The sequence below is a fragment of the Sceloporus occidentalis genome, unplaced genomic scaffold (assembly GCF_023333645.1).
Source record: "Sceloporus occidentalis isolate IW3139 unplaced genomic scaffold, rSceOcc1.0.p SCAF_3, whole genome shotgun sequence".
Lineage (NCBI taxonomy): Eukaryota > Metazoa > Chordata > Lepidosauria > Squamata > Phrynosomatidae > Sceloporus > Sceloporus occidentalis.
The window spans coordinates 217370368-217514546 of NW_028316983.1; the positions used below are offsets into that span (position 1 = coordinate 217370368).

The 144179-nt window shown below is 40.4% G+C and overlaps 1 protein-coding gene and 1 long non-coding RNA gene across 3 annotated transcripts; one reads left to right on the forward strand and one right to left on the reverse strand.

Moving 5' to 3' along the window:
• Positions 1-59248: 59248 nt before the first annotated feature.
• On the reverse strand, positions 59249-118829 carry TRIQK (triple QxxK/R motif containing). 2 transcript variants are annotated; one of them, XM_089517610.1, is made up of 4 exons: positions 118701-118829; positions 114299-114378; positions 74441-74526; positions 59249-63427 (listed from the first exon to the last, which is right to left on the reverse strand). In XM_089517610.1, exons 2-4 carry the CDS (start codon positions 114357-114359, stop codon positions 63314-63316), a joined length of 261 nt encoding a protein of 86 aa, XP_089373736.1. In that variant the 5' UTR covers positions 114360-114378; positions 118701-118829; the 3' UTR covers positions 59249-63313. The 2 variants fall into 2 exon arrangements, with proteins under 2 accessions (XP_089373736.1, XP_089373737.1); XM_089517611.1 differs by lacking the exon at positions 118701-118829 and adding an exon at positions 117937-118062.
• Positions 80829-88874, forward strand: LOC149317490 (uncharacterized). The gene is made up of 3 exons (XR_016280643.1): positions 80829-80902; positions 83670-83726; positions 88712-88874. It is a non-coding gene; the product is annotated as an uncharacterized LOC149317490 (long non-coding RNA).
• Positions 118830-144179: the final 25350 nt, after the last annotated feature.

The window sequence follows — 144179 nt, forward strand, 5'->3', positions numbered from 1 at the left end:
TATAGAATAAAATCTGTCTCATTTTGATGTATTTTTTCAAATGCTTGCATGCCTGTGCACATGCTTTAAGTTATATGGATTGCTAGAACACACTCACTCCACAAATACAGAGTTCTGGGTACACTTGGAATCTGCAGAATCTATCAGAGATGTCCACAGCCATCCATCAGTATGAGAGTTATAAACTACAAATTGCATCATGCCTATGGACAATTGTGAAGATGGAGACTGGGCAAAGGTTGCTTTGTTGAGTCCTTGGAGCAGATTCCTCACACATTTGTTATTATTGCATTACTTTGAGTCGTTTCTGACTTATAGCAATCCTAAGGTGAAACCATGTTTTCTGAGGCTGAGAGAGTATGACTTGCCCAAGGTCACTTAGTGGGTTAAGATGGCCTAGCGGGGATTTGAACCCTAGTCTCCAGAGTCATGGCCCGATGTTCAAATCACAATACTACTCTGGCTTTCTTCACACATACCTGGTCATTATGACTGGTTCTCTGTATGAGCCAAAGAAAATCCATTATATATTGGGTATGTAACTATTCACTGATTTAATTCTTAAAGGAAGCAACAAATAGTTTGAGAAATTTTCTTCCCACAGTGAGAATGCCCTCAAAAATGCTGCAGTTTTAAAATATTGTTCTCAGTTCAGGATGCATTTTGCACAAAATTCATATGTTTTATGCAGAAAACAAACAGGATTTTTTGTGTAGAAGATTATAATTCACACAGAAATATTTTTTCTGCACAAACAATGCAATAGTTGAGAGATTAATCTGTTTAAAATACACACGTCCTATTGCTCAAAAGTCTTGTTTTCTGCACAAACACACACTACACACACACACACACTTGGACATGGATGAAATTAAGTCCCAAATTGTAACCATTCTCATCAGTCCATAATTTCCAGCACTGTTGTTGTTTTTGTTCCTAGTATTTTTTTAAATATTATTTCCATATGCATAATATATAGTCAAAGGTGAGTGATTTGTCATAAAACCTCACAATGGGCTCCCATATTCTTTAATACAGTGATGCAGCCTTCATCCAGAGTGATGCACAGTGGAGACCAGTGGTTTGGATGTCAGCAGAGTGGTGAATGCCTTCTGGTTTTGATCAGTTTTTAAAGGCACTCTCCAAGGTTCTATACTCTATCCTTCAGAAAGGTTCAGTGCCTTGAACAGTGCCTTTAAAGTTCAGGAGAAAAGTCAGAGCAGATTCCCCACCCCACTAACATCAGCACCACCAGCTGCCACTGGTGATGCATGAACAGAGTAAGCTGCATCAGTCGTATACATGCTTCTTGAATGGATTCAGAAAGGAAGGTTGGAGCTCCTCATTCTGTGCCTGGGTATATTGGGGGGGGGGGGGGGTCTATTTTAAAAAAAAAATAAAATAGAGATTTTCTGTGAATACTTTTTATGAGTTGTTTCATGGGCCTATCCATATAGTCTGTTACTATGCATGTACTCTTGATTTTGTTCTGTTTTTTTATGGTATCCATTTCATTACTTTCAAAAGGCCCATTTTGCAGACTTTGATATTTTGATGGAAGTTCCTGAGAGAGATCCTAGCATTCGTGAGACAAAGTTGCCCTTAAATGGCTTGGAGTGTTGCTTATACTGTATGGCAAAGTTTGATAGTATTCTTATTTGGTTCCCATAAATCAGACTCTGAGTCAGTGTTGTAATCTCTGTCTAGAATAGGAGGAATCCTGAACAAAACTGATTTCTTTAGTTCTGGTTTTATTTATTTATTTATTTATTTATTTATTTTTAAAATAAGCATTTCTAAAAAAACATACTAGTCTTTTGTCATACTGGATGGTTATGTGTAATCATGTGATCATGTCTCAGTTGTAGGAATCCCCCCTCCTACTTTTTTTGAGGAAGCTGATATTAGTAAGATAAAGAAATTTAGCTGTTTCTGCAGAAGGATGACCTTTTAGCTGTGAGGCTTGCCCAAGGTCACCCAGTAGGTTTCCATGGCTGAGAAGTGATTTGAACCCTGGTCTCCAGAGTCACAGACCAATGTTCAAACCACTACACCATGCTGGCTCTCACATGGACCACTACCTCAGAACACATGATAAGGGGCATCAGAACAGAATATACGAAGTGTAAAACAGTTTGCAGACATGCAAGGTCTAATGTTTATTCTTATATGGGCAATCTCCAGCTGTAGGCAAACAAGTTGTAGGAATTCAAATTTAGTTTCTGGCAAGGCCATAACAGTCTACTGCTACTAGGCAACAGACTTTTGACTACTTAAGAGAGACCACTCTTCCCAGGACTGTAGTGGAGTCTCCTTCCTTAGAGGTCTTTAAACAAAGGCTGGATGGCCATCTGTCAGGGATGCTTTGATTTAGATTTCCTGCATGGCAGGGGGTTGGACTGGATGGCTCTTGAGGTCTCTTCCAACTCTATGATTCTATGATTCTATGAATAGCCATTCCTAGTACAGTGGGCCCTTCACATTTACTGGGGTTAGGGGCATAGGAACCTCATGAAAGTGGAGGGAAACACAAATAAAAAACTACCTTTTTTATCTTAAAGAATGTCTCTGTAGGAATCTGTAGGTCCTCCAGCACAACTCTATGGTCAACATCTGCTGGAAGTTGATCACATAATCACACCGAATGACCTGTAAATGCCTAGGAAGTGTTTTCTCTGGAAATCTCTAGGTCGTGTAGTGCAACGTCCAACAGAATCACACTGGAGAACCTAGTGACTTGTGGAGAGAATATATTAATCAAAATCCCGAATAATCAGATCCTCAAAAGATTCCACACAAATGTGGAAGTCTGATTTTAGGTCTTCCTTAGTATAATTAATTAATTAATTAATTAATTAATATCAGTATTTATTATACCAGTGTCACCAGCTACAAATAGGACTATGAAAAGGTAAAAAAATATTTAAACATTATAACTATAATGGTAACTAAGTAAGGGGAAATAACTGGAACTAATTACCTTTTAAAAGTATGTTTCTAAGATCAGAACAGAAAGAGGCATAATATGAGGAGTTTCAGCTTTGCAGCCTTATTCTTTTGTTCATAATAGATGGAATCCTATATCACCCTCTGTATACTTAACAATGTAACAGAGGCACTATGAAACCCTGCTACTAAATTATGAAGATACATAATAGGACACCAGCAAGATTGACCAGTGCAGAGCTGCCTCACTATTGTTCCATCATGCATCACGTGACTGCAATGCATAACATCGAATCAAGCACCATACTACATTGGTCCTGATGCACATCAATCACTTTGCCGGCTCCCCTATGTACTTATCTAACAGCAGCCCTTTACTGGATAGAGGCATTATGGAACTACCCAATTCTAATTCCCACATATAAAACTTCACTTATGGAGACATAACTCCTATACAGAATTCCAGCCCCCATCCTTACATGGGCATATTGTAATATACTATCTCCTGAATGGTTTTATGGTTAAATATCAATTTATTCCATCCATTGTCACAATCAACACTTTCTTTCCTTCTTCTATCTTTCTCAAATCAGTAAGACTATGTTCTCATCTTTTAAAAAAAACAGATCTACTTTCTCTGGTTTGTTTAATGCCATCACAGAGGCATCTGTTATCAAAAATGCTGCAGCCTCTTGTGGGAGTGGTTATGTGATTCTTCAAAAGCACAGTGTGGTCCCTACAAATGCAAAGCTTGACAGCCCAGCTTTTCCACAATTATCCTCTGGGAAACAATGTGAATAACTGTCTTCACGATCAGGATGGAAAATGAAATCAGACACTCTCTGCTTTCATCTCGATCAATTAAATTTTAATATGTTACAAGATGAGATAGCAGCAGGTTGCAGTATTGGATTTAATGTGCCTCTTCAAAATTCCACAGTAGGTTGATGCAACAGAAAGAAAAGCACCATCAGTCTACAGTATACACAATAACTGTCTATTTGAACCGCTTTTTCTACAATGTGGCATTTTGTTTTGCACAAGGCTGTGTTATGAGAGGCATGTTGTAAAAATGTAGAGATGTTGCCAATAATGAGGCGGCTGGGTGGCCTACCAATCTTCTCCATTGCACTCTTGTTTTCTTGCCAGTTCTCCATGTTCTCGTCTGAAAGAATGTTTTGTTTGTGTTTACATAGCCCTTGCAGGCGAAGTTAATAAAGCCTTTTTTCTCTCCTCTTAGTTTTCCCACTTCACTGGAAAGCTCTTTCAGCATCCACAGTTTAGATTCTATACTGGAGAGTATTTGGAAAGCATTCCTTATTCTAAAGTTGACACGTCATTTGACCTGGGGCTCAAACCCACTCATGGCAGGAAAACAGTGTCCCTAGAAAATGAGAAGTGGCATTTTTATTCAACTGGTAGAGAGGTGCAAAATTTCAGTTCCAGATAGTGCCTTCATAGGAAGAAAAGAAGATTCCCTGTTGTATCAGACTAGAGGCCTACCTCGTCCAGCATCGTGGCCAATCCTTGGCCACAGTGGCCAACCTATAGGAAGCCCAGAAGTAACAGATAAAGTCAGTGATGCCATCCCATTTGGGTTCCCTACCAATAGGTATTTGGGGGCATATACCTCCAATACTCTTATCCTTCACAAATTTGTCCAATCTTTCAGAGCTAACCACCTGGGTAGTTATGTACGGAACGGTCCACTATGTAAGGAAATACTTCCATTTCTCTTCCCTGAATCTCCCATCATTCAGCTTCAATATTATCAGAGACAGACAAAAGACATTTTGGTTGCCCTTTTCAGCATTTTGTTCCAATTATATAATGCTGTTTTGTTTTGTTTTTGTTTGTTTGTTTTTTGCTGTTGTTATTTTTGAAGTACAATGACCAAATTGTGTGTGGTATTCTACAAAGTGGTTGCACTCCAGATTTATATAAAACCTTTCCTATAACTCGAACTTTGTTAAATTGGCAGCCAAGGCTGGTTGGTACAAACACTGCTAGCCCGAACCAGTTCCCGATCTGGAAGAAGCCTCAACAAAGTCTTTCTCATCTGAGATCAATGGGCCTTCTGCTACCATGCTCACCTATAGAAATACTATGCTGGGCATTCCAAGACATGGTAGATATTTTAAAATGGTGGGTTGCTCCTAGAATAAGTCAACTAACTAAAAAATGTGAATATTGGGAAAAGTTGCATGTGGAAAAATTTATGCTATGGTAGAGGAAGCTACACAAAACAGAAAACTGTGTGTGTGCATGTTAAAAGTTATTTATACAGGCTGATGCGCAGGAAAAAATATGTGTTACATATACACACAATGGCATGGATTAGAAACAGAATTTAAAGAAGTTACTGCTCATCACTGTGCAACTCTTGGAGTAGTAGTCCAAAAAACTGTGGGTTTTTCCCCCAAAATCTGATGACAAATACACTGTTTCATCTATCCCTACTGAAGATACTGTTATATACAGAATGTGTCTCAGTTTCCAGGTGTAATGATTCACAGAGGTTTGCCATTTATCATGGAAATTCCTTCCTCAGCAATAGCAATTGCCTTAATATAGCCAGTGACAACTGACTGTTACCTAACCATTATCTGCCTTCTCACCCCCTCAAGTCACTGCATCATATAAACATTAGTTGTCATGATTAAATTGCAGAAATACTCTTCTCCAAGGGTGCTATACAGGGATGATACTTGAGTTCAAAGAGGGTATGTATTTGTTGAATGTGGAAAGAACAGTGCTCTGTTTTGACAGAAATATGGATATCTACATATCACTGACATGCCATTAAACATGTCAGGTGCCACTAGACCATTTCATTCCATTCAAGTGCTTTTCCTTTTATTGCCTGCCCTATAACAAGATTATGGAAATGATTTGACAATAGCCAAGCTGCAACTATAGATACTTGTTCAAAGTAAATAATAAAACCTGAATTGCTGTCATTTTCCAGCTGAGAGAGGCATGGGTTTCATAAATACATCCCCCTTCCACTCGACCCTGCTTGTGTGCCTGTCTTTGGTGAAGTATCTCTAATTCAGTTACATTGATAGGTGGCAGTTGTAGCACTCTTCCTAACCACATTAACAGATTAATAGGGCAGTCATTTTGAGAGAGCAGTTTGCAAATAGGGCCAAAGTGGATTGGTTTGGGATTGCAACCTAGTAAGAATGGATTTTGCAGTAGGATGATTGGAAAACATGTTAGTTATGCAGTAATTTGATACATAAAATACACCTTAAGCAAAACTAGTTTGGAGGCAGGAAATAAATCTACACTCTTCATATGGAAACCCTACTGGTAAAATATAGCCTGCAGACAGTATTAGTGGATTAAGTCTGCTCCTCAGTCAGCTGGCCATATACTCTGTCTACAACATTCTACAAGTCAGAATGCAGACCCTTTAAAATAAGTTTACCAATGCATCTGTTGACTCTTTTGAAATGCGTTTAACTACATTTCCCATCCCAAAATGTATTTGACTACAATTCCCAAACCAAGATAGACTAATGGCTGGAGGAGAGCCATGGAGGGGGGAAGCATTCTTCCCCTCCCCCCATAAAAATTCTGCCAACCCCAAAATGAAATTTCCTTCAGTCTCATAATTTATAGCATTGCAGAGAGTTGTAAGACACTTAAGATTGTTCATATAGTTGTGTTTGCATTCCCTTCACTATTTTTGCTCAACCCTTTTCTTCAAATGCCTGAACTGTATTTCTAAATGTTCAACTGAAGTTTTAAATTACAGTCAGTCCTCCATATCCACAGATTCTTTATCCACAGATTCAAGCATCCATGTCCTGAATAGCAAACCTTGATTTTGCCATTTTATGTAAGGGACACCATTTTGCTATGCCATTGTATTTAATGGGACTTGAGTATCCACAGATTTTGGTATCCAAGGGGGCCCAGTGGATAACAAGGTCCCACTGTACTGTGATGTTAGAAATTTGGTGCTAAAAGAAAATTTGCAGGGAGGGGTGGGGTTAGGAAGCTTTTTTGGGGGGCAATGTCCTCATAGCTACAGCCCTGAGAAGATAAAAGTTGAAGAAAGGATAATGGAATCATTGAGAAAAATCCGTAAACTCTCTCTCTCTCTCTCTCTCTCTCTCACACACACACACACACAGAGACAGAGAGAGCTTAAATCTGTGTATACTTTCATCTGCTGAAATATCAGCCTGGCTTCATTATTTGAATTCAAAGCACGTACCCTTAATATTGTAGTTGAGGCAAGGACAGAGGGCATGCCAGTCACTATCGAGAGACCTATTTAAACATGTGCTCCATTTATAGGATCAGTCGCACAGCACATCCTTCATCTACAGAGGAAATGAAAAGGATGATGTCGTTGCAGGCACTACTGCCAAAAGATTCAAAGAAGCGGCCCTTTCCAGAGCCAAGTGTCCTGTAATATAATACACAGTTCTCTACTTAAAACAGCATAGGGGCAAATTTTATAAGAACCATACATTTATAAAGAATATGTGAATGCCATTAAAAAGGCACCAGCCTCTCATAAGTCTAATTCAGTTCACTCCAGCACAGTAAGGTAAGTCCAGATCTTGGGAAAGAGATTTTTATTTTATTTTTGACAATAGAGGACCTGGAATTCCCCAGCCCCACCGCCAGGCCTCAAGCCCAGCAAGAGGTTCTGGAAGTCACAGTCCAAAGAGTAACATTTTAATGCTCTGGGTATTGATATCACCCTCCTCTGCCACCCTATACTGCAGAAAGAGGACTGAGATTATGAATGAGTGACTTGTCTGAAGCCACCCAAGGAAAGCTGACTCATAGCTCCACCATTTAATTGCTGCCCTATCTTTGCACAGCAAAAGATTTTTTAAATATTTCATTAGAAAGTAAGTAAGCTACTGCCTTTAACTTTTTTCTCTCCAAATAACAAACAAAATTACCCTTGATAAAAGGGGTTTGATATAGAAATGACATACAAAATTTATATTTATAATAGATATCCAGATTGTCAGCTCTTTCTTGGCAGGTATATCACTCTGTGGCAGTGTTTGGAAAATTATTCTTTCAAAAGGAATTAGTTACAACTATAACTCCCCCCATTAAAAAAATTGTGAGAACAATTATGCATTTTAAAAGTAACTCTTTACTTTCCTGTTTCTTAGACATAACCAATTTGTCCCCTTTTGGTTACTTTTCTTTTAAAAGCTACTGAATATTACAGGCTGCTGACTTGTTGAACAAATACACTTTAATCTTGTCCATACTGTTGTCATGTTGAAAACCCACAACCAATACAGAGGTTTTAAATAGGCTGAATAGCCGTCTGTTGGGTGTGCTTTGATTGTGTCTTCCTGCATGGCAGGCTGTTGGACTGGATGGCACTTGTGGTCTCTTCCAGCTCTATTATTCTATGATACAAGGCAGCAACATGAGGCAGAGCATTTAACAGTACGTGATCCATGGGTTGTTCTTTTCCTTCTATTTACTAAGGTCACACATCTATGACAACATCCTTTTAAAATATTATGGTTACACCCTAAATAGACTGACGTTATCCCTTTGATACAATCCATAATGCATTGTAGCTACAGTGCGCCCGTGTCATATGTGGGCACACTGTATGTGGATTTAAGCATACACTCAACCCTGTGCAGAGCCACGTGGGAGTGCGTGGGGTGCAAGGGGTGGCACATCCCATTGGAATGAATGGGGTGTGCGCCTGTGGCACGCATGCACCGCCACATGCACAAGCCCCATTCATTGCAATGGGGCTTGAGCATGTGCGGAATTCGGCTTACTCAGGGAGGTCCGGAACGGATCCCCCGCGTAAGCCGAGGGCACTCTGTATAAACTGGTTAATGGGGACAAATTAAAAGTAACTAGTTATCTGTAAGAGTACTTCCAAATTCTGAGCTGTGGGTTCCAACCCTGCGAAGGGGCTTCTGAGAATTCATTGGGCTAACTCTAGCTCCTACTAGAAATCAATGTGCATGCTATCCATTGGGAATGGGTACGAAATTTTGTTTTGTATCTCTTTTCTGTCCACTCTATTTGTGGCCAGAAAAATGGGACAAACAATTTATCAAATTTCTCCCTAGTGAGGAAAATAGAAAAATTGTAGACAATGGTACAGCTTCATTTTTGTTTTCTGAAAGTTTGGAGGTTAGAGATTAAGGGAGGCTACCACTGCAAGTAATGCCAACCCTAGCTGTGTTGCTAGCCATTATTGCATCATCCTCCACCCTGAATCTATCTTTGTTCTTGCACATTATGAGGGCTGAAGTGTCAGGATGGCAACTAGCCCCAAAATATTATAAAGAACATTTGGATGAATTCCCACCCGCCTCACCTTAGAAGGGTGAGGAAAAGCAAAAATCTCATAATTGTTTCAGAAAAAATTCGGAGAAATTTTGGCTTCAGGGAAATTCTCAACCAGAATGTTGTACACATTGCAACAACCTGTTTCATAGGAAATGCCAATAAAATAAAATAAGTATTATATACCATGGTTTGAAAAACGTTCTTACTTTTGTAGACTACTGATCCCAGTATCCGTGAACCTGTATGAGGATTCTGGGCACTGGATTTCCACACTCTGGTGTATGCAACATGAAAAGCCAAATCTCTCTTCATGTGTGCCATCATATATGTAAACAAATAAGTCTCCCTCCCATATATTTGCCAGGGATGAAAAACTTCTAACCCTTGAGGTTTTCTTTGACTACAACTCTCAGAAGCCCTAGCCAATATAGGCAAAGATGAGGGATGATAGAAGATGAAGTCCAACAACATCTGGAGGGCCGTAATCAATCTAGTCCTCTATGAGCAACCTGGCCTACCTAAACAGAAAGCCTGCCTGCCTGGAACTCTGTCAGCATGATGAGATGGAACTGAGCAGAATGTAGTTCCCTTTATTAAATCAAGTTCTAATTCACATGAAAGTGTTTGCTACATGCCTGGAGAGGACAGAAATGAATAGTGTTATTAAGTGCTTATTATTCAGGCGCTGGCACTAAGCTGGAACTAAAAACCCAGCAACAAAATGCTGCCTTTTCTATGCGTAGACACAATCCCAATTGACTTTGTAGGAGGCCTTGTATGCTACAGAAGAATGTCTCTCCTCCTGCACTTTAAACTATGCCTGCTTGTATCATAACTGAAAGAAGCAGAAAACAGAGTGATAGCTTTTGGGCAAAGTTTACTTTCAAATTATTCCAGCCAAACAATGCACATTAGTAGTTAGTGTTTCTTAAAACACAGCTTGTGTGATGTAGGTAGCATACTGTATTGTCCTGGTTTGTTCACAGCTGTGGAGGAAACGCCTTTTGCAACTATCCCATACTTTCTCATTTTTTTGTTTTACTATTTTTATCCATTTTTTTCTTCCAAGGAGGTCAAGTAGTTACACAAGCAGGGCTGTCATTTCAGGATCATCCCAGGTTCTAAGGTTTCGAGGCCAAAACCTGAGACCAAGAAGATTATCGCACTGGGGTTAAAACGTTCCCCAGTGCGTTCTAACAGGGGCGAGCATGGAGCGTGACAGGAACCTGATGGGGCCCAGAACGCTAGTTTACTGCACAGTGGAATGCCGCCACCGCCGCCGCCACCGAGCGTTCCCATCGGATTCCCATCAGGCTCCAGGGGACGCCATTTCTGGAGACGCTTTGAAACCGTCCCCAGAAATGGCGTCCCCTGGAATCCAATGGGAACCCGATGGGAACGCTCAGTGGCGGCAGCATTCCACTTTGCAGTAAACTAGCATTCTGGGCCCCTTTGGGTTCCCGTCACGCTCTGTGCTCACCCCCGTTAGAACGCACTGGGGAACATTTTAACCCCAGTGCAATAATCTTCCAAGGGATAGTGCTGTGGTGATGTCATCAAGCATTATGTATTACAACTAGACATTCATGTCAAGGGGAAACCTTTACCTATACCTAAAAACCATATTTGGTAGCTTGTTATTCAGTCACACAAACATAGACAAAGAGAAAAAAAATTCTGTTTGGAAATTAAGATAAAAATCTTAACTAAAGGGGCTGTTCCTAGATCAAGGTGAAATGACAAGGTTATTGTTCCCTGCCTCAAGCCTTGAGGAGAGACAGGTGAGAAATAAAAATGTGTGGTGATGGTTGCTATTGTTATCTGGTACAAAAACCAGAAATCACTAGATACATATCAACCATAATAATAGCAGCTACAACTGATCCCCTTTGCAGTCTATGGCAACCCAATTATAAAGTTTTCTTGGCAACATTTATTCTAAGAAGAGTTGCCATTGCCTACGTCTAAGGCTGAGAAAGCATGACTGACCAAGGTCATTCAATGGGTTTTCTTGAAGGAGGATTTAATGTTCCCTGCACTGCAAAGACACAACTTTTTTCCTCTGTCTCCTCCCCATAAAAGGGGCTCTCCGTCGAAGGCAGATAAAGGCAAAAATGACAGGTGATGCTTCCTCCCTCCCTTTGCAGAGGTTTCACCTTTGCATCCTTCCCCACTAGGAATCAACTCCCTACTTGAACAAAAAGTATAATAGCCATGTCTAGGTGTTGACAATGAAAGCAAATGATTACCTATGCCCAGTCCAGGTTTGCCTGAAGCAAGAAGTTGATTCTTCCTTAGGGAAAAGGCAAAGCCAAAGCCTCTGCAACAGGAGAGAGTGAGGAGGTATCTTAGGCAAAATCTTTACTTTTGATTTTGCTTTTGGCAGGAGAGTTCTATGAACAGGAAAAAAGATGGAGAAGGTAAGCAATGGGATGGAGGAAGAAGAAAACAAACTGCTGAAAACTAATGGCAAACTACTAGAAGCAATTACCACCAATTTTCTGTATCAGTTTGTTATGTTCCTGGGGAATCATAGAATCATACAGTTGGAAGAGACCACAAGGGCCATCCAGTCCAACCTCCTACCATGCAGGAAATCTCAATCAAAGCATCCCGGACAGATGGCCATCCTCTAAGGAAGGAGACTCCACCACACTCTGAGGGAGTTTGTTCCAGTGTCGAACAGCCCTTACTGTCAGGAAGTTCCTCCTAATGTTGAGGTGGAATCTCTTTTCCTGTAGCTTGCATCCATTGCTCCGGCGCCAAGTCTCTGGAGCAGCAGAAAACAAGTTAGCTCCCTCCTCCATATGACATCCCTTCAAGTATTTAAACAGGGCTATCATATCACCTCTTAACCTTCTCTTCTCCAGGTGAAACATACCCAGCTCCCTAAGTCGTTCCTCATAGGGCATGGTTTCCAGACCCTTCACCATTTTAGTCGCCCTCCTTTGGACATGCTGCAGTTTCTCCACATCCTTTTTAAATTGTGGTGCCCAGAACTGGACACAATATTCCAAATGGGGCCTGACTAGAGCAGAATAGAGTGGCACTATTACTTCCCTTGATCTAGACACTATACCTCTATTGATGCAGCCTAAAATCGCATTGGCCTTGTTAGCTGCCGCATTGCACTGTTGACTCAAGTTCAATTTGTGGTTTACTTGGACTCCCAGATCCCTTTCACACATAGTCTCGTTCAGACAGGTGTCACCCATCCTATATTTGTTCATTTCATTATTCCGCTCTAAATGCAGTACGTTGCATTTCTCCGTGTTGAAATTCTTTTTGTTAGCTTTGGCGCAGCTTTCTAGACTGTTAGGTCATTTTGAATGTTGATCCTGTCCTCTGGGGTATTAGCTACACCTCCTAATTTGGTGTCATATGCAAATTTGATAAGTATACCCCCAATTCTGTCATCCAAGTCATTGATAAAGATGTTGAATAGCACTGGGCCCAGGACAGATCCCTGTGGGACCCCACTGGTCACTTCTCTCCAGGATGAAAAGGAACCATGGAGAACCCTTGGAGGCAACATGGAAGCTCTTAAGGGCCACACTTTCCACATCACTGCTATAGTGGCTGCTTTTGTAAAGCTGCTTGCTTCATCACTGAGTTGGGATGTGAACCTGAGTCTTTCCTATCCTTGTTCACAGAGGAGCTTTCCTTTCCTTCCATCTTCTGAAGATCACACGTCCCTCAGCCATCCTGCCTAGTCCAGTGGTTTGTCCAGTTCTATAAAAGTAGGGTTCATTTTATCTGAGAGATCTGCTAGTTTACCAGCACTGTATAAGTGAAACAGTCCAGTTTTCTCCTTCCCTCAAGAGTTTCAAGATCTGACCAATGGACTGTTAGGGCTGTTGGCCTTTAGTCACCTCTATGCCTTTTTGCCTCCACATTCTGCTCCTGGTGCTGCTGGGATTGCTTGCATTCTTCATTAGGACATCCTTCAAATGCTTCATGACAGAAGAATTCACTGATAACTCAAAGTGCCTGCAAAACAAGCATAACACTTTTTAAACCTCATTGTTTGTACATTAACTAGTGTAAACAGCACTGCTATTATTCCATTATCTAACATTATAATGAACTTAAGTACCTACTTCGTTACCATTGTCAATAGGAAATGAACCAAAGTGACTTAGCTTTAATTGAAAATCTGAAGCACAACTCTTAATGAAGAGGAAAATCCTCTTGTGACTAATGTTCCAGTGCTCATAGTCTGTAGTGAAGAGACAGACATATATTGGCACTTACATTAAAAACAATGATAAGTGTTGAGGAAGTTAGCAAAACATGTTGCCTTGTAAAATACACCAGCATTCAACCCCAAATGATCATGGAAGATGCACACTCACATATCACATGCTCTCTCATCTCAAAATCTGACAGGCATTCAAAATTCTGCTGTCAGTATTGCTTCCAATAGCTTTTGTATGCCCCCCCTGCACCTTTTCTTTGCAAGAAAATGTTATTATGCCAAGTCTTTTATTCTTTGACATTATACTGCCAAAAATAAATGGCAAATTTAGCAAACAGTACCAGTAATACTACTGGTACTCCAGTGTACAATGAACCATATGAAGATAAACCCCAAATTCTAAAAAGCAAGGCTGCAATAAGAGAAAGTGGGGAAAATAAATCATGAGGAACAGATGTTATTCTTACAACAATCTACATAGACAGAATCAACTCTAATGTTAAGTAATATGTGTCAACAAACATGAAAAACAAAACTGTGGCCTACAGACTGGACATGATCAATACACAACCCCATCCACATAAAAGGGGACACAAAAGACTGCAGCAGCTGTAGAACCATAGTGTTACTTTCCTGAACAAGAGAAATTGTCCTCAAAATTCTGCAACATAGATTTCAATTACACATGGAGAGAAAAGTCCAAGAGGTGCAACTGGGTTTCAGAAAAAGAAGAGGCACTAGGAACCATATTACAAACATATGATGACTATTGGAGCACACCAGAGAATTCCAAAAGAAAATCAGTATGTGCTTTATAGACTACAGCAAAGCATTTTACTGCATAGATCACAAAAAGCTATGGAATGCTCGCAAAGTCATGGGTGTACCAATACATTTGATAGTCCTGATGAGAAATCTGTACTTAGGACAAGAGACAACTCTTAGAACATAATATGGAAAAACAGAATGGTTTTCAATTGGTAAAGGGGTCAGGCAAAGCTGTATTCTATCATCTTATTTGTTCAACTTGTAATAAATAATAATAAATAAAACTTTTATTTATATCCCACTTTTCTGTGACAGGACAATCAAAGCGGCTTACAACACGTTAAAATCCACATTTACAAATTTATATCCCAAATCCCCCCCCCCTTAAAACAGGATTAAACAAGTTACAATTAAAACATCTGTTAAAAACACAATAAAAAATACAGCGAGGACAGAGTGGTGGGCTGATACATGATGTGGGGGGCAGTCATTCTGTTGCCGGGCACTTTTATTCAGGAAACGCCTGCCGGAAGAGATCCGTCTTGACAGCTTTTTAAAAGATGTCTAAGCTGGCAATTTGACAGATCTCGTCTGGCAGACCATTCCATAGTTTGGGAGCAATTGCAGAGAAGGCCCTCTGGGAGGTAGCAGTTAGTCTGGTTTTTAAAGGCTGCAATAGATTCCTCCCAGAGGACCTGAGGGTGCAGGGCAGATTACACAGAAAATATCATACAAAGAGCAGGTTTAAATTCAGAAGAATGAGGGGGAAAATTTATTGTCCCATGCTCCCCCATGAGCACTCCCATGCCACTGCACCATCCCCATGCTCCTAGCCCCACATGCTGTCCCATCCTTTTACTCATCAGGAAAAGAATGGGGCAGCATGGTGGGAGAAAACATACACTGCCCCAGAAGCCCCGCACCTAGGGTTGCCATAATTGTCCACCATTGCCAGGGACAAAATGTGGAACAAATTCTAGACCAAACTGTAGGACAACTGCAGGACAAAACTCAGCCCAAAATGTAAAATATTTAAGGTCCTCCATTTTTCTGAAATGTCCTACATTATGGGCTGAGTTTTGTCCTGCAGTTGTCCTACAGTTTGGTCTAGAATTTGTTCCACATTTTGCCCCTGGTAATAGTGGACAATTATGGCAACCGTACGCCGCACCCGCACTCAGTGACACCCACTGGGTATTCATGGAAAAGACAATAGAACTAGGAAAAGACAACTGGAAAAGACAATAATGCTAGGAAAGGTAGAGGATAGTAGAAAGAGAGGAAGACAGCATGCTAGATGGATATATATTCAATCAGGGAATTTACAAGTCTGAATTTACAGGACCTAAGCAGAACAATGGAGGAAAGGAGGTCTTGGAGATGTCTCAGCCCGAGGGTCACCATGAGTTGAGGTGGAGAAAAAGGAATTTAAGAACAACAAATAGTAATTAATAAAGGGCACTCTACTACAGAGCCTCATAGTCAATGCCTGACAATTATATAGTACATAATCCCAATAAAAGATATGCTTCTTATATATGGAGGGTGAAACGTTGTTTGCAGTTCAAATGTTCAGTTAATTAGATGCAAATGCTGATCATGGTATGGTAGTGTAGAATGACAAAGGCAGCTATGCTGATCTATCACGTTGTTGTTATTGTTTTTTATCTTCATTAGGAACAGATCTTTCAGAAATCTAATGGCTTTGAATTGCTTGTTTGACCATGACACACACCTCTCCAATATTTTGCATTACAATAGGGAAAGCTCACAAAAATATATCTTTGCTGGAAAAATCTGTTCCCTCACCCAGCCACTGTGAAAATTCTAACTAAAATCAAAGGGAACAAATAAGCCTGAAAGCAGCTTTCCTTTCCACTAAGGGATGCTTTCTATTTCTAAAAAGACACAAATTGGATGCCACCCGAAAACTTTTAAATGACTGGTTAAGCTTGATATTTCTAAGAAACAAAAGCCTGCCCTGCCCTCAGATGTTTTCAAAACATTATTTTATGCTCTTTTCTTTTTAATCCATTTTTGTTTTGTTTTTTCAAATTTCCCAATTAAATAAAATATCTAGTCATGTCATTTAATAGAGGAACACAAGGAGATGTACCTCCCAATTGTACCCAGGTGGAGAATAATGGAGTGAGAAGCTGTTTGAAGTTGGGTACCACTTTGTGACAGAGTCAGTGCCTCAGCTCTTCATGATTATTTTCAGGTGCTAGAAGGAAATCTTGCAAATGGACAAAGCATCTCTTGCTGGAAAAAGACTCCTTCAGTAATTTAGCACAGATGTGTCTGGGGACATTTTTTTTTTCTTTAACAAAACCATTGTGTGTACGCAGTTACATGGATGGGGGCAAACATTTTTTAAAGGGCTAAATTATTCAGAACATTTTACTTTCTTCATGCAGTTATACTTGACCTTTGCCTAAGAAAACCCTAAAGCTGACTAGAGTACTGCTTATGACTGTCTCCTGAATTGCTGGAGCCGACCCCACGGTCTCTTATTGCATTTACATCAATGGAAACAAAAAATGTTCAACACCTTCACAGAAAACATCAAGCATCTTGCAAGATTAACTCAAGGAGAAACTAGTGCCATCAAGAAGAAAAGATATTGGCTTAAAAGTCAAGGGATGGAGACATCTTGTAGACCTGAAGTGGAATATTTGGGAGTACAATTCCCAGGATACATGTCACTGCCAATTAAACCCACCCCACTAAATGTCCCTTACCACTGGCTATGACATACCCCCGAAATGCTCTAATTTGGCAGGGACAGTCTCAGTTCAACTTCAATGGTCTCACTTTTTCAGCTGCTTTTAAAATGTTCCAGTTTATTTCTCCTCCTCCTGTTTCTCCCTTTATCCTCAGCTTACTTCATTAGCTGCAAAATGAGTTCAGTGTACAAAGGTAGTTTGCATCGAAGTAATGGAAAGGATGAAGAGTCAAAATCTTGTCCTTCCCAAAAGGGTTATGCAAAATCAAATTGCTACTACCTTCCCTTCCATTGCTGTGAACTGAGTTCAAATTGTAAAAATAGTTTGCACTCAGTTCAGAAGGAAAAAGCAGATTCCTGCCATTCACATAAGCTCAGGCAAAAGCAAACTTCTGCATCCTCTCCTAGCTTGCATGTTCTTCAGAATTTATCACTTTTGCCATCTTGACTACATATTTTCCTCTCTATTGTTGATATGGTCAGTTGACTAATCAATAAACTTGTTGTTGTTGACTACACTCTGGTGTTTCTTGGCTATCATCTGTGATTTTTGAGGTTTTAAGTGTGTACTTTTAAAAGGTTATTTGTTGTTGTTGTCTGCCCTCAAGTCATTTCTGACTTATTGTGATCATAAGACAACCTATAATGGGGTTTTCTTGGCAAGTTTCTTCAGAGGAGGTTTGCCATTGCCATCCTCTGAGGATGAGAGAGTGTGACTTGTAGTTTTTTTTATTTCTGACTTACGTGCAGAATTCCTTATCTCATAATTCTTTGCTACATTCAAAAGATGCTTAATATTCTGATTTAACCAAAGTACTCTTGACAGCAATGCTCTTTCTCACTGGAGGTCTTGAATTATATCCTAAAAATTCTGCAAGGTTTGGATTTGTTGTCATTTTTAGAATTCATGTAAAAGACTCGAAAAAAATCCTCTCATAAACTTCAAAAGAGATGCAGACAATAGTTGCTGTCAGAGTACTCATTTTTTTATAATAATAAGAAAAGCGAGGTGGGGGAAGAAAGAAAGAGAAGAAAGAAAGATAAAAGGACTGTGGGAAAGTAGCATAAAAATGATACTAAGTGAACAGAAGAGGTTTAAAGTTGTTCTCCAGAAAATTGTTGTGAATGAATTTCATCATTCTTGTTACAAATGTGTTTTTCTGACACTTTAATTATAAAGAAACTATTCCTGCAACACACAAAATGAGCTAAAGCTGCCATACATTTAAGTAAAAGGCTATCACATCTCCATATTACCAAATTCACAGTGCACTTCAAATTAAATGGCATTTTATTGTGGTTGTATGAAATGAACATTGCAAAATAGAAAAGGTAATACAGAAGTACAAGGAACGTTCCAATCATTTTATTTCACATTTTAAAAAAACACACAAGAAAGGGACACTGGAGGCCTTGGCAATGTAATGAATATAGCCTCCACATTCTTCATAGAACCTCCATATTTTTCATTCAACCCTATAGAAAAAGTCTTATCTGTTTGCAAATGGGCCAGTACAGACCATGCAAATATAAGGATGACAGCCTCATTAAAATTGGAAGTAAACCACATGTTCCTATTAACTGAGTACACCACATACCAAAGTAATCATAACGATGCCTTCCATATATACATCTCATTGTACCGTATGAACACCCGTGCCCAGCCTGTTTGAAATTGAATATTGGAGCAGTAATTACATTTATTTACCTAGGATTTCCACCACCAGCACCCCAAGAAAGCATATCTGAGGATGGCATTCAAAATCTTTAATTTGATTTATTTGCTTAGTTGCCAGGGTACAAATCCTCACTCAGCCATAGAAACCCACTAGATGACCATGGGTGAGTCACACTCTTGGATCCAGAAAACCCCATGATAAGTTTGCCTTAGAATCGCTATAAATCAGAAAAGACTTGCAGTCACACAACAATAATGAAAATACTATTTCATCCACAATCATTTTGCGAGCCATTCCTGATGGGATTAACATATTGCTTTACCATGCATGAATCTAAAACAAAAATCTTGGGCCCTGTGCTATAACTACACAGTTATAGCACTATGATTCCCCTTTAACTGCTATGGCAACATTCTGCAGAATCTTGGGATTTCTGTTTTAGGGGAGGCACTAGCTTATCTGGCTGAGGATTCTAAATACTGCCCCCACTGCAAATTCCAGGAATTCATCACATTTTTAACCTTATGGCAGCTAAAGAAGAGCCATAGTGCTGTAGCTGTGTAGAAAAAGGGCCCCTTGACAGTGCCTTGTTGTCACCCTGTTGGGTTTAAGTTGTCTAAAGAAGTCTCTTTTAGCATTATGTTGCCATCTGATGAAATCACAGAATTTGCCAATAATGTCATGGTAGCCATAGCACTTTAAGTGGTTGCCTAGAAATCCAAATCATGCTCCAGCTGAAACTACTGCTTGCGCAAGTTAGCGGAAATCTCGATTTATATCCTAAAGCAATAAATGATGTAGATGATCACCGCAAACCCTAACTGTTGACCCACTCCCTGACCATATGATATGATACTTACTTCACATAGACTCCTTGTTCATGATGAAATGCTGGATAAGAAAAATACTATCAGGCACTTCCTGCCACGCAAAGCTAAGCACAAATCGTGAATCCATGATTTATCAGCTGGGGGGGGGGGGGGCTGAGATAGCCATTGCAGACCGATACAATGTGATCTCCAACTTCCCTGCATTTCCTGTACGTTGTTTACACAGTTCATATTGCTTCTCACTTCTCATTCAGCTTGCTCCAAACCAAAACCTATTCTCATGTGAAGGCAGAACATCACCCAAATAAAATCAGTTAACAAAGAAACAGGATATCAGACACACTTGAATTTGACCTTTGTCAAACAAATCTATGGAAAATTAGTCACACTCTGCAATATCATTCAGCCATGATGACAAACTTAAAAAAGAGGCATGCTTGAGGGAATCAGATTGGCATGAGGAATGGGAAGAAAATTTTGTGACTCATATTTAAGTCCAGGTTTTGAATCTGCTCCAGGTACAGAGTCCTCAGGCAAGTCATTTGTGGTAAACTGGCAATCCTTGCATCTCTCTAGAGAAGCCTCCATGTCTTTGCATTAGGAAAAATGTAGGTGCAGTTTTGGTAAAACATGCCAAATATAGCCCCAATTTTTTAAAAAAAAATGTTTTACACTGTTGGAGGTAGAAATCTCAAATAGGAAAGTCCAAGTCCATTGGCTCCTTCTTTAGGATTCCCCTGTAGTGCCCAAAATGTGGACTCTTCACATCCAGGAAATATATTCTTGAAAGATTCAATGTTCTCAGCCTAACAAAGGGGGTTGTGACTTCACAAGGATTGGAGACATCTTGGATCTCAGAGGAAATACCTTTTTGTATTGCTAATGGAATTCAAATTTTATCTCCTGGATTCTGGAATGTTTTGTTCTCAGTGCCTTATGGTCAGAAGAAGGAGAGGCCTGCCTACACAGATATGCCTCCACACCATCTCACCACAGAACAACACAACAACAATATCTTGACAAAATGAAGCCCTGTGATGTCATCATTCCCCCCCCCCCTCCTATATGGTTTTTAACACGTTTGCCTGATGAAGACGACAGTGGAGCTTCAAAAGTTGGCATCATATAATCTGTGCATTTTGGTTGACTGAATGAATGTAGCACTGTTTTGTGGATTTTGGCTGCTATTGTATTTACATCTCCAGGATTTCTTGCCAAGCTCGTTATCTCAAACACCAGCTGAGTCTCAGCTGGGGAGTAAGACTGAAAGGTACAACTGGGCCAGAGCTCCAATCTTTTCTCATTGTATTATTCCATATCTTCCAACTGTCCTGATTTGACCAGAACAGTCCCAATTAATCCTTTGTCATCCCATTTATTTATTTATTTATTTATTTATTTATTTGCAGCTGCCTTTAAAATCTTCTACTTTCTCTCTCCTCCTACTACTTTCCCCCTTTGTCCTAAGCTTATTTCAATGGCTGCAAACTGAGTTCAGTGTGCAAAAGTACAGTGGGGAATGCCCACAGGTGCATCAATGCAGGCGCATACACATTTCCACCCATTAACTAACATGGGAGGGGGGGGAATGAAAAACTCCCATGTATGGGAAGGTCCCACTGTAGTTTGCATTTAATTAACTTCACAGAGGAGGGAGGAGGGGTCAGAATCTTGTCTGTCCCAGAAGGATTAGGCAAAAAACAAACTGCTTATCCCTCTCCTAGCTTGTGTATTTATAAATTTTGCCATCTTGACCACAATCTGATGTTGCTTAGCCACATATGTCCTGGGTTTTATCTGTGAAATGTTGGAGGGTATGTCATTCCCTTCCTCGTCCATAAGCTAGACTCATAGCAAGAGGGAGAAAATACCTGGGCCTGATCCACAAAACAAGGAAGACTGCTGTTATAAGAGTGAGGTTAATGCCTATTACACTCCTGGCCTAAATGGACAGAATGCCAGAATCCGCCAGCCAGCATGCTGAATCAAACATCATATAGCACCTTTACACAAGAAATCCAGATTTCTATGGCTTTGTTTTGGAACTTCAATTACGGGAATACCAAATTTGTCTCTGGGATGCATGGATTAATCAAAATGCAGAGTACCTCTGGGCAAACACACACAGAATGTTTTTCCCTTGTCACAGAGCAACTTTAATTAGATGCACATTTGGATTTTGATACTCTGGAACTGGCTCAAACTACGAGCCTTATATACCATATATCTCAAACACTGAATAAAAACTCTTTTGATTAAAATGCATGGAAACATGCATTGCATATATGTTTTCAGAAATAACGGTGACTTCCACTCCTTCCCCTGCCCCACTGCAATACAATTATTTCATCAGTGCTTTCAAATATAAACAATAAAATGTGAACACATTAATCAAAGATATTGATCAACCTCAAATGAAAGCCTGTGTGAATACATAATTGCATCATAAATCAATCATCCTTTCTATGAAGATACAAAATTCAATACTGCTTTCAAGAAACAGCAATTACGAGTTTCAAAATATTTGTCTGAGAATCAAAGTGATATGGGGTCAAATAGTCCGTTACTAAAGAACTATTTGTGCCCTAAGAGCTACCTGCTACCAACTATAGTTCATCCTTTGATTCTACCATCCATACCTTCCATTCTTGTCATCAGTTGAATTCAGCATACTCAACTATTTCATGCTTGTTCTGTTTCACTGGGTAGGGATGTCCACCTCTATGTGTCTTTGCTAAGGGTGGGTGGTTGCAGAACTTTAATGCTAATTAGCAGTGGGACTGAAATGATAGTTCTGTTAGGTTCCAAATATGTTTTATTAAAAATACTGAAAATTAAATTTGTGCAAATATATAGTTAGAACTGGACTCATTTTTTAAAAAGTTTTAACAGAAATATATCTAAAAATAGATTCTCTCTCTCTCTCTCTCTCTCTCTCTCTCAGTCCAAGTAGGACAAATAGTTGTGTACATGAATGGCACACCCAGTAAGATAATTTGGAATCTTGAGAATCATCCATTGAGGGGGGAAAGTAGATGGTAAATCCAGCCACTGCTCCTCCCTCAGTCCCATTGGTACTCACCTTGAATCTCATTGTGGGATTGTAAATCCTTTAAATAAATACATACATACATACATACATACATACTGTCACTGATTTACCAACAAGGTTATGCCCATACCCTTCCTTTTCTGGGCCATAGACAATATACCCAGTTTAATGTAATCCCTTGATCTGAATGGGGTGTGGTTGCCGCCACATTTCACCTGCTTGAAATATGAGTGGGCTTAATGGTTTCTCATACAGACAAACATACACAAGTGGATTCTCTCCCCATTATCCCATTTCATTCTCACTTGCTTGTCCCCCAGTCAGACTTCAAGCATTCAGCATGTTCACTATTGGACTATTTTCAGGTTCCCATGGCAGGTGTGTGTGTGTGTGTTTGTGTGTAGTGTGAAGAAAAAGTTGTGTTTCTGCAAACCTCTGAGGTTCACCATGAATCTCCCTCTCGCTCTCTCATGCATGGATGATGCACTTTTAGCCTCATAGGGATGTACACTCATTCCTTAACCTTTGGGAATACAGTGAGCCCTCCATATCCACAGATTTTTATACATCGATTTAAGCATCCACAGCAAAAAAAAAAAAAAAAGGAAACCTTGATTTTGCCATTTTATGTAAGGGACATCATTTTACTATGTCATTGTATATAATGGTACTTGAGCATCCACAGAATTTGGTATCCATGGGGGGTTCTGGAACCAAACTAAAGCAGATACAAAGAGTTCACTGTAGAAGGAATAGCATAAAGAAACCTGCTTCTCTAACTGTATGCTTCCTTTTAGATCAATTTAATGGACATCATGTTGTAAGACTTATTAGAAAAACAATTTTTGCTGATAATTTGTAAAATATCCAAACAACACACTTCTTCCACATAGATCCACACTTTTCAGGAACTCCTCCAAGATAGAACAAGAAGGCACACCATGCAACTGTCATTAAACTGGAATCTACACACACATAGGCTCTACCTGTTCATGTTTTACTGAACACATATAAGATGGAGCTGGTGTCAATGGGTGATGGAACCTACAGAGGTAGTCCTAAGTCTACATCCACAAGTATGACAGGTTTGCTAGAAAACAAGGATGGAAAGAATATTCACTTCTATTCTATGTAAGGGCTGTTCGACAGTGGAACACACTCCCTCGGAGTGTAGTGGCGTCTCCTTCCTTGGAGATCTTTAAGCAGAGGCTAGGTTGCCATCTGCTGGGGATGCTTTGATTTGGATTTCCTGCATGGCAGGGAGTTGGACTGGATGGCCTGTGCGGTCTCTTCCAACTCTATGATTCTATGATTCATTTTATGGCCAAATGATGGGTTTCCCAACACTTAGGAAACCTGGTCAGGAAGAATAACACAACATGATAATTTGTACAGCTTTTGCCCAGTATTTGAATATCCCAAAGTGAATTCTGTGTGGAAGCACATGTAATTTGGGGGCAAAAAATGTGAGTTTTGAGCAAAGTAAAGAAATAATGGCCAATATGGATGGAGGCCAATACCATGCCTGATGATCATATATATAGTTGAACATGTATATATATTAACAATAGTTTATTGGCACAGCGTTTTTACCTTCTGTGACAAGTCTGAGGCAGTATAAATGGGAAGATAGCACTGTGCACACAAAACTTCACTGAGCATTGAGAGGTTCTAAAGTACCATTCTTACCATGGTTTCTATTTCCTTTGCAAGGAAGTCCCAAGAGGATTCTGGTGTCCTGTAAAATTTCTTTTGATTTTTATATATGCATATATAAAAAATAATTATTTGTATATATGCAAAAGGGCCCAATCCAGTTTACAATCCCATTAGTATGAAACAACAGTAAATAATTTTCAACTAAGTGTACATAATCCTGCAGCTACTTTGCATGCTGCCTATAACTATGGCTAAAGCTGAAAGACATTTCAGCAATTTCAGAATTAAACCATTTTTGTGGCTTATGAGGCTGTATGTATCTTTTGAGTAACTGTGGTGAGCGGAAGGGGGGGGGGTCTATATGACATGTTCAAACCAGGCCTCTAAAAATTATGCTTGGGCTATTAATGGAAATCAAATAATCAATTGCTTATTTGGGGAATGTTTTGAATATGAGAATCTGTCAGAGAAGGGACAGCCCTTATTCCTGCACAGCTAATTATAGCTGCCTAAAAGAAGGAAACATAAGGACAGATTGTCATTTTTGAGAAAGCAGTACGTTTTTCACTCTGTATGCTGACACCATGACCTGAGGGCTGACTGCCTCCCTCAAGATCTGATGTGGGAAAAGTAGACTCTGTTTGGACTGTACTTCTGTCTATACGTGATCTTTCTGTTATGTGCCTTCAAGACAATTCCAGCTTATGATAACCCTATCACAGGATTTTCTTGACAAGATTTATTCAGAAGAGGTTTTCTACTGTCTTCCTCTCAGGCTGAGAAAATGTAACTTGCTCAAAGATAACCCAGTTCATTTCCATGGCTGAGCAGGGATTCCAGCTTTAGTCTCCTGAAGTCATAATCAAACAGATGCCAGCCACAGATGCTGGCGAAACGTCAGGAAGTAACTCTTCTAGAACATGGTCACATAGCCCGAAAAACCCACAAAAAACAACAGAGAAACAATTAAATCATGTTGGATCTCTATGTCCATTGGCATAGGAAGGATGCATTTATATTTAGAAGGTCCTGCAGGATAGTTTCAATATAGCTTGGTGTTTCAAGGCTGGGAAAAATGGGTTGGGACTGGGAGAGTAAACTTTCCTTTTGTTAACCTGCTTATACTGTTGTCATAGTTATTACAATGGGAAACTGGCCAAGTCTGTGCACTTCAAGAAACTCTTCCAGTGGCCTTTTACTGAAGGATACACTCCAGTGCAGAGAACTCATTGGCCAAACACGGGAATTTTTCTTGTTGTTTCTAGGCTAGATCTAGTAGAATTAGTTGCTTGTGTGTAGTGTGTCTTTAAGTCATTTCAGACTTATGATGAACCTAAAGTGAACTACCATGGGGTTTTCTTGGCAAGATTTGTTCAGAGGGGCTTTGCCATTGCCTTCTCTGAGGCTGAGAGAGTGTGATTTGCCCAAGGTCACCCAGTGGATTTCCATGGCCAAACAGGGATTCAAAAACTGGTCTCCTGGAGTTCTTCTTCTTCTTCTTGGCTTTACTTCGCAAACAAAGATTCAGGAAGGATTCATCCGTGCTTTCTACAAGTGCGTTGATGACGTTGGATGTATCCTTTGAGCCTGTGCAATGGATTTTTCTGGTGGAGCGCAGCATGCACAGAACTGGCCTCACCCTTTAAACCAGAGGTTCGACTGCTGAGGCCTTGACAAGCATGGACAGTGGCAGCGAGGTCCTAGGGTCGTAGGTTTGATTAGAGTTTCCTTCTCTTAGATGGTTGACCTTACAGGGTTAGACAAGCACGATCTGCCCGGGTTTGGGATTAGAGTTTTCCCTCTCCTAGGATGGTTGCCATAAGGTTAGAGAGCCCATCCTGCCCTTTGGCGCTCTTGGTCAGACCCTTCGGTTGTGACCTGTCTGGCATGGGAGGCCCTACCGGTGGCTATTATGACACCGCCAGCATAGCTCACAACTTCATTAGGGGATGCAAGCCTCTCCCCCACACAGTCAGAGCATAGCTGGAGGGGAATAGGAGGCCAGAAGATGACAGTTAAGGAGGGAGGAGCCTCTTTCTTCAGGCTATCCCTGGTGGAGCTGGGTCTGCCTGATCACTCCCTCTCAGGCCAGAAGATGACAGTTCTAGTCAAGAAATAAAACCATTATACCATTCTGGCTAATTATAAATTAGGGCTTTATTACAGCAGCCCCTTTAGTGCTGCAACCACAGTAAAAAAACCAGCAACCTACCACTGTTACTGCAGCCACAGTTACGTTGTGATTGTCTTTTGTATGAGCAGGGCTGCTGCCCCCATTGCACTCCCTTCCCTTCCCATCTCTTAACTCCACCCTTCCTTCCTCTCTGATATTCCTTTGACTATTTTTTTGTAAAAAAAAAAAAACCCATTGTCACGCAATTTCGGAGCACTGAAGCCCCGATTTAATGTTTTAGTTTAAGAAAACCTTGAGGCTGCAGAGCTCTGAAACTGGGCAAAAACCTTAGGGAAATTTTTTTTAAGCAGCAAGGGGAGGAAGGGAGAAGGGGACAGTGACACCATGTGACTACCAATCAAGTGAGTGCCACAGGATGGCTTTCAGCACCTGTGGCATTACACCATTGGCAGCTCATTCATGGGTTTTCTCCATGAATGAGAAGGGATGACTGGGGAATGAGGCAGATATGGGAGGAAAGTGGCATCATGCGATCAGCATCACCAATGCTGCTATCATCCCAATTAAATCGTGGTTTTAAAGCTGCATGTGATAAAGCCCTTAGTTGCCTAGAAACCCACTTCTGCCACTTGCTGTGAGAGGACTGTGTTGCTACCTCTACTGTAGACCTTCTGCTACATCATTTTCCACCAACAAAGTTCATATTATAGCAGTGATGTGTGACAGTTTTTGATATCAAAGGAAGTCTTGGAGGGGCCTAAGACTATAGCTAGTTTCAGCTCAGAACAATCCACCTGAACCTATTTAACATTTTCCCTACCATCTCCATGGGGCCTCCGATTGTCAAGTAACATATCACATGAAGTTTACCTGAAGAGTGATGGTCCCATGCAATGGGATTGATAGTTAACCCTCACTTTCCCAATACATCAGGAGTTAGAAAACTATCCCCCATACTTACCAGTGAGTAGAAGCCTTTAGCTGCTGGCTTCCAGCATCCTTCCTATTCTTAGAAGAGCTTTGTCAGGGCACTCATTGACTCTGTAGTTACACTCACAGAGTATCACTTGGAGCTACCTATGAAGATGTTTGGAACAAATTTATGTTCCTCAGCAGCATGCCCAACATCTTTTGCACATTTTTGTTTTGCAAGCAGATGTATATAGCAACTGCATTGGGGTGGGGGAGAATGCTGAAATGATGTAATCTGTTCCTGGTAAGCCTGGTCCTAGTGGTGCTAAGCATGGAGGCATCCCTATTTTAATAGCGTCTATTTGCATGGAAGGAAGGAATAAGCAAAACCACCTCTAAGTATTCTTTTTCTGAGAAACACTTATGAAATTCATGAGATCGTGACTTGACATATTTACACATATCTGCAGAGAAGGCTGGGCAAGTACTATCTGAAATCCTGGATGTCTGCTACCATTCATTGTAGATTGAGGTAGAAAACCTCAAGCCTTAAAATCTAAAATGTCCTTGCTAGGGTTGGAATTCAGCTCTGTGGTTGAAAAAGGCCATGCTCTCTTTTCCATGACGCCATTACTGTGTCCTTTCCCAATTCTTGTATGTTTCCCCTATTCTAAATGTTTTGACTAAGACCAGGGCTACTGCCACACTGCAGAATTAATGAAGTTTGACACAGCTTTAACTGTCATGGCTCCAACTTGTGGAACTCAGGATTTTTTAGTTTGTTGTGTCCCCAGAGGTGTCTGACACAAAAGGCCTAAATCTCACAAAACTACAAATCCCAGATTCCATAGCACTGAACAAGTGGTCTCAAGCTGTATTCATTCTGCAGTGTAGATGCAGCCTTAGTTGTTGGCTGTAAGAACCTGAAGCTAAAACAGCCCATGGGAACTTTTCTAAAATTGCCTTTGGCCCATGATTTGAAAGAAGTACCCTATCCCCAGTGTAAATAAAACAGAGGTAGATTAAATGACTCTCTTGGTGGAGTAGGGAGTCATCATATGATTCCTGTCACATAATACTGGGTTGTGTGATCTATGTTGTTGTTGTTAACTGCCCTCAAGTCAATCATGACCCATGGTGACCACATAGATGAGACATCTCCAAGACTGTCCTCCACTGCTCTGTTTAGGTCTTGCAAGCTCATACTCATGAGCTCCCTAATAATGTCCATCCATCTAAGATGAAGTCTTCCTCTCTTTCTACTTCCCTCCACCTTCCTAACATTATTGTTTTTTCCAATGTGTTGAGCCATCTCATGATGTGTCTGAAGTACAACAGCTTCAGTTTTGTCATCTTGGCCCCCAGGGAGATTTCTGGATTGATCGGATCTAGGATCCATTTGTTTGTCTTTCTGGCTGTTTAGGGTATCCTCAGCATTCTCCTCCAGCACCACATCTCAAATGAATTGATTTTCCATCCATGCTGACAATGTGTCTACTAATAGTGGCAGTGTGACCCCTTTGTCTGGGGAGCATATAAAGCATTAGGGCACTTTTACATGTGAGGGGTGGGGATCTTTTTCAGCTCAGGCACATCCCTTTGTATAGTGGTGCCCTACTGTTAAGCATGCCTGCATACCCAACACTGTATTTTGGGCTCCTCATATGTTCATATCTCATACATGGAGATATCACATTTTTGAGAGATTGATGGCCTTTCAGGAACACCAAGTCAGTTTTCTCAGAAAAAAAAAAGAAACATTTTCCTCAAGGCATGTGAACATCCAGGTAAACAAAACCATCAGATCTAAAGTGCTTCTTCCTTTTTCCACGTAACCTGCATTTGTTCTTGAAACTTGAGACAAAGGATCTCTTCTCACCCAAAGCAGTAAGCCAATCTCCCTGCCTACCCCCTGTTGTGTCCCCAGACAAACCTCTCTATCCATCCACCTCAGGAATATCCCAACCCAATCACTATTTTGTTACCTTAAATTAAATCCATCAACCAATCTGGAATCCAGTGGCTGATTCCTAGAAAAGACACTCAGCCTTTGTTACCTGTCCAGTTAGCAAATCACTTGAGGCTAATTATAAGATATAAATATGGTTTCCAACTTACTCTCTGTGCACACAGCCCAGTCTGCATACACACCCACCATTTGTGTATGTTGTGTTGCCTTCATACCTCCCAGTCTGAACCACTCCAGCTTTCCATGATCTTCTCATCGGACAGATAATTATAACCCCACTGCAAACCCCTATAAACTCCATTATCCCCTTTCCATATTTTCATTTCAGTAACTCTTAGCTCTGGATGCTGTGTTTGTTTAAATTGCTATCTTCTATGTGACACATCAACTGGATTAGGGGTAGCTGATGGGGACCCAAACACTTGACACTTGCACTTTAAGCATGTGATGCAGTTCATCTGAACTCCACTGCTGTATGTTCCTACAGGTGCAACATTATATTCCTCATAAATATTTATTTAATATTAATTTGTTGTCTGTACCATGCCAAGAGAGCTCCAGATATGGGGTGGGTTATAAATATTTTAATCAAATAAACAAGTAAATAAATATCCGCGGCAGATGAAAGAAATGGGGATTGTAGACTATTCTGCGCATATTATTCTAACAAAGAAAACTGTTAAATCTTATTAAAGTGAAGAAGGTCTCTGCTAGCTTGCAGTGCTATGGAGCATGGCGATTTCAATGTAAGAATTAAATTATTTACGCCTGTTATAAAGGCTCCTTTCTATAATATTCAGCTTGCTGTGTGTAGGCTTGACTGAACTTGATCTCACTTCTTTTCCTCTCTCTCCAAAGCAGAACGGTATAAATCAAAGCATTAGAAACAGTACAGAAGTCTCATTATATATTTATGCATTTTATGAGTTTATTTTTAAAATATTTTAGTGTGCTCCTTGATTCAGAAACTTCTCCAAGCAGGTGACAGAAAAGTGAAATAAAACAACAGTTTAGTACAATAGGCCCTGTCTGACAATTTGACTGATGTGGGTTTTGTTTACCCTCATAGCTGCCCTCTCCCAGAGCAATTCATGATAAACAGGCTCTTCTCAGCCCAGAGTGTCCAATAATTTGACCCTTTTTCATATTAGTCAAATTCTAAATACAGCCTTGGGGGATGGCACTATCTTGTCTTTCACCTCAGACAAAATGTCCTAGGACAGTCCTATGTGGAATGTATTCGATCTGGAAAGAGACAGAATTTTTGTTCATGACAAATGATGGGTCATTTATACAGGCAATTAAGAAAACCTTCTTATCCTGCCAGGCTTTTAAAATATATTTGTGCCTGTGTTTGTTTTGTTTATCTTATTGCATGATCTCTACTTTATCATTTAGTTTAAAAGGGGAGGTATTTGAATGTTTTGACCTGCTCTGGAGTAAGAGGCTGCATAGACTTGAATAACAAACATTAAAATAAATAATAAATAGATAGCGTGCAATAAATAAGTAGTATGCAATCCTGAGCATCTCTCTCTGGCTTTGCTTTGCGAACGAAGATTCAGGAAGGACTCATTCTGCGCTTTGTACAAGCGCGTTGGTGACTAAAAAGGCCAATTCGGGATAAACAGGTCTGGTTGCAGAAAGCACAGCAGAAAGTCTCCTTGGGTGATGTTTTCAGGTTGCGGTTCTTTCTGCGTTGTCGTTTCTCTTCGAGGCTCGTTCCGTGTGAGCTTTCGAAGAAGGCTGCAGCATCATGGATAGTGCGTCTCCATGCCTCCCGATGCGAGGCCAGGGAGGACCATTGTTGGTGATCTATCTGGCCAAGCCTGAGATGTTGTTTCAGGGAGTCCTTGTATCTCTTCTTTGGGGCACCCCTCTTACGCTGACCCGTGGCGAGTTCACCGCAGAATACTATTTTGGGGAGGCGATGGTCCTTCATCCTAGAAACATGTCCTGTCCAGCGCAGCTGCATCCTCAATAGCATGGCCTCAATGCTGGTGATCCCTGCTTGCTCGAGGACAGCAACATTTGTCACATAGTCAGTCCAGTGTATATTTAGAATTGTGCGTAAACAGCGCTGATGAAAGCGTTCAAGGAGTTGTAGGTGTTGGCGATAGGTGACCCATGTTTCAGACCCATAGAGGAGAATAGACAGTATAATGGCTCTATACACACTGATTTTTGTGCTTCGCCTCAAGTGTTTGTTACTCCAGACTCTTTTGTGAAGCCTTCTGAATGCACTATATGCCTTTGCCAGTCTGTGATCGATCACTTTATCAATCTTGGTGTCTGAGGAGATGATGCTTCCCAGGTAGGTGAACTGCTGGACGGACTTAAGCACAGATGTGCCTACAGTGATGTGGGGATGGTAGTGTTCTTCCTGAGGTGCTGGCTGGTAGAGAATTTCCGTTTTCTTCAGACTGACTTCCAGCCCAAAGAGCTCTGCAGCTGTTGCAAAACAAGATGTTAGGCGCTGCAGAGCTGCTTCCGTATGGGCAACGAGGGCAGCATCGTCAGCAAAAAGCAGCTCACGGACTAGATAGTTTAGAGTCTTAGTGTGGGCCCTCAGGTGGCTTAAGTTAAACAGGCTACCATCAGTACGGTAGCGTATATAAATGCCATCTTCTTCTGTGAGATCTGCCATAGCCCTTTGGAGCATCATGCTGAAGAAGATTGTAAATAAAGTCGGAGCAAGAACACAACCTTGTTTTACACCATTAGTTATTAGAAAGGGCTCCGAGAGAGCATCGCCATATCTGACTTGACCTTGCTGGCCTTCATGTAGCAGGATGATCATTTGGAGGAATTTGGGGGGGGGGGGGGGGGCATCCTAGTCGTTCCAGGATCTGCCACAGACCTTTTCTACTCACAGTGTCAAAGGCTTTGGTGAGGTCAACAAATGTTACATAGAGTCCTGAGCATACTACTACTGAAAAACATATTCAATTCCATTTCTTAAGTTAATTTATTCCTTTATAAATGACATATACTGACATGGCCAAACGCATATCTTCATGCCTAGAAAAACTAATGCAAGACAAGTACAATTTGTACATGACCAAAAGTACCTCCAAAGGTGAATGGTTTTAAACTAAAGTTCCTTCTTCAAGACTATTAGTTACACCACTGGTGCGAGAATGACCCTGGAGGAATGGCAGTTCTACTAACTTTGCCCTGTTCATTATCTTCTGAGTAACCTATCCTCTTTGTTTTCCATGCCTGAAGCTAACTCCATTGTCCCTCCCTTTGACAACTAAATACTTCTCTCTTGTTAAGGAACCTGGCCTTTAGTGAATCAGAGAAACAATTATGAAGTTGCCAGTGGAGTTGCCCACTAATTAAAAAATGTTTAGTTTATTACCTGCCTTTAATCCAATCAATTGATCAACTCTATTTAAATATATTTGTTTCTTACTTTATCTCCATATAGGTGCTTTTTAGAAGACAGTAGAGGATATTAAAGAATATCTTAAGCTTAGTAATGAAAGAAGGCTATCCAGTGAGAGGGGGACATGGATGAATGCGGTCACTTGTCCAACTAGCACCACACTACACAGGGCTGTTGATGGTGCCACAGGAAATAATCATGTGACCTGAAAAGCTTTAGTTATAAGGAGAATTAATATTGCATCATACTGAAGTTATCTATAACTGAGCAATGGTGAGATGGTGTTCTGAAAATGCTGATATGGGTTCTTTCTAATTCAGACTGTATAGTGCAGAAATGCATCTTTCCAGAGTGGGGTGTGTGTAGTTCTTTCACTATCAGACTGAAAACAGGTGTCAAGCTTCATAGCCTCTACATTAACCAATCTGAAAGCCATACAATTAATGAAAAAGAAAGCAATAAATGAAAAACTGCTTCAAGTCTATTAAGCCTCAATCCTAGTTCTTCATCCCCACCAGAGGAGATCCATCGAATCAATGGAAACTTGGGTACATCAATATGAGGTCTAATATAAGTTGCCTTGAGCTCACTAGAAGAAAGTTGGAATACAAACTGATATCTCCAGCAGAGGAGATATCCATCAGCTCCCAAGGCACTGGTAAACAACTCTCAAAGTTGTGGTCTACCTCACAATCACAGTGTTTCTAATAAATTGACCAAATACCAGCGAGGACAAGTCTTCCACAGAAGAGGGAACTCAGTATGTATGCCAGGTGTGCATGGAAAGCTTTAAACCTGTTGAAATACCTTTCTTCCATACAAGAAAGGAGCCCTTTTTGCATTTCTGCTGGCTGCCCAAACTTCAAGGTCTCTTTCATACTACACAATTACAGTATTGCGATTCTGCTATGGCTGCATCATATGGGATCTTGGAACATGTTGTTTGGTGAGCAACTTGAACTCTTTCACAGAATATTCTAAATAACTCACAAAACTGCAAATCCCAGAATTCCACAGGATGAAGCCATGACAATTAAAGTAGTATCAAAGTGCTGTAATAGTGCTGAGTGAACAAGAGCACATGCTTTAAAAAAAGAAGACCCCTGATGCCAATCAGCAGAGCTTGGGATAGCTACTTTTTAGACTACAGCTCCCAGGATCCCTCAAACTTGCATGACTGAGTGGGAATTGCTTGGAAGCTGAATTCCAAATGCTCACTAGTAGCATCTCTATGCTCTCTTTACTTATCCTTTAGGTGCAGCAACCAAAATCAGTACCATACCCATGTGGACTGAAAGCTGGAGAACTTTGGGCCCAAACAGACAGGCCAAAATAAATCTGCTTCGAGTCACTTTGGAGATATGCTGTTTAAATGATACATTTGTCCTAAGAGGCTGGAAGCCGCATCAAAGCCACACTCCACTCCTAAGGACTGGAGCACAACTTTGGTGCAACTTCTGGCCTTTTAAGATGTGCGTGTTATTTAAACAGCACACCTCCAAAGTGACCTGAAGCAGCTTTATTTTGGCCTGTCTATTCAGGCCCTTTGTTGAGCATTTCCCCCTTGCTTGAGAAAGTACTAAGAGTTGCTATAGAAAGCAATGATGCTTCGAGAGGCTTAAATAATGAGACTTCATTCAGAAGACGATTCTGAATGGTATCATCTTAAAACAGTATCCACAAGCAAAGAAATCAGTCCGTGAAGCCTGACTTTATTTTTAATGAGTTTTCAGGTATGATTGTAACAACCTTCCCATCTAACAAAAAGAAGCTGATATCCCAGCCGTGTAATGTTCAAATATCTCTGAACAAAACAAAACAAAAACAAAAAAGAGGAGGGGGGAATATAAAAGGACAATGAAAGTATCTATGTCAAAGTTCTTCAATTGAACACCTGCACACCAGAGCCCTATTTAAATATGTACCACTTTGTTTTCTTCCCAGAGAAATACCTCCCATTGCTGGTCTCTACCTATCTGAGTAAATTAACCAAAGCCAATGCTCAAAAGCCTGGAGGAAAGCAACAGTGACACACAAATGACCTTCCTTTGTGTCAAAAAGGCAAAATGATCTTCCTGGAGAAACCTAATTAAAAGCAATTAGCTTGTAACCAGGTGAAACAGGTCACACACAGACTACTAGCTTCTTTCTGGATCAGAAGTGCAATTGATCAAGAGGCTATAGGCACAGGTCTAATGAATCATTGAAATGGAAAAAGGTTTCATGGAGGGGAAAAGGAGGATAGAATTAGTATCCAAACAACTACAGGGCAAGATATTTTTCCAGATGGGTGGTCTTCTCCCATGGTAGCTTTTTCTGGGAACAGATAATGTCAAACCAACAAATTTGGTATCACTTTAAGTTTTTTGACATCAATAGGGCACTGGTTTCCATTTTACTACAAAATGACCTAATTTGTACTCTCTCAACTAATACGCAAACTGGAATATCATCATCCTTCTTTGACTTCTGAAATGATGATTTAAAAAAAGAGTTTACAAAAATACCTACACATTGAGGAAAATTGTGTGCAAAATGAAAGATATATTGCTGGGGGCAGAAGTAACTGACACATTCCGAAGAACCCCTTGCCACTTTTTGGAAGAGCAAAGAATGCAAAACAAAATGCCTATTTTTGGTAGTAGTCTTTCACTCCCATAATATATTGTTTTGTTCCCCAGTTTGTGTATGTGTGTGTAGCGCACATGCTAGATCACTATAAACAAATATATTGTCTCAAGCTTGATGGAAAACAAGAGAATTGAAGAAGGGAATTTATAAAAAGTAAGTTGCTCTCCCTTTGAGCCAATTTAATACACAGAGCTTACTGCACCCTTGGGTGAAAAAGTGTTCTTTAGAAATAATAATAATAATAATAATAATAATAATAATAATAATAGAACTAAGGTATATTTTGACCTGTACTGTTTTATGTTCAATGCCTTGATATTTATGCACAGCATTATTTATTTATTCTTATGTGAAAACTCAAGCCTCATGCCTTTCATTTCATTTAGTGTTTCACGTCTGATCCAAGACCCAGGAGAGTTATACACCCACATAGTTTATTTTCTGACAGCAGTTACATAATGAAAATAGTGGGGATTTTTTTAAACAATTTAAATTAAAGGTAGCTTTAATTTGCAATTTTAATATACTGCAAAGATTATTATAGAGTAGGATGCATGCCAACTGAGATCTCTAATTTCAGTGTGAAGAAGGTCTACTGTGGATGAATATGACATGGGAGAAAGGAAACTGAATAACAAAATGAATCAAATTAGGATGGTGAAATAAATTCCATACGTTCATCAAAGTGAAGTTACTTTCTCAAAGCAGTGTGTATCCAATGGCATCATTCATAACATCCCCACCCATAGACACAAAAAGCCCACATGTGTATAAACATCTAATTGACTTAGAAAATAGGTGTTCTCAGTTCTTTTTGCTACATTAGGTCAAAAAGCAAAAGGTACTTTAAAAGATGTTTTTGAGTGGCCAAATGGCATAGAGACCCCCCCCCCCCCATTCAATAAAGCTCTTTAGCCCTACTCAGACACCCAGAGTATTCAGGACAAGTTTAGCCTAGATGTATGAGAAAAGGAACTGGCTAACCCTGCTCCCTCCATTGTTATTCTCTTCACATGTGATAGTTGAAAAGAACAGCATCCTCAATGGGGAAGCTCTACCCACTGAACTACTCCATGTGATCAGAAAACCTGTTGGCTTTTTCCCCAGGCTTCTGGATTGTATGGAGAGCCTTCCCATGTATCAAACTTATCCTGAACACATGAGTAGGACATTTGTAAGTTGAGATTCAGGTTGTCATATACAGAACCCAGGCCCTGAGTACACAGACCAGGAAAGCACTGGCTTGGCCCATGCTAACCCAGATTGTTCCATAAGTATATATCTCCACCTTTTTCCGAAACCCGAAATGGAGGCTTTGAGAAGCCAAGCCTAGCTTTTTATGGGGCTTCTCATGGCTTTTTAAAATAGTCAACCTATGCACCCTTTGAGATCAGTTTATGAGGTCCTACATACGTTCCCTTTAAGAACAATCAGGGTGACGGAAACTTAAGAGAGGGCCTTAGTGCATCTGAGACAAGCTGCAGGGATCAGCACTCAGCCTCTTAATGTGGAATACGCACAGGCTGGTACCTGATGGTGAATCCATTCTATAATTTAGATATCTGTAAAAATATCCAAGGTGCTCAGTTTATTTGAGAGGGCTAAGCCAGTGTGGTGCAGTGGTTTGAGTACTGGACTACAATTCTGGAGACCAAGGTTCAATTCCCCATTTGTTCATGGAAGCACACTGGATGACATTGGATGTCAAACTCAGCCAAATCTTCAAGGTCTAGCAAATTCCTCACTTGCCTTGAAGACAATTTCATTGTTCAAAAGGTGGAAGAGGCAACAAGGGGGTCAGCTATTTCAGATCTGATCCTAACCAACATTAATGGGGTGCAAGTGGTGGGATCATTAGGTGGAAGTGACCATGTTCTCCTGGAGTTTGTTATACAGTGGAAAGGAGAAGCCAGGCATAGTCAGACACACATTCTAGACTTTAGGAAAACAGATTTCAGTAAACTTAGAGAAGTACTGAGGGTGATCCTGGGGTCAGGAATACTAAAAGAGAAGGGAGTTCAGGACGGATGGGAGTTTCTCAAAAGGGAGATACTGAAGGCACAATTTAAAACAGTTCCAGTGACGAAGAAAAAAGAGAGGTGTCTCAAGAAACCAGGATGGATGACTAAGGAACTTTCAACTGAGCTAAGTTTTAAATGGAACACGTATAAGAAATGGAAAAAAGGGGAATACACCAAAGAGAAATTCAAAGAAATAGCTAGCACATGTAGGGGTAAAGTCAGAAAAGCTAAGGCGCAGAATGAACTCAGGTTTGCTAGAGAGGTTAAGAACAATAAAAAGGGCTTTTCTGGATATGTCTGCAGCAAAAGGAAGAATAAGGAAACGGTAGGGTCACTGCGAGGAGAAGATGGCAAAATGCTAACAGAGGACAGAGAAAGGCACAATTACTCAATACTTTCTTTTCTTCAGTGCTCTCAGAAAAGGCAAAGGGTGTTCAACCTGAGGATAATGGAGCAGAGGACAAAATAGGTGAAATTCAGCACAGATTAAGTAAAGAGATAGTACAGGAATACCTGGTTAATCTAACTGAATATAAATCTCCGGGACCTGATGAACTACATCCAAGAGTACTAAAAGAACTGGCAAATGTAATATCGGAGCCACTGGCAATAATCTTTGAGAACTCCTGGAGAACAGGAGAAGTCCCAGCAGACTACGCCGTTCCCATCTTCAAAGAGGGGAAAAAAGAGGATCCCAACAATTATCCAGCTAGTCTGACATCAATACCAGGAAAAATTCTAGATTAGATCATTAAACAGAGAGTCTGTGAACATCTAGAAGGCAATGCCATAATCACAAAAAATCAACACGGGTTTCAGAGAAACAAGTCATGCCAGACAAATCTGATCTCTTTTTTTGATAAAATTACTAGCTTGGTAGATGAAGGGAATACTGTGGATGTAGCATTCAGTAAGGCCTTTGACAATGTTCTCCATGACATTCTTGCAAGCAAGCTAGTGAAATGTGGGATAGACAGCGTAACTGTTACATGAATTTGTAATTGATTGACTGGCCGAACCCAAAAGGTGCTCAACAATGGCTCCTTTTCATCCTGGAGAGAAGTGACCAGTGAGGTCCCACAAGGCTCTGTCCTGGGCCCAATGCTATTCAACATCTTTATAAATGACTTGGATGACAGAATTAGGGGTATACTTATCAAATTTGCAGATGACACCAAATTAGGAGGAGTAGCTAACACCTCAGAGGACAGGATCAAAATTCAAAATGACCTGAATAAACTGGAAAGCTGGGCCAAAGCTAACAAAATGATACTCAACAAACAAAAATGTAAGGTACTGAACCTAGGACAGAAAAACGAAATGCATAGATATAGGATGGGGGACATTTGGCTTAAGGAGACTAAGTATGAAAGGGATCTAGGTGTCCAAGTAGACCACAAGTTGAACATGAGTCAACAGTGCGATGCGGCAGCTAAAAAGGCCAATGTGATTTTAGGCTGCATCAATAGAAGTATAGTGTCTAGATCGAAGGAAGTAATAGTGCCACTCTATTCTGCTTTGGTCAGGCCACACCTAGGAATACTGTGTCCAGTTCTGGGCACCACAATTAAAAAAGGACGTTGAGAAACTGGAGCGTGTCCAAAGGAGGGTGACTAAAAGGGTGAAGGGTCTGGAAACCATGTCCTATGAGGAACGACTTTAGCCTGGAGAAGAGACGGTTAAGAGGTGATATGATAGCCCTGTTTAAATATTTCAAGGGATGTCATATTGTGGAGGGAGCAAGCTTGTTTTCTGCTGCTCCAGAGAACATGACCTGGAACAATGGATGCAAGCTACAGGAAAAGAGATTCCATCTCAACATTAGGAGGAACTTCCTGACAGTAAGGGCTGTTCAACAGTGGAACACACTGCCTCAGAGTGAGGTGGAGTCTCCTTCTTTGCAGGTCTATAAAGAGAGGCTGGATGGCCATCTGTCAGGGATGCTTTGATTGAGAGTTCCTGCATGGCAGGGGGATGGACTGGATGGCCCTTGCAGTCTCTTCCAACTCTATGATTCTATAATTGGGTAGGTCACACACTGTCAACCCCAGAAAAACCCATAATAGGTTTGCCTTAGCATTACCACAAGTGAAAAACAACTTCAAGGCACACAGCAGCAATAAAGTACCTTGGATAGCTCCTTTATGGTTTAGAATAAAACTTGAAGCAGATACGCCACCTTACTGAGATGAGAGATACTGGTGTTGGTACCCGATGGTTCTTTCCTTTAATGCAAGCCCTGAATTTGCATAGACATGGAGCTGAATGCAAGTAACCTTTATTTTAAACTGGAAATTCTGCCATTTCCCTGTTTTTCAGGAAGAGGGATTACCGCTCCCTGCCCTCTTCCACTGATTGCCCAAGAAGTCTTTAAGTGAGCCTTCAGTTGTTTTTTAAATGAAGGCTGGATAGCCTTATGCTGACCATTTGTAAGATAAGACTTGGACACATTTCATATAGTCACAATTCTCCATCCAGATCAATTGTGTACATACAGACAAAAACCTGATTTCACATTTGTATAGTCCTTTGACTTACTGGGATTTAAGTAGCCTAACAGTGTACAGAGCTGCAGCTGGCAATTATTGACCGACTCAAAAAATAGTGCCATCTATTTTCTTTCAGTATATATTGTAAACACTATTTATTTCCATTCTCTCACTTTTAACATTCAGTTGTCAACTAAGCACTGAGGTGCTACAGTCAGCTGGTGCTTCAATTAACACCTTATTAACTTCCAACAGTTCAGCTGGAAGTGCTGGTCCAGCCCTTTTATTTTCCAATTCAAAATTACAAATTACATCATCCTTTTAAAAGGTACTTTCCCCAGAACCGCACCTATTCCCCATCCCAATTTGGCAATCAGTGCACAGCTAATCTTCATGCCAACCAATTTTTGTCTTTCATTTGGAAAGGACTTTAAACCTTTCTGTTGCCCTTCTCAAGCAAGTTTACATAACAAAATATAGTGCAAAATGGACTATCTAATGTGATTTATTTGTCATGGTCACACTGTTACAAACTGTTGCGGGCAGGTTGAAAGGAATGGCGAAAAGAAAATATTTTAGGTAATTACATTTCATATTAAGGTCAGTAAACGTACTACATGCATCAAATTAGGAAAAGTTTCTTTTTGAGCTACAGCTACCAGAACCCCTGAATATAGTTATTGGCTAGAGCTCTATAGTCCAAAAAATGTTTCAGTGCACTGCCCATGGCGCTTTTGGATCAAAACATTTTGAAACATTAAAATTAACTTCTTATTTTTATTTTATTTTATTTAGTGAAATCATGGCTATGAGTCCTTATTTGTCATAGCCCTTTGGAGGCAGTATTGTGCCAAAGTTGGTTTCTTTTAGGTGCCAAGTTTAAAACATGGCTTTTTGTTGTTTTTGTTAAAGCCTTTGGGGCCTAATCTTTTTTTAAATGCACATGTGCATGGTTTTCACTCTGTCTTTCCTGCTGTTTTAGCTTGTAATCTATTTAACATGCTTTTTATCCTGTTTAAATTATGTTATTTCTTTTATCTGAAACAGTTTTGAAGTGTTTATATTGTTTCAATTGTATGTCGCCTTGAAATCTCACAGTAAAGTGTGGAATAGAAATATTCTAATAAAGAAATAAATAAAATGAATATTCAGCCTGTACAGTCTTGCTACATTAACAAATAATATAATCAACAGTTTCATACTCTTCAACAGAGATGACATTTACTATCCTATCTCACCCCACCCTCAATATTTGCCTTAATGCTATTTGTCTGAAGTGCCTGTTCCTGAGCCATAAATTTAAGCCTTTCAGTTTCTCCCCAGCCCCAATATCTACTTCTGTAACCATTTCCTGACATTCCCTTTCTCAGTTTTTCCTTTTTTGCTCTTGATATACTGACCATGTAATGATTTATTTTGCCAGGATGAACTTTAATAATTTTCTTTCTATAAGCATCCTTTCTTTCTTTGCTGTTCAGTAAATCCTCTCTATTTACACCTTTTTCTTTGATAGATTTGATCAAGAGTCTTTCCCGTTCTTCAGCATTTGCTTTTACTTGTAATAATTCCCAGATACCAATATTACATGATCAATATAATCAATACATTTTATTCAAAGAATGCAAATTTTATTCAAGAATGGTTTACTGCCCAAGTTTTCCAGGTTTTTCTGTCTAGTGGTTCTACTTCTGCTTGACTCCAATCAACAGCTACAGCTCTATACTGGTTCACTGATATGGCCCAGGAATTTATAGCCTGTACAGTTGTCCCTCCATATTCGCTAGGGTTAGGGGAACAAGACCCCCGTGAATATGGAAAAACCACAAATAACAAAAACACTGTTTTATACCTGAGAGGACACCTCTCTAAGAATCTCTAGGTCCTCCAGTGCAACTCTGTGGTCAATGTACAACATACACTGACCACAGAATGACACTGGAGTAGCTACAAATGGTCTTTCAGTGCAACTTTTAGTTAAAGTTGACCACAGAGTTGCACTGGAGGACCTAGACAGTCCTAGAGAGAACATATTAATGAAATCTGTGAATAATCAAATCCGCAAATATCAAAGCCGCAAATATGGAGGGATGACTGTATATTTTTCTACTATTATGATGTGATTTTAAGACTTTCAGTATAGTTGGTATTGATATGGTGTAGTGGTTTGAGTGTCAGATTAGGACACTGAAAGATCAGTGTTCAAATCCCTGCTCAGCCATGTCAAACAGAAAGGACAAAGATGAGCTTAGTTGGAAATTATGTTTTAATTAGAAAAGCTTTTCTTTTTTTTCTTTTTCAATTTTGGGAAAATGTAAGAAGAGTACGTTTCTGGCTTTATCACACAGTTCAATAATAAAAAATATATATACATAAAAAAGTTCTTTCTAATGTTCAATCAAAATCTATTCTTCTATAATTTAAACCATTAGACTTGGTCCTACTCACTGGGGCAGCAGAGAACAGATCTGCCTCACCTCTCAGTTTTCTCTTCAGCAAGCTGAATGTGCTCAGCCCCTTCAACCTTTCCTCATATGTATTGTTCTCCTTACCACATATCCTCCTTGTTGCCCTTTTCTGAAACTGCTGCAACTTGTCTATACCTTTCTTAAATGACATTTAATAAGTTTACTAATCAAAATATGGGGACCTTATTGAATGTTTTGCTAAAATCCAGATAAATGACATCTACAGCATTCCCACCATCTATAAAACTAGTGATACGATCAAAAAAGATATAAGATTAGTTTAGCAGGATCTATTTTTGACAAACCCATGCTGGTTCTTATTGATCATTGCCATGTAATCAAGATACTTGCTGTCAGACTCCTGTATAATCCATTCTAATATTTCCTGGTATTGAAGAATGTACATTGGGAAGGCAAGATTTATCCCTTTTCCCTCCCCCCCCCCAAGTTAACTAAGTGCAATTAATTGGGTTAATTGAGTGCAAAACTGGGTTATGTATGACCAATCAACATGACAGTGTGGTCAAGAAGTTAATTGAGTTAACTGTGTTCAAACTACTTTTATCCTTTGAACTAAGTTTGCAGCAAATGAAGTAAGTTGAGGACAAAAGGGGAAAGTGGGAGAGTGAAACTAGGATGTTTTTTAAAAGCAGCTGAAAATGTGGGATGACAGAAGCTTGATCAGGACTGTACCTGTCAAATCAGGACAGCTGAAGGGTATGCAATATTTCAGATTTCTAAAGCATATTTTTGAAAGCTGGACAGAGAAAAAAGCTGACAGGAAGAGTATCAACTAATTTGAAATGCAGTGCTTTAGGGGAATTCTATACAATGATCAGTTAAAAAATAAATCAATGGGTTCCATTGCAAATCAGGCCCGAATACTTCATAGAAGTCAAAATGACAAAGCTAAGGTTATTGTTGTTTGGTCACATCCTGAAATGACATGACTCATTAGAAAAGACTACAATGCTTGCTAAGTGGAAGGGAGTAGGAAAGCATCTGGATAAACTCAACAAAGTCATGGCCTTGAGTTTACAAGATTTCAGTAGGGCTTTTAATACCAGGGTCTCTCCTTTATGGAGTCATCATAAATCCAAGCCTACATTACAATGATTAAGAACAAGCAGGACCCTACTCTGATCAAAGCATGGAATCTGGTACCCAGGTATAAAAATAATAGAAAGAGGATCCTTAATTTCTTATGAACTATTGTCAGATAGTTACACCAACAGAGCAAGCTATAGAGCTGCCCTGAAAGGTTTTGTTTGCTTTGTTTTTGTAGCCCTGTGGAAAGGAACCCTGAGGACATAACTATAGGCAAGAAACAGTTGTGTGTATCTGCACTGATGCACATATGTGTGTGGTTTCACACACTGATTTGAACCTGCCAGCCCTTCACAACACAATTGGCTTCTTCTTCCTAGACTTCTGTCACACCACAGACAAATCCCTGTGTCAAGCAATCCCATGTACACACATGTTAAGCAACATCTGGCCCAAGCATAATTCCATCCCATTCTCTGTTTGCATTATTATTATTCACCTCATGGCCCAGTTAAAAATGTAGAACCATAATAATAAAGCAGAGGGCAGCTGCTCTCGGCTAAAAATGCACAACAGTGGAGAACCCCCTCAGGAGAAGTTCTGACACCAAGGACTTTTACCTCATTGACAGCACAGCACAGCTTGTCGGCTTGTCTGCTGCTCTCAAGAAGAAAAATGGCAAAAGTTCAGGCTGTTAAAGGAGTGATTGATGGGTGCTGTCAGTCCCTACCTGTCAGCCTGCTGTAATGGCAGCAATGAGCTACCCTCTTGGGACTCAGCCCTTCACAACACAGCCACGAATCCCTTTCAATAAGAGGATAATATCTCTTCTCTCCCCCCCCCCCCCCAACCAGCAAGTAGCAGTCTACTTCACAGACAACCTCTGTCTGTGTGCAATGGAAGAACAAAATAGGCCACTGTTTTAATGGTGAGGCCTTTTTGTTAATGTATTACTTCATACAGTTGGAGAACCCCATGGACTTTGTTTGTTGAAAGGTGTCCATCTGCCCTAATTACAGTTCTTCTATTTGAATCACAGAGTTAGAAGTGGCCTCATGGGCCATCAAATCCAGTCCCTGGCTCAATGAAGGATCTCCATCCAAAGCATCCCCAGCAGGTAGCTTTCCAGCCTCTATTTGAAAGCATTCAGGGAAGGAAATCTCACCACCTCTCTAGGCAATTGGTTTCACTGCCAAACCACTCTTATTGTTCTTTCTCATATTCAATCAAAATCTACTGTCTTGTAACCTAAACCCATTAGACCTGGTCCTACTTTCTAGTAGAGCAGAGAACAGAGATGTGTATTGTATTTCTGTATAACTTACAGGGGTCCTGTCTAAATCAACACCTGCACCTATAGATCTGTATCTGCATTTATCATCTCTTTGGTGATGCATAAGGGACAAGGGATGTCAGTGCCTGACTATTTTGTCCTTGCTTGTGAAGATGAAAAATTACAGTATTCTTCTCCCCACAAAGGGAGAAAACTAATATTTCTCCATAATATTCTCTCCATATTTGAATATCTCAAAAGTGTTCCATAGGAAATAGGGGAAAAAACATGTCCCCCTCCAAAAGAAAAGAAAAGAGAAAAGAAAAGAGAAAAGAGAAAAGAAAAGAGAAAATTTCTATGCAGGAAACACATTTTCTGTGCTGGAAGCAGTTTTTTTCTGACCACTAAATAAATTTTCTGCATATAAAGCATATGTTTTTCTTCTCTGTAAAATAATTCTGTAAGATCTTAGATTAGGACATCAAATTGTGAAAAGTAGAAAATTGTGCAAAATTATTGCTGGTCTATTATTTTTCCTAATTGTTGGGGAAACTGTTCTTCAATCTAGTAATGAATAATTATCAATATACTTTCCTTCCTATAAGAGACTATCCTAATTTGCAGTTCATCCAGGAAAATTAAAAAGAAGTATTCCTTTATAGATTGATATGATTAACTTCTGGTATTTAATGGTCAAAGATGGAGCACTGAATTTCATTCAATAAATTCAGTTTGATAAATACTTGCAGGAGAGATTTAGCAATGGCTCTTAGCCCTGAACTCTAGGGAGCTTCGAAGATTTATTTATTTATTTATTTATTTATTTATTTATTTATTTATATATCCCACTTTTCTCCCAAAATAGGATTCAACGGAGCTTACAATAATTTACAAAGGATACAAGTAAAACATCAATTACAAAAGTTAAAAAAGCAATAATACTAATATTAAAACATAACAGTTTAAAAATAAAAACATTAAAACATTAATTACAGCACACCAATTATATATACACACAATTATACACAAAAAGCCTGCCTAAATAAGAATGTCTTCAGCAAAAGAGAGCAGGGGACAACCTGACCTTCTACGGAAGGGAGTTCCACAGTCTGGGAGCAGCCATGGAGAAGACTCTATTCCAAGTTCTCACTAACTGTGCCTGCGAAGGTGGTAGAACGGAGGAAAAACCCTTGCCTGCCAATCTTCACAATTGGGCTGGCTTGTATAGGGAGGTACAGTCCTTCAAATAGTCTGGACCCAAGCAGTTCAGGGCTTTAAAGATCAAAATCAGCACTTTGAATTCTACCTGGAAACGGACTGGTAGCCAGAGCAGCTGTTTCAGCAGGGGAGTCACATGAACTCTGTAGCCAGCCCCATTCAACGGCCTGGCCTCAGCATTTTGGACCTGCTGAAGCTTCCTAACAGTTTCCAAAGGCAGCCCCATTATAGTAGTCCAAATCATTGTGAGGTGGACACAAATATGTGTTTTAAATATCTGTATGCAAGGAGATTTTGTAGTACCTTTGAGACTTGGCATCTGAGGATGTAGACCAAGTCTACAAAATGCTACAACTTTTTTTTTTGCACAGTCTCAAAGGTACTTGAAGAACCCTTTGTATACTGATATTCCAAACTAACAGAACTATGGCCTGTTACAGACTGCCAAAATAAAGCTGCTTCGGGTCTCTTTGGAGGTATGCTATTTAAATGATGCATGCATCCTAAGAATCTGGAAGCTGCACCAAAAGCTGCACTCCAGTGCTTAGGAATGGAGTGTGGTTTTGGTGCAACTTCCGGACTCTTAGGACCCATGCATCATTTAAATAGCATGCCTCCAAAGAGACCCGAAGCAGCTTTATTTTGGCAGTCTGTAACAGGCCATAGTCTCTGAATTTTGAAATGTCTCAATCACTGTTCAACCTTCCCAGCTGCACATACTTTCTGGTGTATGAAAGATCCCATGATGGGAGGACTTACCTCATGCTATCTTTTCTGAAGCTTGCACTGAAGATCTCAGAAGCTGAGGGCTTTGGCCTTCCAGAGAGATGATCATGCAATAAAGGCAGGATATCGACTCACCTATAAACTTTGACCACCTCCTAACTGTGGTAAGCATAGGCTACTACACCCACGATCAACAATAATTCCACTGACATCTGTTGCTTCAAAAATGTATCACAGTTAATTTATTTTCTATCAGATTGACTTGGATTGATGGGGGGGGTGTTCAAGACATATTAAGCACAATAATATTGTGCCAAACTATTACACATCTGATGCTCTTGAGTTAATGTGCAGCTTTGACCAAAAATAAATTTTACAATGTTAAAAAAAAGCTAATTTAAAAACTATGTTCATTCTATTGTGCACATATCAGAGGCAATCTGTGAAAAGGGTTATTGTAATTATGATCTTTGGTACTGAACCATGGGTAAGAATCCCAGCTGCCCAGCCTCTAGGGTTTCTCGGCAGCCCAATAGCCTACACATCTGGATTATCTTGCTCTATAAAGGAGCATTTAATTTTGAAAGATGCAAATAAGTATTTCATAGAAATGATTCCACAGCTCCCTAAGTTAATTAAATGCTAATTTTCTAGTGAGGTGACAATAATGGTAGGGACCTGTTATCAGCATGGTAGCTGATGCCAGCAACCAATGAGCGAGCTCGTGCTATTATTAAACCCCATTCCTACATTAATTAATTACCTTCACAGCTGTATTATTCAGAAGTGGGACAGCAGTGTGGATGGTAGTTAAAGAGGAAAAATATACATTATTAGCAGTCACTTTGTGATAGTTATTGTTTCTATGACCTTGTTGTTCTCAAAACCTCTTGTGTGTTTGCAGTCCTGTAGTGTACTTTAGAAAGAACCATCCAGGGAAAACTCTTGTTAAGTATAGGCTTCCTCTTGCTAAAGCCATTTCTGCAACTCAAGAACTGGGTACTTGAGTGGAATGTTAATTAAAGGCAAAGAATTTCTCTGAAATGTTTGCATGTGGGGAAAATAACCTAGGCGGGACTGTTCCCTCATTTCCCCACAGTCTAGGAACAGGACAAAGTAGATCTTATATATGCCATAATTTTGGCTAAAAATGCAAGAACATCCTCTATTAAGCCAATGGAAACAGAATATATAATGATGAAATGAAGGCTAATTGGTGAGGTCCTATAGACAACAGAAATAAACTTGGACATCAATTACCCTACAAAGATATCCAGATCAGATTATGCTTTCCCTGATCACTCCCATATGTCAAGAGCAAAGCAGGATTCAGTGGATATTTTATGGGACTAGGATTAGGCAAAACTATAATTGCTTTGCATCTTTCTTTTTTTTGCATGTGTTCAAGCATTATGTCTAACTTTTGTACTGCCATGTGATTTAAAAAAAAAGCATCAACCACTCCCAAATTTGCATTCAAATTATTGTTATGTGCCTTCCATTAGTTTCGGACTTATGGAAACACTAAGATTAACCTATTATGGGGTTTTCTTGGCAAAATTTGTTCAGGGAGTGGGATGCCATTGTCTTCCTCTGAGATTGAGAGAGTATGACTCACTGAAGATCACCCAGTGGGTTTCCATGACCGAGCAAAGATTTGAAACCTGGTCTCAGCATCCTAGTCCGACACCCAAACTACTAGAGCACACTGGCTCTCAGCATTTAATTACATACTGTAAATACATTTTTCTCTCAGAATACATTTTTCTAAACAAGGTTTCTTTCACAATGGCCCTATCCAGACCGGCGCTTTGCCCTGGCCTGGATACGTGCTAGGGTACGTGGTGCCACCGCACGCCCCGCAACCCTAGCACGTATACACAGGCACGGCCACGCTGCATCCAAACAGTGTGGCACAGGCGTGACGTCCTCGCTACGTGTCTGCAGGGCGCTTGGGGTGCCCTTTCAGTGTCGTGGGAAGGAGCTCCGAAACGCAGCTCCTTTTTGCCACATGCATCACTGATGCAGCCTTTACACAGCCACGGCAGTGATGTGGAAGAGAAAGGGGCCAAACAGCCCCTTTCTCCCTTTCCTCACAGCTGTCGCCCCAAGGATATCCCTTTCCAGGCCACGGGGAAGCGGCGTTTTGCCACTTCCCCAAGGCCTGAAGGAGCGGCGGATTGGAGCCTCTGAGGCTGCCGCTGTGGATGCCCAGGCCCCAATCCAGAGGGGAAATGGGTGGGTGCAGGCCACCCTAAAGGGGAGGTCTGTACCCCACCAATATTTGTAAATGCATTTTAAAGTGTAAATGCCAATAGAAAATTAAGTTCTGAGACTCATATTAGCTCAAATAGCTGATACCAGAATTAGCTCCAGAATTCACAAATATCCCATTTTTCAAACATTGTGATTTATAAGCTAACACAATCATCCCAGTACAACCATACATCTACACAGTAGCATAATCCCAATCAGCCCTAACAGCATACCACAGCTTGGAAAAGATCCTTTTTTTTAACTACAACTTCCAGTTGTCATGTTGGGTTAGGAATTCTGCAAACTGTACTCCTAAAAGTAATTCTTCCAAGCACCAATGCTTACCATTTAAGAGCTCTAGGCCCATTGTATGCAGCTATTTTCTAAAATAAAATATAGGAATTGACAACATAAACTGAGGCTGTATGAGCAGTCTTTATTTGTTATGTCTCCCTGCGCATATAGGGATCTAGAAATCTAATTCATCCTTTGATCTATTTTCTCTTTTACTGTGTAAATAAGGCTGGTGCATTTTCAAATGATGTTTCAGGCTAATAATGTAAATTTTTGCTGCCAGGAATTGAGAATGGTTTTTTCCCCTTTTTTCAGTGTTGATACTTTTCATCTGGCTTTGACAGAAATGCACAGTTAAGGTGGTGGTAATCATTTTCTAGTTAGGGCATTTTTATAACTATCATCTTAGCAATACAGGTCCAGTCATAACAAGCAACAGGTTTGGCACACCTGTAAGGATTCCTTGGAGTGTTCTACATAGCAGATGTAATGATGTTCTACAAATGAATTCAAAAACCTGCCAGGATAATAAAGCTGTAATGTGAAAATCATGCTTGAAACAGTTTAGGGAGGGGGGAGTAAAAGCTCAGTTGTTTATTGAATTCACATAAATATCTCTGAGTGCCTCTTCTTACAAACTGTAAGTCAGTATAAAAATACAGCATGGGCAAAGAAGAACTAAGCTGATCACATAGAGAAGTAGCAGATGACTATTATGCATAAAATGCATTGTGCTTAATCAAAGAGTATGGGCTCATTCCAGAAGCTACAGTGAGCAACATTTCCCCCATTTTATCTGACCCACTTTTTAGATGATGATATGATAGCCTGACTTTTATGATTTGAATGTCAGCATACCTCCAAGTTACTATGTGTACCAACACATAGTAACTTGGAGGCCCTGGGCACTACCATAGATGACTTTCCTAGTGAGAAATGGAACATTTCCTACCTTTTCTTTCTCTACTTCAGCTGCATCTGCATTGCAGAATTAATGCAGTTTGACACCATTTTACCTGCCATGGTTCAATGCTGTGGAATTCTAGGATCTGTGGTTTTGTGGGATATTTAGCCTTCCTTCTCAGACAGTTCTAGTGCCACAAGAAAGAACAAAACCCAGGATTCCATAGGATAGAGCCATAATGGTTAAAGCAGTGTCAAACTGCAATAATTCTAAACTGTAGCAGCAGCCTTATTATTATTTTATTATAATTAACCTTTATTTATGAAGCGCTGTAAATTTACACAGCGCTGTACATACAATCTTTTTAGTTAGACGGTTCCCTGCCCTCGGGCTTACAACCTAAAAAGACATGACACAGAAGGAGAAGGGAGTGGTGGAGGGAAAGGGTAAGAGGTCCAGCAGTTCCTCTCTACCTCCAAGGCCTGGACCAAGGCAGATGGACTGGAGGGAGGGCTTGGGTTCTTAATGGATGGTTAATCATTTTCCAGGGAAAATACATACTCTTAAGTAGGATAATGCATATACAGTACATAGCAATACAGGAAATGGTTTGATAAACAGACAACAAAAGAACACCAAATAGCAAGCGACAATTATGCAATGCCTGGGAAGGCCTCTCTGAACAGGATGGTTTTCAACTCAGTTTTGAAGCTATTTAAAGAAGTGATGGCTCTTCCTTGTGGGGGAAGAAGGTTCCAGGAGTGAGGGGCAGCAAGTGAAAAGGGGTGAATCCGGGATGGGGCAGAGGAAATCCTGGGCTGAGACAGCAGACCTTGACTACCAGAATGGAGGGCCCTGGTGGGAAGGTGAGGAGAAAGAAGGTCTGATAAGTAAGGAGGGGCCAGTCCATGGAGGGCTTTAAACGTCGACAGCAGGAGCTTGTACTGAATACGGAAAGGGAGGGGGAGCCAGTGAAGGGATGCCAACACAGGAGAGATGTGGTCAGAGTGGTGGGTGGAAGTGATAATGCGTGCAGCTGAATGCTGAACAGAGATTAAAGGACGGAGGTGAGAAAGAGAAAGCCCAGCCAGGAGGACATTACAGTAATCAAGTCGTGAGATCACTAGGGCATGGACCAGGATCTTGGCAGTAGAGGCGGAGAGATATGGTCGGATTTTGGCAATATTGTACAAGAAGAATCTACAAGCCTTGGCTGTGGTCTGGATCTGAGGGATACACGACAGAGAAGAGTCAAAGATAAAACCAAGACTGCAGGCTTGCTGGACTGGTTGAATAGAAATGTTGTTCACAGAGACAGAAAAGGAGTGTTGAAGGGTGGGCTTAGGAGGAAAGACAAGAAGCTCCGTCTTGGACATGTTGAGCTTCAAACGCCAATGGTGCATCCACTGTGAGACAGCTGTAAGGCAAGACGAGACTTGCTGTTCATGCCTTGGAGAGAGGTCAGGGGCAGAAAGATACAGCTGGGTGTCATCAGCATACAGGTGGTACCATCTAAGTGGTACAAGGATGGTTCTACTCACTGCGAGAATTTTGTGGTAGTACACCCTTTCACAGTACACAATTATAATGCTATGATTCAACTTAAACTGCCTTGGTTCCATCCTATGAAATCTTGGAATTTGCTGTTTAGAATTTTCAGCCAGAGAGGTTTAGCATCTCACCAGCAACAAATCTATAAGATGTTTCTATAGTAGTTACAGTGAAACAGCACTATGTTTAATAGGCGTTTTAAAGAAATCCTATTTTCTTCCTGCATTTTCTATCTTGTATCATGTCTGTATTTTACCCCAGCACAATATAATGCCAAAAGCAGGTGCATTTAAGAATGGTGAAAGACTTTTGCTGACCAACTCACTGAATAACGAGAGACCAGTTCCAGAGACCCACCTTCACTCTTTAGGAGGGTGCTGAGGTGTTCACCGAAATGTCTATCTCCCGCCCACCTATGCCATGAAGCCTATTTATGACCACACTCTAAGCCAATTATCCAATTCCCCAATTAACAGTGTAGGGTAGGCAAAAAACCCTTGGAAAAACAAGGGCAAAAAATCCTACCCGGCCCTGAAGTGACCAGAATGAATCTCACACTGTTGTCAAGGCGGGAGGGTGGGCCAGCGATCAAGGCAAGTGACAGGGAGAGCCTCAAGCAGGCTAAGCCCCGCTCACTCCCTGCTAACAGCTGCAGAAGCGTGCCGTTTTTATTTAAATTTCTGCTCTCTCCAATGAGAGGCCAGCAAAGCCTTCTCTCAGGACCAATAGTTCGGGAGAAGTATTGCTGAACAACTCATTGAATAATGAGACCAGACACAGAGAACTGGGTTGTAAAATGGACAACTTTATTAAAACTCAACCTATTTAATTTTATTTCTTTGAGAACTGCAAGCCCAGGGGGGAGAATCTTGTGTAGGAACAGCTGGCAGATGGTCTGCTCCAAGACCAATTCCCCAGCTTCCAAAGGGTGAAAACACCTGAGCCCCAAGGGCAATCCATAATTTGGGTTGCTCCCCAGCCGGCCCCTCATTGTAAGCTCTGAAGCCACGGCAACATCTGAGTCTTCAGCTGATTAAAAAGAAACAAAACAAAGAAGAAATAGGAAAATAAACTACTTAAAGGAGTCGTTCCCTCTACACAATGAACACTCATGCTTGAACCTACAGGGCTTTCGGTCAAAGAAACCCTGTCAGCCAAACTTCCAGCATAACAGTTTCTGTTGCTGGCTTGTTGGTCCTGAACCATGAAAGGAAGACAAAATAGGCATTTTCTGGACCAGATGTCCACTATGCAAGTGCTCACCTTGTGTAGGCCTAGCAGAAGGCGAAGATGGCACCCCTGTAGCCATAGAAGTCCCAGGTATGGGGTTAGGCTGTGATGCAGCCTGCAGCTGGCCTGGACCCTGTGGCCAGTGATGAAAGAAACTGTGGCTCACTTGCCTCACCTGGTGAAAAGTCCACAACATGACCATCCACTGCAGCTTGCTGACCCTCTGTGAACTCCAGCCTGGAAGCCTCCTGACACATTGACTGTGAAGAACCCTCATCTTGGGCTTGTAGCTGCTCAAGGGCGGTAAGACGAGAGCAAACTTTGTTAAATAATTTCTTTTGTTCAGACATCACAGCTGACATACACCCAGAAGATGCATTTGGAACATATCCTGCCCTCTCAGATTTCAAAGTCTGCAACCTGGATAGCACTGAATCCCAATGGATCTCTTCATCACCATCCTCCTCTTTGGGGGCAGGGCCCTGGCCTTCCTATTCCTTTGTTTGGAGCCATTAACAATTCCTTTCACTGAGCAAATGATGGTTTCTAATATAAAGGTGCGCTCTGAAAACCAAAGGCCTTACTGAACAGCACAAACTTGAATAGTATAACGCACCACCCACCCTAACATTAATGAATGTATATGCTTGTGACACCAGCCATCCCTGTATTTAATGGTGGACTCCTATCCAAATACCATCTGGACCAGACCCAGCTTAGCATAAAAAATCAACTCGAAAATGGCTGATTAACACTTGATATGCAGAGCTGGAGTCCCTGAAGTTGTATGGCACCCCTTATAGAAGCACAGACATCCTCTCAACAAGGCTGGCAATGCAGCCATAATAAATTTCTGAAATAAAAAATGGCTGCTGAGTCTCAACAAAATGGCTGCCACACTGATCAGTAAGGGAGGGTAGACAGCACAGAATGCTGTTATAGAGTGAATTAAGCACCAGTTGCAGACTCCCTCCCAAAAATGTTCATTGCTTAGCATGAACATTTTTGTCCAGAATGACTGATTACAGATTGTTATGCCAAGCTACTGCCCTCTACAGTTATTTGACACCCCCAACTGAGTTACAGACCTCCCCCAAACAAGGCTGCAAATGCTGTTATATAAATTGGCTGCCAATACAAAATGGCTGCCACACAATCAGCAAGGGAGGGTAGCCAGCACTGAATGCTGTTACAGAATGAATTAAACACCATCTTAGTATGAAACATTTTATTACAAAATGACTGATTACAGATTGTTATGCCAAGCTTGGGCCCCCTGAATGTTGTATGTTACCCCTCACTGAGCCACAGGCCTCCCCCCAACAAGGCTGCAAATGAAGTTATATAAAATGGCTGCCAATACAAAATGGCTGCCAAGCCTCAAACCAAATGGCTACTGAAATTATTAACAGGGGGCTAACAGCCGCAGAAGCGCACCGTTTTTATTTACATTTCTGGTCTCTCCAATGAGAGGCCAGCAAAGCCTTCTCCCAGGACCAATAGGTCGGGAGAAGTATTCTCATTAGTGAATAACCTTAGTTGACTTTTGGAGAGAACCCATTTGGGTCTCAGAATGCTAGAAAATTCTGGTCTTTATCCTCACTGATTACTTAATTAGGATTATGAGAGATATATGACCAGTTTTCTCTAATACAGCTTATTTTCTTTTCCCTCTTTTGTCTTCCATCTTGTCAGTGTTAATAGTTATGGATATCTCTCAGAAAGAGAAATTATAATCAACAAGTTGATATCCTTGGGGTACCTGATCTTGTACCCTTTAAATGATAGCTGTGAAACTGACTCAGCCTGAAATGTATATGCAAATCTATATTTTGTACATAAGGATGTAAGTGTTGTATTCTGGTCTCAGGTGACTGGGAGATACTCCAGAGAAGACTCACAGAAAGTAAACAAAGCAGCTAAGGAATGTCTTAGGAGATTTTGATCCAGGCACAGGCTGGGAATGGGCGAAACACCACCAATGTTGCCAGGAGACTACAAGCCACCCCCCAGCCACACTTAGCCTGCCAATTTTGAAGTATGTAAGCTTTCTGTCCTTGCAAAATCGGTGGGCTAAGCATGGCTGGGGGACAGCTTGTGGCATCATGTCCCAGTGGCATCGGTGGCATTTTGCTGTGTGATAACACCCGTTTTCAACCATTCAAGCCCATTCCCAGCCTGTGCCCCAATCGGGCAAAAAATGTGATAATTTCCTTACTCACAGAGTTAGCAAACAACGGAGATAAGGAGTATCCAAAAGCAAGGTGTAGGAAGCAGACCTAGAGTCACAATATACAGAGTCTTGCCAAGTCATTTGTCAAGTGAGGGGAAGCCAGGCAAAAGAGCCTGTTATGAAACTGATACCATCCAAGCTAGAGAAATGCAATGAGAAGGGAAACACAAAATGTGTACGAGTTGCTTCTGTAGCAGAAGATGTCTCAAATGATGATCTTATCCAGAGATTGCTAGCATCCCACCCACGATAGTTCTTGCAGATCACATGTAGGCAACAGCCTCCATGTCTGTGGAGCAGCATGGTCCTCACTATTATTTTGGGGATATAATTCAGCACTTAAAGTAAAAACTGGATAGGTTTCAGCATCCTACTGAAACACAGTCCAACATCCACTGCTGTCATAGGCTAAAAACAAATGGCTTCCACAATGTAGAATTACTTACTCTGCTGCTGAGAACTCCCAAGAACTGCAGCCTTATATTCCTTCTAAGCAAGATCATTTTAGCCTGCCTCTTTGAGCATCATCACCTTCGGTGGTTGTGCACAGCTCTGTTTCTGAATCTAGCACAGATTTCCTTTCTTTTCTAATAGGAAGTGACTCCTCAGATGACCCGAAGAAGATACTGGCTATAGCAGCATCCACACTACAGAAATAATCCAGACATGAAAGGTTGATAAACATGTCAGATGGACACCTCCTTCTCCAATTTTAGGTTCAGGAGAAACCTTTATTTTTCAGCTACCCCACACTTGCTATTAAGTGATCGGTTCTATTAGGGACCACCACCCACTCACCAAAATTTAGAGGTGTGTGTGGCTGTGAGTGTGAGTTTCCAAGATCTCCAGGGCATCAATGAGTGGGTGTATTAGGTGTGAGAAAGTAAACTAGTATGGTGTAATGGTTTGAGCATTAGACTATGACTTTGCAAACCAGGGTTTAAATTCTATTTAAATTCTATACCAGCCATCTAAACCCACTGGATGACCTTGGGCAAGCCACACTCTCTCTGCCTTAGAGGGTGGCAGTGGCAAACCCCCTCTGAAGAAACTTGCCAAGAAAATGATAAGTTGCCTTTCAGTAGCCATAAATCAGAAACGATTTGAAAGCCCACAACAACAACAAATTAGGTGTGAGAATATATGGGGGGGGGGGGCTATAAAAAAAGATGAGCCCAAGTATTTTAATCTCACATTACTTTGGTTATGGTTTTGTCCAGGCCCAGCATACAACCTCCCCAAAGCTTCCCCCCAAGCGAATGTGGCTGTCAGCTCCAGACAGAGTGACCACCATTTGCTACAAAAGTTAAGGAAAGGGAATTTTATTTTACTTTTTCAGCTGAAAAGATAAAGAATAAAGATGTTAGAAAAGAGAACTGCCCCCTGAAGCAACCGTCATTCTTCAGGTTCATCTTCAGGCACACACATTCTTGCAAAATATGCAGTTCTTTTCAGGCTTTTCTCTTGCTGCCATGTCAGGAACCTTTATAAATGGGAACGAAGATGCAACCATTGCCTGCTCAAAGCAAGGCTGTTTGTAACAACTGTCTCAAGAGTTTTTCACCAGCTTAATGAGCTAGTTGCTGCTTGTTCTGGAAAGGCAGGCAATCATATGCGTCTTTATCTGTCCATTAATCTTAACCATTCTCAAGCTGCTCCTCTCTGGCAATTCTTTACCTTTGTGCTGCATCACTTCTCCCTTGAATACCACTGAGTTGCAATATAAATAAGAGGCAAGAATTACAGGGCTCTTCCATATCGTTATGAAAGTTAATAATCAATCCAAAAGGTTGGCAATATATTCTGAGAGGAGATTTCCTTGTAATTGGACTCTTTTTGCCTTTGCCCAGTGTCGTTTTAGGAGCTAATGCCTTCAGAAACCTGATCTATAGAGGTGTATCTCAATTTGACAATCTATTTGTCATTGAGAGCTTACTCCAGAAAAGCAATGGCACACTAATTTAAGCACATCTTTCTGTATACCCTCTTTTCTGCAGTGAATAGCTACCGTACTAAACTGAGTGTTTGGCTTTAAAGGCCATGACAAAATCCGTTTTGTAAACACAAAAACTCAGTGTGGAATAGTTGGACTGCAGAGAACAAGGATATTCTGGGATAAATGGTATGAGAGCTGATCTATTGCCTCCATTTATTACTACTGCTTTATGTGGATTTATAACTCCTGTTAGTCACAACAGCTTGTGAAATGCTTGTGAACAATCATATGGTTGCAATCCTGGTTCAGGAGCAGGGATGATAAGATACTAGGAGGATACACTTTCATAAAACACTATGGGGGGTGAGGCACAAGTTTCTATATCTTAGCTTTGTGCTATGGTATCACAGCCAATGAGGTTAATGTGGATGCTGACTCCACTGGAAATGCTGCAGGAGGGGGGGTGTTGGTATGTGCATATTAGTGAACCAAGGTTGGTTGAATCTGTGGATGCAGAATTTGTGGTTATGTAAAGTCGACTGTACATTCTAAGTGTTTTCATGTCCATATAAAATGGAAAGGTAGCTATAGCGGATGTAAGAAAAAATCCGTATTGGCAAAACCATTCTTTGGCTCTCAAATTCTCTCCAATTTGGCTGCATCAAATACACTCATTCCTCCATATTTGTGGCTTTGATATTTGTGGCTTTGATTATTCATGGATTTGATTAATATGTTTTCTCTAGGAATATCTAGATCCTCCAGTGCAACTCTATGGTCAACTTTAACTAAAAGTTGCACTGAAAGACCTAGAGATTCCTACAGAGAATACTCTACTAGGCATTTGTAGTTCCTCCAGTGCAGTTTTATGGTCAGTGTCTGTTGGACGTTGACCAAAGAGTTGCCCTGGAGGACCTAGAAATTCCTAGAGAGGTGTCCTCTCAGATAAAAACATGGTGTTTTTGTTATTTGTGGTTTTTCCATATTCACAGGGGTCTTGTGCCCCTAACCCTAGCGAATATGGAGGGACAAGTGTATTGTGATAGTTTCAGTTTTCATTTAGGACTGCTGGAAACAGGAAGCAAACAGGACAGCAGGGTCCCCATTAATAAAAATATCAAACGGTGCTGTTAATCAGAACTGTCCCCATTTTCTCAGTTCATGTATATATGAAGATCTTTATTCTTGATTACATGTGTGACACAGCTCACATTATATAGGAACCTCCCAAGGTTAATATCCAGGCATGTTAAGCCATTAGAGAGCCAACATGGTGTAGTGGCTTGGCCATGGAAACTCAGTGGGTGACGCTGGGCAAGCCACACTCTCTAAGCGTCAGAAGAAGGCAAATACAACCTCCCAAATCCTGCCCAAAAAACACTATGATAGGTTCATCTTAAGGTTATCGTAGGTCAGAAATGACTTGAAGATGGACAACAACACAAAATGTTAAATCATTCACTGGATGGCTAGCACAGGAGTGAGCAAGAGGTAGACTGAAAATTCATGTGGGCTCCTGTGTAATTTGCCATAGATATGCGCGAGTCCCCAACAATTTGGGCTGTAGAAAATAAGAGTTCATGGAAAACCAATAGTGGATTCTTGTTTGAATTTGTGAACTTGGATCACAAATTTTGGGGGTGAAAGTGTATTCAGAGGTAAACTGTCCCTTAGGTTTTACCCTGTCCACAATAGTGGCCGGGGAGAGCTTTAAGAATTAGAAATTTTATCTAGCTTGCTTGCCTTTCTTTTCCTCTTAGTGGTAGTGGGGTGTTATAATTTATATACCTATCAATAGGTAAAGTTGTTATTGCTGCTATATATGTTGTAATGTTGAGGACCTATTTACAAAGCTGAAGGTAATTTCGTTTTTACTTCTTTTTCATGTTTCCTGTAGACTAAATAAAATCTCAGAGTGGGACTTCAGGCATATTTAATGTCTCACCAAGTTCAATGGGACTTTCTCCCTAGTATTCAGGATTGCAGGCTAAGCATCTCTTCATCAACAATGAAGGCCTATGTTCTGGGGATCACAATGGAAAAAGATGAATGGATGGATTTGTTTCTAAATGTTAACCCCAAAGTTAAATAATATTTTGAGGGTGTGCAGGGGTGAATACAGAGAGAACAAATGGAATAATAACAAACACAGTTGTTGTTTTTGTCATATGCAAAGCCAAATGTGTCAGAATTATTCCCAGGGCCCCAAAAGCTAAAATATGTGTGAGCTATTGTCATTTCCAGGTATTTGCCTAGTCCCTATGATTATAGTGCTTAGCTACTGCTATCCAAATCTGGCAACAACTGACACTGTTGTCTCAATTAGGACAGTAAACAGATTGTTCCATTTTTAAAAATAAAAAAGGCTCATACAATGTAACATTTCACAGTTGTGCATGTTTATTCATCCAAGCAAGCTACAAAATAATGCCGAGACATCTGTTGGAGAGACACTGGTACCTAACATTTGGCTGTCTCCCTGCTAAATTGGCTTTTCATTAAAAAATGAAGAGGGGTTGCTATCAGTTAAGTCCATTGCTAAGCCATATAAAATCCATTTCCCCTTCTTGGAAACATTTGCTTATATACATACTATATACAACATAAATGTCCTGAGGTAACTGAAATTGTAGCATAAAAAAATAAACATTATACATATCTGGTTCTGGAATGCTTCACATAACTTTACAGGCCAGTGCCATCCTTGTGAATGGATGGTACTTATTTATTTCCAGGATTTATATGCCCCTTTTCTCCCACAATGGGATTCAAGGCGGGTATGAGCAGACACACTTTGTTCTTCTCTTTGCCCTTCACCATACCAGAGATTCAAGAGTCACCAAAGCTGTGCAAACACATGCTCACACCATGTGAAAGTGAGAGATCATTCAGCCTAGGGGCACATTTGCACTACATAATTATAGTGCTGTTATTCCACTTTCCCATGATTCTGTTCAGGGATTTGTAGTTCAGGGAGAAACATTTAGACCTCTCACCTGGAGCACTCCAGTGCCTCACCAAACCACAAACCCCAGGAAAACAGCCATGGCAATTTCAGTAAAATAATAATCCTATAATTCTGTAACGTGAATAGGCCCTGGATCCAAAGTAACAGCATACTTGTGCTACTCCTGACAGCACACCCTGTTATATCTTTTCAAAACTTACACAAGGATAGCAATAGCAAGTATATTTCTATACTGCTTACCAATGTACTAAGCAGTTTACAAAGTGTAAGCTAATTGCCCCCAACAAGCTGGGTACTCATTTTAGTTACCTACGGAAAGATGCCAGGCGGAGTTGACCCAGAGACCCTGGCTGGTAATGATCTCACAACCTTGTGCATGGCCAGAGGATGAGGGGCCAGCTTGGTAAAGATACCTTCCCCATATGATCTTAGCTAAGGACAGAAACAACAAAATGCAGGCATCTTACTAACATCTCTAATTTTCTCCTGTTTGGTATGTAACATCTTTCCTGATGAAGAAGCCAGTGGAGCTTCAAAAGTTTGCAACAAGTATATTGTGCATTTCAGTTGGCCAATAAAGATATCACGGTTCGATGGAATTTTGTTTGAATTCACAACTTTGTGGTTTGTGGATGAGTGGCTGCAGTAGAGGCATTTAACCACTGCACTGCCAGAAGGCTTCTAATGCATTCTTGTGCAAGCAGGTCTCTGTTCTCCATCTCCCAGACAATATTTACATCCTACTTGGATGTAGCTCTGCACCCCAGGCCAAGGTAGCCACTGACTGACTTAGGGGAGCTGGTGTTCTATTGTTTCTGAATCACTTCATTAACTTCCTTGAGTCTGAGCTCCAACATAAGCATGCTGGTGGGGTTCTTTGCTCAGTCATCATTGTATTGGATCCCACCAATACTGTCAGTGTGATTGGGTAATGCCATTTTGTTAAGCTGTATGAATCAGACCTCAACATATTCAATACTGTATTATATCGAAAAGGGGACAGGGGGACACCCCTGTAATAATGCAGTTTATTAATTTTCTTGTTTCTTTTCCAAAAGTACAAGCAGGACTAACTACAAAATAGTTAAAGAAGTTGTTCCAACACCAACTATTTTTGCAATCTCAATAAAGTGCCACATTACAGTTTCTTGTACTGTAAAATAGTTCATTACCATACCGAGTGAAGTAAAATTTTACATTTAAAAGTATAACTCTAGAGATCAGGGTTCAAATCCCTACTCAGCCATGGAAACCCACTTGGTGACCTTGCCATGTTGCATTCTCTCAGCCTCATAGGAAGGCAAAAGCAAACCCTCTCTGAAGAAATCTGGCCAAGAAAACCCCATGATAGGTTCAATTTAGTGCCACCATAAGCTGGAAACGATTTGAAGGCACATAACAACAACCTTTCCTATAATAGTATAGAAAATGAATCATAAGGGCAAAAATGATAGACTTAATTCTATAGCATATGGTATTCTTGTTGCTTATACAGTCTGATTTTGTTTGGAAATGAGGTCATGGGGATGCAACCCTCCTTGAACAGTGTATCTGGACTCAGTTCTTCTGAGTAAATATGATGAAGTTATGAGGTTTCTAATTTGCCAGGACTATGTATGGAAAGTGTTTATCATTCACCATTAGAACAGAGAAAAATGACTGCCTAATGGCAAAAGAATATTTTGAAAAACAGCAATACCCCTGTATTTTCCATGAGGATATTGCAGGCAGAAGCAATGGTTTAATTAAAACAGAATTTCAACCTTATATTAATGAAGCAATGTGCTAATTAAAATCAACATAGACTGAACTTTCTATTTACACTCTTTCAGATAGCCCAAGAGGCAAGGAACTCTGCTTCAGAGGCATATGTGAATACTTCAGCTTCTGTCATCCAGGTGCCATTTCTGACAGAACACATGTGCCTCGAACAGTTGGCAATGAATGAAAATGATGACTGCAGATATACATAGGCATACAGACATGATGCAGAATGATGCTGAAAATAAACTTGTGTCCATTTTTTTAAAAACAGAAGGCTCTTTCTGAGCAGGGAAGCTTGCCATGATTATGAAGTACTTATTACTGTGTGGAAATTACAAATTATTAAAGCATGTTTATTTTTTGTTGGTACTTCTTGATAACTTGGAGGCTTTGATTGATAGATTTTAATCAGAGGTGATTCCAAAGAGTTTTTATTAAGCAAAAGCTCTCCATATTGTACTCACAATCCATCAGAAGATACAGCAGAACATGCACTGATCATAGGTGGAACTTCCTCTTGCCTTCCTGGGATACAGAAAACTAGCATCTATTCTAATTTTGTTAGCTCTAGCCTTAAAAGATTTGGATTAAACTTCGGTTTTTTGCTTCTGATTCCACAATGGTTGTCCTTGAGCAATTTAATTTACTATTAAGAAACAATTCCAAGCGTACCACGTATATTCTGTTATCAGAACCTATTTTTGTTTCTGCTTTTATATTTTTCCAATTAAAATCCCAGCTTTCTCTCCTTAGGGAAGCTCAAAGTAGTTGACTCAAGGTTGTCTTTGCAAATTGGTTTATAAAAACAGCAGCAGCAACAAAAACTCTGCATAAAGGTTGCTTGCAATTGCAAAGTTAGAACAAAACTTTGGATGAAATCTTACAAGCAACCACCTGGAAGTCAGTTCCATTGAACCCTACAGGCACTGTCAGTGTCCCATTCCCAGTCAGCATTGTATGGCCACTTTTGAGGTCTGGATCTTGACACAGGCATGATATCCATGTTTTTCAGATGATATCAACAAACACGTCCCAGCTGGAGTTAAGTATTTAAAAATTTCATCATTTTGAATGGGGTTTAGGTGTGAGCTTTACTCTCCCATTGAAAGTAATGTTCCATAAATGTGACTTTTGGCATTATGCCCAACAATACAAGATGGAACCCTTGTCACACTGGTATGGAAAAGACTTTGCACAGTATAGTGATTTCCCAGTTCACTAAATGGTATCCAGGTCTTGCCTTGCAAAGTAAACCTCATTGTTCAGTTTTGTTCTAACAAATACCCACTGATCTTAACCATTAGGTATATACCTGTATCTTTCAAAGTATAATTAATTCAACATAATGGTGCTAATAACAAAGAGAGTACAGACAATGTAATTTAATTCTAGTCCATTGTATTTGATTTTGGCTTCTATTGTTAACCATCTCAAAAAAGCAAGTAAACTCCAAGGACATCAGGATTTATCCACCAACGCACCTAGGATAAGAAAGATAGGAAATTGTCCTCTTGAATCAAATGTTTTCAGCTTGACAAATGAAACAGTCAATGTCAGTCACTAACGTAGTTTGAAACTCAGATGAAACTCATGAAAATCCATTAAGGCTGAGGTATTCTCATAAGTATTCTTAACTTCTGAATGGCAGGAAGTGGTTTAAGTTATATCCATCTCTGTTTGTGATCTTGATGGTCAAAGTAATGCTTTTCTAGAGGCAAACTTGCAGTGACTTCTAGTTTTCATCTTGCTCCAGCTCAAGGTTAACTTCTTCAGACAGTTTAAGGTAAAAGAAAGCATAACAGACCAATAGAAATACCAATATAGCTGCAAGGACAAGGCTGACTTCCTGTAGCAATGACAGATTTGTTAAAAAAATTAGATATACCATCATTTCAATTTAATTAAGAGCAAACAGCATTTTTAATTCACAAATCTAGGCAACAATAGACCATAGAACTTTCTCACACAATAGTTTCATTATCTTCCTCAAAGTTATATTGTTAAAACTTGGGCTGTCAAGATATTGAGACCAAATGTACATAATGGGACCCATGCAGACCTTCAAAATGAGTTAAAGCCAACAGATGGCGAATGGGTGTATACTAGCCCCACCTCCCTGTGTTATCTCTTCATGAGATGAGTGACAGTCTGGGAGGTGATCTGTGTGATTTGCAGCCCTAAAATATCAGGGTTCCCAATCACATGGAGAGCCTCCATAGGTAGCAAAGACTTTCCTCTTTATATTATTATCCTCCGTATGTGGAGAGCAAGAATGGACTGTAGAGGCCTAGTGTGCTTCCCTCTACATCTGTTGATTTACCCCCCCCCCCTTTGAATAACTGAACAAGGCTCTAAAGATGTTCATATTTACTAATAAGTTATACAGACTGGATTAAACTCATCATGAGTTTAATTAAAGTTTGAAAGTGTAGGTTTTTAAAAAAACAACAACACCAAACTGAATTGGTCTGATAAAATTATAATTTTATTTGAACATCCATTCAGTCAGTGTGAAATCTTTTAGTCTTTTTTATTTTGTGATAATGTATGACCCAACCAATGGTGAAACAGTGGTCTTTGAAAATGGGCTTGGTTTATGATTTTTGAGGAAGACAGAGATTGTGCCGTATTTTGTATATTAAAAGTACTATGCAACTGATGAATAGTAATAAAGCCCTTCATCATGAATTATAATTGTTACTTTCCTTAGGGAATGTTTTCTTTGATATTTATGATATTTATAAGATTTAGCAATTTGTATTCTGCCTTTTCCCCAAAGTGGCTTACAAAATAGTTTGATTACACTTACTAACTAGCAACAGCGTGGAATGAGTTGGAACCACTGCTTCTCAAGGCATTGAGATACTTCATATATAATGGCTTCTTGCTACATGGGTAATTTGAGAGTCATTAGAAAAACCACCTCCCCACGAGTGCTCAGATTCAAGCAGTCATTTCCTACTTAAAGTAAACCATAGTTTGTTGGTATATCAGAATGAAAAAACGTAGCTTGTGCTTGTCCACTGAAATAAAACTGCAGACAATGTTTTTGTCTTTTGTTACAATCTGATTGACATAGTTTGTCTTAGGCAGAAGTAAATAACCCTCAGAGCAAAAGAACTCCATCCTCCTACTACTCCTCACTCCATTTTAAAGGCACCGAAAATCCACTAAATTCAGAAAGACACTGTGACTTGATAAAGTTTTAACAAACACATAACTTGATTACCTGATTATTACTGACTTCTACTTGAAATATAGACAGTCTAAAGTTTGCAAACTTTGGTCTTTTAAGAAATGTACAACCCACTCCCTCAAAAACACTAAACTTTTCTTAACCAACCCCAGTGCAGTACTTTTGATAGCATAACTGGCATACTAATTAGTCCTTCCTTTCCATTTTTTATTGCTTGTCATTTTTATGCTGGATTGAAAGTAGCAAAGTTTCATTTAGTCATTGCCATTTAATACTTTGTTAATTTCCCCAATGAGTGATTTTTATCTGTGTTGATAATGTCAACACAGTAACTTGTGAGCAATAAATTTCCAAAGGTTCCAACTCTCTGTTATTGAAGAAGGATGATTGTGCTTGACAGCTGGATTTATGTGATTTTCTATGTATATTAAAAGCTCTCCATGTATTAATAGTTTTCCTGTTCAAAATGCTAGTGTATGTTTCTTTGATTACATTTTATGTTGGCTAACACAAATTAGTGTGACTATTCTAACTGTGACCATCAACTATTTCTTTCTATACTCCTACACTGTATTCTTCCTATAAATTCAAAAATAGAGTGTTCTTTCACAGAGGTTTGCCACACCACACCACATTTGGAGAGGAGTCCTTTTCTTAGCCTCAGAATATTTTGAATACTTTCTTATACAAAATTTGACTACATTTTCAATTTTCTCCAACTTTTAAGAAAACCTTTTGCACTACATTTGGGTCCTGTCTGTATTGGCCATAAATCCAGAGCCCGTGCAGAGCACTATCCTCTTGGACCGTCTGAGGGGGTTAGGTATCGGAGGCACTGCATTGCAGTGATTCCAGTCCTTCCTCTCGGGCAGATCCCAGAGGGTGCTGCTCGGGGACAGCTGCTCCAGTAAAAGGGAGCTCACCTGTGGGGTTCCACAGGGTGCTATACTGTCCCTGATGTTATTTAACATCTATATGAAGCCGCTGGGTAAGATTATTCCGAGTTATGGAGCTGGGTGTTATCAGTACACTGATGACACCCAGATCTATTTCTCCGTGTCTCGTTTGTTGGCCTCGAATTCTAATGGCATCTCCTCTCTCAATGAATGTCTCCAAGCAGTAATGGGCTGGATGAGGAAAAACAGATTGAAACTGTTTCAATCAAGACAGAGGTGCTCACGGTAGCGGCCCAAAAACCATGAATTGGGTTGCAAACTCCAGTCCTGGATGGGGTCACACTCTCCTCTAGTGACTGTGTTCGCAGTCTGGGGGTGCTCCTTGACTCGTTGCTCCTGATGATAAATCAGGTAAATGCGACAGTCAAGAGCGCGTTATCAGCTTCGGCTGATACGCCAACTGCGCCCTTTTCTGGAAGTAAGGGATCTTGAAACTGTTGTACATGCGCTGGTAACCTCACATCTAGATTTCTGTAATGCGCTCTACATGGGGCTACCCTTGTGCTTGATTCGGAAACTGCAATTAGTGCAGAACATGGCGGCCAGAGTAGTGTCAGGAACATCGAGGAGGGACCATATTACTCTGGTATTAAAGTCCCTCCACTGGCTGCCTATTAGTTTCCGGGCCCAGTACAAGGTGTTGGTTATCACCTTTAAAGCCCTAAATGGCTTGGGTCCAAACTATCTCAGGGACCGCCTCCTCCCATATAATCCTCCCCGCACATTCCGGTCCTCTGGGAGGAATTTGCTACAGCCTCAAATAATAATAATAATAATAATAATAATAATAATTTTTATTTATAGACCGCTATTCCGCAATGATCATAGCGGTGTACAGTAAAATTGCAATACAATACAAAAAATTGCAAGGCCTCTCTCCCCCTCAAGATGGTGGTTGGAGGAGGGCTCTTTGTCTTCCAGGCCAGGCCTCTCTCCCCCTCAAGATGGTGGTTGGAGGAGGGCTCTTTGTCTTCCAGGCCAGGCCTCTCTCCCCCTCAAGATGGTGGTTGGAGGAGGGCTCTTTGTCTTCCAGGCCAGGCCGCTCTCCCCTCTAGGCTTTCAGCTACTTCCCAGAGGGCTTTTTCTGTTGTCGCCCCCAGATTATGGAACGACCTGCCGGACGAGATCTGTCAATTGACATCTTTAGACAGCTTTAAAAAGGCTGTCAAGATGGATCTCTTCTGGCAGGCCTTTCCGGAATAGATAACCCCGGCCTCAGGAACCCTGTTCTTATGAGAGTCCCCAAGGTCCTCCTTGGAAATGCTACCGTAGTTTACTGTTTTATTTGTTTTGTTTTGTTCTGTTTTGTTTTTGTCTTGTAATAATGTGTATGTGTTAATGTTGTTTAATTTGTTGGTTTTAATTATAATTGATTTAATAATTTTTAAGGGGGGGAGGGAATTTTGATGTACAATGTACTGTATTTTATTGGTGTTAGCCGCCCCAATTGACCTCAAGGGGCGGGATATAAATAAATAAATAAATAATTATTATTATTATTCTCATTATTATTCTCCATAACTGGCCCTGGATTGGCCATGATGATGACCATATGCCCTGCACTTGATGTGGCAGCACAGATCAGCCAAGCCATTGGTATGGCCAGCTGATCCTAGTTCACAAGAACTCTTGACCAGGTCCACTGAGCTTCATTGTTAATCTGTGCAACTGAAATCATAGTATAAAATGCTATGATACTAATTTTCTGCACTGACAGTAGGAAGGAAAGATTAGTTGTGCTAGGCAAATTGTCTTTCAAGAAAGTTTGTGGTCTGCCATTTGGGTTTCATATGGTCTTCTTATTGGGAAGGTCTGGAAAATGGGGCTGCCTAACTCAGTGGGGATGGCTCAGTTGCCTGGCCAGGAGAACCGTGGTTCTGGAGGCAGGAGAGCTGCGATTCTGGTGAAAAGGGGCAGAGATGTGCACATGCGAATAACTGGATAGCATAGGGCGACAGGCGTTGTTAACTGGTGGCCCCCTGTCATCCTGAAGCTTGGCCGTCACTAAGCAAATGGGTTTCATTGATCAATCAGGGATTGATGGATGACAGATCCTGACCTGATGCATTGGAGCCCACCCTGCAATATTGTTATTGTTATTGTTTAATAAAGTTGTGGCCTTTATTCTTCCAAAGCTGGTGTCTGTGGTCTCTCCCTCTCTTTTAACAGTTCATAGACTTCTAATATTATATAAAACTGCATGGATTAAATTACTTTTAGGTTTATCTTAAAGATCTTAGAAGATGATTGCAGGCAGGTGGTCTGTTACTTTCTTCTTGCAATAGATTTGAGACTTACTTTTGAGAACTGCTAAACTCATTTCATATTTCCTTGTGTCAATTTTATCTTTTCTTGTTCCTTTTTAATGCAGTACATTTGTCTGCTTTTGAAAGACAGATAAATTCTAGAGCTTGGAATGTTACTTTTTGGACTTCATCCCTCAGCAACTCCCATGCTGGCTGGAGGATTATAGATTCTGTAGTCCAAAAACTTTTCACCAAAGTTCTGTGTAAATTTCAAAAAGCATTTTGCAAATACAGCCTGGGAGGCTCTTGTTAAACATTCATGAAGCTGGTGGAGAACACAACATGCTTCATGTACAACTCTGATACAGAGAAATTTTTCTTCCCCAGCATAGTAATCCTGAAGGATCAGCTAATGATAAAGTTATCCCCTGCCCACATTAAAGAGAGTCACTATTTATTTCTAGCAGGCAAACATAACAAGTTATTAAATATGTGTGTGTGTGTGTAATGTAAATAGCTACCCCAGCAAGCCTTCACTATATAATCAGACCACAGCAGTTGAGAAGAGAGAGGTTCACCCTTTCTTTCCTGCTGTGATTCTAAAATCTCAACTCCTGTATACCAGATTAAAAGGTCTTTCATTTGATCCAGCAGGGATCTTCTTATGTTTTTACATTTTAGAGCTGGGAAACTAAAGGTGAGAAAAAGAAGTAACATTTAATCAAGAAGGGGATGGAGAAGACAGTGTAACTCAACAGGTTAATAATCAACCTCTTTAACAATTCCAAAAAAGGTAATCTACTTTTTCTCATTAAAGCCTGACACACAGCACTAACAGAGCAGATTATGTTGTGAAAACAGACCGCATTGCGTGGCAATGCTTGATCAAGATCAGCTATCAGGAAGCGAAAAAAAAACACTGTTTCGTGATTATAATAGCAAATTCTGGAAGACAACCAAATACATCATCTGGCGGCACAACAGCTGTTACAGCATGCTAGTCATACCTTGCCATTTGCTGTAAACTGTAACTTTAAAAAATAGATTTCTCCTCTGCCAGAAACAAGAAAATGTTCTTTGAACATTACTGAAATTTCTTTCAATAAAAACAGTTTAATTTTTAAAAAAACCTCCCCCAATGATTCTTTTTCTCAGCATGGGTTGCTAAACTGATTTTATGTTATTTTTTTCTGAACTGAAACTAAATTAAGGGGGAAATATTGGAAGGAATTTAAACAAACTACATAAGTTTAGTCAAAATGTACAAGAAGGTCAGGGGTGTATTTATGTGTTCCTATACAACTATATCATATGTAGCCCTCATGTTATTATTTATTAGTTTCACTTGTTAAATCCTAATTATGCCTTCCTTATTCTTTCAAAACATGAAATTTCAGAATAATTTTAGGGCCACCAGCCTCCTTGCTGGGTCAGTTGATAGAAAAGGTAATATTTTCCTGGCTGGAGACAAAGATGACAAAGATGAAATGGTAACCTAGATCCATGTTATACACATTAATGACAGTTCAACTGTATCCAATTAGCCCACTGAAGGAACAATTTCCATCAGCAGAACAGGACCAGGAACATCCCTCCCTCATGTCCTCAAATTTGAATTGTCCATGTTGCTAAATCTTCTAGAGTAAATGAAAGGAAACTGCAGCAGGAATGATGGGAGGGGGGCTGTTGAGCAAGCTGACATCCATGAACTCAGTGATTTTGCCCTGCTAGGTCAGGACTATCCCTGACTCTAAGGCGGGGTACATACCGCCGCTTTGCGGCGGTCTGCCGCCGCCACCAGTAGGTCCGCGGGGGAGCCGGAGCCTTCAGACGGCCCGACTCCCGCGCGGACCGAAAAAGAAGCTCCAAAATGGAGCTTCTTTTACCGTCGCGTTTGCGACGTAGCGAGGCGCCAGGGGCGCGCTCGCTACGTCACAAGCGGCGCGACGCGTACGGACGCTCAGCGTCCGATACGCAAAGATGGCGGCGCCCATGTGGAAGGGGCGCCGCCATCTTGTACGTATAGAATACGTACTAGGGTTAGGGGGGTGCGGAAGCACCGCCCCTTCCTAACCCTAGTACGTATAGAAGACGTACTAAATGGCGGTATGTATCCCGCCCAAGATTTCAGTGCCACAATATCAGACCTAGGGTAGACCTAGGGTGTTAGCAATGTGGGAAGACCCTGGTGATGCATTTAAGCATGATACATTAAACACCAACCACAGCTGTACAGTGGATGCCATTCGGATACAAAATAGCAAGTCTAACAAATGAGATATACAGATCTTCTTTATAGATACGGGAACAGGTCAGTTAACAAAGCATCTGAGAAAGAAGCTTCTTTTTCCAAAGTCTTTTTATATATCTCTAGATTTCCTTTTCATCCTTGTTCTCTGTCTAGCTAGAATTCTTAAGCAGCATAAGCATAGGTGAAGAAGGGCTGGAGAAACACAAACTTTTGGCACTGAGTTGGAGAAGCATGTCTCTGTGATGACTCTTTATGCCCTACCACTAAGTTTAATTGGGCCTTTTCATCCCACCACTGTAGGGTTTCATTAGCACTTTTTGATGAATGTTTCATATCAGAAATTATATACTCCAACTCTGAAACAGTATTTTCTTTATTATCTAAACTTGCTTTTAGAGTAACAATTTACTCTGTTTTTCCTTCCATAAGACCTTGTAACATCTGGTTTTCGGATTCCAGTCTAGCTACTTTTTCTTCAAGTGTACTAATAACTTTATCCTGTGTTTAAACTTCTCTTCAAAAACATCCAGTTTTTCTGTTAACCTTTTTTCATATTTTTCTTCTAATACATCTTTGTTATGCTTCAGTTCTCTCAACTGTTTTTTAAGCTCCATTTCTCTTAAGCTGTCCCTCATGTTCTTTTCTTTTTAATTGTCTCTCATATTAACTTAACTCCTTAACTGTCATCTTTTGGCCTGTGAGGGAGAGAATAGGCTGGCCCAGCTCCTTCAGGGCTAGCCTGAAGAAAGAGGCTCCTCCCTCCTTAACTGTCATCTTTCAGCCCCTGAGGGAGAGAATAAGCTGGCCCAGCTCCATCAGGGCTAGCCTGAAGAAAGAGGCTCCTCCCTTCTTAACTGTCATCTTTCGGCCTGTGAGGGAGAAAATAGGCTGGCCCAGCTCCATCAGAGCTAGCCTGAAGAAAGAGGCTCTTCCCTCCTTAACTGTCATCTTTTGGCCTATGAGGGGGAGAATAGGCTGGCCCAGCTCCATCAGGGCTAGCCTGAAGAAAGAGGCTCCTCCCTCCTTAACTGTCATCTTTTGGCCTATGAGGGAGAGAATAGGCTGGCCCAGCTCCACCAGGGCTAGCCTGAAGAAGAAGAGCCCTCCCTCCGGTCCATCTGCCTTGGTCCAGGCCTCAGAGGGAGAGAAGAATGCTGAACCTGATCCCCTCCCTCTCTCACCATTTCCTTCTCCTTTTGTGTCGTGTCTTTTTAGATTGTAAGCCTGAGGGCAGGGAATCGTCTATTATCCCCTCTGTTGTCAGCCGCCTGGATTCCCAGTGATTGGGCGGCATATAAATAAATTACTATTATTATTATTATATTGCCATTCTTTTTTCATTTCTCTCTGATATTTCAGTTCTATTAAGTCTCTCTCATATTATTTTTCTTTTAATTCTCTTCTGTGTTTTAATTCCTTTAATTCAAGGCTAATCAAGTCAAACTCCTTGTTTGATATCCCCATATCATCACAAGCTTTTTCAATACTGGCTCTATATAATTCATGGCTAACTCCTATGCCATATTTAGAAAATCTTTTTATATCAGAGGGAAACTATTAATATTATTATTGACCACCTTTTCAGCTCTAGATCTTAAACTGGTTATTAACTTGAGTTCCTTCATTTTTAGATCATGTATTTCTCTATCATGAGCCATCTGATTCTCCAGTTTCTTCATTTTTATGTCATGTATTTCCCTGTTATGAGTACTTTCCTTTTTACTTTCAATCTCTTTTTCTTTTTCCTTGAGTCTGGCCACTTCAAGTTTGATTTTCCAAATTTCTAAACTTTCCTGAGTTCAGAAATGGCCGTGTTAGCACTAGCCACCATCTCTTCTCCAATCTCCTCTTTCTCCAACATTTCTGTCATTGTTGGAGTTTTGACTCTTTTTGTAGACATGTTGATAGTATTTCCTTACAATTACCCAAAACTTTTACCTCAGGAAATACTCTGATTTGACTGTGCCTCAACTGAGTATGAAAAATCCACTTGAATCTTGAAGTCAGATTAGTGATTCCTTACTCTATCACAGACTTTTACCTCAGGAATCACTATATGTGCTTTTTTTCTTTCTACTAGACACTTACAATTACCCAGTACGTTTACCTCAGAGACTAGTTCCTATCTAGGGTTGTCTGTTTCACAGTGATCTTCTACAGATTACCCTTTTTGCTTTTACCTCAGAGATCACTCTCTTGACTCCAACGCCTAGATTGTACTCTGTAGGTTTTCCTTTCTTTCAGTTTAAGCCTACTATCAGGTATCTGCTATTTCCACTCAGACCCCTATAATTCAAGCACACCTCTGGCAACCGGATTTTTCGAATCCCGCCGCTCTAAAACGGTAATGTTTCTTTCTACAGTCCCCTACAATTTACCTCAAAAAATTACCTCAGGGACTGGTATAACTCTCTTATCCAGCCTTGTAAATTGCCAGGTAATCTCTTACACAGTACCCTTGACCATAACTTCAGAGATTAGCCTCATTAATTGATGCCTCTTTATTTTAAATGTTGAAATTTTTATTTTCTAAGTTCAAATAAAATCTTGGGTTTCTGGTAACTCGAACTCAGAACCTGGTAACACCAATTGTCTCCAGCACACTTTTCATCATATTTCCAGCCACTGGATTTTACGTATCCCAACACTGCCTAACAAAATATGTGACGACTCTTTATGTCCTACCACTAAGTTTAATTGATGACAGCGCCCTGGGCCTTTTCATCCCACCGCTGCCATCAAAATATGTGATGTTCTCCCTTTAAAAAACCCCAGACCTTTTTAAAGACTCTGTTTCAAAAGGAGGAGGCCGAGGAGGCCTCTGGCGCTGCTCCTCTGCCACAGCCGCGGAAGAGCCAGGTGGCAGGCTGGAGGCTTCTTGGCCTCCAAAAACCCCACCCGGCCTTTATTCCGGCCGTGCTGGTAAGGAGGCCCAGGCGGCGGCGGCCGTGAAGAAAAGGTAAGGAGGGAGGGAGGGAGGGAGGGAGGGAGGGAAAGAAAGAAAGAAAGAGTTGGGGGGAAGGGAGGGGAGGGACTTTTGTCCGTAATGGCGGCACGATTGGGGACAATGGGACTTGAGCATACGTGGATTTTGGTATACGCGGGGGATTCCGGAACGGATCCCCCGTGTATAGCAAGGGCCCACTATATACTCATCTATAAGTCTAAAAACGTATCCCCAAAAATTGACCCCAAAATCATAGGCCGACTTTATTTATGGTAATGTGATAGCAGCTCTTTCAGATTTCTCCATGCAGTTTCTTTCTGTCCTGAGCCAAGCAGATAGAATCCTTCGTGTTTGACTGATTGCTGTTCGTTTAACAGTCCTTCTCCCACGCCATGCTTCACTGTGTCGGAGTGAAGACTGAAACACTGAAGCCTTGTATTGATTGCTGCTTCCCTCTTGCTATTTACATACACACACTGAAGGAGCCTCCAAGTTTTACACTCAATTTATCCACAGGTCATGTTAAAATCCATAATTTTGGCCCCCAAACTTGCCCTCGATTTATACATGAGGTTGACTTATAGTCAAATATAATATGGTAGATACAGACTACTTTTGCACTTCAAACTCAGTTTGCAGCAACTGACAAAAGCTGCTGCTAAAAGAGGAAACTGAGAGGAGGATATATTGGGATATTTTAAAAGCAGCTGAAAAGGGCGAATGACAGAGGATTAACTGGGACTGTCCCTGCCAAATTGGGACTATTCAAGAATATGCAATAATACATAAACAACAGTAAAGCAGCAATTCTATAGACAGTTACTTAGGACAAAGTCCAACTGAATTCAGTTGGCTGCCATCTGAATAGATATGGATAGCTATAAGACAATACTTGCCTATGTATGGTTGTTGTTTTAAAACTGAGCTATGACAGCAGTTTGAAGGCAATCTTAAAACAAGCTCACTTTTTTCAAGAAGGAAAAGAATATTGCCCTATTCTATGCATGAAAGTCATAAAGGACTTTCACAGAGTTCAACAGGACTGATCTCTGAATGCAGCCTTTCAACCTTCATGATTCTACTTTGGTTGTGGGTTAAACTGAAAGAAATACAGTATGAATATTTTATAACCTAGCATTTCACTTAGGGTTTGGAAGTGTCATAAACAATATCTCTCAAAGATCAATATTCACAAAGGACATCTATGGGGAAAATAAACTCAAAGTCTATAGGAAGTTGGTGTGAGCTATCAGCTAGATATACCTTTATGCCTGGTGCGGTTTTCTTGGCCTCTGCTTTTAATCGAGTTGCTTTTAACATTGGCCTGGTTTTCTTGTAATCTTGTTTCCCTATTAAAGGAAGGAAAAACAGTTGCTGAAATCACTCCACAATAAGGAAGAACAATTATCTTAATGTCTGCACCATATCCAAATTTCCCCTTACAAAGCACAAAATACAACTGCAGCCTTTAAATGGCCACAAAGAAGAAGTGTGTGCATTAGAGCTTTTTGCAGAGTGACAAACTTTGAAATGTTTGTTCTAATAGGGAATGCACAACAGTATAATTTGAGCAATTTATTATTTTGGGCTTAGGATCGTTGCATTACTTACAAGTTGTTAGTCTAAAAGACTGATGTTACAGCAAATCATGCAGGGATGCCAATCCTAACAACCTAAAAGAAAGCTGTTATGATGAAGGAAGTTGTATGTAATTGAGAAAACATATAAGCATAATATCTGCATGTGCTAGGAATTATTTCTCATAAGATAAAATTACTTTCTGGAGACAATTCCAGTGGGTTTGTGACTATTCTGCTTGTCTAACGTTAGGTTATTAGTCCGACACCCAAACTCAATTCTTGAAAACTAAAATGGACTTCCTGCCTGGTAATAATAGGTTCTAGAAAGGTTGAAATTGTTTTAACAGTATCCATTTTCATGCCTCATGTCACAGGACTGCATTATGGTGGCATGCTTGCCTGCCTATCAGTGTTAGATTAGCTGAAAAGGTATACTTTATAACCTTGTAGACTTTAAGGCTGTGATCTTAAGCAAATGTGTTTAGGACCTGAGTTACGCCATGTGTTTGTCAATTTCAGGTACTGATTGAAAAGTAGCCATTTTGAATAAGGACAGCAGGATTCATAAGAAAATATATTACCTTCCATGCTTCTCAAAAAATGAAAATGAAATAAAATGTGGCCAATTTGCTTTTAGAATCCCTAATCTTCAGTGATATTTAAAAATGAGCCTTTTCTTTGTATGGTCAACATTCATTTCATGAAAACAGTGATGCTGTCATGACACAGTTGACTCAATATGGCCACATGATGACCTCTCTGAGGGCAAATGAAACAACTGCCCCACTCAAAATAGATAAGAGAAATTGGTAAGGGACAGACAATATTCCAGAGGCCAGGATCAAAATTCACAATGGCCTTAACAGGTTAGAGAGCTGGACCAGAACTAACAAAATGAATTTCTACAGGAAGAAAGCAAGGTACTACACTTAGGCAAGAAAAAAATGATATGTACAGATATAAGATGAGACACCTAGCTGGACAACAGTATGTGTGAAAAAGATCTAGGAGTCTTAGTAGACATAAGTTAAAAGTGTGATACAGCAGCTAAAAAAGTCAATATGGCCCATTACAAACGGGCCTTTGCGGCGCCCTCGTCACGTGCTAGGGGTTGGCCGAGGACCTAGCGTCCATACCAGCCTCATCCCTAGCACATGATGAGGACGTAAAGATGGCGGCACCCTATACACACGAGCGTCGCCATCTTTATGTGCTGGACGCTTAGCGTCCACACGTCGCATCCCGGATGTGATGCTGCAAGTGCGCAAGTTTTGGCGCTTCTTCTTTGCTGTGTCCGGGTACTGCGCGGTTCCCGGATGCGGCAACCGACGGCAGCGGCAGAGCGCTACTTTTCAGCGGTTTGTAACCAGCCAATGATTCTAGACTGCATCAACGGGAGTGTAGTGTCTAGACTGAGGGAAACAATACTAGCACTCTATTCTGCTTTGGTCAGACTTCACCTGGAGTACTGTGTCCATTTCTGGGCACCACAATTCAAGAAAAATGTTGACCAGCTGGAGTGTGTTCAGAGGAAGGTGACCAAAATGGTGAAAGGTCTGGAAACCATGACTTATGAGGAGAGACTTAGGGAGCTGTGTATGTTTAGCCTGGAGAAGAGATGGTTAAGAGGTGACATCATAGCCCTATTTAAATAATTGAAGGAATACCATATTGAGGATTGAACAAGCTTATTTTCTACAGCTTCAGAGATTAGGACATGGAGGAATGAATCCAAACTACAAGAAAAGAGATTCCACTTCAACATTAGGAAGAGCGTCCTGACAGTAAGAACTGTTCGACAGTGGAACACATTCCCTCGGATAGTGGTGGAGTCTCCTTCTTTGGAGATTTTTAAGCAGGCTGGATGGCCATCTGTACCACATAGTAATGTTGTGTTTCTTGTGCAGAAAATGTTGTTTTCTATGAAAATCAACCATGTGCAAATTTTACACAGAATAAAGTTTCAATTATAGGATTTTATGTGTAGAAAACAGTATTTTATGTAGAAAATGTTGTTTTCCACAATGAAAATCCTGATTTTTGTGCAAAAAAATCAAGTGTTAATTTTGCACAAAGTACAAAGATTTTCATTGGTCCAGGATTCTTCCATCAGGGCTTTCAGGACTGAAACTACCTAGTGGGTTTTGATTTGTTTTTTGTTTTTGTTTTTTTTGTTTTTTACCATATTCTGAATATTTTCAAATATTCTTTCTATCCCATGTTTGAATTACTGTATTTAAGTTTACATTAAGGTGATTTTATTCATTGTATTCAATGAATACAATGAATAAAATCACCTCCTTTTCTGTTCTAGTTTAGTTTCTTACTGTTGCTTTTGCATTTTTCTTCCAGTGCAGCCAATGAGAAGAAAATTGTGTGGACATTTCCAAAAGTGATGCATCTCCTCCCAAGGCTGGACAGATGTCTCCCAATCCACCTACAAAGCACATCCTGATGTACCCATTATTGCTTCTATTGACACTGGATAGCCAGCATTGAAGATGTGAGGGTCTCAAAGGTCTCACTGGGATAGAGAATGGACATCCAAAGTTGGATCTCTTCTTCCATGGTGAGGCCTCTCTCTCCACTGCCACAGGAGAAGATCTCGTTAATCCTGGGATGTCTTCCAAGACAACAGAGTTGCAGACTTAAAGTGTAACATATGGGAAAATTAGTTGTTTTCTTAGAAAATGTCCAGAGATGGCTATACAGTGGTACCCCGGGTTACGAAAGTAATTCGTTCCGCCGCCGCTTTCGTAACCCGGAAACTTTCGCTAGCCGAAAAAGCCCATAGGCTTTAATAGCGAAAGCCGCGATTCCGTGTGAAATCACGCCGAAAAGCACCAAAATTTCTTTCGCAACCCGGAATAACCTTCGTAACCCGGAAACAATTAATTAAGTGAATTTCTTTCGTAACCCGGAAATTTCGTAAGGCGGCGCATTCGTATCCCGGGGTACCACTGTAGTGGAATAAAGGAAGCAGAGCATGCATGGGTTGTTCCCTACCAGTCATTATATTACCATGTGCTATGTGATAGTAAAGGACCTGTCAGAATTTCCATTATGAATTGACCAAGTTTATGATCTCATAAAAGTTCACTCCAGGGTAAAACTTGGCTTAAAATATATATCTGAACTTGTAATATTTTCTGGAGCCAATTTGAACTAAAGACACACAGCTGCTAAAATCTTGTACTAGAGAACAAGTTCAGACATTTATTCACATGGGTTCTGGGCACAGATTGAGAATATTTTTAAAAAATGACAAATAAAAGTATTTGCTTCACTTCAAGATTTTAGAAAGTTTGAAGTACTTTCTCTCAAGTACATAGAAATGAAGATATAGGGCAAGCAATGCAATTCACATCCCAAAGATATGAAGTTTTGAATATAGAATTATACAGCTTTTTTAAAATATAGAATTAAACAGAAAAACTATGTAAACATCCTGTTTGTTTGGCATTTTCCAAAACTAGCATTTTGGTTTCCCTGCTCAATGCTCCAGTTTGTCAATATCCTTTTTGAATTGTGGTGCCCACAACTGGACTCAGTATTCCAGGTGAGGCCTGACCAATGCAGAATAGAGTGGTACTATTACTTCCCTGTATCTAGACACTATTACTTCCCTTGATCTAGAATGGCGAGGGCCAGTTTCTGCAAAGGATCAAGTAAGGCACAGCAAAAGTTTCCTCTGACTTGCTTTCAGAGTATGTTTTCCAATAAGTTGGGAGGGGGTGTTAACTTGGGGACATTCTTTGGAGAGGGAGGAAATGTCCAGACTTTCAGATCAGTGAAATAAATAATAGTTATATCCCCTCACAATTTTATGGTATTTAATAGCTCCTTCATCAACACTATGCAAGACGACAGGGACACAGGGATTTGTTGTACTACCAGTCCATCTAGCTCACTATTGTCAACTCTGCAGGGTTTAAAACAGTACAGTGGACCCTTGTTATATGCTGAGGTTTGGTACCAAGATCCCCCATGTATAACAAAATCCGTGTATGCTCAAGTCCCATTAAATATAATGACATAGCAAAATGGTGTCCCTTATAAAAAATGGAAAATCAAGATTTGAAATTTGAAATTTATACTTTTTTTGAACATTTTCAAACCATGTATGCTTGAATCCGTGTATAAGAAGGGCCGACTGTATTATGTCTTAGGGCCCTTTCTGCTAAAGAGCACTGTGATTCCACTTTAATTGTCTTGGCAACATCCTAGAGAATCCAGGAATATATAGTTTGGTGAGGAACTATAAGTCTCTGGCTGAGAATTCTAAATACATCTTTCTATACTGCAAAACCCAGGATTCCACAGGAATCACAGTGCTATAATTATACATTGTGAAAGGGTTCTTCATCCCACCTGAAGATTCAAGTATTAGCCAGACCTCACCCTGCGTAGCTTCTAAAATCAGATGAGAGTGGGGTGTTTGGGGTGGTATTTAACCTCCTGCATTCTTTGTAAAAGAAGTAAAAGCACCCTGGGAGACAAACAGAGCCAGACACCCTCACCCTCTCAATGGACCATTCTGCTTTGAAGCAATGATGTAGCACAGAATGCAGCACAGACAAGCACAAGTTACATAACTTTGCTAACTCTGAGAAACCCATGCATTTAAATATACCTACAAATGGACTGGGCTACAGTATGGAACACAGTACAGATAATGTCAACTGGAAGTACATTGGAGTGCATCTGAGAAATGTGTAATAAATGTTGTCCCACAGGCCTACCACACCTTAAGAAAAACAAATCTATTTTTCAAGAGAGAACATTTGTTGTTCTTGTTCAGAGCTATATTCCTGCAATCAGCAATTCCTGAAGAGGCCCATGCACAGAAAAAGAACTACATTTGAGTAAGTGGTTTTAGGACTTCAACTGAATTCCATTCTTACTGTTCCTGTTTCCCCAAATCTGACCTTGGCATGAGTTAACATGACAATATTTTCAGACTGAAATTAAAGTAGATATTAGCAACTGAAACTACTTTTATTGCAAACAATCTATTTTAATAATGACTCTACAGCTGGTAAGGCTCCAAAACAAAGCATCTGTGATTAATTTACCACTCTTCTTGCTAAGTGCTATAACCAGAAGAGAAAGTACATACCAGAGAATACAAGTCTGAATCAACTGTGTGTAAAAATGTACAAAGGACATCTGTTAAGTCTTTGGTAATGAAAACCACATTTTACTATTGGACATTAAAAAAAAAAGCACCACCCTCCTTTAAACAGCTGAACTTTCTTTTAAAAACCCAAGATAACCACCTGTACTGAAAAACTGCTACACATAGTTGGAGCTGTCAACTGAAATATCTAGTTAATATAAGCAATGCAAACACCTTCTGACTGTTGTTCAGCCAGAACAACTGACTGGATTAGTGATCATGTGACCATCCAGATGCTGTTGCACTGCAGCTCCCATCAGTCTTAGCTACAAAGCCAATGATAGCAGGCAGTAGGAATTACAGTATAACAACATCTGGAGGACCACATGTTCTTCATCTCTACACTCAATGACATACAGATTTACATTAATTCAGGCTCGCAAAGGAAGCACATAGAAGCATAAGTATTGCACTGGTCTGAAAAATTTCAACAAAGGTCCCCATATTTATTTGCTGAACCAACCACTGCATTTAGTGTTACATATATCAAAAGATATTACTAAATATATGAAAAGTATATAGTTTACAAATATGAGCTGAGTGTAAAGCAATATTTTAAAGCTTATTATGAAGAAACACAATCATTGGTTGTTAGGGCAGTTCTACTGGTGGAACTGGGAAGGGACAAACCCACTTCCCCCTCTACAGTCCTTCTACAACCATATAACCTTAAAAACTGGCTCTAGGGGACTGGTAAATCTTCTGGAGCTAGTTTTAAGGCAGGATGGAAGGCTAGGAGAAAGAAAGGAAGCATGAAACATGCAAGCAGTCAGGTGCTAGTACAATGTTGAATTTAGGAGGTCCCTCCCCCCCCCCACATTTTGTACAATCAGAGAATTTTTCTCAACAAATATGCAAATAACTTATCCTTCCCTCTGCCTCAAAGGATGTTCTAGGGGAGAAGGTTGTCTTTCCAAAAAGGAACTGAGAAATGCGAATACATGCTGCCTAACAAAAATGACTACAGTAAGTATCAAACTAGACAACATACTAAACATGCATTTAGAAGATGTGCTCTTTCAAGTGGTGAAACATGTCTGTTTGTCTAAGGGTGTGCTTTCCCTTTTGTTTTGTGATTGGTCAATAGAATCATAGAATCATAGAGCTGGAAGAGACCGCAAGGGCCATCCAGTCCAACCCCCTGCCATGCAGGAAATCCAAATCAAAGCATCCCCGACAGATGGCCATCCAGCCTCTGTCTGAAGACCTCTGAGGAGGGAAACTCCACTACACTCTGAGGGAGTGTGTTCCACCGTTGGACAGCCCTTACTGTCAGGAAGTCCCTCCTAATGTTGAGGTGGAATCTCTTTTCCTGCAGCTTGCATCCATTGCTCCGGGTCCTAATCAAGCTTGCTCCCTCCTCAATATGACATCCCTTCAAATATTTAAACAGGGCTATCATATCACCTCTTAACCTTCTTTTCTCCAGGCTAAACATACCCAGCTCCCTAAGGCGCTCCTCATAGGGCATGGTTTCCAGACCCTTCACCATTTTAGTCGCCCTCCTTTGGACACACTCTAGTTTCTCAATGTCCTTTTTTAATTGTGGCTCCCAGAACTGGACAGAGTATTCCAGGTGGGGCCTGACCAGAGCAGAATATAGTGGCACTATTACTTCCCTTGATCTAGACACTATACTTCTTTTGATGCAGCCTAAAATCACATTGGCCTTGTTAGCTGCCACATCTCACTGTTGACTCATGTTCAACTTGTGGTCTACTTGGACTCCTAGATCCCTTTCACATGTTGTCTCCTTAAGCCAGGTGTCCCCCATCCTATATCTGTGGTAAGGAAATCTGATAGCTATCTTGGTTGAAATCCATTTGCTGGAGGGATGATATATTACTTATCATGAAATACACATTGCTTTTAACATATAGTTTGTCCCAATCTCAGTTCTTACCATTCCCCATCAGCCTGTTACGCTACTATTAGGTCCATCAGTACTCGCATTTACTCTTCCCTCTTGGCAGCAGGCAAAATTACTAACAGACAATTTTACCAAATTTGATAGATTAGTTTACAAGGTAATCAATATCATTTTTTAAATACACCAACATTTTAAGTAAGCATACTACTGAGATTAAACAAGCAATGACGAGTATACGGCTGCTTTCTTTACTTTCTTAGTAATTGTAGCTATTCATAAAGGGTCTTCATCTTTGCCCTTTGTTCTTGCTGCTTTCCAGTCTCATTATCATAAGGATGCGTGGTTATTGTTTTATGAATGTTCACATTTCAGAAGCCCTTTGTTGCCCTTCCTCCCCCACCCTACAGACTTTCCGATATCCATCCTCATTATCATCATGAGGCAGTGCTGCTCTCTGCCTGCATTTATGACTTTAAAAATTAATGCACTCCTATTTTCTGAATACTGTAAAACGTAAGCTTCTTAGGAGCACATTATGTTATCAAGCTAGCACATTCTTTCATGGAAAATACAGCTGGTTCTGATTGAAAGGCATTTATTTTCACCTGCAAATGGACTTGCTTCTAACTGGTCCCTCAATACATTGTCTTTTATGGGCGCCTGGAAATCTTAAATTGTCTTTAATTCAAAAACAAAAGTAAATTCAGTTCTTTAACTCTTGAAAACATGTTCAATCGTAATTCCTCCTGGGATGATTAGTAAGTTCCATTCATTGCCTGATATTTCAAACAAAAGTCCATAAATTTACTGCCCATTCATACAGACCACACCAATTATGCCACAATTGAATGGCAAACAAGGAAGAGTCAAAATATTTGAAATGAGAAGTGTGCAATCTAAATTTAATTACATAGGCAAATTATTTGAAAATGAGTTATTTACTGCATGCCAAAAACTGACAGATAGTAAAAGAAATCAACATTACAGATTTAAAATCCTTTTCAGCACTTTCTCTCCAATTTGTAACTGCCAGGAAACTGCTGCCCTGAATATTTTTTGCTGGTGCCACAATAATAACCAGAAAGAGAAAAACAACAACATTATTCTTTCTTCTACAGTTTTTAACCCATCTTCTGCATTTCAATAATAAATGAACTTGTAATAAAAGCAAGGCAGCATCAAAAATATTGTGAACCAAATATCTCTTGTTGCCAGAATAGCTGCAATGTCCCAATTCCAATCCAGTTTGACTTTAGGGAGATTCTTCTAGACTTTGAATAAGACCCCTAAGATATAGACAGAACTGTGCTGACAGATCTCAGTGCCAAAATCTTAGCAGCAAGAATAGGTATGACGTAAAGATACCTCAAATATCATGATTTTAGAACAGATGCACAGTATGTCCATAGGATTTTTTTTCTTTTGAATCACATATTATTAACCTTTGACATATTTATTTAAAATGACAGAAAAAAATATTTCAAATTTATCTAATGTGTTCAGTCCATTCAGTATTACCCACTGCCAGCCTATCAGGTTCAAATAAGCTTCTTAATCCCCAAATATAGCCATTTAAACATGTGGTGTGAAAGAGATAAATTTAAGCTACATGGAAAGGGAACTCTAAAGCCCCAGGGCCTTCACGGCAAGCCTACTAATGCTTTCTTGTGCATCTTCTAGCCACAATGCTTGTGCTAAACTAAACAGAACTGTCGTGGCACGGGCAACCTTAGCTTTCCCTCAAGCAGGAAAGTGCTAAACGATTTTACATTTAATCAGAAAGCAAATGAGCCACAATCTAACAATAAAGTCTGTATGCTACTCGGATGTTTGTAAGATTTATTGTCTTTCTCTGAAAAATAGAACTTAAAGAAGCTCACAGTGATACTGAAGAAAGAACACAAGAAAACACAAAACAAGGTCAAATATTCATTTTTGTTGTTGTGTGCCTTCAAGTCATTTCTGACTTATAGCAACCCTAAAGTGAACTTATCACAGGGATGGGGGTGGCAAGATTTGTTCAGAGAGGCTTTGCTTTTGCCTTCGCCTGAAAGAGTATGACCTGCCCAAGGTCATCCAGTACATTTCCAGGGCCAAGTGGGGATTTGAACCCTGGTCTCCAGAGTCATACCCAATGATCAGACCACTAAACCATGTCAGCTTTCAAAATATTCATACATACATTCATACAGCTAAAGGAACTTATTGCATATACAGTTGGCCCTCCTTATATACAGATTTTTTTTATCCCTGGATTTGAGCATACACAGCCTGAAAATATTCCAAAAAAGTATAAATTCCAAATAGCAAACCTTGATTTCCCATTTTATATATGGGACACCATTTTGCTTTGCCATTATATTTAATGAGGCCTGAGCATCCACGGATTTTGTTATCCACAGGGTAGCCTGGAACCAAACCCCAGCAAATAACAAGGTCCCACTGTACTTTAAAACCGGCTCCATCCTCACGGGCTAGAGCCGGAACACGGGATGGAGGCAGGGATTATCTCAGGGCCGGCTCGTCCATATAGGCCAGCTAGACAGCTGCCTAGGGCGCCAAGCTGCAGGGGGCACCAGAGAGAGAGAAAGAGAGAGAGAGAGTGGCTAGAGACAGAGGATCATAGAATAAAGCAAGCAGAGCACCCAGCAGCACTGCCAGCCTCCGAGTAACAGGAAGAGAGAGTTGCTTGCTGAGGCTGAAAGCAGGGAAGAAGTTTGCTGTACTCTACAACTCCTGGGCTGCATGCACACTGGAGAATTAATCCAGTTTGGAACTGCTTTAACTCTTTCTGGCTCAAGGCTATGGAATTCTGTGAGTTGGAGTTTGTTGTGGAGTCCAAAGCGCCTCCCTTCTCCTTCCTTCCTTCTCCCTTCTTTCCTTCCTTCTCTCCTTTTCTTTCCTTCCTTCCTTCCCTCCCTCCCTTTTCTTCTCTTCCTTCCTTCCTCTCTCCCTCTCTTTCTTGCCAAGAGACTTTCAGTGAAGGCTTGCCATGGCCTTCCCCTGAGGCTGAGAGAGTGTGATTTGCCCATCTTGGTGGTTGTGCCTACTATGTGTCTTCTTTCTCATCCTGGAGCCATTCCCAACCTTTCTTTTCATGGGCTGCATCTACACTGCAGAAATAATGCGATTTGACACCGCTTTAACTGCCCAGGCTCCATGCTATGGAATCCTGGGATTTGGATTTTTGGGGGAGAATTCGCCTTCTCAGTCAGAGAGTAGTGGAGCCACAGCAAACTACAAATCCTAGGGCTCCATAGCATGGGACCAGCAGGATGACCAGATGTCCTGTTTTTCTGGAGTATATCTTATATTTCAGTCTTCTGTCCAGGAGGAATTCCAAAAATGTCCTCCCTTTTGAGCATAACTAAGAAGCATGAATTTATAGTTATATGAGGGGTTTCAGCTTTTACTTGATCATGTCCTCCATTTTACTTGAAAGCCCTACATTTTGCGGTGCCTTGTCCTAGTTTGCGGTTAGGACAGCCGGTCACCATGGGAGCCAAAGGCAGCTAAAATAGTGTCAAACTGCAGCCCTGGTCCTTTCACTTGGTGACCCTACTGGTTTTTTTCTCTTTCCTGTGACACCCTTTTCCGCCCCTTGGGTGAAGATTTTGAGTTTTTAGGGGTCATAGATGGACCACTACTACCCCATAAGTTCATGGGGATGGAATCCAGATTTTTCCACATCATTAGAATGAATAATGCTTCCAGCTTGCAAAAGCAATATGTGTGCATTAGTCTCCATTCCAAATATAACAGCAATAAATAAGTCTTTACCCTGTAAAAATCTAATTGGCTTTTTGACTAATTCTCAATACAATGATGAAAGATTGGAACCTAAGTTTTATATCATGTTTAGCTTTAACAAACGAAACAGCAGAAATCAAGGAGTGAAAATAATTATGAAGGGCGACAGGGGTGCCAAAATATTTCTTGTCTAGGGTGGCAAAATACCTAGAGCCGGCCCTGGATTATCTCATGCTAAATCGCCGCCTAATCACTGCCTGCCATCAACCTGGGTTCAAGCCAGGTCCCAGCCACACTCCATCAGCACTTTTTCGAAGTTGGAATAGCTTCCGACATTGAAAAAGTGCTGGTGGAGCGCAGTTGGGACCAGGCTGGTGGCGGGCAGCAATTTAGCATGCGATAATCCCTGCCTCTATCCTGCATCCTGACTCCAGCCCATGAGGCTGTATCCGGTTTTAATGTGCATGCAATAAGCTCCAAATTGTGCCTGATATAGGCACAATGTAAAACAGTTGAAAACAATTAAAGGTCCGAGCTGTCTGAAAGATCTCATCCTCCTACAGAAACCTGCTAGAATCTTAAGATCCTGGGGAAAAGGTTTTCTCTAGGTCCTGCTACCATCACAGACCCCTCTGGTGAGGACATGCAAGAAAGCCTTCTCTGTGAGTGCTCCCAGCCTGTAGAATTCCCCTCCACAGCAGGCTATGTTGACCTTCTTTCTGCTCACCTTTTGCCAGCAGAGAGCATTTTTATTCAGGCTTTTAATGATTATTTGGTGGATGATGCCTTTTATGCCATGTGTAAGTTACATTTTTAGAACATTTTTGTTATTCTTTTTAAAACAATTTTATACTTTTAAAAAAATTAATGCTATTTTAATGAAATGATTGTTTAATAGTGCTTTCATGTTTTAATGGAATTAAAATATTACAAGATTAAAACAAATCATTTGTTTAAAAATAGAATACAATTAAAAAGATAAAAGTGCTTAAAAACCATACACATTAAAACAACACACCACCCCCAGGACATTCTTTAAAAGCTTTCTGTTTTAAACACCTGTCTAAACAAAAAGGTCTTAGCCCCCAGCGGAATAGCAAGGAGGGGGCCATTCTGGTCTCCCTGGGAAGGGAGTTCCAGAGTCTAGTCTCTATAATCTGCTCCCATTAACAGTCTCTGTGTCTCATGTGTGGTCCATGTGTCTCTCTGATCGTAGCCAGGTTGAGAGAAAATCAGACTGTGAGAAGATACTCACTCAAAGATGTAACCCACTTTCAATTCCATTGTGGGAGAAAGGCGGGATATAATTCCTTGAAATAAATAAATAAATAAATAAATAAATAAATAAATAAGTAAGTTCTCAAAGCTCAGGCAGGATGAGGGAAATGCAATCATTTATTGCACTCAGCAAGGTGGTTATTTGAATTTACAGTAAAATGGATGAGTTATTCAGGAAGTCATGTCAACATGGATGCCACAAATGTATTCATTTTTTTAAAAATCTCACATTCTTTCTATCCTGCTTAAGAAATATGTGTGTTTTCATAAACAATCATAATGAAAATAAAGCTATATAAAATTCTCAGTGTTTTAAACTAGCCAAATTCAGTAAGCACTGTATATACTCAACTATAAGTTGACTTCATGTATAAGTCAAGGGCAGGTTTTAGGGCCCAGATTATGGATTTTGATATGGCCCCTGGATAAGTCAAAGGTAAAATTGAGGGGCAAGTAACAAATGATGTAAATGATGAAGCAAAGGAAAACAATGCCAGAGAAATAAGAAAATTCCAACAGGTATAACTGTTTGTGCTCACACTAAAGATGGATGAGAGAGTAGCGGGTGGTCAGTGCCTTCCTCCAGGGGATGGTTCCTTTTTAAATAAAAGTAAAATACCAACATTGACCCATGGATAAGTTGATTAAGGTTTTTGGGTCAATTTTTTACTATTTTTTTAGACTTATGCATGAGTATATATAGTACTTTCCAGGATGGAGGGAATGGTTTGCCATGTATTTATTAAATATGAGGAGCCAGTTAATAAAAAGCAAAGGTAGCAACCTTATTTCAGAATCATGTATGTTGCTCCCAAGCCTGACTTTTTATACCTTAATACTCAAAAACCTTGGTCTGGATAGACAAATCCATCTGTTTTGCTTTCTCACACATTCACTTTTTTAATACCTCATGTTCCCTTTGTCACACTTACAATGAAATCTGCAAATACTACAATGTACTAGACGTTTTTTAAAAAATCAATCAAATACCCATCCCTAAACGTGGAAAATGTACATTTTGGAATATTTCAGAGATTGTTTGGCAAGACAGGCAACCAATTCCCTGTTCAAATAAAATGCAATGTACCAATTTTCTTCTGGTTAATTTTGAGTGCCCCAATACAAAGTGATATTGATGATTTTGATGAGATAAGACATTAAGATATTCAGAACATTACTTGAATTGCAATAATAAAAAGCCCAGTTCAGAGAAAAGGAGCTCAGCTTCACTGTCATTCATGTTAATAGCAAGCTGCTTGACAACATCAGCACCATTCACAATAGTTTCTTACAACATCTTACAGGGAGAATTTTCCCCATAAAAAAGGAAGAGAGATTTGCTTTAATATAGTTTTGATTGCTGTGATTAAAGATGTTTTTGGAGTCTTCAGCTAACGGAAACATTTTGATACGTACTGAATATAGTCAGAGTGTAAGTACTCAAAGAAAGCATGAAAACCCCCCACTGCCCCTCTCTTTTTTATTCAGGTTTAATGGTAGCTCAAATCGCCAGCCATTTCTCAATCTTCAGAGATGGAACAGCTTGACACTAATAATACATTTGCAAAGGACACATCATCATTTAACACAACATTAAGTGCTCAAGAACAACTTTTTTTTACAGTAGACACAACGTTTTCTGAGCTCCGGGTTGACATATCATTACATTTTATGCTACAAAGATAATCCAGCCAGTCATTCATGAGAGGTAAATTAATTTTCAAGCAACTGCATTTCAGCTTTATGCCAACAAGAAGGATGCATTAAAGTGAATAAGTTTCTTTTATGCTACCAGCAAGGGTTTCTTTGCCCTGAATAAAAGACTTCCTTGAGTATACCAATATCTATACCTTCAATTATTTCCATTCTCCCTGCAGTTTCAGCACCAAGGTCTGCTTGTACAAGTTAAGCTACAATTTTAAATCCATAAAGCAACCATTTCACACACGCTAAAGGAACACAGGAGGCAGAAATGATATAAACTAGCTGGAAAAGAAGAACCACTATGAGTTATGGGGGACTGTGAAGGACTCTTGGGTACAAGAGTATGCTCAGCGCAGAGACTTTGTGAAAAACTCAAAGCTGCATTTACCCTTCTCCAGTAAAGTGAAGGTATGTTCAGAGTATTCTGAACCAGCTTGGTGAGACCCATGAAGAACCTGACTTCCGATCAAAAACTTCTATGTTCTTAATCACTATCGATTGTTTTGTTTTGTTTGTAAGTAAACAGAGTCATTTGGGCATAAAGTGCTTGTGTTTTCCATATCCATGAGGCTTTAAACAATTTTTTAATTTTCATTTTACTTACATATTTTCATTTTACGTACAGCATGGTTTAGTGATTAGAGTCCTTACTGAGGAGTAAGAGCTATGTGGGTTGCGTTGATATATAGATGAAACTAATATATAGTCAGTACAAATAAAACTTGAATTTACAAGTTTGTGCACAGATTTGAGAAGCTAGTTCAAGTACAAGTATACCTCAGTAAATGAATAGATGTCTTTCTGCACATTATTTCTTTAAATGAAAATTTGCTACCAGAGGCAGAAATAATACAAAAAAAAATAAGGAAAGGTCTCTTTCTGCACCAGAAAAATGAAGACCAATTCAACATGCTTCAGCAAACTTTTTATCCAAAACTAACAATACACACATGTGAAATGAGACAACCAGGTCATGTAAGTGTTGCATAAGTGAACACAAACATTTTGAACCTTCCAGAAACCACCTGAGTGCTTCTTCCAAAATGCATCTGTAATGACTGGGCCCTCCAGTCATTTGGGGACTTCTCCTGAACCACAAAGGGTTAATCTGGGGGGTGGTACATGCTAATGAGAGCTGATATCACATGCTAATGAGCTGTGACATCATAGCTGATGTAAGGCTATCAGAGAGTAGGACCGGGAGATTCAAGAACATTCCTTGAGTAGCCTTTAAAAACCCTTTGCAGCCATGTGGTCTTTTGTCTCTCCTTCCCTCCTCTTGGGGGAAACCAGATGTTTTCTTTGTTCTCTGGGCAGCTGGGGAACCGGCTGTGAGGAATGCAGGTGGAGTTGGCAAGAAGCCAGCTCCCTGCATCTGGAAACTCAACATGAACTGCAAATCCCATCACTGTGTGAGTAGTTAGGAAATGTGTTAGCTAGTGCGTCTAGGTTTTGTTATGTTTATCTAATAGCTTGCCTGAAATGAACATCTTTGTAACTGTGTTTTCTGACCTGCAAGGCAAGGAGGCTTTGCATAAATGATATCTTTCTATTCTATTCTAGTTCTTTAAAATAAATATCTTTCTTTAAAAGTATCTCCTGTCTCTCTGGTCCTGTACACACATCTTAGCTCGGCTACTGGTTGCTAAGTTAACAAGGAAACGGAAACTAGATCTCTCCCTAGCAAGTCCCAATGTGTGCTTAGGGAAATGTAGTTCATTGAGATTCACTGGGTGGTAGCAGCGAAGAATACAGGATCTCAAGGGGTCTCATTCAGCTCAGCAGGGAGCGGGAATGGAGACCTAGGAGGCTCTAGGGGAAAGTTTAAGGGACTCCCTGGGAGTAAGAGCCACGCACAGGGCTCATTGCCCCCAGGGATCACCACAGCATCCTTTTTGCTTACCTCTTTTTTGTTATTTATGGATATGCAAGGAGAAATTCTGAAGGCAGCTGTTGTTTACCTTACATTTTGTAAGCAAGCAAACAAAGCTACAATAGGGCCAGATACAGCAGAGTCCTTTTCTTTCCCAGATCACGTTTTATTGCACTGATGTGCTGTTGCAAACCAGAAATAATACAGAGTGACCAAAGGTCCTCTTTTTCCAGAACACATCCTAGATTTCCACCTTATGTCCAAGAGGAATTCCAAAATGTCCTCCATTTTGAGCATGACTAAGAAACATGGATTTATATTTATATTACTGTTTTTAGCTTTTATTTTGTCATGTGCTACATTTTTCTTCACTGTGCTATATTTTGTGGTGCCTTGCCCTCCTATGTGGGTAAGACATCTGGTCACCCTAGAATTTATAGTATTTCTCCAGCCCTCCTTCACTACCCTCCCCATGCTGAAGCTGTTTTAAAAAAAAATTGAGCAAGACAAAAGATAAGAAGGGGAAGGGGACTAGATGAGTGTAGAAAGACTGTAAAAAGAAGCTGCTTTGTCAGAGGCTTATTAACTGAGCTATGCCTGTATCTGAAAATCACACCATGTGTCTTGTTACTAGCTACTGTGCTCTCAGATCAGCAATCTATTTGATCCATTTTCAACCAGGCTGTAGAAACAAGGGTAAAGTATTCCTTAATCTATTAGTAGTAATCCACTGGAGATAAGTAGATAAAATCTTTTCCCATTTCCCTCCCAATATCCTCCTCCCAACATTGTTTTGTTTTTTAAATGGAAGTAAAAATAATTATGGCTCCCCCTTTTAAACACTTCATGCAGGTGTTTATGCAAAAGAACGCTGTGCTTCCATAGTGTTGTGATCCCACTTTACCTCTCATGGCATCATTCTATGGAATTCTGGGATCTGCAGTATAGGAAGGGAATTTAGAATTCTAAACCAGAGAGCTCTAATGCTTCACTAAACTACAAGTCCCAGAATACCATAGCAGTTCAAGTGGGGTTCTCTTTCTCTGGATGTCTTCAAAGTGGCTTGACAGCTGCCTACTGGAGATATTCTAGCTGGGGTTTCTGCACTGTGTGTGGGGTTGGATTTGATGGATTATGGGACCCCTTCCAACTCAATGATTCTGTGATTTTGTGTAGTGTGAATGGGCCTCTGGTCCCTTTGCTGCATTTGCTTTTGTGTAAACAAAAAGCCAGGAGCAGTCATATAGTGTCATTAAACTACAGTTGGCCCTCCTTATACCCGAGTTTTTTATCCACAGATTTGAGCATACATGGCTTGAAAATATTCCAAAAAAGTATAAATTCCAAATAGCAAACCTTGATTTTCCTTTTTATATATGGGACACCATTTTGCTTTACAATTATATTTAATGGGACTTGAGCATCCACGGATTTTGTTATCCACAGGGTTTCCTGGAACCAAACCCCAGTGAATAACAAGGTCCCACTGTACTTTATAGAGTATACCAAAAATGTTAAATAAATATATATGAAGCCACATATATTTATGGAGGGGACTATTATTTCAGGATGTCATACATGTGCATTCCTAAGATGACAGAATGACTATAATACCAGATACTAGTCTTGCCCCCACCCCACCAATCAGTTGGTACTCCTGATTGGCCATCAGAGGGCAGAGTTCCCAGTCAGCTGTGCAGCTGCTCTAGTCCTCAAAGTGGCCCACTGATGGAGACTGGAAGATGGGATGACTCCCCTCTCCATGCCCTGCAAAAGAGGAAATTGTCCTCCCACTAAAAAATCGTCCTGGCTTAGTCATAGAATAACAGAGAAAAAAGTTATTTCTCCACTAAAGTAATCATGTCATTCCACTAACTTTATGTGATAGCTGCATTTTTTCCATCATCATTACCACCACTACCACCGCCACCACCATCCAAAACAGGGCAGGGTAATTTACTGATTCTTCAAGAGGCAGACACATTTTTCTCTACCATCATTGTTTAGAGTCAAAATCCCAATGAAGCATCAACAAGGAGTGTTTTCTGAGAAGAGTACTCCATATCCTAAGTTAAACAGCTTTTGTGATAAAAATGGTATAACAACTGCAAGGGTGAGGATGTTAGAAAAGCAATAAGGCTTTTATCAATCCTTGCATGATGTATACAAAAGCTGAAGAATGTAAGATAACTGACAGAAAAGAGATCTATTCATGTATGTATCACTAATCTTGTTTGCTAAATTTACTTGTGAGAAACATTTTTTCCAAAATAACTCAGTATAAATGCCACTTGACTAAAAGAATGAATGAACAACACCAGTAACAAGTTACATAATAATAAATAATAAATATTTTTTTATTTCTTTCCCGCTTTTTGCCAGGCAATCAAAGTGGCATACAACAAGTTAAAATACATCCATATATATAAGCTTAAAAACTACATATTAAAAACTAACTAATCCAAATAAAATGATCACGGGCAAAGTTCACTAGATAGGAAGTCTTATTCGTGGCCGAGTATTTATTCTGGGAAGGCCTGCCGATGAGATCCATCTTAATGGCTTTTTTGAAGCTCTCTAGATTGATAATTAGACGGATCTCGTCCGTCACGCCACTCCATAAGTTGGAAGCGGCTGCAGAAAATGTCCTCTGGGAGGTCGCCGTCAGCCTGGTCTTTAAGGGCTGTAATAAATTCCTCCCTGAGGACATTAAAAATTAGACACTGTACATATTCATGAATGATTGGAGTACTGACACATAGAGCTAAATGATGTACTTCAGTTTTATAGAAAAGTATTAACAAGTAGTGATATATATCCAAACAATATCACACAATAAGAAGATTGCAATCCCCAAACCACTTATGCAGCAGTAGATGGATAAACTGTATTGATAAACAGATTGCCTTTCAAAATGCAGCCATCTCACAATAGGAACATTAGAATTCCTAAACACAGTTGCATCCAAAAATATCCTTCTGCTGGTGAAAAGAATATTTACCCCACCTATTCATCACATGACATTAGAAGGCAAGTCTATTTGAGGACTGGGAGAAAACAATAAAAGGTCTTGAGGAGGATTCTCCTTGTTTAGGTGCTTTAGTGGAATACAATATTCAATATTCTGATCACAGATATTTAAGCACAGCTACATATGTGTGAGGGTGGAATTATAATACAACGGAACACAGGAAGATGTAACCTGTGACACTACCATAGAATCATAGAATCATAGAGTTGGAAGAGACCACAAAGGCCATCTAGTCCAACTCCCTGCCATGCAGGAAATCTAAATCAAACCATACCCGACAGATGGCCATCCAGCCTCTGTTTAAAGACCTCCAAGGAAGGAGACTCTATCACCCTCCGAGGGATTGCATTCCACTGTCGAACAGCCCTTACTGTCAGGAAGTTGCTCCTAATGTTGAGGTGGAATCTCTTTTCCTGTAGCTTGCATCCATTGTTCTGCGTTCTAGTCTCTGGAGCAGCAGAAAACAAGCTTGCTCTTTCCTCAATATGACATCCCTTCAAATATTTAAACAGGGCTATCATATCACCTCTTAACCTTATCTTCTCCAGGCTAAACATACCCAGCTCCCTAAGGCGTTCCTCATAGGGCATGGTTTCCAGACCCTTCACCCTTTTAGTCGCCCTCCTTTGGACACGCTCCAGTTTCTCCACATCCTTTTTGAATTGTGGTGCCCAGAGCTGAACACAGTATTCCTAAGTGAGGCCTGACCAAAGCAGAATAGAGTGGCACTATTACTTCCCTTGATCTAGACACTATACTTCTATTGATGCAGTCTAAAATCGCATTGGCCTTGTTAGCTGACGCATCGCACTGTTGACTCATGTTCAACTTGTGGTCTACCTGGACTCCTAGATCCCCTTCACACATAGTTTCTTTCAGCCAGGCGTCGCCCATCCTATATCTATGCATTTCATTTTTCCACCCTAAGTGCAGCACCTTACATTTCTCCATGTTGAAATTCATCTTCTTAGCTTTGGCCCAGCTTTTTAGTCCATTCAGGTCATTTTGAATTTTGATCCTGTCCTCTGGGGTATTAGCTACTCCCCCTAATTTGATGTCATCTGCAAATCTGATAAGTATGCCCCCAATTTTGTCCTCCAAGTCAGTGATACAGATGTTGAATAGCACTGGGCCCAGGACAGACCCCTGTGGGATCCCACTAGTCACTTCTCTCCAGGATGAAAAGGAGCCATTGTTGAGCACCCTTTGGGTTCAGCCAGTCAACCAATTACAAATCCATGGGCAATTAGCTTACAGTTGTAAACTGCTTAGAGACTGCTTAGTGCGTTATGAAGCAGTATATAAATGAAGCTACTATTGCTATTGCTATGCATGTTCTTTTAAATTGATATGTATTTTAGCTGATGTGTTTTAACTGATTTGGTGTGTCTGTTAATTGTTGTTGTTCCCCGCCTCGATCCATGGGGAGATAAAAAATAGGTGATATTATTATTATTATTATTATTATTATTATTATTATTATTTAGTATGAGTGTGCATAGATAGAAAGGGAGATAAAGCACAATTCACAAATACAGGAGGCAGATGTTTGGAAGAATGTGACACACAGGAGATGAAATAACAGGAACCATCATGTGAATTTGGAGCTAAACAATCAACTCCAAACCATCCCCCTTAATAAGCAATTATGAGACACAGAAACAGAAAAAATAGTCCTCAATAAACTCAGAGGTGGCCTTGCAGGGTTCTATGTCAGTTCCCAGAGGGAGAAGAACTGTGAGGTGGTGGTTGGCAATTCCCTGCTGAGAAGAACAAAGACAAGTGTGTGCAAAAGATATGCCTTCTTCCAGAGGCAAAGGTTCCCAATGTAACAAAGAAGCTGAAAAGATCCATCAAGCCCTCCAACTATCTCTTCCTTCTGCTCCACACAGAGCAAATAATACAGCAAAATTCAACAAGTCTTCAACATATTGCAAAGGACTAAGACTCTGGGAAGGAAGCTGAAGGCCTTGGGGCACAAGAACTTATTTCATCTTTCCTTCCTACTTAAGTACATGACCCAAGAAAGAAGAATAACATCAGGATCTACAGATAGTGCAGATTTGGCTTCCGGACCTGAAATGTAATGAAGAAGGGCTTTTGGCAAGGGATAGACTGCACCTTAAAGCAATTAAGAACTTGTTTGTTCTTAGTTATGTAGGGGAGGGAGACAGTATTCCAAGAGAGCATAGGGACACCAAATACTGGGGACAACAACCTCAATGATATGGAAGCAATTCAGGCAATAATACAAGAACCCAAAGGAGGGCAGGAAAAAACACCCAAAGATTCAACTGGAGAGAATGGCCCATGTAGATGTCTCTACAGTGATATACAGAGCACAGGAAATAAATCAGATGAATGTGAACTTTGAACCACGGGAAACTAAATATGATTTAATAGGCATTATTGAAACTTTTAAGAAAACTGATTTTAGTAAGCTTAAGAAAATAGTGGGTAAAATCAAAATTCTTAAAGGGAAAGGAGTTCGTAGAGGATGGGCGTTTCTTGAAGACAACATATTGAATGCACAGTTCCAATGAGAAGGGAAAATGGGAGGTGTCTAAAGAAACCAGGATTGATGTATACAGAACTTTTCATCATACTGAAGTTTTAAAAGGGCATGTACAAGAAGTAGAAAAAAGACTGAAATCATCAAAGAAGAATACAAATAGACAGTACTTGCAGGGAAAAGTGTAAAAAAATGCTAATGTTCAGAAAGGGTTTATGTTTGCTAGACAAGTAAAAAAAAGGTATAGGGAGGGGTTTTTTTTTTGTTTGTTTCCATTTTTGTTTTTGGCTATGCTCAGAGTAAGGGACAGAACAAGGAAACTATAAGGCTACTATGTAGAGATGATTAAATATTAAGGGTGGACAGAGAGAAGGATGAACTCCTCAACACCTTCTTTGTCTCAACCTTCTCCCAAAAGCAAAATAGTGCTCATGTTGCTAGAAATAAAATAAATGATACTGTAAGGAGACTTGCCCAGAATGGCTAAAGATGTAGTACATGAATACCTAGCAACTCTAAATTAAGTCTAGGCTCCAGAGCCAGATGAACTGCATCCAAAGGTATAAAAGTAACTTAGAGATATAGGAGCTGTGCAGACCGGTAGTTTCGGCCAGCTTGGGGGCGAAGTTGGGGCATAGTGTCTCCATGACCCATGACCCAGTTCTGCCCCAGGGTAGCATGGCGCTCCTCCGGCACTGCATACATACAACGCAGCACCAAAGGAGCACTGCCAGGCCGCAGCAACATGGCTATCGCGCCCTTTGCAGGGTGCAAAAAGGAACCACTTTTTGCAGCTCTTTTTTGCACCCTGCAAAGGCCAGATCGGGGCCACTGCGTGCTGTAGCCATGGCCACAAGCTGGCTGTAACAGGGCAGCTCCAGGCCTCCCCTTCGGGTCTGTGTGTACAGCCCCATCATCTTAACACTTCTGTCAATAATATTTGAAAATTCTTGGCAAACAGAGAGGCCACAGAAGACTGAAGGAGAATGAATGTTGGCCCCATCGTCAAAGGGTGAGTGGGGAAGAAGACCCAAGCAACTGTCAATAAGTCAGCTTGATGTCAATACCAGGGAATGTCCTTGGGCAGGTAATTAAACAACTAGCAAGCACTCAGAAAGAAATTCTATGCTTACTAAAACCCATCATGGGTTTCCTAAAAACAAGTCATGGCAGACTAATCTTGTTTCTTTCTTTTTTTATATAAAGAATCACAAGTTTGGTAGATAAAGGAATGCTCTGGATAAAATATATCTTGATTTCAATAATGGTTTTGGGAACATCTTCAATCATATTATTGCATACACGCTGGTAAAATGTGAGCTACACAGTGCTATTCGGATGAATTTGTAACTTGTTGAGAGACCGAATCCAATGAATACTCACCAAAAGTTTCTCCTTTATCCTGAACAAAAGAGCTAAGTGGTAGTCCAGGGTTGTGTCTTGAGGCTGTTGTTCTTCAGCATCTATAAACAACTTCGATAAGGGAACAGAGGGTATGCTTATCCTATTTGCAGATGATACCAAATTAGGGAGTTTAGCAACAGCTAAAAAACCCGGCTTACTTTTGCCGGTTTGAATCCTAATTCAGGCTGTATCCGGATACTGTCATACTGAAAATGCCACAAATGATGATGGCTAGGTGCAGCCTGGGTAACATCCTGGTAGAAGGTGTGCTCAGCCAGCCTCTTTTCAAAACTGGGAAGCTCCCAGCTTTACAAATCGGCCAGCTGAGCACAGCTTCTACCCAGAAGTTACCTGGGTTGCACCTGACCAGCAGCATCGGCAACATTTTGAGTATGATAATATCTGGATACAGCCTGAATTAGGATTCAATCCAGCAAAGGTAAGCCGGGTTTTTTAGCTGTGTGCTAAACTCCTAAGAAGGGTAGCTAATACCCCAGAGGACAGAACCAGGATTCAAAATGACCTTAACAGTTCAGAGACATGGGCCGAAACTAACAAAATGAATTTCAGTAGGGATACGAGTAAAATATGACATTTAGCCATGAAAAATGATATGCACAAACACACTACATCTGGTTTGACAAGAGTACATTGTGAAAAAAATGTAGGGGTCTTAGTAGATCACAGGCTAAACGTGAATCAGCTAAACATAATACAACAGCTGAAAAACCACAATTCAATTCTAAGCTGCATCAAAAGAAGTAAAGTGCCCAAATTGAGGAAAATAACTACCATTTCATTCTGCTTTGGTTAGACCTCACCTGGAATACCACGTACAGTTTTGAGCACCACAGCTCAATAATAATATTGTCAAGCTGGAATGTATAAAGAAGAGAGTGACTAGGGGCCAAAACACACTGCAGAAATAATCCTGTTTGATACCACCTTAACTGCCTTGGCTCAATGCTAGGGAATTCTGGGAACTGTAATTTTGTGAAACAGAGAGCTCTGGTGCCACAACAAACTACAGTTCCCAGCATTCCCTGGCATTGAGCCAGGGCAGTTAAAGTGGTCTCAAACTGGATTATTTCTGCAGTGTGTTTTGGCCCTAAGATAGTAAAGGGTCTGGAAACCAAGCCCTATGAGAAACAATTTAGGGAGAGAGATATGTTTAGCTTGGAGAAAAGAGGATTGAAAAGAGATATGATAGCCATCTTTAAATATTGAAGGGATGCCATGTACAAGATAAAACAAGCTTGTCTTCTATTGTTCCAGAGAGATGGACATGAACTAATGCACTCAAAGGGCAAGAAAAGAGATTCCACCTAAACATTAGAAAGAACCTCCTGACAGTTAGGACTGCTGGACAGTGAAATGGGCTGCTTAAGAATGTGAAGAATGTTCATTGGAAGTCTTTAAAAGGAGGTTGGATGACCTTCTCTCAGGAGTGCTTTAGTTGTGTATTCTTGCAGGGCAAGGGATTAGCAGTTGGAATCCCTTCCAACTCTATGATTCTATTCCACACCACACACTTTTCTTTTTAATACCAAAACAGACTAACATAGCTATCTTTTTGTAAAATGCAATGAAATAGGAAATGATGGCAACTTTGTACTTGTTAACAAGCTCATATTGGTATAGCTGAAGAAATTGCAATGACCAAATTTTAAGTCAGAAATAGGACAAGAAGATATGGGTTGAAATGGAAAGATGGACAGAATTCTACTCTGCAGATGTTAAAATATCTCAGACTGAGGGAAGAGGATTTTCAAAGGGAGGAAGGAGAATACCAATGCTCTCATAATTTAGAATAGAAATTAAAATTACTCCACATATGTTTACCTATTAAATGCCAGCCCAAAGCCCCTCTGTTTAGTTACCAAGGTTCGGACTCCTCCTCTAGGGGAAGAGAGTTTCAACAAAAGAATTGTGAGGGAGCCGTTGGGAAATGTCTACCTTCATAACCTTTCTGTTTGAAGTGCACAGATGGTACAGTCAAGAAAGTGAGACAGAACAAAGGATATGAGCGGTCTACGTGCATCAACAGCAACAATTCTAACAGAAAGGCCCACACCTTATATCACCTTTTGTTCCCATGGTGGACACTTTTGGTTTGCCCACTTGGAATTTTAACTCAGATCTGTATTTATTAGCTTCCTTGTGATTATGTTTCCATTTTTACACTGGGCTATTTTCACTGACTTTATTTACTAAGCTTTTAAAAAGCAATCATGTTTGAAAGCTTAATGATTGTTTCAAAGAGATTTTATAACACCCCTTATAAAATTGTTATTGATTCTTAACCTACAAATTACTTCTAAATGGCACAAAATATTGCTTCACAAATATGAGATAGCATGCTATCTGCTAAGATTTTTTTTTAGAATTATTAATTTATTAACTTTAATACAGACTATTTATTTCACAAGTAAAGTAATAAGCATTCAGAAGGGGGGAAGTAGAAAGAAGAACAGATGACAACAATGAAAGAAAGAAATGGAAATGTACATACATACATACACACACGGTATAACTAAAATTAAAACACAACACTAAGACACTAAACTAAAACAATAAACACAAACTGATTAATACACTAAGCACTAGGTGACTAAAACACAAAAGGGCTCTGACCTTCCAATCCAAAACGGTAATGAAAGAAAGAAAAGGGGGGGGGGGGAGAGAAAGAAGTATATAATTGGACTATTACAGAACTAAATACACATATTAAAATTACTAATAACCATAATAACAGATTATTAGAGTGTCTGATTTCTTATTGCTCAAAAAGTCCATAAACAGACTCCAATCTTTCAAAACATCTTCAATTGGTTTATCATTTAAAATATACAATGCTGGGTACCCAGCTATATATCATTCATTTGAAGAGTGGATTGTAATCCATGAAAGTTTAAATTGAAATAAACCTCTTGGTCTGATTACTTCTTTCCTGTACTTTTATTTTTGAGTATTACATCTGACCAAGAAAGCTTTCTAGCCTTAGACAGGGCTTCACCCCAACTTCCTTCCTCTTCCTTTTTGTTCAACACACAAGCATAAACATTCATTCATTTATTCATTCATTCACCTACATACATTTCTATTTCACATACACTCACCCCACCTGAAAACAATGATCCTGTGAGGGGAGCAAGTTAAAGTATTCATCTCCTTCTCCTTCTTCATATTATTTATTTATTTATTTAGCACCATAAATCTACATGGTGCTTTACAGACATCATAAAATCAACATGTAACCTGCCTGTGGCACACAATCTAAAAAGTCATAAGATAAATATATCATAATTAGGCAAGTTATTCCGTTAAAAAACAACTATGACCTTATAAAAACTATAAAACAGGTAATACATCAATAATCTAGATTATCTTCTCAAGGGGTCTTGACCAAAATCTGGGGCACTTATCAAAATCATTTGCAGCAGCAAGAAAGAGTATTAAAACAATCCATACAGGATTTGCTCACAGTTCAGTGGAAGCTGCTGGTTCCCAGGACGTTGGGCAGTGAATCCATTCCAAGTGGTATACAAAATTTAAAAGAACTATCCAAGGTGCTGAACATATTGTGGGGATAGGGATCAAAAACTTGGATACCTTTTTTTAAATTCATTCTAAAACGCAAAGCAGATTTATTAGTCCACTGACTTGTGGACTAGTGGAAGCAACCAGAACCAATCACTACTGCCTCACATGTGTGGAAGGAGTGACACAGGAGAAAACAGCATAGCTGTACTAGCATGCAGTTTATTTTCATTGTGTTTTAACAAGTCAAGATTCTGTGTGATTTTTGTTGCTGTGTGCCTTCAAGTCCTTTCTGACTTATGGAGACCCTAACATGAACCTATCAAAGGATTTTCTTGGCAAGATTTATTCAGATGGGGGCTTGTCATTGCCTTCCTCTGAGGCTGAGAGAATGTGATTTGCTTAAAGTCACCCAATGGATGTACATGGCTGAGTGGGGATTCTAATCCTGGTCTCCAGGGTCCTAGTCAAACACCCAAACCACTACACCACGCTGGCTCTGTGTGATTACTGACTCTAATTCCTGATTGTAAGATATGGAGATGCCCCAATTAAAATTAATCAATTTTTCTGAAACATAATAAGATAATCAAGTATTCCTTGTAAAGCATTTGGACTTCATAGAATGCACACAAGGTACTACCTATATGAAAAAAGTATTAAGTATAATTATTGGTTCAATATCATAATGTATTGCAAAAACCATCTCCCTGGTGACACATTATAAAAATGATCATAAATTACATTTACTAGTAGTATGGAAAACAACTGCAAAAGTACCTCTTTCAGATTGACTCCTGCTATTACCGGACTTCAGAATCAATTTCTCATTTATAAAAAATTAGTATTAAATATTTATAGACAAATGCATAATGACTCCACTTTCTGGAATTAAACACAGGCCACTGCATGGCTTATAAGCAAAGCCTTTTTAAAATAACATCAAAAATAGTCAGTTAGAAAAATACACCAAACCATCTTTAAAATTCAAATAAATTCATGTGCAACAGGAATGTGGCTGTAGTAGTTAAGACCCTAATGTCCACTACTGTCACCTACTCTAATGAAACAGTAGTGTCTTCCTCTCCGCTCTTCCTTCCCTGTCACTGCACAAAGAGAAGTGTACTGCAGAAGTATCTTCCTTTAGTATGGAGAGTTGCAGCAAATTTGGCAACCGCCCTCAAATTTTGGCAGTTGTAACAGAGGGGCATACAGCAGAAGTGTAGCTCACAAAGGAGTGGGGGGTCCAATGTGCTCCCTTAAACCTACAAAGTTGTCTACTGCAATTTATGTTCTTTATCATATGACAGCTATATCCAAATGAGACGTTAGTCTTGCAAACCTAACAGTAAGTGAAGTTCCAGGTTAATATAAACCACAGTAATTGGCATAAAACAGGCCAGTTGTATTGGTTACAGCTGATGAGGATTGGTACCAGGATGGGTCTGGATCCAGGTATTGGCCGACCAATGAAAACCAACTTACCTAAACTGCCTGCTGGGTAATCTCATGGCAATCTCGTAATCCATCCTACCTGCTAGATATATCCAGAGAGACAAACTTGTATGGAAGCCACTATGTGGTTCCTCTGCCACCTGGACATTAGAAAGGAGACACTTGTCCTCGAGATGGACATGACCTGATTGCCCACACACCCAGTGCTCCTAAGAATACCTTCAATTGGGGCTGATGTGTTCACAGACTTCATTCCTCCTGCAATGGATCTCAGTCCATGCTAAAACTTCCCAAACTGAATCATATGCATATGATTCAAACAAATCCATATCACAGTAAGCAACAAAACAGAGAAAGGGTGAGTGGAGATGAAGCTCACAGCTGACTGATGAATTGAACACTAATCCTGGCTTATACTGCATGGAGACAGACCAGAATAAAACCCACATTGAGGCCCTGCTAATCCTATTTCCCTAAGACTGTGCAAACTGTATATGCTTCTGGGAAGGGGAAAGTGCCAGGAAAAGAACTCCCTTGGGCTCCTCCTGGTCACGACTCATAAATGGTGTTCCCCAGTGAGCCAGGGTATGCTGTTCTATATTCTATCAAATCTAGCACAAGGCAAAGCTGACCCTAGTGCAGCAATACAACAACACAATGCCGCACTTATCTGTAATAGGAACAAAAAGAGTATTTATTTGTGATTTTTTTTCCAGACACTTGGCAAACCATATTGAGAAGACTAAGGCTGCTTCAAGGCTGATTCACTGCATTTTGGGAAAATACTGATCTACTCAAAAATACATGGGCCTTTTCTGTGCAGAAAAGCCATGCACATTTCTGCAAAGAACATGTATTTTCTGAACAGAGAAACCACATGTATTTTTGAACAGAAAATATTTTTTATGCACAGAAAATGAAAAGCCCTGTGTACTTCTACTCAGAAAGTAAAATACATCTTCTGAACAGGAAAAAAAACATGTACAAGTCAACCCTCAGCATCTGCAAATGCTCAATTCCCACTGTGGCCACCATTGGGGACAATGGAACTTTGTCACCCCAGCTGCCCAAAGCCCACCTTGCTGCTCTCACCATGGCGGGAGGCAGGGGCCTGCCTTCTCTTCCTCCTCTTCCCACTGCTACCTCCTACTCCTCTTCACCACTGCCGCTACCACAGGGCGCTGTCGCTGCCACCTCCTCCTCTTCCCTCCCTGCCACCACTGCCACTTCTTCCTTCCTCCTCCTCTTTTTTCCCCTTCCTCCTGCTCTTCCTGCTTTTCCCACCACCACCACCTACACCTCCTCCTCTTCCTCCTCTGCTGCCCCCCCCCCCGCCCCCACATGGGCTTGCCATCTGCAGATGCTGGAATCCACAGGTGCCATCCACAGATACAGAGGGCCTACTTTAGATCAACAGTGAAAAAAACTTTCCAAACTATTAATACCTATCAGGAACTGCACAGAAATCTTCATGTTCTCATCCAGCAAGGGGGACTTTGTTTCTGCATTTGTTTTTGCTATTTAGAACAAGAAACACAAAGATCCACACCCCTAGTCTATACGCCTTTTGTGAAGTTTACACAGTCTTGCCTTCTTAATCTGCCATTCTGTTACAACATCTACTCCCTTCTCTCCCCACTCCATCTCCCGCCCCCTTACAGACATACTGGTACCATCCCTGATGGTGCAGTGGTTAAATGCCTGTACTGCAGCCATTCACTCAAAACCACAAGGTTGCGAGTTCAAGACCAGCAAAAGGGCCCAAGCTCGACTCAGGCTTGCATCCTTCCGAGGTCGCTAAAATGAGTACCCAGACTGTTGGGGGCAAATTAGCTTACTTGCTAATTAGCTTACTTGCTGTTCACCACTATGATCTTTGGAATAGCAGTATATAAATAAAACAAATTATTATTGTTATTATTATTATTATTATTATTATTATTATTATTATTATCCCCAGTCCTAGGTAGGTCCACACATATTGAACCCAACTTCCTCTCAGATCTTCATCAGATGTGCTTCTAGAATCCCACAGATTAATCTCTCCCCAACAACTCTCATAATGTTTGTGGTCATTCCCAAACATCAAAGCAGCTTGAGCCAATGGAGAAAATGGCAAAGCAGCAAACAGAGTCAGGCTGTTTTCCTTAAATCCCAAACGTATTTTGTGCTATATATGTATGTTTTATATAAGATACAGCAGTGACAATCAGGTATTTATTTGACAGGTTAAACATACTGACTGTGCTGTTAAAAAGTGCTACGTTGGAAAGAAGCACATTTCTGCTACTTTAACCTGTGTCATTTTGATGGTTTTAGTGTTTTGTGCTGGGAGCTCAAGGGATGCTTGACAAAGGTTAATAGTTACTACAGTCACTCAGCATGAATTTCCTATTCACTTCAACAAAAGGAAACAACCTGTTTAATTCATGATTGTATTCTCCCATTCTTTTGAATTGTACAGTTAGCTGTGATAGATATAGTGTCTATTCTCTTCGAAATAAACTAGTATAAAACACATGCCAGAAATACCCTTGAATTCTGGATGTGTTGATCTGTAATGCAAGGGAAATAGCCCAGGTTTGTGGGAAATGTGACCTCTTCTCTCTTTTTCTAGCCTTTTGCAAACAGAGGTTAAAAGAATAAAAGAGCCCCTCTTTTTTCATGTCACTTCCTCCTCCTGTATGTACAAATGTACAGAAAGCTGGACAGAAAAGAGGCAAGCAGGGCTTTTACAAACCACTACGCCTGTAGGCTACTGGGTCATCTTCCTTGTAACTCAAGTTACTGTGGAAATGCATGTGGGGTTGAAAAGGGAACCTCATTTTCACCCTTCATTTGAGAGCTAAGTACATACTGTGCATGTATATGCCTTCATGTCACCTGTTGACTTATGGCAACCCCATCAATATCATAGGGTTTTCTTAAGCAGTGAATACTCAGAGATGGTTTAGCCAATTCTTTCCTCCGAAATATAGCCTATAGCACCTGGTATTTGTTGGTGGTCTACCACCCAAGTACTAACCATGACTGACTCTGCTTAGCTTTCAATAATAGACAGGATCTGGTGCCTTTGGGGTATTTAGGCCCTAGGGGAGTAAAAAGAAATTCTCAGGTCTGAATTTCTTGCATTTTCCCAATTTCACTTGCCATCCTGCCCGTGGCTTTCAGCATAGGCTGAAGCTGCCTGGGAAATGGGTATGCGCCCTTTGCCACGTGACAAGCACAAGCCCCATTATAACCAATGGAGCTTGTGAATGGCGTGCACGGCCATGGGGCACACACGTGGCCATGGGGCACAGAGCGCACATGCGGCCGTGTAGCGAGCATGAGCCCCATTGGATATAATGGGGCTCAAGCTTACGCAATATGTGCTTTACGCGGGGTGGGGGGGTCCCACTGTACAGATTTTTACAACATTTTCCATGTATTTCGTCCCATTAACTAAAGTGTAATTTTTCAATTTCACTTATGTTTAATCATGCACAACTTTAAAATGTATACACGATTCTGTGCATACAAGACATACTGCAAACCTTGCAGATGTACACATTTGTGAAACAACATATGTTTTATCTTGCAACCTTGGAAACAGAAGATGTGAGAAGTACCACCCTGTCGCTGTGGTGGCTGAGCAGTTTCAGACATTCTTATAAGAACCAAATTATCTGGACTCATTTCAGTCTGGTTTTAATCCATGGTATAGAACTGCATCAGCCTTGGTTGCTCTGACTGACAGCCTACTCCAGGAGAAAGATAGGGGGAGTGCTACCTTGTTGATCTTCCTTGAACACTCGTTAGCTTTTGATATCATTGATCATGGTATCCTACTGGACCAGCCATGGCAGATTGGGGGGGGGGGGGGGGAAGAGACACTATACTGCAGAGGTTGAGCACCTATCTGCAAGGTTGGTGCCAGAAAAAGACATTGTGGGACTCCTACTCAGCCACATGATCACTATGCTGTGGGATGCCAAAAGGTTCCATCTTTTCTTCCAAGCTGTGCAAGGTCTATATGAGGCTGCTGAGGGAGGAAATTAGGAGTTTGGGGGCTAGGTGCCATCAATAGGTTGATGACACTGAGCTCTACTTCTCCTTGTCATCTCAGTCGGCTAGGGCTGTGAAGGTGCCAGAACAATGCCTGGAAGCTGCAATGGGCTGGGTGAGGGCCAATAAACTGAAGCTGAATCCTGATAAGACAGAAATTCTGTGTGGTGGTTCTCAGGTCCAGGAACCATCCCTGGATGACACTGTACTCCTCTGAAGGAGCAAGTGCATAATCTGGGAGTACTACTAGACCCATCTTTGTCACTGGAGGCTCAGACAGACTCCATGGCATGGAGTGACTGGAATCAGCTTTGATTGGTCCACCAGCTATGGCCTTTCCTGGACAGTGTTAACTTAGCCATAGTAATCCATCTACTGGCAACTTCCCAATTAGACTTCTGCAATGCAAAAGTTAATGCAAAATTCAGAGTGCTTGCTGGAACTCCACAGAGATAACACATAAGACCATTTCTGAAGGAACTGTACTGGATAGCAATATGATTTTTGCATAATTTCAGCGTACTGGTGATAACATTTAAAGTACTAAATACATTAAGACTTCAACACTTGTGAGGCTGCCTCTGAAGATTGCTCAGAAACTTCAGCTGACCCAAAAGAGCTGCATCCAAGTTGTTAACTAGAGCAGGCTACAGGGAACACCCAACTCCTTGTTGCTCCATTGGCTGCTGGTCCATTTGTGGCACAATTCAAAGTGCTGGCTTTGACCTATAAAGTTTGGGTTCACGTTATTTGAAGGACTATCTCTCCCTCTATGACCCCATTAGAGCTCTAAGATTGTCCAAAGAAACCCTTCTTGTCAGGGATTTGAAGGGTTAAAACACAGCACACAGAGAAATGCTTGGTGTGTGTGTGTGTTTGGCCATGAGCATTCAGCAGAGTGGCAAGGCTGATCAGCACAGCTGAAGCTCATTGTCTCAAGGATACTTCAGTGCCCAAGTGCAAGTAGCCATGGATGATGAAACCATGTGTCTAGATTGCACAGGAGACACATGACATGGTTACACGCCTGAACTCACTGGGTTTGGGAGACCACATGGTCTGGAGACTATATAAGCCCAGGGGTTGCAAGTGTGTGGTGTGGGTTTGTAGAAGAAGTTGGATTGGTATGGTTTGGAGTTTTAGAGATCTGTATTTGTATTATAGCACTGTGAATAAAGAGCACTTTGGGGACTTTGTTTCTCTGGTGGTTGATCAGAAGAAGCTATAGCATCGGTTTGCTGTGTGTCCCCGGAGGTTCCTGCATTGCTGCAGTTCCTGGAAGACATCCAGTTGCTGTCATCCCAAATTGGACTTTGGAGCCACGCTTCAGTTTCTGGAAATTTGCCAGCTCTGCTTCAAGGGTCTGATTTAACCCCAGGACTCATTTGAGTTGCTGACAGTGGTTGTTGGACCCCAGCACTTGCGCTGACACTTCTGTCTGTCCTACCACCCTCTCAGGACCATTTGCTGAGAAATAGAGAAAGGGCCTACTCAGTGACTGCTCCCAGACTTTGGAAGTCCTTCCCTAGAGAGGCCAGGATAGCTCTAACCCTACTCTCATTTCCCTGGCAGATAAAAACATTTTGTGCCATCAGGCTTTTTAAAAGTGACAAGGGTTAGGGTTTTAAATGCTTTGCTGTGATTCAGATTCTAAGGTTTGTATATAGTTCTTATATACATTTTACTATTTAAATGCTTAATGTTTTAACTTTATAAAATGTTTGTTTTTAAGTTATATTTATAATTTTAATGTTTTGTGATGTTTTTAATTTTTATTGTTTTAAATTTGCTGTGACCTGCCTTGAGTCACTATATTGGGAGAAAGGCAGGATATTAAATAAATAAATAAATAAATAAATAAATAAATAAATAAATAAATAAATAAATTGAAGAAGTGCCTTATTTTTAAATATGCTTGCCTGAGAACTGAGATCTGTTAGAGTGGTTCTCCTCTGTAACCTAGAGTATGAGAACATTGTGGAAGAACATGGGAGATGATTTTCTCTGCAATGAGACTTCAGCTGTAGAACTGTTTCCCCCTGGAAGTCTGATTTGTGCCAACACTGGGATAATTTCAACACCAAGTCAAAACTTGTTTTTTCATTAAAGCCTTCACACCTAAATGATTTTATCCAGGCTGTGTATGTTTTATAGCTGCACTATTTAAAATTGTTTTAACTGTTTTTAAAATGTCTAGTTTTTAACTGATATATTTTAATATATTTTAATCATTTTAAATTATTTTTGTTTAAGATTTATTTTATTACAAGCTGCCCTGAAATCTTTTGATATAGGACAAGATATAAATATTTTAATAAATGAACAAATAAATAATAAATAAAATGGGAAATTTTGGTATAAATCTTAGAACCACTAAAATTGTTCTCTATTGTTATTATTCACTTCTTTGACTAAACTAGCTAGGGGAACAGGTAGAGCCTATCAGCTAGAATGTCTGACTGAAGAAAGTCACTGCATATGCAAATTTCACTTCTTTCTTCTACTAACAGTGATACAAGTAAAACCCCATGGCTGTGGTTGGTGCAAACATTCCCAAAGTTTTGCCATATCTTATTCATCAATCTTCCCCTACAATTTTCCTTTTATCTTTTGCAAGTCTTCCAAATCAATCTTATTATTGTTGTTGTTGTTGTTGTTGTTATTATTATTACCTTTATTTATATAGCACCTACATGGCTTGGGCCCAACCTATTTGAGGGATCGCCTGCTTCCATATAATCCGCCCCGCACCCTCAGGTCCTCTGGGAGGAATCTATTGCAGCCTTTAAAAACCAGACTAACTGCTACCTCCCAGAGGGCCTTCTCTGCAATTGCTCCCAAACTATGTAATGGTCTGCCAGACAAGATCCGTCAAATTGCCAGCTTAGACAGCTTTAAAAAAGCTGTCAAGACGGATCTCTTCCGACAGGCCTTTCCTGAATAAAAGTGCCCGGCCACAGAATGACTGCCCCCACATCATGTATCAGCCCACCGCTCTGTCCTCGTATTTTGTGTGTATGTGTGTGTGTGTGTGTTTTAATAGATATTTTAATTGTACATGTTTAATCCTGTTTTAAGGGGGGTAATTTGGGACATAATTTTGTAAATGTGGATTTTAATATGTTGTGAGCCGCTTTGATTGTCTTGTAACAGAAAAGGGGGATATAAATAAAAGTTTTATTATTATTATTATTATTATTATTTATTTACATAGCACTTTACAAAGGAGAATCTTCTTCATTTATGACACAGTAGCCTAAATCAAATGGTTAGTTCCAAATAGAGTAGACCCACTAAAACAACAGAATTTACTTTTGGACTTAACCATATTCCCATTGATTCAACAGGTCTAGTCACACAAAGCTTCCATACGAAGCTTAGCAACTTTCAATACTTAAAACTGCAAAAGAAAAATTAATTCTCAGGATGATATACTCACCATTAAAAATATTATTTTTTAAAAAAAGCAAAATAATTTTATTATTTATTATAAAATTATTGTATAATTTTATTACATACCTTATATAAAGTATATATTTATATAAACTTTATATACTTGCAGCAAATATAAATTTAAATTTTGGTGGCAATTGAAATAAAATATTCAGAGTTTGCAACAGGTTCTTCTACCTCTTTTTTTGGAATATTAGTACACTGATGATGCTAGTAGTGGTTTTAAGGATGATTAAACATATATCATTGTGCTTAAGCAGCACCTCAGTAAATAACATGCCTACTTAACTGAAATAGAGTAATGAAGAAGAGTTCATAGAGACAACTTCCTTTACTTTAAACAAGGGATTATAGACAAGCCCTTGCTGTCTGTAAATCAATTCTCAGTAGTTAATGAGTATGAATTTGTGCTTCCTATGATAAATTCCTGACAGTAGAGGCTTTGGTTCATTTTATATAGTGTGATACCTACACCAATCAATTAATGATTGACTAACTGACTGACTACAGAGGTATTTAAATTCTCATGCTTTTGGTCCTATGGTACTATTCCAAGACAATTGGCAACAGTCCTTTATATGACTGATTGACTGATTGATATATATCCAGGTGAACGCAGAGAGGTAAACAAGGAAGAGCCAAGGATAAGGATCTGGCTTTGCTTCTCCTGTGATTTCTACATGAGAGGAAAGGAAACAAAAGAAAAAACTCTTAGCTGGTACTTGGAAGCATTATCTAAGTCCCAAAGTTAGATATGAGCAGGCACTTGTAAATACTGGCTGAAAAATACTGGTTATATTACATTGTATGCATGCACAATTTCCCAAGTTCAACCCTTAGCATCTCCAGGTAGATATGAAAGCCCCCTGGCCTGGAAGTCAGGAGAGTTGCTGTCAACTATACTGGCCTAGAGAAATCATTGCTCTGATGCAATATATGGCAGATTCTGAATGTTAAGGCGACAGGGTGGAAGCAGGTACAGAGACTACTGAGATTTCCCCTGAGCCCCCTCTGCTGCTATACATTTAAAGGCCATACTTGTTACTTCATCAGCGTCCGTGTTAGGATTGCATTTCATGTTTATCTTGTATCTGCATGAAGCTTTGAGAAATACATATATAAAGATGTATATCAAGGACTGATTGATGATGCTGTACCATGCACATACTGAAACCCTTTGCCTCCTTTTACAGTTGCCATTCCCAGCTACCCAAACTATTCTGAAATCTAGGTGGCTCTTTGGAGTGCAATTCTACATGGTGTAGGAAGAGAGAATTAGGAACCATTATACACCTACAAATTAATTTGTGGAAGCCTGGATAGCTCATCTCTGATATTATAAAAAAGAAAAGAAAAGGGTTGTATTTCTATACACTTATAGGGTTCATCTACATTTGCCAGAATAATCCAAGTTGCCCCATGAGTACCTTAGCTCTTAATTCCACCAAATCCCTGCACTTACCTACTGCAGCAAAGTGCAACAAGGACAGGGAGCTGTCTTCCAGTACTGTAAGCCAGCTGGCACCACCACTGCAGGTGTAAGTCACTCTGAGCCTCATTCTGACCTCAAAGCAACTTGTGTCCACAGAGCAAATCGGCAAGGATGCTTGCAGGGACTGTGTGGGACGGCAGTTGCCTGTTGCCCTGTTTTGCTCTGGGCTTTCTGAAAAACCCAGAGCAAAAGGTAAGTCTTTTTAATGCAAGACAAGGGATGGAAACCTTGAATCAGGTCGGTTGTGTAAACAGTCCGGACCCAATTTGGAATTTTGTGACTGTGTAACATAAACAGCACACAGCCAGCTTTTGGGGGGGGGGGATCCAGGGTAGATAGGTAATGTAGGCAAGCCCATATGTATCCTCTGTAGTGGGAAGCACCATGTGGGGTGGGAGCGAAGCATGTGCAGACTGAACAAAAGAAAAAACAGAAACATGGAAGACAAAAATGGTCCCTCATTAGTTGATTTGCTACCTTCTTAGTGCAGAAAAAAATATGTGCACACTCACTCCACAGTGGCATTCTTACTTGCCAATCTTCATTCAGATTCATGTCATAACAATACCTTTTGTCAGTCTCACCACCATCACAAGCACGGTTGGTGGGAACATGAGAAAGGGTCTTCTAGATAGCTGCCCCTAGACTCTGGAAGTCCTTTGACAGGGTGATTAAAATGGCCCCCTCCTTGTTGTCCATCCATCAGCAGGCTAAGACATTTTTATTCAGACAGACTTTTAAAACAGAAAGTCTTTAAAGAACAGGCTGGGGATGTTGTACAGTTTTAATTGTAACGTTTTAAACCACCTTTATCTTTTTAACTGCATTTTATTCTTTTAATGAGTTATGTGTTTTAATACTGTAACAGTTTAATTATATTTTAACACTTCTGTGTGTGTTTTAATTGTATTCTTTTAAATACAAATGTAAGCTGCTTTGAGTTCCAATTTCGTGGGGAAAGCAGAGTATAAATAAATATAATAATACCTTCCCTTAGGAACAATTTCTTGGGTAATGAATACTTTTTTTCTTATTGTTGGATATAATCTGAATGCATTCTTTCAATTGCTTTTTGCGGAGAAATACTATTGAAACCACAAAATCTATATTTATGATAAAGGAATGTTTACTCACTGGCTTTGTTTTATTTTATGACAATAATCAATCACAGCTTTCTACCACTATTTGCGGTACAACTGGTGCTTAACTCTTTTTAGTTTTATGGACCTATTATTATGTGATATTCTCCTTGTACAACTCCAGTGCAAGAGTCGTTCTCTATTAATTTATATCAGATAATCATTTTTCTGTACATAAGAGCAAAACCTTGCCATTGTGTGACCCCACTCTGAACTTTTCCTTTCAAATAATGAAATTATCCATACCACACATTTGCACAAAAATCCACATTGACTGCTTGGAGTTGATCAATCATTGTTTCTAGTAAGCATGAAAATTGGCTTTCTCACTTCTTTCTCCACAAAGGCAAGTATGTATTGACCTTTGATATCCAATGCCAAAGGCAAAGAATGATATGAATCTGTTTGTAGTCATACCTCAACTCAGATCCATGACATTAGCTTAGCAGACTGATACAATGTTGAAAGATATATATTGTCAGTCAAGTTAATGATTACTTGACCCAACACAAGAACTTAGAGAGTTTTTGATGCTTGCAGAATTATGAATGAAGTGCAAATATTCTGAAAGTTCTTCTTCAGCTGAGATCATAATACAGTCTTCCCTCCCTGTTGCGGGCTTGATTATTCAGACAGCAAGTAGGGAGGGAACAAAATGGCATGCACACCCACTGAAATCAATGAGACCCCAATATCAGCGATTTTTTCTGATATGCGGGGTGGGTGGGTCTGGAACGGATACCCCGTGAATCAGAAGGGACAACTGTACCTTCATTCCTCTTTGGTACCTTAAACATTGCAACAAAAGCATCCGATGTGCTGGCTACCAGGAATTGCTGTTTCTCCAGGGCCTAAATCATTAGCATAGCCATCAGACAATATTTGTAACTAGAGCAGTCCTATTTCTTCACCCAAGACACCAGGAAGTCACAGACACTATCCCCTAGAAGTCTCCCACTAGTCTATATGTGAAGAAAGCTGTCTATTTAGAGAGGTTTGCAGTAATTCTCTTGGTTCAATCTTCTGTATAAATACTAATGTTCTGCTCTTCTGAACAAGTGTTCCAGCCATGCTTTCTACACATTAGAAAAAACATGCAAACATTTTAATGCACTGCTCTGAGGAAAAAAAATAAGAATTAAAATTAAAAATTAGAAACAAGTGAATGCGCAATAAAGTGCCAACGTCCTACAAAGGCTTTGAACAGCAAGTTTGAACCTGACATGCTTGAATCCAGAGAAGTCCTTTATGATAGAGATGAAACTAATAAGGGGTTCAAGATCTGGTGCACTTCATCATATCCCCAAAGTCTGCCTACATTCATACAACCCATTTTTCAAGCAGACTTTACTCAAAATCAACTTAACTAATAATCTTACATGCATTCACACCTTTTAACTGAAAGAGTTACATTGCCAGTATTACATTAATTTTCAAATTATCCTTGATATTTTGTGAGTTGAGTTTGTACTGTATTACTTTCTGTAATAGACTAAAGCAGGAGATGGGGACCCTGTAAACATCCAGATGATATTGAACTACATGTCCCATCCTGTCCTAGATTTGCCCAGGTTGGCTGGAGCTGATGGAACTTGGGAGTCCAACATCATCTGAAGGATTACAGGATTTCCAGTCATCCTTTAAAGGTCTACACCAATGGGGAGATATATGATTTTGAATATTTTGATAGATTTTTTTTAAATAGCCTGCTTTAGTGCTCACCAGCTTTTCTAGAATAATGTGTAACATTCATGAAAACTTTAAGCAGTGGGCAGGATTAGGTTATACAGGAAGATCCAATGAACCATTTTTACCTATTTGCTTTCTGTACTGATCAACAGGCGTTTTTGCAGAAAAGGCATCTTTTCTACCCATGTTTCTTGATTCAACAACTCTGTAAAGAAAAAAAAAAGGATATTTTAATAATATCCATGGTTGATTTCAATGTACTGTACTATGATATATACTGAAGACTGCTTTGCAGCAGCAGGACAAGATATAAATAAATAAGTAAGATACAAATAAATAAATTAGACAGACAGAAACAGAGGAGTATAAAAATTAAACAGTTAGATTATGAAGAAAATAATCTTTATTATGCAATACATAGAACTGCTATAGGGAAAGGGGCTACAACTGTTGGAATCCCTCAATGTGTATTTTATTTCCCAAAAGTTATGGTTTGTAATGGGGGGGGGGGGGGAGAACACATTTGTTTGCTTTTTTGCATTATGTTATTTCATGTGGTTGTATATACAACTAGAAGACACAACTTTCTAGCAATATATTCTGCTATATAAAAATACCCAGACTTTCAGATATTTTTTATAAAAAAATAACTATCAACCCACTTTCTTATGGCAATCTAAAAATGTTACAAGAAGGCTAAAGAACTGTTAGCATTTAGTTCAAATTCTCATGAATCTTTGTAGGAGGTTACAGTGCTAGTAGTAACATAAAAATGATACGGGTAATACAGGCGGACATACTGATCTGTAAAACAAAATTAAGACAATGAGAACATTTTGCCTAATCTTTGACACCATCATTTTTCAGATGAGAGGAAAAAAGAAACCAAAAAGAAGGTAACATCTAACTTTGCAAACCTAATGAGATGAACTTTTATGCATAGCATCCAGTTCACAGTTTACTGTATTCACTCAAAGAACTTGTTTTTTTAATTGCCATTTGCAGTTTCAATAGCCTTGTAATGTTTTGCAACAAAATGTCAGCAGTGAAAAAATACTTAACTTTTGTAGCTGCCAATAAACCACAGAGTGAAAAATAATTTTAATTTTGTTATTTAAAAGAAGTTTGACCTAGTTAATATGAGCCACAGAGACCTTCCTGGATGTCTGTGTGGCTCAAGCTGTCACCGATTTTGCAACACCAGGACCTCTAAAATTCCTGTGATTTTTTCTTTGTTCTTCAAAGCTGTGCAGTAATCATCATTCATTTCAACTGCTTTGATGGTTAGAAAGCAAACTCCCAAGAAACCCACAGAGACATTAGCACATACAGCCGCAATGTCTAATAAGACAGCTATTTGCATAAAAGATCAGCCACAATTTAAAACATCTTGCAATAGATGTGGGAAGGGAATAGCAGATCTATATTAGCATGTATGAAACCAAGATTGTTTTCACAATTTAATTCCCAGGGGACCAGAGCTCATCACCTTCTCCTGTAAAAATAAAAATAAAAATTTTGTGTTCCCCGAGGAGGGAACTTGCCATGAGCCTAAGTTAAACTAAAATATGGATTAATAAGAAAAGATATCCATTATGTATGAATCCTGTTCAGGAATGGTTTTTGTTGTAGACATTGAATCAGGTTTCTGCATCCTACAGAATACAGTAGTTTGAAGTCAGCCTTCTATCAAACTAAAATGGCTTCCCTTAAATAATACATACCACTGTAATAATGTCTTTTAACTGAACAAAGTACCTAGGAACCCCAAAGTCCCTGCAGCTGAAAATTTGAGCTAAAAGAATTTGGCCACTGATTCTTACGAAACATCTTAACCATTTTTCTTAAGCAGTTCCCCTGCCCCTAGACTTAAAAATACCTCCCTCCCCTTTGGCAAGTGTACAGGGGAGGGTGACAGAAAGGACAAAAGGACTGAGTGGTCCCTCTAAATGGGATTTGTAATATCATAGCCAAATCTGATTAGCTATGGGGCACAATCTTGACACTGTCACTTTCACTTAATTGGCCAGATATTGCTGGACTTCACTGTTGTTATTTGCCAACAAATTGATTTTGACTTATGGCAACCCTATGCAAGAGAGACCTCCAAGAGGGTCAGTCATCAACTGGTCTTGCAGATTTAGGGCCATGGCTTCCTTGACTGAGTCTACCCACTTTTCCTGCTGCCTTCCACTTTACCATTACAGCCTTTGTCCAGTGAGTCATGTCATTTAATAAGATATTCGGTGTACATCAGCCACAATTTAGTTATCTTGGTTTCCAGTGAAACTTGTTGATTACAGTTCCCATAACTCCTGAACACTGTCTGTGTGGCTGAGGCTGATAGGAACTGGAGTCCTCATGAGAGACTTAGGTAGGTGGGTATGTTTCACCTGGAGAAGAGAAGGTTAAGAGATGATATGATAGCCCTGTTTAATATTTGAAGGGATGATATACTGAGGATGAAACAGGCTTGTTCTCTGCTGCTCCAGAGACTAAGACACACAGCAATGGATGCAAACTACAGGATAAGAGATTCCACCTAAAAATTAGGAGGAACTGCCTGACAATAAGAGCTGTTCAACAATGAAACAAACTCCCTCAGAGAGTGGTGGAGTCTCCTTCTTTGGAGGTTTTTAAACAGAGGCTGGATGGCCATCTGTTGAGTATACTTTGATTGTGAGTTCCTGCATGGCAGGGGGTTGGATGGGATGACCCTTAAGATCTCCAACTCTATGATTCTAATTATATGCTGGGCAAACAGTAGGTTCCCCATCCCTGACTTAAATACAATCCAAGGAGGGGGGAAATCATGTAATTTTTAAAATTTTGATTATTTTTGTTGGAGAAAACATTACAAATCAAGCACCAGCAACCAATGTAGGCAGCAAGGGTTTGGGGGAACAATCTGTTTCACGTCCTGTCAACATTTTAAGACCTGAGATCAAAACATGGGAAGACTCGGCAAAGCTCTCCTTGCTGGTATAATGAGTTAACAACTAGCTAGATGTATGGAGATAGACTTTTCCTGTGGTTGAAGTCGCACTCAGCCTTATCCCTTCTTTATATCCCACGGCCTGAGGAAGGAAAAGGCAAATAATGCATAGAGCAGGTAAAGTTACATGATTTAGTGAGGTGAAGTTAAGGTATGGCTGCCACATGTGAGGACTGTATACCCATCTATTTTCCAGATCCATGCAAGGCAGATACTGGAGACCAGCCATCCTCCTTTCCCAGGACATGTCCTACATTTCAATCTTATCTCCAGGAGGAATTTCAAAACGTCCTCTATTTCGATCTTGGCTAAGAAGCATGAATTTACATCAATATGAGTGCTTTTAGCTTTTATTTAGCAAACCAGTGTGGTGCAGAGGTTTGAGCGTTGGACGATGACTCTGGAGACAGGAGTTCGAATCCTGGCTCTGCCATATAAAAGCACTGGGTGACCTTGGGCAAGTCACACTCTCTCAGCCTCAGAGGAAGGCAATGGCACACACACACCCTCGCCAAGAAACTTGCCAAGAAACCTCTCTGATAGGTTTGCCTTAGGGTCACCATAAGCCATGGAAATGACTGAAAGGCTGATGCCAATCCAGCTTTTATTTGATCATGCCCTCCATTTTTCCTGAACGTCCTCCATTTCGAGCAGGACTCAGAAGCATGGATCCACATTTCTATGAGTGTTTCCAAGCTTTTTTCTTTGGTCCTGCCCTCCCTTTTTCTTGAATGCCGGGGCAGTTGAAGCGGTGTCATAGTGGATTACTTCTGCCGTGTGTTTTGGCCCTGTCACTCTGCCAGGGGCTGCTCCTGAGGGCGAAGAAGAGGGCGCCTTCCCTTCGCCTGAGGCAGGCTTCGGGCCTAACCCTCGCCCTTTGGCTTCCTCCTTCCTTTCCTCCCTTTTGGGCCTGGAGCTCGGCTCCAGGAAGGAGGGACCTTCTGGGGAGGCTGCGGTCGGAGAGACCGGGCCTCGGCAGTAGGCCCACGACACAAAAACCCGCCGTCCTCCTTTTCCCGGACACGTCCTGCATCGCCTCCTCCTTTCTCTCTACCCAAAACGCCCTCCATTTTGAGCATGATTTCGAGGAGGAAGCCGGGATTGACATTCCTCTCTGAATGCTTTTCATTTTGTCATTTCTTCCCTTGAAAGTCCTCCATTTTGCCGTGCCTTTTGTCCTCCTTTAGAGGACCCTGCACACACACACACACACAGGGGGTCCTCCTTTTCCCGGACACGTCCTACATCCCCCGCCTTCTTCCTGTCTGTCCAGGAGGCATTCCAAAACGCCCTCCATTTTGAGCATGGCTTAGAAAAAGAAGAAGAACAAGACGCAGCAGACATCGACATCTCATTTTCTGTTTAGTTTTCTTCGTATGTTTTATGTGTGTCGTTTTCTTTTCCTCCTTGAAGGTCCTCCATTTTGCGGTTAAGAAGAGAGGAGGAGGAGGAGGACCTCGAGGCCACCTGAAAGCAAAAACACAACAGAAGAGAGAGAGGCTGAAACCGACCCACGAAAAGCCCGCCTTTACCTTCTTGGTGGAAGAAGAAGAAGGGATGGAGGCCTGCTGGCTGCTGCCACGAAGCGGAGGAGGAGGAGGAGGCCCGGGAAACGGAGGGAGCCGACGTGGCAAGAGGCCTGGCCCCAGCAGCCCCTTTCTTCTGGGGAAAGGGAGAAGAAGAAGAAGAAGAGAGACCCAATAACGGAGGAAAGAGGGACAGAGGGGTCGCCCAAGACGATATGCCGCCTGAGGCAGAGGGCAAAACACCGGGGGGGGGGTTCTGTGCCAGGAGTGACCGCATGTCCTCCTTTTCCAGGACATGTCCTACATTCAGGGTGGCCAGTCATTCTTCTTTTCCAAGACATGTCCTACATTCGGGGTGATCACACTTCCTTCTTTTCCAAGACATGTCCTACATTCAGGGTGACCAGACTTCCTTCTTTTCAAAGACATGTCCTACATTCAAGATGACCAGACTTCCTTCTTTTTGGGGACATGTCCTACATTCAGGGTGACCAGACTTCCTTCCTTTCCAAGATATGTCCTACATTCAGGGTGACCAGGCCTCCTTCCTTTCCAGCATTTGCAGACTTCCATAAGTATTTTGCAAGCCAACGGGGTGTTTTAACAAAGATAAGTTCATCAGAAAAATATGGCTGAGTACATAACAACATACAGTATATGTAATAGAGCGGTAAATAAGCAATATGAAGTGAATTTATATTTATAAGTGTGTTTTTAGCTTTTATTTGGCAATGTCCTACATTTTTCTGGAATGCTCTGCGTTTTGTAGCGCCTTGACCTCTTTTGCGATTATGACATCTGGTCCACCCAAGTTATTTTGGTACTTTAGGCAAAGCAGGAAATCCCATAAACATCTCACACACATATACACAAACACAAAATCTCTGGCTGCATCCGCACTGCAGAAATAGTTCAGTTTGACACCACTTTAACGGCCATGGCTCAGTGCTACCAAGTTTTGGGATTTGTAGTTTGATGAGGCACCAGAGCTCTTGGACAAACCAAACTGTGAAAGATTTAGCCTTCTTTGTCAGGGTGCTCTGGGGCCACAAAAAGCTCCAAATCCCACAACCCCATAGCATTGAGCCACTTCAGTTAAAGAGGTGTCAACCTGCATTATTTCTGCAGTGCAGACGCAGCCTATATCACTTGTGGTTAAAACTACAGCAATAAAACTAACAACCATCAATTTGCTACCCTCTTTATGACAGTGCTGGAGGTAGGGTTGCATGACTGAAAACTAGAGAGGGCTCCTGTGTATTCAGTGGTTGTGCAGAAGAGGGAATTTCAGCAAGTCCTGCTGGAATTCACCTTTCAACACAATCAATAAAGGTACAGGAGCCTTCTTCAGTTTTTACCTACCTGTGAGGCAGCTGCCTCAATAGAGTTTATCACACTGGGGCTAATTTTGGCATTAAAGAGAAATTTAAGTGCATTTAAAGCATCCCACAAATAAAGCAAAAATGGCAAGCAATTGTGCGAATGATTATCACACACAATTGCGCAAATAAAGTGATATCAGAAATGCATTGTCCCTGAAATCCCAAAAGTAAAGAGATGCACGTTAATGTTTCTTTGTGGCCACTTTAATGGCGGGTTTTGTGCAATGTCATGTGAAATGGTTTCGTGTAATTACGTGGGTTTTCCAGGATATTCAGGGGATAAACTCCTGATCTCCTTCATATGATAAACTCCATTCTGTCTTAATGGTTGACCCTTGGGTGAGCCCAAGTCAGCCATGCAGAAAGAAGCTGGAAGGTGGCATTAGCTCCACGCACTCCTAGAGTGTTAATTTATTGTTTTATCTGGACTCTGAAATTTGTGGGATTATTCCATTGAAATCAATGAGTTAGTTGTGACTAACTTGTCCCTATTGATTCCAGTGGGCCTGATCGAAGCGTGACTAACCGTCCCATTCCATACAAATCTATGGACTTCAATGGAACTTGCTCTGAGTCTGAAATAATTGTGCATTTGATTCTACCTTAGTACTGGCTCTGCTCCTACCTTTTTAAAATTTTCTTTCAAGGCTTATTATATGCTTCAATCCAAATTAGGCTATTATGCCCTCTTACGTTGTATATAGATAAAAGATGCTCCCCCCAAAAAAACCCCACATTCTGTTTCTAAATGTTAACCATCAACAGAAAATAATAGGCAATTGCAATATTTAGAATTTCCATCATAACTTTTAAAAATACAACTGGCGTACACCAGTGCATTAGTTCATTCAAAATAATATAAAGGTTTACCTGAAAGCATGTACTGGTACATGATTTCTTAGCAGTTGAGGCAAGTACTGCTGCTGTTTTGTGCCTTGTTCTTGTTTCTGACTTACGGTAACCCTAAAGTGAACCTATCCTAGTTTTTGTTTCTGTGGGGGGGGGAGGGGGGGTTGGCAAGGTTTGTTCAGAGGAGGGTTGTCATGGCTTTCCTCTGAGGCTGAGTGGATGTGACTTGCCCTGGGTGACTTTCTAAGACTTAGCCAATGGGTTTTCATGGCTGAGGTGGGATTTGAACTCTGTTCTAGATTCCTAGTCCAACACTCAAATCACTACACCAAGCTGATTCTCATAATCATGAATATTGTTACCAGTCCTATATATTATATATTAAACCAGTAGGATATCAGTTTTCTATTATACTGTACAATTATGTCAAAATAAATTGTTTATGCTAGTATTGTAAAAGAATACCTGTTTTAATATATATATGTATCCATTGAAGTTTCCGTCTATAATTAGCCAAAAAGAGAGAATGTACAATATTTTCGATATTACTACACCTCTGTTCCTGCTTCAGGTCACTTTGGATGTACAGTATGCGGTTTAAATGGCACAGAAGCTGTGCCAAAGCTGCATGACTTTGGTGCGGCTTCTGGCCTCTTAGGAAGTGTGCATCATTTAAACAGCATACCTCCAAAGTGACCCAAAGCAGCTTTATTTTAGCCTGTGTGTATGGGCTCTAAGTTTTGTGAAAGCCCTTCGTAGGGCCTGTACACACCAGCCCAGAATCAGGGCGTAGCGTCTCCATGACGCACGCCTCGGCTCTGCTCCCAGGGCACCATGACGCCTCGCACCACACAGTGTGCAGCATCATGACACTCCTTCATCTGCAAATGCAGCGCCAAAGGAGCACCATATAGCCATGGCACCACAGCTATCATGCCCTGGAAAGGCCATATCAGGGCTGCGGCATGCAGTTGCCACAGCCCCGATCTGGCTGAAGAAGGGACAGCTGGAGGCTGCCCCATCGAGGCTGTTTGTACAGCCCTTCAGTCCAGATAAAGGGGCTGGACAGACTAACCCTAAAAGGCAGCTCTGAGCTGCCCTGGAAGCACTGGGTTGGGGAATGCAGCAACCACACACCCCCTCCAACCCCACAGGTCTGCAGTGAAAAAAGAAGCCACAAAGAGCGGCTTCGTTTTGCGCTGCAGAAAGGGCACCATAGCCACAGTGGCTCTTCCATGGCTCTTTGCCGTGGCGTGATGCCACCCGCCATGCAGTGGGGTGCGCAGCGTGACACCGGCATGGGGACAGGTGGCAAGTGGGCATCACGCCTCCTCTCTGTTCTCACGTCAGTGTTTCTTGTTGGTCTGTTGAGGGCCAAAGTCAGTCTGTTGAGCAAGTATTGTGCTCTAATTTTTGCTTAATTTATATAATTAATATAATTTATATAGCCACATTATCTTTTAAGCATTAGCAGAGAGATGCTATTCTACCTATGTCCTGCTTATAGGCTTGCCATAGACAACCAGCCACCTTGAGTCTCCATTTTAAAAGTGACAAGTATCCATAATAAAAGTTAATAGTAACAATACAGTAATAGTAGACAACTGCAGAGGCACAATAACAGACCGAATAGGCTTCCATTGGGTTTATCAGGAGTTCTTGTGGTTCTTAATAAGATCAATGCTAGGCTGGCAGCATGTAATGCCAAGATCTTACATTCCTCTAGTGCAGGAAGAAAAATAATAGGGAGTTATCATTTCCATGGCAGTAGAATTAATATAAAATAAAGCCAAAATCCAGCTTTTGTTTTACAACTCTTTGTTATTTGCATTGCTTGTGTTATAATACTGTAATATCCAAGTCTTAACTTCCATATTGTTATTATACTGCAACTTGTATATAAGCCAGAACAGACATCTATCAATATCGGTTGTGTCCCACTTAATGCCATAACTAATCTCTGTTTACTAAATCAAAAGCTGAAGTAAAATCGATGTAGGCTACAAATACATGTTTACTTGGGCCCTTAATATATTTCGAAATTAAGTGATGTAAGACTGGTTTATTGTACTCCATCATGTTTAAATCTCTAGACTGATCTTCTTTAATAATAGAATTTTCTTTATCTCTAAGTTGCAGCTTTTGAAAGAAAAACCAAGTATATAATTTCACAGGAGCGTCCAATGTCTGAGAGGCTACCCGGAACAGAGGAAATACCTTTTTTTAAAAAAGAATAATCTGGAACAACTATAATAAATAATCATGAGCAAAGATTTCCAATTGACTTTGTACAGTAGTTACAATTAATATGGGGGAAAACACATACAGAGAGAGAGATGGGACTTGTTCTGTCTCATAATACTTGATTATATAAAATTAGTGTGGAGAGTTTACTGTTAAATGGACAGAATATGGAAGTTATTTTTAGCCTATGATTCCCATAATCCCCCAGCCAGAATGACAACTCTTTCTATTCTATGTGTAATAGGGGACTGCGTATTGTTTCCGTAAGCCTACTTTTATTGGAAACTTCAGTCAAGCACCAGGTAGTAAAGGCAAGGCAAGGGGAATGAATTGGGTACAATCTGTTTGTTACGGGTCTGGTTTGCTAGGTTCCTTACTAATATTGTTCCAACATAATGGAGGCTGTTCAATTCATCTTCTATCCTGGGATGCTGATTCAAAGCTTGGGAAAAAGTGGGTTTTTTATTTGTTTTGTTTTGTTTTTAATTACAGCAGCCTGAGTCCATAATGGCCATAAGATTTGTAGTCCAAGAGTAGAAATGGCAATGGAAGATATATGTACATGAGATGCTTCCCTTTTTCCTCCCTTTTTCCTTTTTTTTAACTATAGGTCCTAGGTCAATTTCAGTGAAAGTTTAAATGTCCAGCCAGCTGTCTAAAGTCCCCACCTTGTGGCCATGCTGATGGGAGGAAATTCTAGGATTGCCTTCCAAATAAGTAACTTCTTCCATTTAGTACTGTTTCTACCTGTCTGCAAAGTTTATGTGCACTCTGTGTGGCAAGGGAACTGTGTTGACCAATATAGATTCATCATGCCAAGTCCTGTGGGCCATAGCTTATGCACTGATTTCTTAAATTAAATCCAAGACTCCGTTAACATTGTGTATTTTGAGGGAGACACACACAGAGAGAGATAACCTTCATAACCGTGGCTGTAGCCACACGAGACCGTGAAGGCCTTTCTGGGGGCAGCTGCATCCACACTGCAGAAATAATCCAGTTTGGGACGACTTTAGCTGCCATGACTCAATGCTATGGAATTCTGGGAATTGTGGTTTGTTGTAGCACCAGATCTCTGACATAATGGGCTAAATGTCTCACAAAACTACAGTTCCCAGAATTTCATAGCACTGAGCCATGTCAGTTAAAGTGGTGTCACACAGGATTATTTCTGCAGTGCGGATGCAGCCTCAGTTAGTTTTATTTCTGGAGCACTAAATGAGCGAAAAATGAAGTGGAGAGAAGCGGTGGAGTGATTCGTATGACAGAGGAAAGGAGTAGGAGGGGGGAACTATGGCAAACTCTTTAAGACTAATTGGTTTTTATTTTAGTATGAGCTTTCATGGATATAAAAGGGATGGGCTATTTCCATCGGATCTTAAATTGGCCATTGTAAAACCGATCCTAAAAAAGCCCTCCCTCGACCCCCTGGTACATAATAATTATCGGCCTGTTTCGCTGCTACCATTTTTGGGAAAGGTGATCGAGAGGGCGGTTGCTGTCCAGCTTCAGGCGGTCTTGGATGAAACGGATTATCTGGACCCATTTCAAACTGGCTTCCGGGCGGGTTACGGGGTTGAGACGGCCATGGTCGCCTTGGTCGATGATCTCCGTCTGGGCATCGACAGGGGAAGCGTGTCCCTGCTGGTGCTCTTGGACATCTCAGCGGCTTTCGATACCATAGACCATGGTATCCTTCTGGGACGCCTGGCAGAGGTGGGAATCGGGGGCACTGCACTCCAGTGGTTCCGCTCCTACCTCTCCGGGAGGTCCCAGATGGTGCAGCTGGGAGACGTGTGTTCCGACGAGAGGCCCCTTAAAACGGGGGTCCCTCAAGGAGCCATTCTGTCTCCCATGCTATTTAACATTTACATGAAACCGCTGGGAGAGATCATCCGGAGACATGGGGCACGGGGTTATCAGTACGCTGATGACACCCAAATCATTTTCTCTATGTCTCCGACTGATGCAGTGACTGGGGATGGCGTCTCTCCTCTCGTGGCCTGTCTAGAGTCAGTAATGGGCTGGATGAGGGAAAACCGACTCAAGCTGAATCCAGAGAAAACGGAGGTACTAGTGATAGGTTCTCCTGGCCCAGGAATGGCGGTGGTTCCACCTGTCCTGAACGGGGTCACGCTCCCTGTGAAGGACTCCGTGCGCAGTCTGGGGGTGCTTCTGGACTCGTCGCTTCACCTGACTGCTCAGGTGAGTGCGACGGTCAAGAGCACCTGTTATCAGCTTCGGCTGATTCGCCAGCTGCGCCCATACCTGGCCCAGAGGGACCTAGAAACGGTTGTACACGCTCTGGTAACTTCGAGATTGGATTTCTGCAATGTACTCTACATGGGGCAACCCTTATACCAAACTCGGAAGCTGCAAGTGGTGCAGAACATGGCAGCCCGGCTGGTCACTGGTGCTCCCAGGACCAGCCATATAACACCGGTTCTAAAAGATCTCCATTGGCTGCCCATTCGCTTCCGAGCCCAATATAAGGTGTTAGTAATTACCTATAAAGCCCTAAATGGCTTGGGCCCAGGATACCTAAAGGACTGCCTCTCCCCGTACATTCCGCCTCGCACCCTCAGAACGTCTGGGCAGCAGCTGCTGAAGGTGCCTGGGGCTAGGTTGGCCTCCACTACTCGGAGGACGTTCTCCATAGCTGCCCCAGCCCTTTGGAATGCGCTGCCCACAGAGCTCCGCTCGTCTACTACCCTGGCCCAATTTAGGAAGGATCTTAAAACCTTCCTATTCCAACAGGCATTCCCCGAATAAATATCCTGTGGGCCTCCCTCCTCTTCCGTGGCCAAGAGGTTGGGCTATGGGGTTTTTGTTTGTTGTTTGTTTTTAACCATGTAACTATGTATTTTTGTACATTTTACTTTGCTGTAAGCCGCCCTGATCGTAGGAAGGGCGGCATATAAATAAAAAATTTTTTATTATTATTATTATAAACCAACTTCTTCCAACTCATTATCAAAGAGGTAGGTTTATATCCACAAAAGCTCATGTTAAAATAAAAATCAGTTAGTCCTAAAAGGACTGCCACATTTTCTCTCCTCCCACACCCCAACACTTTTCTTCCTTTTTATGCTACAAGAGACTAACAGGGCAACTTTTTGGTTAGGATAGGTGGATAAAATATGAGAAGATTTTAGTTCACTGAAACACTCAGCTCTATCACTGCTGATCTCTACTTTGATCTCTGAGGACGTTATCACACGGGAGCTATGTGCATCCATCCCAAAAATGGTTAAAGTGGTGGAATCCCAGAAAAGCAAGCCCATTTGCTAATGGTTATCACACACAAGAGCACAACAATGGGTTAAAGGCACATTTAAATTTGGGTATCAAAAGGAGACAAACAAATCCCCATTGCTCGCTTAGAAATGCCTTTTATGCACATGTTTAAAACTGTCAGTTCCACAAGTGCACGCACACACACACACATGCTCCAGGGAGGGGAGGGGAAACCAGGGGGGATCTTTGCTTCAAAAGCCCCAGAAACTGTGTGAGAGGAAGGCAGAATGAGGCTGCCCTTTGCAAACTCTGTAAAACCACAAAGACAGACAGACAGACACACACACATACACACAAGAGAGAGAGAAAGGAGGGGGCCACAGAGGGCTGATCCTCCTTGATGCCCTCCTTCTCCAGGGCATGTCCTCCATTTCTTCCTCCTGTCCAGGAGGACTTCCAAAGCATCCTCCCTCTCTGCCTTTTCCCAGCAGCTGTGCCCTTAATTAGAGGAGGAAACGCAGCCAGGGAGCCTAAAGAGGGAAGTGTGTGTGTATCCCTTTAAGGGATGAGAGCATTCTCCCTCTTTGGCAAGGCACCCTAGGAAACGAAGTCATCTGAGGCTTGCTTTCCACACGGCTGGCATTACTTGAAAGGAATCAATTCGCAAGCAAAATGGAAACATAAATCCGGTAGTTTTGCAAATTTACTTATTTTCCTGATTGACCTCACATTCTCCCCACAATCTCTTCTGATTGCATGCAGTGTCGTGTGAAAAGCAGCTGCGAATTTGTCCCTAAACCCTTGATGACCCTGCATTGGCCCCACTTTAAACTGGTGGTGCAGTGGTTAAATGCCTGTACTGCAGCCATTCACTCAAAACTATAAGGTTGCGAGTTCAAGACCAGCAAAAGGGCTCTAGCTTGACTCAGGCTTGCATCCTTCTGAGGTTGCTAAAATGAGTACCCAGATTGTTGGGGGCAAATTAGCTTACAGTTGTAAATGGCTTAGACATTGCTTAGGCAGTATGAAGCGGTATATAAATGAAGCTTGTTTGTTTAACTTCCAATTTTGCCCCATGTGATAATGTCCTAAGACACATTTCACCAGTGAGTGATTTTGCATTTCCACAGTCAAATGTACAGTGCTGCAGTGACTGGAGGTCCTACATGTTAAATCCCCAGTTAAGTTCAAAAGGCAGATGAAGTCTGAGGGGTTGCCCACACAAACCAAATGTCCCTGCTAGTTTAGACAACACAGGCCAAAACCCAGACCCGGATCCAGTCTGACCCTGTGGTAAAGGGCCTTCACCCTGGAGTAAAATAGTCCTGGTTTTGCACTGAGTTTCTAAGAAATTCTGAGGCAAAACCAGGCTGTTCAGATTGTTCCCTCATGCACTTATCTTGCCGGCATGCAAACTATCTGAGAAGCTCCCCAGTTGCCTCTTGCAAGCCATGTGAAAAGCCCCACACTCCCCCCATCTGACACAGAAACAATGAACCTGCAGCCAGGTCCCCCATTTTCATGCTATATGATGTGACTGCAGGGATTCTCAGATGATGCAGATGCCAGCAAGGTAAGGAGTGGCTTCATGTCCTGGGTTAGTGCAGGGACGGGTGTGTGAACATCTATCCATCCCCATGCCAACCCAGGGACTAACCCAGGTCAACACTAGGAGCAGGATAGCACAGGCTCATTCCTTGTTAACCTGCCCCATCTGCTCAAGCCCTAGGTCAATTCCAGTGAAAGGTTAAAGGTCCAGCCAAGTTCATGAGATAAAATTCTGCCCAGAAATTCTATAATTTCTTTAGATCCATTCTTCTTCTGTTCTTTCTCCTTCCTGGACTTGAAGGATGCAGCTCAGTTCACTTTTTAAAAGTAATGTAATTTATGTACAGCTTCTTAAAAGAATATACTTCAGCTCACTACTCATGAGGTACCCATTATTTTTACATTTTGAGGGAATTTATTGCAGTACCCTCACTATCTTAGGCATCACACATTTCCTTTCATTAATATAAAAATATTTTAAATGATTCAACTAATAAAAATGAATAGAAGTGCTATAAACTACATGGCACTATGCTTTTTACATTTATGGTCCTATATAAATGATTAATAAGAATAATAAGGTCCAAAGGGACTTCCAGTGTACATAGCAATATCTACCAGCACATGAAATTTCATGAAAATTAAACTAGATCTTGTATAATACATTTTGCTTCTTCAGTTGTAGAAGATACTTAAATATTAATACCAAGTATTTTTGATCATAAAAATAATGAAATCTTGAGAGGTAGTGCTTCTTGACAGAGAAAAGAAATTAAGGATTTGTGGATAATCAAAGGCGGTTAATCAAAGAAGCTACTTTTTCAGCAGTGATCTACCAGAAAAAAAATCTGTATATTAAACTATGCAAGGTTTGTACATTCAAAATAAATGGCACATTTCTAGGGGTCTACAGAAAGAATGAGAGCCAATGTAGTGTGGTGTGGTAGTCTGAGCATAGAACTATAACTCAAGACCAGGGTTTGAATCCCCTAGCCATGGAAACATACTGGGTGACTTTGGGCAACCCACAGTCTTTCAGCCTTTCAGATGAAAGTAAAGGAAACCCCCTTTGAACAGATCTTGCAAGAAAACTCAATGAAAGGGTTGGGTCGCCATGCGTTGAAAATGAAAATACAACAGCAGCAATAGCAGCAAAATAATAATAATAATAATAATAATAATAATAAATTTTATTTCTATTTCCTGCCTCTCCCAATGGATCGAAGCGGGATTACAAGCATAAAACCACAATGACAAGCATAAAACCACAATAACATCTAGATTACAATAAAATATCATCACTTAAAAATGCAGTTCAGAACAATAAAAACATCATTTAACATGCAGTATTACAGCAAAAAGTAGGGTTTTCTTAGGTTCTTCATAGAAGATCGGGTGGGTAGGCCCGCCGGAAGAGATCCATCTTTAGTGCCTTCTTAAAAGCATCTAAGGTAGTAATCAGATGGATCTCTTCCGGCAAGTTGTTCCATAATTTAGGGGCTATGGCTGTATACACTCTGTGGGAAGTTGTTGTTAGTCTGATCTTTGGGTGTTCTAATAAATTCTTCCCAGATGTTCTGAGAGTGCGGGGCAGATTATGTAGGAAGAGGCATTCCCTCAAGTAACTCGGGCCCAATCCATGTAGGGCTTTAAAGGTAATAACCAACACTTTGTATTACGCCCGGAAGCTAATCGGCAACCAATGAAGGGATTTTAGAACCGGTGTTATGTGGTCTGACCTAGATGTTCCAGTGACCAGTCTGGCTGCCGCATTTTGAACTAGCTGAAGCTTCCGAACTTGGTACAAAGGTAGCCCCATGTAGAGTGCATTACAGAAATCAAGACGAGAGATTACCAGTGCGTGTACCACTGTTTCAAGGTCCTTTCGGTCCAGGTAGGGACATAGTTGGCGTATCAGCTGGAGCTGGAACCAAGCGATCCACTTGAGATGATAACTGTAGAGATGAGTTCAGGAGTACTCCCAAACTGCGAACTTTGTCCTTTAGGGGGAGTGTGACCCCGTCCAGGACAGGTTGACAAATCTCCGTCCCTGGACTTGGGGTACCTATCACGAGTACCTCCGTTTTCTCTGGATTCAGCTTGAGTCTGTTTTCCCTTATCCAGCCCATTACTGACCCTAGGCAGGCATCCAGAGGAGAGATGCCATCCTTAGTTGCTGTAACAGTCGGAGACATGGAGAGATAAATCTGGGTGTCATCAGCGTACTGATAACACCGCATCCCATGTCTTCAGATGATCTCTCCCAACGGCTTCATGTAAATGTTAAATAGCATGGGGGATAGAATGGTGCCCCGAGGGACGCAAGATGTCAGCTCTCTCTTAGAGGAGCAGCTATCCTCCAGCCTCTCCATCTGGAATCTACCTGAGAGGTAGGACCGGAACCACTGGAGCGCAGTGCCCCCAATACCTAGCTCCCTCAGGCGTTCCAGAAGGATACCATGGTCTATGGTATCAAAGGCCACTGAGATGTCCAAGAGCACCAACAGGGTCACACTTCCCCTGTCGATGCCCAGACGGAGATCATCGACTAAGGTGACCATGGCAGTCTCAACTCCGTATCCTGCTCTGAAGCCAGTTTGAAATGGGTCCAGATAATCGGTTTCATCCAAGACAGCTTGGAGTTGGAAGACAACTGCCTTCTCGATCACTTTGCCCAAGAACGGTAAAAGGGAGACCGGTCTGTAGTTGTTTCTAATCAGGGGGTCCAGGGAGGGTTTCTTTAAAAGCGGTTTCACTATCGCTTGTTTCAAATTAGATGGAAATATTCCCTCCCGAAAGGATGCATTTAATATACGTTGTAGTGATGTTTTTATTGCGTCCCCTCCCTGAACGGTCAGCCATGATGGGCAAGGAACGAGGGGGCACGTCGTCTTCCTTACAGTTCCAAGGAGCTTGTCCACTTCATCGGTATTTACAAACTCAAAATGATTCAGTTTAATGGGGTCCACGGAGTCATTGGATATCTCTCTTATTGTTTCTGTTATAATGCCGGCATCAAGATCAGCCCTTATCCGAGATATTTTATCTGCGAAGAAGTCATTTAAAGCATCACAGCAGGCCTTAGATGGTTCTAGTAAAGGGTTCAGGGTAGGAGGCAGCTGGGTTAACTCTCTAACCACCCTGAACAGCTCTGCTGGACGTGACTCTGCAATACATGCAGCATAGAAAGAATTCTTTGCTGCATCTATTGCCACACCATAAGAGTATAATAGGTTCTAATGGAGTGTCTTGTCAGACAAACGCTGATGTTTCCACCAGTGGCGCTCTAGTCGTTGCGTAGCCCACTTCATTTTTCAAAGATCTTCCGTGTACCATAGTTTTTTATTTGAAGCGGGCTGGAAAGGACGCTCAGGAGCGATAGTGCCTATAGCCCTGGTAAGATGGTTATTCCAGGTATCAACCAGGGCTTCAACAGAATTGCCATTATTCCCAAACATAAAACCCTCTAGGGCTTTCTGGAACTTTTGGGGTTCCATCTGCCTTCGAGGGCAGACCATTCTAATAGGTCCTCCACCCCCAAGGGGGGTCTGGATAGCGGCCTTCAGTCCCACCTTGATCAGAAAATGATCCGTCCATGACAGGGCAGAGGTATGAGTTACCTCTGCCCACGGATGTTCCTGGTCTGTACTGAAGACCACATCTTGTGTGTTACCAGCACAGTGTGTTGGACCCGAGACTAATTGGGACAGGCCCATGGCTGTCATGGAATCCATGAACTCCCAAGCCACACCTGTCAGATCTGATAAGCCAGCCCCGAAGGGGATGTTGAGGTCCCCCAGAACCAGCTCCGAGACCAGCTGTGTCAGCTCGGCCAGGGAGTCTGTTAGGCAACGGGGTGGATGGTAGACTGACAGAATCCCAGGCTGTCCCTAGCCTTCAGGGTCAGGTAAATTCACTCGATGTGTTCTGTTTTCCAGACCGGCTTCCTGGTCAAGGTGATGGTACTTTTATGGACCAAGGCCACTCCCCCTCACCCAATTTCCCTGACCTGCTTCTTAACAGCATACCCAGCTGGGAGGGATTCAACCCAGGTCGCACTACAGTCCTCTCCCAGCCAGGTTTCTGTAAAACAAGCCAGGTCGGCCTTCTCTTATACCGTGTTGGAAAAGGAGGAATGTGGTTATTGTCAGGGTTGGAGCCAAAATATTTTGCTGCCTGACGCAGAGCAGTGCATGACATCCCCCATACTCCCACATCCAATGTCAACCAAGTTACTTTGGAATCTGAAACAGAAAATCTCATAAATGTGTCTCCCTCTTTCTGGCAACAAAAATGCAATAATGAAAAGTTGTTAAATAACTAATAATTCATTACCCTTGTATCCAGCATCTGCTGCCTGAGATGGCTACCTTATTCTGTCCAATAGCAAATGTGATTGTGTCCTGGATGTGAGCCTTTCAACAGCATCTGCCTAATCTAAACTAGGGATGTGGGAGAGGGATCTCTCCATCGTCCAAATTGTGGCAAATACAGACTACCTTGGCATGGTAAGAATTTGCCTCCATTATGAAAACAAGATATCCTGTGGGGTGAATTGATAATGTTTTACTGTTGTTCATTTTTCCTCTTGACACAACTAGTTCTTTTTCCCTTTGTAGAGCTAAGCATACACACAGAAATAGAACGCGTGCAACAGGATTGATCATAAACATACCAGTATCCCATCCAGGGCTACTACTTTTACTTGCCAATTCAGTAAGGCAACAGTCATCTCACTTTTTTGTTTTGCAGATTTTACAGAAATGTTGGAAGATCCATCTCCAAATGCACAATGTCTTGTTGCATGCCTTCAAGTTGTTTCTGACTTACGGCGACTCTAAGGTGAACCTATCATGTGGTTTTCTTGGCCAGATTTGTTCAGAGGAGGTTTACCATTGCCTTCCCCTGATGTTGAGAGCATGTGACTTGCCAAAAGTCATCCAATAGGTTTCATGTCTATAAAATGGTAAAAGTAAAGGTTTCCAAGTCGTGTCCAACTGTAGGAGGCAGAGCTCATCTCTGTTACTAAGCTGAGGAGCCAGTGTTGTCAAAGACAACTCTGATCATGTGGCCAGCATGACTACACAGAACACTGTTACCTTCAGTGTCTATACAGTGTGAAAAATCTGTCAAAGATGACTCAAAAGCCTTGACATCTCATGACAAGGAGAAAAATGTTCTCTCATTTTTCAGCCTTAAAAGCAAAGGAGATCAGAAGAAAAAATAAAAAGTGACAGAAATAAGATCAAAACGCTGAGCACAACTGTTTAGTGACTTGTATACAGATATGAAGAGAACTACTATAATAATCAATGCAGAGAAACAGAAGACAACAAAACAGGTAGAACAAGAGACTTCTTCAACAAGATACAAGAAATCAAAGGAAAATTTAAACCAAGAATGAGGATGCTATATGATCAGCAGGCGAACATACAGTCGGCCCTTCTTATACACGGATTTTTTACACACGGATTTAAGCATCCACAGTTTGAAAATGTTCCCCAAAAGTATAAATTTCAAATTTTCCATTTTTTATAAGGGACACCATTTTGCTATATCATTATATTTAATCAGACTTGAGCATCCACGGATTTTGTTATACACGGGGGATCTTGGATCCAAACCCCAAGGGTCCACTGTATTACATTATCAAAAATAAAATAAAAAGTCAATGGAAACCATACACAGAAGTTCATATAAAAAAAATTAAAGGCTGATGGATTCATTCAAAGGAAGAACCATTTAAAGATGAACCCACAATTTTAAAAGGTGAAGTGGAACCTTCACTCAAATCACTTGCAAGAAGACACCAGGAACAGATGCCATACCAATAGTGTTCCAAGCTACAGAGACAAAAGCCACTTAAATTCTAACTGAACTATCCCAACAAAACAAAGCAATGGCAGACACACTGGAAATACAATATGCATTCCAATCCCCACAATGTGATCCCCTTCTTGTTTCTACCACCCGCTGCTCCACTGGGTTAATTATTTGAGGGATTTGGTTTGGACTATTGTATTTTTAGCCTTCAGCCATCCGGTCAGGCTGTCAGAGTATATATTTGGAGCTGTTTTTTACAATTATATATTTCAGACCTGGACAGTGTTGATTTCTTTCTGAATCTTTACAGAAAATAATTCAAATGTGTCATGCAATTTTCAATATGGGAGGATGTAGATCAAGACAAGCAGGTATGTCATTATGAATTTTGTCCACTTGTAGGTGCATTTTTAAAGCAAAAAAAAATCATTAAAATCACATCACTATCATCATCATCATCTTTCTCCAACAAGCCAAATAACGAAGAAAAATGCAGTCATATATTTGTATTCCCTTTAAATATAATATCCCCAACCGAACCATTCAAACTTTTCTTACAGTCTCTTTGGTTTAAATCTCTCATGTTTCTGCTGTTAGGAATTTGAGGGGCCACTGTTGCACTTACTTAAAACTGTTTCCATGAATTATCAACTCAAATTTCCACCCCAAATGCACATTTCCCAATATTATTGCATACATATTTGAAGTAGAAAGTGTGAATAATGTTCTTGACAACCAATCTTGACAACCAACTCCATTCCTCAGTTCTTATATTTGAGCTAAATTGCAGGGAGTACATATATGGGTGCCATTAGATGGCTAATTCTTTTCCTGTTTTGCATTGACTTACAGCAGGTGGAAGCCATCCTACCCATAGGTCCCATCAACAGATATTTGTTGACATTGTACCTAGCAAAAAATGTGCCTAGCAGCATTGTTGCTGGATATCTCATTGCAGATGTAGGATTATGGCGATGATCATCTTGATGGATGCTTTGCAGTTTCCCTTTCCCTTCAAGAGAACAAGAGTCCTCCTAGATCAGGTCAAAGGACCACCTACTCCTGAATCCTGCCTTCCACATCAGCCAACCAGATAGAAAACTTATGTAAATGTGCCCATAAAGGCAATATCTCTCTTCCATCACTGCCGACCAGATACTGGTATTCAGTACTTGTTATCAGCCCAATCTTTGTCCTTCTTTCAGAATCAACATTCCTTCACTTGTGTAATGCTACATTGATAAAAAATAAAATTAAAATAAAATGGCCACACTGTGTGTAATCTTTCATTAGATCGAGTGAAGCAATTGCCTCTGGTAACAGACGCTGGAGAGAAAGTTGCAAAGGCAAGATTTTTAAGCACAACACAGATTGTTGTGTGCCCCCCTTTATTAGCCATCTGCCTTATTAAGCGTAGCAGGGAATATTGTCCCATTGCTGGTGTAACATGAAATAGAAAACATAGGCCTGTTACAGACTGCCAAAATAAAGCTGCTTCGGGCCTCTTTGGAGGTATGCTATTTAAATGATGCATGCATCCTAAGAATCCGGAAGCTGCACCAAAGTTGCACTCCAGTGCTTAGGAACGGAGTGTGGCTTTGGTGCGACCTCTGGACTCTTAGGACCCATGCATCATTTAAATAGCATACCTCCAAAGAGACCCGAAGCAGCTTTATTTTGGCAGTCTGTAACAGGCCACAGAATGGGAAAGACCACCATTGTATTATTCGGTTCAGGCAGCAAAATGTCTTACACCAGCCTTGGGCACTCATAGCCTTGGGAAAACTATTTTTCAGGGCTTGAAATGTTACTCTCAGAAAGTACTTAGTTACAGTAAAAGCTTCAGGGATCCCTCCTGAATATTTGGATTCTTCAAACTGCCTCCCATCCATATCACTGATGCATCAACACCCACAGCAGAGCCCAAGGCACAGCACAAGTCATGACCTAAACCATGTCATACACACAATTTAGGGAAACCATACCTTTGTAATTAAAAAACTAACTAAAAGTTGCATTGCCTTGCAAAAGGAATAAGGCTTTCTCTTGTTATGTTACAGTCATGATGCATTGTAGGTACATCTTCAATATTGGGAGAAAGGAATTAATTACAAGTAACTAGGTATTTGTCACTAGCTATTTCCAAATTCTGCCTGCTGTCATTAAAAAATGGCAGGGGGTGGGGTGGGGGGGAGATGGCTAAAAACAGAATCTTTTGTTATCCATGCAACCCTACTCCCGTCCACCCTCTCAGTGCTGGTGTTAATGCCATGGAATATACATAGCCAGCTTGCATGAAAGAAATGCCAGGTGACAGCAGATCTAGCAGGGTGATCATATTATGTAAACAGCCTGAGCACAAATACAGAAGCTGTGCCATGTGGAGTATTATTAAAAGCTAAACTGGCAGAGCTCCGGCATCTGCCACTGCTAAACAATGTAAAAAATGCAGCATACTTTCATGTGTAAATATAAAAGCTTCCAGAACCTTTTTTTTCTTCTGCTGCTGCTGTGGTTATTAAGGGTATCAGCTGCAAACCAGGACTGGATCCATACCTGCAAAGTAATTTGTCATTACCTTGATCCTGGTCCTTTTTGAACACACAACATTTGTCTGGCTTCAAAGTGAAAGCACTTCTTTTAGATGACTGATGCGATTATTATTTTTTTTAAACTATTTACTTTGCTGTTTACTTGGAAAAATGGTTTTTGAAACATGTATCCTGCACCCCAAATTGGGATCAGGGTGGAATTGTGGTGGGATGGTTGGAGAGCCAGACAGGTTTGTGGGTGGTCACCTAGGCCAGGTAGTCACCTGATCAGTCCTGCCACAAATGCTTATATCCCTTGTTTGCATCCATGTCCTGCAAGTATAGTATTGCCATTATTTTTTTTAAAGTCCAGTGTTTGCATGTGAATTTCCACATATCCGCATACCAAGCATAGCACACCTTTGCAAATCAGAATTTAACCTCATTGTATGGGTTCACTTTATAGAATAGCCGATGCCCTTTTAAGCTGGGGAAAAAGAAGGAGAGGTGGCTCAGGGAGCAGGAAAGAAACTCGTCTTTTGCAGTAAGGCAAAAACTGACAGGATCAACTCTAGTGTGATCTCCTTTTCAGTCCCACAATGAGAGACAGTGAATGTGTGTGGAAATGATTACATTACATTGCATTATGATTATATCATTACAGGGGATGGAGGGAACACTTATGAGGGCTAAGGTAGCTGCCGTGGTATGATCCTCGTAACTTCTGAAGTGTACACACCATGCAAAGGGAGTGCAAGTGGATGGTAAGAATGATTAGAAACAAGATGCTGAAGGTGTTTTTTGTTCTTGCCATGCATGTGAATATATTCACATATCTTCATGCATAATGGGAACAACCCCCCCCCAGCAGCCACTGAAGTCATGTGACCTGAAATAATCCAATATACTTAACATGTGACCATAATGGGAACACCATTTTGTACTGAGGTGATTTCAGGGTGGGAGAACTGTGTGGCTTTTAAGACCAGTTTTAGTTTGGATTAAAACAGGAGAGTGTGATATTAATGGGGTTAAACTAGGACAGGATATTGCGTACTGGAGCTGGAAAACAGCCCTTGCCTAGATATGAGAATGGCTTAATTCCCTCTTCAATTCTTTACATACATGCACACTTTCTGCATTTTGTCCTTTCAATGCAGAAACCGGGGGGGGGGGGGGGGTACAAATAAAAATCCCAGTAATAAATATCTCACATTCTCAAAGTCATCTGAGGCTTCTTAAGCAATGTTGTGACTGTATGGCCATCTGTTATATCTATTTATCTATCATAATGGATTGCAGTCTAGGTCACAAACTACCAACTTTTAGATATAGATTATGCAGTGCACAACATCAAGGAAAGGGGGTTGTAATAATAGTTAAAGGAAAGTTGACTTTTTGGAATTCTACTTGTTTTGAAGTTCTGATTCTTTGTAAGCTTTACATTCAGTGATGCTTGCCTTTTCAGGACTTCAGCCTTCACTGCAATTTTGGAAATTAAAAATCCATTAAATTGAACACAGTCATGTTACAATTATAGAATAACACAGAAAGAAATTAAATAATCATTTTTCCTCCCATCTCTTCTTTCGGCTTCATTTGTACATTCATTAAATGTCATGTATGGTTCATAGAATGATCATGGAAGTACACTATTGAAAGTTACATTTTGAATGAATAAAGACTAACTTTTAAAAAATAATTACTTCTCAAGATGAACCATGGGAGTTGTAGTTCAAAGCATCTGGAGAGCACTAGTTGTGGTAGGGTGCTCTTAGACCAGGGCTGGGCAACTGTGGAAGAATGGGGGGGAGCACATCAGACCCCCAGAGACCTTAGAAGCTGCAACACTCCAGCAGATAAATATATCAGTGTCTATTTCCCTCAAATGCCCACCAAGCCCCTTTAGGAGACATGGTGACATTCTCACCATGTTTTTGGGCTTTCCTGGGCCCCTAGAGGCCATTATGTGACATTGTGTAAATTTACAGCGCTATATAAATAAAGGTTAATAATAATAATAATAATAATAATAATTTTGAACAACAACAAAAAAGCTTTTGATCCCCCCCCCCCCCCAAATTGTATTCAGCCCTGGAGGATGCTGGAGGCCTCCCAACATGGTAGAAATGTCCTCCACACCCCTTAGAAATCGTCTGAAGGCATTCTAGAACAAAATTAATTTGACACCTCCCAGGAGCCAGGGGGGCACAAAATCAACCTTGGGGCCACATTTGGTCCATGGGTGGCACTTTGCCCATTCTATTTTATATGTAACAAGTCCCCAAAGCTCCTCCAGTAGGGGCATAAGAGTGAAATTAACAGGATATCAATGAGTGTTAAACAAGCCTTGTGGAAATATAATCTTTGCCTTAGGTGTAGATGAGTTTAGAGTTAGGGGTGTGAGCAAATTCATGCAAGAAGTGGGGGAATGTCTTGCAGTCTACGGTAATATGGAACTTGCAATCTAATATGGTGGGATTCTGTGAAATGCATTGAAAAAGAAATTGGGGTGTTTTCATATTTTTGCTTTTTCAAAAATCTCAACAGAATAAGAAGGAAATATCCCTCTCTCCCTTTTGCTCCTGACTCTGAGTACTCTGTGATTCTTTGAACATTCAAATAATATTCTGGGGAGAATTGTTTTTCCTTTTTTCTGTCTTCATCTGGAGCTTTTACAAAAAGCAATCACTTTTTCCTTCCGTCCCTCAAGATTGCTAAAGTTCATGGAGAACTTGGTAGAGGGCACCTTGGAAGTGACCAGGTAGATCATGTGGAGTTACAGCAGTGGGGAAAAGTGAGGGAGTGCCCACAGTGTTCGGGTGCCTCCCCACTGCTGCATTTTGGGGAAATAATTCTGATAGGAATAGGACATGTAGTAAAACTCAGGTGCTCCCACATATGAGCTGACAGAATGCTTTTCCATTTCAAAACAATCCAATGGCAACTCTCCAAATAAAGGCCGATGGATTTGCTGCAGACGACAGACTGGAATGCCAGATGTGCCTTATTTTAAGGGATTATCTCTTATTCTGAAACATCACAATCCTGCAGAAAACAACATACATCCTTTACTCCAGGCACAACAGCTTTTTTTGTTAGGAAAATTGGGTCCTGCTAAACCTAACTAAACTCAGACTGTTTAGTATTCTAGTATGTCAGTAATGCTGTGTAGCAACAGATCTTTTTTATTTTAAATACAAGAGCCAATCTACATCCTGCTTGTGAACACAAATCACGATGGGCTCACAGCTCTTAATTTGATGTAAATGCCATTTTAGGAGGGTAGAAGTAAAAGCTAAAAAAACTGGAAGAAATTTAACCTTTTCCCTGCCATAAGCCCTTTTCTTTCCATCAGTTTTTCTAGCACATATTTGAACTCTCCTGTGGTGTGGTAGGAAGTGAAACTGTTTTGTGATGTGGTAGGAAGCAAAGCTACTTTGGGGGTAAAGGAGGTTACAGTGAGGTTATGTCCTCCATGTTCACACATCTCAATCAGCTTTCATGCAACAGAAAGCTCCATATATATAAGATTGCTAAAGCAAGGAATCTTGCCCCTCAGTGGTGTGCAGCCTTGCAGAGTCACTGTGTGTATGATTCATGTTAACTTGTTTAAAGCTAGAATGTGCATGTTTGCTTTGTCTTTCTTTTATTTTAGTTGCACTTAGTCGTGTGTATGTATGTTATGTCTTTCTTTCATTTTGCTTGCTTAAATAAAACAGCCTTTCTCAAGACCAGGGCTGAGTGGTCATTTCACCTGCCTCACCCCCTGAACCTACCAACTGTGAGTGTTACAATAATTTGCTGGGTTTGGATGAAACAACAAGCTATGGTTTGTGCTAACCAGGATTTAAAAGTTTTGGAAATGTGAAAGGACATGAGTCTAAGGTCCATGGTTCTTTACATTGTTTACTTTGCAAAATGAATGGAGTTTTTCTCAGTCACTTTTGAACTTTGCTAGAGGAAATTGTGTGAGTCCTCAGAAACTGAATGGTTTTATCATAACCAGATAAGGAATGACAGCCATTTGCTCCATTACACTGTGCCGGATGTGCTCAGAGATGCAATGTCAGGATCCAAACAAATATTACATTGGAGATACATGCTGGAAGAGTTTCCAACAACAACATCAACCACATGTGAGGAATGCGATTCAATTCTCATCAGGCTAGAAAGATGGTGCATAATCATTTTCCTAGATCCTTGCACCACCACTACCACTAAAGGTAGTGCTAGTCTTACTGAGAAAATGTAAGATGATACTATGACATGACTTTATTTTTTATGTTTTAACTCAAAAGGCCTAACAGCAGTTTTGATTAACAAAGCAATGTAAGGGCATAAGAAAGAGGAAATATCTTGGTTTGCATCTCACGCTAAATAACAGTGGCCTGAATCCTATCAGTAGTCCCAAGTAAAATAAACTAATGAGATAATTTGTTGATTGTTTAATCAATACTTAAGATAAATCTAATAAATGAAAATGGTTTGTTTTAGTTGGGATTACAAGTAGGATTCAGGCTATAGAGTACTAACTAATCTCAGTTGCATCCAATGTGCAGTGACCATGGAATCTAGAACACATCCCAAAATGCTCTACATTGGTTCCCATCATTTAGCCCTCCATTTGTTTTAGACTTTAGATCCCATAAACCCTGGACAACTTGCTGAACTATAGGGTTATGGGAGATGAAGTCCAAAATAGCTGGAGGACCAAAGGTTGGAAACCATAGCTAAGCATGGCCTCAAATTCTTGGAGAACAGATATGTGTGCCAACAAATTACTGCACAATGTTGGAAGATGAGACTCAGTTTTTCTAGACAGAACACAGTACTAAACCCACTATTCATGACTAAATTGAACTAGAACTCATTCCATCTTTTCACTTTGTAACTCCAGATTTGGGGTGGAAATGCTTGGATTTATTTCATTATGCCTATTATTTATTGTAGCAGAACCTAGGTAAGGAGAGATGTAGAAATGCCTCACGACTGAGATCATGCAACAATTGTGCTATATATTCTCTGGAACCTCACGTAACTCTTTCAAATGGCCTTGGTCATTTGTAACATAATTTCTGCTTCTTGCGCTGTTCAGACAGTTCTAGAAGAAAGTTCCCTTGTTTCTGTTCCAAACACTAAACTGAAAAAGACCTTATTTCTGTATTTTAAGAATTGCTATCATCTTATTCATGTCACATTTCTTGTTTACAAAATTTGGACTCAAAACAGCTGTAACAAAAGCTGTGTCCCAGGATCTGGGATGAAATAGGGCACTACTAATTGCACAAGCACATTCTCAAATCCTGCTGAAGCAAAAACTGTAAAAGTTAATGATTGACCCTTCCTGTTCCACATCACATAGCCAAATACTGCCGGGCATGTTGTGCTTGAGAGACCCAGAATGAAATGAGAAATGCTAATGCTTGGAGCTGAAAGAAATTTGTAAAGGTGTTTGTTGAGTATCTACACTTCATGCTATCCTTCTCTCTTGTCAAAGCTAATGTTATCGCTATCTCCTTATCATAAGCACTAAATTTGGTGCTAATGTGTTGAAGAATGGCTACCGCTCAGGTTTCAATTTGCAATTTGTCAAGATCATCTGCTTTGTAAAGAAAAACGAGGATCAGCCCAAACACTACATGAATCTGTGATCAGACTCCCAAGGCATTTCTGTTACAACCCAATAATAAATAGACAAGTATTTATCATAATATTCTATGGTTAACAGTTCCAATGACACTCCATATTTCAGTGCGTGGAATCCTCCCTGATATTTTCACCACAGCTACAAAAGTATTTTGAAACAGCATAACTTGACATTCTTAAGAAAGATTAGTATATGTGATTGTCTGAACATTCACTGATTCTTCACAATATTCTGCCCACAAAAATTCACTGCAAGTATTTTAGTGCCACATGTTCTTACTAATGCCAGAATACACATAGTGCAAAATACAATAATTATTTTGTCACAGAAAAGAAGATGGACTTCATTCTTGTACAAAATGCAAGGTATATTATATATGCTAAATTCTCAGTTTCACCAGCTCTTCATTTTATTTTATTTTTTTTCCCCCTTTTTCATATTTGGAAGTACTGACAGGAATTCGCTGTGTCTTTACATCAGAGAGTGCTTCGTAGGCAGCCATGTATTTCTGAATAAAGAAAATGAATGAATGCATGATCAAATAAACTTAGCCAACAATAATAGCTGCCAAGGTAACGTTTTTGGCATGAGCAAACAAGGTATTTCTTAGGCAAACAAATCAATGTGGTTTAAAGGTGCTCACATTTGAAAAGAAGTAGACAAGAGAGCCCTCTTTGAAAACTTTTATCATAATCTAAAAATTCATCCCTCCCATCACACTCAGAACTCCTGACCTCAGCCCTTGTGCTGTGTTTTAAGTAATGCTAGCAATCTTGTTTATGTACCTACCCCCCCCCCCAATACAGAGTATGACATTCATGTTCTCAGTTAACACTGTGAGTAAGGAATATAACATTCACATTTTATCTCGCTCTTCTTAAGATATAGGTCTTGATATTTTGAGACACCCCACTGAAAATAATGAGTTGCTGAAGTATATTTGTGTTTTGGAACTTTTGTGCAGCAAATATGTTTTAGTACAGAAATCAAGTCCTTTTGTACAGAAAATATTTTTATGCAAAAATATGCTGTGCTATTGAGGAAAATCTTTTTTTAAAGTCACACAATGGGGAGAAAACTCTCGAAATTAAAATAAAATAAACAAACATTTATATTTCAATTTAAAGACAAAGTCCTACTAATGCTGCAATCCTGAGGACTGTTACTAAAAGGTGAGTTCCACTGAAATGAATGGCACGTAAATCTGTGTAGGTGAGAGCTTGGAAAAGTTACTTATTTAGACTACAACTCCAAGACCACTTCCCTGAGTTGTAGCCCCTCAAAGTAACATTTTGAGCTGTTTAGTGCCATACTCGAGTGTTCCTTTCTGTTGCAATATATTAATAATGAGTAATGTAACCAGTGTTCACATATCACAGTGTACCAATGTTCACATAAACTGTATCTATGCTTATTTAGAAGTTTGTAAGACTTTCTCACTGTAATGCTTGCTTGGTACCCAAATCCAAGAATTTTCTTAAATCTAAAGTTCCGCTTTGATTTTAGATTCTAATATCCATTGACTTTCTCTGCTCTAATTGATGATTGAGCCCAAGTATGGAAAAAATCTTGAACTATTCTGATCTCTTCAATGTCTACATTAAAGTTATGTAGCTAGTCAGTGGTCTCTCATATATATATATATATATATATATATATATATATATATATAGTTTAGTTGTAAACCTGCATTTACACCTTCTGACTTGGCCTTCTTCAATATTTTTTCCATGTCTCTTGATATTTTCTGCTGGTATTATGGTGTCATCTATATTTTTTAGATTGCTGATGTTCCTTCCTCCAATTTTCTGTGGGCCACTGTTTTGTTTTTCAAATTTGTTAACATATCTTAGTTAAAACTGGAGTTCATTCTGTCTCTGCAGCTTGGATCATCTCTATTGGTCTGCTATCAGTTTCTGACAATTTATTTCCTACAAGTGCTTTGAGTGCAGCTCTCACTTCATTTTTTAAAATTTGAGTTTTGTCCTCATATGGTTCTTCTTTAAATGAATCTGTCATTAATTTGGCCATTTTATATAGTTCTTCCATATATTGGACTTGGAAGAGCAGCTATGAAGGAACTAGACAAGTGTAAGGATATAAGAGTAAATATATATCATTAAATACCAAAGTTTGGATTGTCCATACCATCATATTTCCCATTTCTATGTATGGTAGTGAAAGCTGGACAGTGATAGGAACAAAATCAACTCATTTGAGA

Excerpts from the sequence above, each read along its gene's own strand:
- TRIQK (XM_089517610.1), bottom strand. The coding sequence starts at position 114,359 with ATGGGTAGAAAAGATGCCTTTTCTGCAAAAACGCCTGTTGATCAGTAC. Across the intron at positions 74,527-114,298 it reads TCAGTACAGAAAGCAAATAG|GGAAACAAGATTACAAGAAA; the intron begins GTAAAAATGGTT and ends TTCCTTTAATAG. Across the intron at positions 63,428-74,440 it reads AAACCGCACCAGGCATAAAG|GAAGTCAGCCTTGTCCTTGC; the intron begins GTATATCTAGCT and ends TCATTGCTACAG.